Below are 144,179 nucleotides of genomic sequence, written 5' to 3'. Positions count from 1 at the left end.
CAACTGTTTTAGTTAATGAAGAGGTTGTTTTTTTTTTTTTTTTTTTAAATATGGTCTTACAGCCTGAGCACACATCAGAGGGTCTCAGTATCAGTGGATGCCCTGTTCACAGTTTGTTGCTTCATTGCCTGTTTAGCTTGTGATTAGTTTATTTTATATCATTTTATTTGATTATTTTATTTATAAGAGGCCATGTCCTTTTTATACACTTTGCAAATTTTGGAGAGGAACTTCCAGCTGCTGTGACATCTGTGTTCAGTGCCGTGTCCTCATCTGAATTTTTTATTATTATTTTTTTAATTTAGCTGAACTCTATCCCATAACATGCCTGTGGAAGACAATAACTGTTTTTGGCAAGTCAGTTTATAAATTTGTGGCCCCCCAAGTGACCAGAAATCAGCCTGTCTTTCTGAGACTAATTCCGATCAGCGAGCCAGCCATCTTTTAACTAAACTTTAAACCTTTCACTGCGATCTTTGGAGAGTAGCCCAGCAAAACCTGACGTCTCCTCTATGGTAAGACTTTGTGTGGGATCCTTACCAAAAGTTGATAGATATAAATGACATAGAACGGTGTGCATGCAGGTGCATGTACATTTCCTAATATAAATCACACAGTGGGATCACTTTTTTCTATCCTAACACTCCATCAATCGCATTTCCACAACTGGACAATCTGTTAAATATTGATCTGAATGTTGTTCCTGTGGAGAATGTGAAATCTCAGATGGCAGCTGCACGAGCTGTTGGTAGAAAGAAAATTACTTCGTAAAAGATTCGATTCATGGAGTGTCTGTGTCCATCGACCAGGTGGTTAAACTAAGAAGTCAAAGGCATTGAACTGGCTGACTGTCTGAATTCTACCTAAATTATCTTCTGAGTTAATTTTTTTTACTCTTCTGTGAATAAAAAGTGGAATGTTTTTTTTTAGACTAATACTAATTTGTAAGTAATTCGGGAATAATCTTTTATCTTATGATTTTAACAATTGCTTTAAACTAGAGATGACTTGGCTTGGGTACTTGAATCAGCTGGTTAGAGCAAGTATCGTCCACCAAGATTAACTAGACATGGTTAGGCTTAGGCATTCAGTTACAGGGAGGTTTAGCAGAATCTTGTGGACCATATTTAATTGCAACTGAGGGTCCGTTGGGATGATTTTAAGTCCACATTGAGAGTAAAATTGAAACACAGGCTATTCACTGTATATTCACTGTTTAGGAATTTAGGTCAGTAGCCAAGGTCGGAGTCAGTGCACACAGACATATAAATGGGTGTTCCATGCATCACATCACTCTTCTTTCACCAAAATATTCTGTGTGAGTGCAGCCTACTCCAATCAGAAATGACGATACAGTTGTGATAGAAAATTATATTTAAAAAAAATTAACAGTACAATGCAACAATTTTGCAAATAAAACGGGAAATTAATGCTGCTGAAAATTGATAATTGATCAATTTAGCACAGAATAACAAATATTTTGATTTGAATTAATTATTTTAACATGACATCTGCACATTATAAAATCTGTCTGCCTCAAAGCCTAATAAATGAAATGTTTTTGCAGATCAAAGTGAAATAACTTTTATTGATTACACAGGTATTCTTGGTGTGTGTTATGTGTGTGTATTATGTAACTTCCAAACATTTACATTGAATATCTATAAAACAATAACCACCACCGTCTACCAAAAAGATCAAGCAAATTCATATCAGGAACTATGTGGTGTATTAGATATTTACAGTCACTATTTGAGATACACATGACAATTAATCCTTCCATTAATGAGGCTGTGATGAACCCACATGAAGATATAAGTGGGAAAAGACATGCACAAACTCCCACCTCATCTATCCTGGCGTTATTCTTGATGTTTGACAAACCCTTACCTCTCACAGTTTGGGAATGTGTTAATGCACCAGCAAAGTGGTTTAATAATTTGTTAAAAATGAGAGACAGATGTGAACTGGTAAGGTTTGATTTGATCTTTATCCTTTAAAAGAAATAATTAGTGTCTTACAAGCACAAAGGGTGGCCCAACACTGCTGGTCTGAGTGAAATTGAATCTGAGGAGATTAAAATCTGGCTTCAGTTCAAGGCGAAACCATCTGTGTTGCAAAGTTTTCCCAATTTCCAAAATGTGGGCATGCAGGGGTCAGGTTTTTTTGTTCTGTTTTTTTTTTTATCTCAACAATGGTATGTGCCATATGTGTCTTTGAAGCCTTGTTGTGTGTGCACACAGCTGCTTTACATGTAGCCTCTCCGTGTGTTTTCCTAATGTCATTTATAGTAACTCATAAGATTTGAGATCAGTGATGTTTACTGATCACTATACCAGTCTTTTCAAGTGGGACAGATACATTTTTGTCGTTTTAATATGGGGTTCTTCATTTGATGGATGAAATTCAGGTAGATTACAAAAATAATAACAAAAACAAAATAAGACAAAAAAAAGTGTTATTTTTAAAAAGGAGCCCATTCAGTGCAAATTAATGTTAAGTCAGTAACTTCTATATTCTGTCTTACTGTTCTAATTTTATTTTTATTTTTAATATTATTTTGTGGTCTGAATAGCCTGTATTTAAAAAAAGAATAATAATAATAATAATTTTATTTAGGTACTTTATTCTACTTTTTACAGGTTCCACTGGCTATGGTGACTGTCAAAATTAACCTAAAAAAAATTGACTCTTTTGGTTGTTCATCTGATTCTCCAAAACTTTGGTCCACAAGGAAGTAGAGCCAAGAGCCAAGCAATTCTGTAGATCCATTTAGTGCCCACAAAGTTTGGACCTGAATTCATCTTCCAGCATTAGCAAGTTGAGTGCACGTTGTCACAAGCAGTCATCAGAGTCAGCAGTTTATAAACTATGTTATATGAACTAAGTTATATGTTCTATGACCTGGTTACATCACAAAGTCACAGAGACTTGTGATGTTGACGATGAAGTCAGAAATCCCTCTTTTTCCTAACTAGACAACCTGTGAAGAAGATGCCAGAAATAAAACTAGTCTTAATTGGACACTGCCCTTACTTGGGACCCAAGCAATAAACCAACTTTAATTGGAGTAAATCAGGTTAAACGTTGTGTAAGAAAAAAAAACATAGACATACAAAGATTTCTTTATAAATTAGCACCATGTTGTGAAAAATTAAGATTTGCTACAGTCATATTTCCCCTTTTTATCTTTAGTGATACTTTACTTTTCATTTATGAAAAACAAGATAAGAAAGAAAACTGACACTTAAACAGTCCTGAATTTAAATTTATTAGCAATTTCTGGCTTTGATTTAGGGGTTTATTGAAATGCTGCATAAATCATGTAATAATTACAGCCCCTTTTAAACATATCCTATGATTTTCAGATGCTCAAAATTGATCAGAAAATTGATGAAAAATGGAAATTTAATGAAAATCCTTTGCAGTAAATGACTGTCTGATGTCTCGGATTCATCATCAAATACTGTTTTTTCCTCCCTTGAGATGCTCCGCCAGGCCTTTATGCCAGTTTCCTTTAGTTGCTTCTTGTTTATTGATCTTTCTGCCTTCAATTTTAACTGTTTTAATTTTAACTTCATTAACTGAAAAGCATGCTATATTGAGTGAAAGCTGACTTGGCCATTGAAGACTATCCCATTTCTTTGCCTTGACAAACTCTTGGATTGCTTTCCCAGTATACTTTGGATCGTTATCCATTTGCACTGTGGAGCACTATCTGATCAGTTTTGTACCATGATTGCACTGGCACCCATTCATGCTCATGCTGTAACATTGCTTACACCATATTCGAAAAATTTATGTGGTATGCTTCTGATGAGATGTCCCTTTCCATCTCAAAACATTTGTGTTTTTTCCCCCTGAGAACTGGGCAAGCAAAGCTTTTTTTTAAAATATATTTTGAGGCAAAATCAGCAATCATTTTAAGCAGCTTTAATCAGACATGACTGGTGTTTCAGTACACACACAGTTTAAATGAAATATTAAAAAGATGGCTGCCAAGTGGTGTCATTTTATTCAATTTTATTAAAAAACATCAGCTCACAGCAACTGCAAATATTAAAGAAAGAATCCCAATGAGCAGATGAATCCCCTTATTAGCATGTGCTTGGTGACAGTGGGAAGGAAGAACTCTCTCAGGAGGACCAACCTTCTGCCTCACTGGCCGGGGGTGATGAGAGGGAGATGACAGAATTGAGAAAAGGAGTTTGTCACTTTTCCAGCATGAACACACAGCAGAATCAGCACCTGCTTACAGTTAGACTTAATGTGTTGTCTGGATATAGGTTATATTGTATGACCCGATTGGAACGCTAAATGCCAAAAAATTACATCCAGAAGCAAAAGTACACTGGACAGGCTGGGGGATTGCCAGTTTCCTAAATTGGACATCATAGACAGATAAAACAGATGAAAGTTATTTAAGGAAATTTTTCACAAAAGGTCAAACACTGGCTTTTTAAGCATAAGAGGGCTATAATGACAGCGCCTACCATAAGAGCACTTCACTGGAGGGTCTGTTTTACATTTATCTGTCTATTCTCTGCATAATGTGACCTTTCCCATCCCCCAAAGCACTGCAGCACTGGTCCCGCCTCCAGTACAAACCTCCCAGTATGTCTTCATTATCAACAGCAAGGTATTGCTCCTTAAGAACAGATAAAAGAAGAAACAGAGGAGGGCAGGATAAAAAGACGTTTTGGAAAAAAAAGGCAAACTTTTACAGACAGAGCGAAAAAGAGGAAGGCGGACAAGACAGCTAAAGGGGGGGAAGTTAAACAAGGCAAAAAAAATAAGGATTCTTAAAAAAAAAGACGAAATCAGAGGTGAAGTGTGGGAAAAGAGAGGGAGGAGAGAAAAGGAGAGTGGTGACTTGCTTAAAAGTAGCAGAGAAATAAAGACGTGAAGCAAGACAGGGAAAAGGGGGGGGAAAGAGGAGCGCAGAGAAACGAGAAACAAGAAAGAACGAGAAACTGAGTGTGACATACTATCAGACAGCTGGCCTGGCAAACACAGGTAAGACAAATAGTTTCTTTCTGTCTTGTTTTGTTTGAAATGTTCCATGAAGTCGTTTGAGCGCCGGAAAGACACGGTAACGAAAGTATAACACAGACATCTGAGGCTCAGAGACCTGGATCACTGATGTATGAGAAATTTCAAAATGCTTTTTATGATCGTTTTTCCTCAATCCTGTTTTAAGTCACAAACAAGATTTCGGCCGTAGTCATCCTTTATGAGCTTGTTAAAAAATCCTTCAAATGTTGTCTCCCATGTGCCAATTGTTTTAGCAGGATTTCCCCAGCTGTGGCCTGTAAAATACAACGGGCACAACACAGTTACATAGCTGAAATCAAAATCTTAAACCAATAATGAGAAACAAATTAGTCATTGTTCAAGCTCAGTTGTCAATGTGTTTGATTTATTTTGTCATGTGACTTAGAGTTTCGGACCACTAATGCTAAATTATTACGAAAATACTGACGCTGATCAAGTCGTCACTGGTAACTGAGGACCGAATTACATCTTCACATGTGTTCATAGTAAGATCTGTAGCGAAGTATAACTGAAACAACAAGAGCAGTTTTCCCGATTGTTTTCCGGTAGAGCGCCAGTGTTCTCAGGGCTCCATCTATCGACTATACCGTATTGTTCCATTATTGGCAGCTGTCAGGTATCATCGTTCCGAGACATTCACTGAAATGAATAATAAGAAAAATAAATAATAATCAATGCTTCTTGTATTTACATTAAAAGTCTTCTTGAAATGTCAGTAGAACCTCCAAAGGAACAGCACATCAGCAGATTGCTGACTGAATATGTAAAACTGCACAGGGGTCTGAGTCTGAGCTGCTGGGATAGCGTAAAGGATCAATTTCTCCAGTTCATTTCCCCTTTTAAATACATTACATTAATAGCCCTATAGAATATGTATGCATAACAGTTCACATGTATAATGAAATATACAGTCTTTTCATTGTATGTATATAAATATTTTTATTATTATTATTATTTATTATATTATGTTTGATTATATGTTAAAAAATTAAATATTATTATTACAAAATATTAAACCGAATTTTTGCAACCTGCAGAGTGTACTAATATTTTAAGAACACATTCTGAAACTGATGATCGTCCTCAGAACATTAAAAGAGTGAATATAAATATGTGTGTCTCAGCGCTTGCATATGTTTTTAACATAATTTCTCCTATCTTTATTTCTATGGTTGTTAAATAGAGAAAAAAAACACATTATAATTTATTATTTGAGTTAATCATATTAGAAATATTAATTAAGAAATGGCACCTAATAATTAGTATGTTAAAAAACTATAAACAATCAATGCAAGTTAAAGCCAGTGCCATCTGGGATCCTGTGTGACAGTACATGATGTTTATTGTGATGGACCGACGTATTGCATGCTTTGTTTCTTTTACTTAAAATAAACACTTTGTAAGAGTTTCAGTTTTGTTTTGGATACAAAGTATTGACTAGTGATTGTTAAGCACTCGCTAGCAACAGTGGACGCTGTCTGGTGCGACATTCCCAATATAGTGAATATTCATACACTTCACAACAGGCAAAGATATCACTTATAGAAACAAAGATGAATTGAAAATATTAAGAAAAAGCTTCTTTTTTTTTCTCTCTCTCATTTTGTGTTGTCCATGTATAATCCCAGGAGAATAGGATTATTTCAAGGTTAGGGATTAAAGATCTCATGCAAAGTCAGTGTTGAAAAACAAATGTTGCCTTTCAATAGGAGAAGATTTCCTAACACAATTACAAGGAATAAAATTTATACTTTGTCTTTATTTAAATGTTTCTATACTATGATCAAATAAAACTGAGAAGAGCGTAATCGCTTATTCGTCTCTGTCATGTCTAGGAACTCTTTTGCAGTTTTGCACAAGTTGGCAGGTTGTTATAAATGTATGACAAATCAAACACACTTTATTTGTGGATCTGCTACCAGAAAGTGCTGTAATCTACCACTTAATATAGTCCTCAATAAATACATTTTTCCTTCCTATTTTAGTGGCGGTCGCTAAAGACAGACTTTTCTTTAAGCTTAGTCTTACTTAAAAAACAGGAGCAACAGTCATTCAGTAATGTTGAGTACATTCTTGTGCTGCCACACATTTGAATAATTAGCCATCTTCAAACAGGTTTATAGCTGCTGATTAGTTTTAATAAGCACACAGAAGCAGTCGTCAGAATTTTCTCATAGACGCTTTCGCTGGATATGGTTTTCTGGTTGGTCTGCTTCCTCTTACTGTGTCTTTACATACCTTGACCTAATAGAGCAGCAGGAGATGGAAAAAAAATACTACCTGTGTCTGTTTTCTGGTTTCTTAGATATCTTCCTGACAATTAAGACAGTATTATTAGCTGGCAATAATGTTGGAAATATTTATTTTCAGTCGGTGTGCTGCAGAACATGAAAACATGTATAAAATGTGCGATGTAACAGCACATCAGTTCAATCTTTACCATCAGGTAACGAGTTTATATTAAAATTTTTAAGTTTTCTGTTTCAAATTTGTGACTTTCTCTCTCTCTCTCTCTCTCTCTCTCTCTCTCGCTCCATAACTATGTCTTCAAGCATGCTGTAACAGAACAGAAATCAAGACATGTTAGGTCTTAATTTAGCAGTCGTGCAGTTACTGTCAATATGCTATGGTGGGAATGTAATAAAGTTGGTATTTACTTTGTAAAATGAAACTCCTGTTGCTTTTTAAACTCACGGGTATGTGATATGTGAAGCGTGAAATATCAGCAGTTTGTAGTAAAGTGGCTTGGCTACAGTGCTTTAATATGCTGGATTTCATGATGGGAAAAAAAAATAGGATCTTATTATAAAAATCCTTGAAGGTCTGATATATTGTAGTATTTTCATTTTAAGATATTTAAATTCTAAAGGAAGATCAGAAAATGTTGTTCACTTTTCCAAACACTTTGCCATTTAGAATAATTTACATCTACCTGTGGAACAACTAACAGATAAAAGGCACGCAGTGCAAAGTAGCCCCAGATGGTAGATGATAGATGAGACACAGACATTAAAACTACTGTCTGGCTGATTTATCCTCCTGAAGTCATACCCCAAATCTGCCAGAAGCCTCTCGTCTTCTCTTTTAAAGCTGCCTCACACACACTGATGAGAGAGATAAAACGCTCTCAGTTCCCAGATTTCTGGGTCCGAACACAAACAAAAGGTTGAGCCACACTAGTATTATTCAGCAGCTGACCTTTGAACTTTGGCCTTTTTAAGAGTTGTTTCTTGGAACAGGAGAGCCTGAACTTTGTTATGAGGTCTGCTGGGGATTTTTCTTTTACTCTTGTTCTTTTCTATGTTTTATAGAAGTGATATCTAGAAACAAAACTTTTCAGGTATTACAATGTCCACGTGTGGGGGACAGGTAATCAAAATACTGTAACTGTAAAACCTATAAAACTGTGGATTTAAATGAATTTTATTCACTTTTTAAAAAGTAAAGGATTTTGCAGCATTTAGTGATTTTCATTTACATTCAGCTTTTGAAGTTTACAGTAATTTCAGATACAGTCCTTATGATTTTATCTAATCCATATTTGATTATTTGCAGCATTAGTCATGCTGCAAAAATGAAGTAGCTTACTTTTGAATACTCTTTGCATCACATCTTTGAAAATCGAAATAAACTGAACTTCACATTTGGTGCCCCACCTTTATGTGTTGTCAGTATTTGATTCTGATGAAAGGCTGTCAGATTTTAGTACTAACAAATATAACCTTTTCATTTTCAACTGGAAAATCAGCAGAAATGTGAAACGGCATTTAATAGTTCCCCACAGACTTCCCCAGAGGTGTGTCTCACCGAAAACCTCAGGAGCATTCTTATGGACACATTCATTAATACTCCATGTCATTGCTGTTTAAATGGTTTTTTTTTTAAAAATTATTATTATTGAGTTATTAGAACATTTCTGTGTAATCAGATTTTCATCAGCATGTTTCCAGCTGTATCAGACAACATTGTTCGGCTTTAATGAGCCCACTGTGCTTGTAAAAATGGGAACGCTGTGGAGGTTTGATGCACATATTTTAGTGAACGTGAGAATTTGAAACAGACTGAACATACGAACCAGCAGTGTGAAAGTGAAGAATGCTGCAGGAAAGGGCTGGAAAGTTTCTCTGAGCATTTGATTCGTTGATTTGATGAAAAACTGGTTTGATGTTGGAATCAATAATTAAAGGTATACTTTCCACCCTTCATAAAGGCACAAGACGCATTCCTCTTTTCATGGTTATAGTTGATGAGCATTAAAAATATTCCACTTAAAAGGATATTTGTTCTCATTATCCCTTCACACTTGAAAATATTATTATGACCTCTGCATAGTCTGTGCCCGCAGTAACAAAAACACACAGATGATTGACCTATTTGACTGCCTACAGAAGCTCTAAAAATAAATAAATAAAAAACATGGAAGCTTGCACTTCTTTTTTTTCCCCTAATTTTTTTTTAAAACATTGGACAACATAATTTTTTCTTCTGAGTAAATGTTAACAAGAGCAGTGACAAAAAAGGTTTTTGGTACAAAAACAAAGAGGAAGTCTATTTCTAATATAAGTTTATCTCAAGGTAACACTATAAAATAAACTCGGTGATGTGCTTCCTAAAGTAAGGGTAATATACAAAAAATAAACAAAAAATAAAAATGACATATGTTATATACTGTGGCATTTGTTTGCAACCTAATAGTTGATGACAGATAATCCATCAGCCAGCAGGCCACAGCCAGGCTCCACCATCAGCCAGCAGGCCTAGCCAGGCGCCATCATCAGAAATTCCGCTTCCGGGTCCCTCGTGGTGGCCGCCTCGTGCTCTCGCTTCAGTATGCCACCCAAGAAAGGCCCAACACCAGAGGAGGTTGAGGACATTAAAACCTCCCTCGGAGCGCTGTGCGGAGACGTGGCCGCAGTCAGGGCACAGCAGGAGCTGCTTCTGGGGCTTCTGGAGGAGGTAAAACAGCTACGCCTCCAAAATGCCGAGAAGGACAGACGGATCATGGATCTCGAGCGGCGGGTGGATGAGCTGGAGCAGTACACCCGTACGAACGACGTGGTCATCAGCGGTATTAAAATCAAGCCGCGCTCGTACGCGCGCGCGGTGGCCGGGAACGTCGGGGAGCCCAGCGACGAGGAGACCCGCTCGGTAGAGCAACAGGTGGCGTCCTTCCTCCAAAGCAAGGGGATAGAGATGGACCTGGAGCACATAGAAGCATGTCACTCACTGCCCAGGAGGAGTGACAGACTGCCGGCCATCATTATGAGATTTGTCAATCGGAAGAACAAGGTCGCACTGCTGAAACAAGGACGCAAACTGAAAGGCACGGACGTTTTCATTAATGAGCATCTGACACGAAAAAACGCAGACATCGCGAGGAAGGCAAGGCAACTGAAGAAGAACGGTAAAATACAACATACATGGGTAACAAACTGTAAGATTTTCATTAAGCTAAACGGGACACCAGAAGAGGCAAACGTACTGATAGTGAGGAACATGGAGGATCTGGACAAGTATAACTGACACCAATGTATCAATTACACCAGGAAATGACATGGACACGTTGAAATTAGTTCTTCAACAGAAAGTAATTGATCTAGATTGTGAATATAAGGAGCATAATATAATAGATCCAGAAATAGATTCTGAAAGTAACTTTCTCTCTTCTTTTGTTAAAAATTGTAATTATTTCACTCAGGAACAATATGAAAAAGAAATTAACCTAGACGGGAAGCTCTCATTAATTCACTTTAACAGCAGAAGTATGTACTCTAATTTTGATTTCATTAAGGACTATTTGCAACAATTTTCTCGCCCCTTTAGTGTTATAGCCATCACTGAAACTTGGTTCAATGTCGATAAAGGAATAGATTTTTGTTTGAATGGATATGATTTAAAATACATGAATAGATTAAATAAGGCGGGCGGCGGGGTTGCTATATATGTTCATAACTCTATAAAATATAATGTTGTAACAACTATGTCTATGGCTATTGATGGAATTTTGGAATGTTTGACTATTGAGATTATGAATGAAAAAAAGATAAATGTTATAATAAGTTGTATATATCGGACACCCAGTTCAAGTATTGACACTTTTAATGAATGGATAGAAAAAACGTTTGCTTCGGTGAACCAAAAATTACTATTTATCTGTGGTGATTTTAACATTGATTTGCTAAATCCAACAAGGTTAAAAGCCATTGATGACTTTACTGACACAATGTACAGCTTATCACTATATCCAACAATAACAAAGCCAAGCAGAATAACTTCACATAGCGCCACTATTATTGACAACATTTTTACTAATGTCATGGATTTCCAAATTAATAGTGGTCTGCTTGTCTGTGATATAACTGACCACTTACCAGTTTTTACTTTGTGTGACTGTGATTTAAAAAAAATAGATACCAAGATCATGATAGCAAAGCGAACAATAAATGAAGAAGCAATTCATGCCTTCAATTTCGATTTAGCACAACAAGATTGGAGTTCGGTGTATGAAGAGTCAGATGTGGACAAGGCTTATAATAATTTTCTAGATATTTTTACTATGTGGTACAATAAACATTGTCCTGTAAACGAACACATGACAAAGAAAAAAAAGATAAAAAGTCCTTGCCTCACAAAAGGAATTATTAATGCTTGCAAAAAGAAAAACAATCTGTATAAACAGTTTATCAAAGTAAAAACAAAAGAAGTGGAACAAAGATATAAAGCATATAGAAATAAATTGACTGATATTATAAGAACGAGCAAACAACTTTATTATAGAAGAAGATTATATGAAAATAAAAACAATATAAAAGGAACTTGGGATGTGTTAAACAACTTAATTAAACAAGGATCTTCTGGAACATCATATCCTGAATATTTTACTGATGCAAATGGTGAAAATCACAACATGAGTAATATTGTCGATGGGTTCAATAAATTCTTCATAAATGTTGGCCCTGAACTAGCAGCGGACATCCCGTGTCATAAAAATGAAAATATCAGTAATATAAAATCAAATCCCTTTTCACTGTTCCTCTCAGCTACAAATGAGCAAGAAGTAATAAATATCACATTAAAATGTAAAAGTAAGTCTTCAATGGATTATCATGACATAAATATGTCTGTAGTTAAACAGGTTATTCTGAATATTGCTAGTCCCTTAACATATATCTGTAATTTATCATTTCAGTCTGGTTGTTTTCCAAAAAAAATGAAAATTGCAAAAGTAATACCACTATATAAAAGTAATGACAAACACAGTTTTACCAATTATAGGCCTATTTCTCTACTGCCTCAATTCTCAAAAATTCTAGAAAAACTTTTTAATTCAAGATTAGAAAAATTCCTTGAAAAACATCAAATAATAAATGTTGGTCAGTATGGTTTCAGAACGCAAAGAACCACTTCAATGGCGATAATTGAGGCAGTAGAAGAAATTACTGATACACTGGATAAAAATAAATATGCAGTTGGTATTTTTGTTGACCTCAAAAAGGCCTTCGACACAATCAATCACTCAATTTTACTGGATAAATTGGAAAGATATGGTATTCGAGGGAAAGCTGGTAACTGGTTAAAAAGTTACCTAACAGGTCGGGAACAATATGTTAGCATAGGGCATTACCATTCAGAGAAACTTGGTATTACATGTGGTGTTCCCCAAGGGTCAGTGTTGGGACCAAAACTTTTCAATGTATACATAAATGATATTTTTGATGTTTCTCAAGTACTTAAACTCATACTGTTCGCAGATGACACCAACATATTTTTCAGTAGCGATGATTATACTGATTTTGTAATGACTGTAAACAGGGAGCTAAAATTAATAAAAAAATGGATGGACATAAATAAATTATCATTAAATATAAATAAAACTAAAGCAATGTTTTTTGGTAATTTAAAATATAATATAGAATTACCAATTATCATTGAAGGTGTACCAATTGATAATGTGAGTGAAAACAAATTTTTGGGAGTTATAATTGATAACAAAATTTCATGGAAACCCCACGTCAGACACATAAAAACCAAAATTTCCAGAAGCCTCGCAGTTTTGAACAAAGTGAAACAATTCCTTGATAAAGATGCACTTCGTACTCTGTACTGTACCCTGGTTCTTCCATATCTTACATATTGTGTGGAAGTGTGGGGAAATACATATAAAAATACAACTAATCCATTAGTCACAGTACAGAAACGAGCACTGCGTATTATTCACAAGGCTGGTTATCTAGATCATACTCACAAATTCTTTCTTCAGGCAAAGTTACTTAAATTCCAGGATCTGGTTAATTACAATACATCCATAATTTTGTATAAAGCTTTTACTAAACTTTTACCGGCAAATTTACAAACTAGATTTGAAATTCGAGAAAAGGTTTATAATGTGAGAGGCTTTGGAGAATTCAAATTACCCAGAACTCGAACAACCCGTAAAGGCTTTTGTGTGTCTGTATGTGGTGTGAAAATCTGGAACAGTCTGAGTTTACAATTGAAACAATGCAAAAATATTCATAGATTTAAATTTCTCTACAAACAGTTGGTCTGGTCACAGTATACTCAATGATGGGTTTTAGTGTGCTCTGTAATGTCTGTCCTCTTACCATTGCTGGTATGGATTCCAAAATAAAAAATAAAAAATAAAGTGTGCGTATGTATGTACATATATGTACTTGTGTGTGTAGATATATATGTATGTATATGTATGTGTGTCTGTTACTTGTAGTTATTACTGCCTGTTACCTGTGGTAATGCAATTTATAATTTATATATTCTGTATTCAGTTATGAAGGCTCTAATTGTTGGTTGCGAGCTGCCGCTTAGATGCTTGTATCTGCCCGGGGCTGTTGATGGGTCTGTATGCAATGATGGGCGTAGCTGCGGGAAGTTTGTTTTTTTTTGTTGATGAGTGAGTATAGGGGTGGGATTTAATAAGTTTTCTTCGTCCCACTCCTTTTTCAGGCAAGTTTTGTTTTTTGTTTTGTGTATTTTATGTTCAATATAGGTATTTGTTGTGCCTGAAAATGAATAAATAAATGAATGAAATGAATGAATGAAAGACAAATATTTTATATTCCAGTAACGTTCAGATTTTGAAACCTGAAAAACATATTTAGAAGCTGGAGCTCCTAGAAAATGTAAAAATAGAAAAGAAAAACAAAACAAAATAGTAAAACAGTTGCAGTTCAGGGCAACTTAGACAAGCGCAGAAACCATTTTAATCTAAAATTATCTCTCTTTTGGATTCTGGCACTTGGACAGTCAGAGCAAATCCATCTGGTAAAAAATCAAACTCAAGGATAAGGATTATGAAAAGTATGAGAAACACGTCACAGAACACACACACAAAACGCTGCTGGCCTTAAAGAGTTGTTTTTGAAGGCACTGACCTTCCTTTATCCCTAAAACATGATAAACGTTTGTCTGTGTTTAAGACTGAGGCTAAAAGTTTGATTTTTATTGGCACATTGAAAGGACATTTTTTAGGGTTATTTGAAGCTAATATTTCATTTTAAAACTGAATGGGTGAACTTTCTCTCTACGTGTTGTAATGGATAAGAAAAATATTGGGTGGATTTTCTTTTCTCTTTAAAGCAAAAGAAAACATTCAAATGATTTTGTCCATTTAGCCGTTGATGGTATTGACACTTGTTTAATTAAAAAATACAAATAAATGGATATTTGTTTTCTGAAAAAGTCAGCTTTATTTCTTTGAATAGGAAAAAAAACAAACTCTGTTTATGCTTCCCTGCTGTTTGGTTCCTTTTGTTTGAAAAAAAAAAAAGTTATTTAAAAAAAAAAAAAGAAAAAGGAAAAAGGCACAAAGGGCTGTGTGCAAAAAACAGAGCCAACAGCCTCTGCAACAGAGCAGATCAATTTAAAAGGGAACCCCGTGAGTTTATTGCTGACTTCCATGGTGATGGAAATTACTGAAAATTATTTCAAAATGAGAACCAGGCCACTGGGACACTGTGCTGTTATTCTTCCCTCAGCTTCACCACAATTTCCTAACCATGTGTCTTCAAAAAATATGAGTGAGTGAGTCTGTGTGGGTGTGAGTGTGTGTGTGTGTTTGAACAGACAACTCTCAGAGAAGGATCCTTGAACTGATTTCTCTGAGGTGAAGGTCAGATGTTTTGGTGTGGGCAGAAAAAAACATCTCACCATCTTTGATGTGAGAACTGTTCGTGAGCTGATGGTCTGGTTAAATTAAGTTGATTTTCAGTTTTTTTTACAGGCAAAAGTGCCACCACATGCGGATCTTATAGAGAATATTATCACTAATAGATCCAACTTCTTACAATTCAGATTCTACGTGGTTACATTTCATTTTCTTTCATTTGTAACGACGATTATTACACCTGCATGAAATAACCAGTTATTTAAGGGCACATTAGCTGAACAAGATACCACCTGGTTTGCCTACTTTCTTTATATCCATCCATCCATCTATTATTTTCTGCTTATCCAATTCAGGCTCCCACGGGGGAGATTCAGCTGTGGTAGGGCGAAAACGTTCTTTATGTCACGCATTACATGTGTACCTAGTGCAGCTGAACCACAGAAAATGTGATTATCAGAGGAGAACAGAAAGAAGAACACATTTATTTTCCTCTAAAAAACACATAGTTACTGTAGTGTTATAATGACATAATTTGAGCTCGTTATCCAAAACCTCAAATTATTGGATTAGCTTGGAGAGTCCAGTTTTATTCAAAGTGTAGCTGAACCTTGCCTTATTTTTATCCTCATATTTTCTTTATCTCAATTAACTTAATGCACAGTTTTTCTAGTTTTAGATTCCCTTTTTTCTTTGGCTATTTATAATAATATGTTGGTATTATTGTAAAAGAAACCTCTTCTTTTGTGTATTTGAGAGAACATGAAGGGTGTACGACTGATAAGATAAGCCATTCCTGTGTGCCTCTCTTAGTGTGCATTTTTTTCTACGCAGCTAAGCCTTTCAGTCTTAACATGCACTTACAAACACACATCTAATCGTGTAGAGGGAACGTGATGGCAGAAGAAATGTGTTTCTTGTCAAGGTGCATAATCTTGTGTTCAAGGGTCACCTTAGGGGTACGTAAATTACATAATTCGTTCAGTATGTGACACAGCAGCGAGGTCAAGAGGGTTTTTCTGAGCAACTATAATGCTGTAATTTCTCCAACTATGACACAAAAAAGAAAAAAAACTTACTCCAGGTATGAATGTGTGCATCTCATGGTGTGTGAATTTGGGATCTTTTTTTGAAAAATGTTCATCATGAAGTGGTATTGGTGCATATGTGGTCAAAAGATGAACCAAAATCTTTGCTTTTTTAATTATAAAAGACCATCTAAGGCAGAAAATTGAGTTTAGGCATCAACAAAAAACAAAAACTTTTTTTTCTAGCCACATTAAGGTATGACAGTAATATAACAGTAATTGTTAGTTGACTGATGTGCAAGTCAAAAGTGAACTGACATAGTTAGGACTACTTTACTGTAATATAATCAGTCAAATACCATTGAAACGTTAGTTAAATGTTACTCTACCTTAAGCTACAAATCATCTGGGATGATGTAACATTTCTAGCAACAGAATACTGTGCTGATATGATTCTTTCTTCGTCCTGCACACAAGGCATCAATTATGAGGTGCACGTGTGTTTAAGAGGCAAAAGGAGAGCGAAAACAGTGGGCATCAGCCTGTTGAGGTGGGGGTAATCTTTGTAGATCTCTGAGTAAGCAAATTAGTTTATGGCTAGGTAGGAAACCCTGGATTCTCTGAGTGTCTAGTATGACAGTTTTGACAGCTATGACATCTGTGTCTTTTAACACAGATGTTATGTCCCTGAAATAGACATGTGCCACAAAATTTGAAGATAAATAGAAGTGTGCAAAGCCAAATGGAAAACCATCTCACAGCTGAATGAAAACTCACTCAAACACAGGTCCGTTTAGGAGGTGGGAAGTAACAAAGTACAAATATTCATTACTGTGTTTAGGTAGAATTTTCAGGTATCTGTAGTTTACTCCATGTACATGTCTTCACAAGATTTGAACCTAAGTGGAGGAACCAATAACAGAAGCTAACAGCTACAAAAGAGGAAGAGGAAAATGAAGCAGTATTTTTTTAAAGGTTTTTTTTGTTTTATAAATGGCAGGAAATTTCAAATGCAGCAGCTCATTTCAGCTCAACAAATATGAGCAAACACACAGACTGTTTCTGTGTTGTTTGGACTGTAATCCTTCTGGTAGTGAGATAACATCATTCAGAGAGGACAAAAAAATGAGAGGACTGCTCAGTAACATTTGATGGTCGGAATTAAATGACATCAAGAGCAATGCATATCAAATCAAATTTAAGGTGATTTACTTACTGAATTCCACCTTCATAACAGCTTTGTAGTGCCTAAAGGTGGGAAATCAGTCATCATGTAATGCCTGCTTATAATTTGATAAATTCAGTTGTATTAAAATCCACCAGGAAACATGGGAGTAGCAGCAGGACATGTCAGCTGCTCAAAGTGTGTATACAAAGAAAATCTACTGGCGCTTTCAATAGGAATTATTCTTATTTATTCATGAGTTTATCTAAATTCTTTTCCCAATGCTCAAGAGCAACATCTTATCCTAGAGTACCCCCCACCTGCCAAATATCAATTTAATGCATGACTCTGATTATTTTTCTGTTTAGAAATAGAGCCAAAGGTTAAAATGTAGAGAAAAGCAAATAGAGCAGCTTTTCTCTGCTGTTCTACAAAACAGATGTTCAAGCTGAGAAATTTCTTTAAAATTAGAATTTAGGTTGTAAAGCTGCCATTCCCGTGCACCAGTTGACTGGTTGATCCAGAACTCTCAAAAATAATAATAATTATTTTTTATATGTTTTTATTAAAAACATCTTAGGAATAGAATCCACAATCTAAACTACATAAACAGCAGTAATAAAGATTTGGCATTCTGCAACATGATATTGCAACATGAAAGGTACATTTTAAAGGAGCTTTCCATTCAGCACCACATGACAAATATATCAGATGACCAGAATTATAGGCCATTAATTTGTTTGTTTATCTGTTCATTCATTAATTCATTCACTGATTTGTATTTATGCATTTTTCAAGAAAATTTTTTTTCGTGTCCTATGGATATATCATAATTGCCTTTTTTAAATTGGTGGAGCTTGTCATAAGAGAGAGTTAGACTGTGTTTAGGTGAACTACTTTCACAAAGCTCTCTTAAAGATAATTTTAGTTGATTTGTGGTGTTTCCACTGCATGCTGAATTTGGCTGTAAACATACCTCCTTTTTTTTTCTATTTTTAATACACATGACTTTTGAATGACTTATTTCAGGAGTTCTCTCTAGAGGTGTTTCATCAAGTAATCCTTGTAGTTCATGGAGTTGAAAATGTTGATGTATTCTGTTGGTATATTTATGGAATTCGAGGCTTTTTGTCTTGACTTGGATCATGAATAATCATTGGATTATTACGTAGCTTTCACCTCACATTTAACCTTACAAGATCAGGGGTGTAACTTTTAGCTTTTCTATTTTCTAACTCTTCATATGTTGAGCAAGAGAGTGAGTGAAAGAGAAATACAACATTAGACATGGATTTTCTCTGTATGTATTATTGTAGGGCCTGCCTTACAATATAAGCTCCTTGAGGCGATTGTTGTTTTGATTTGGCATGTGTATAAATAAAATTGAATTTAGTTTAATTGGATGAGCTGAGTCAGGAAAAGAAAAAAAATCTCTTTCCACATAAATGATTACCTTTGCAATAAACAATTATTTGATGATTTGATGATAACAAAAATATATAAACAAAATGTCTTAAGAAGTCATTAGACCTACTTCATACTGAAATATGCTCCTAAAGTTTTATGAAATTTGTATCACCCTTGTCTTAGCCTACAAATCACCTTTTAGGATTTTTTTCTAAGAACAAAATACTGCCGTGAGAGAAAAAAGACTTTGCACTTCATATTTTGCCTGCACATCTGTACATATTTTTTGTTGATTGTTAACCTTCCCTCTGCATTTACTGTCATCATTTCACCTCTTTAAATCATTCCGCTTTGAAATGTCTCAATGCAGTATAATGTGGTTTCCAAAACCTCATGAGAAGCAGCATCCATGATCCTCAGCTGACGTGCTAAAGTCTATCCAGATGCAGGAAAGGAGCCATATTAAGGTGGTTTTAGGTGCTTTTTGACTTAGTGTATGTGTTTGGCATTCCTTTTATGTTTGCCCTGCTTTCAAAGGAAATGCTTAGCTCTTAACACTGTACTCAATTTAAAATTAATTTCTATCAGATCTGTGGGAGAAGGTGCTAAAATGTGTTTTTATTATATCACGGTGATTATGGTCACCTTTGAATTCACGCCAAGTCCACTTGGCATGAGTTGCGAACGACTCAGATCTTCTTTGTCAAAAATTCTTGTGTATATCTTATTGTTTTAGTTGATTTAGTTGTTTGTTTATTCCACATATTTTGGCTAGTTACAAAATGAGTATTCAGGAATTTGAGTTGGCAAGGGTCGTGATTTTCAACCCTTACTCCTTTGAGAGATTAAATCATTTTGCAGCTGCTGTTTGGGCAGGGAATGCAAGAAAAGGATTAGGATGAACATTAGCAGACCTCCTCTTGATAATGAATGCAAGTCACTTTACTGTAAGACCTCTTAAAGCATAACTTAATATATACTGATGGTAAATTTAGTGCCATCAATGTCTAATAGAAATCCACATTTGTGGGTAAAAGCATGGATTATCTGGATTGAAGCAAAGGAAAGTGATTTCACCTATTTTATTTGAGCTTAATGTTTCCAAAAATGTCACCACACTGTAAAATATTAATAAGTGACAATTTTTTACATTTTTTTTGTGTTTTAAAAACATGTCTACCGAGTCTTGAATTTGACGCCAGCAGCATTTAATTGCAATTAAAAGTGGGGAAGTTGTGCAATGCAGAGAACATCTGGTGGAACATCTGCCAACTAATCTGGCAAATCAGTAACATGAGTATTAAACATGGGTATTAAAAGAGCATCTCAGAGAGTGTTTCAGAAGTAAAGATGGGGTGCGGTTTGCCACTCTGTGAAAGACTGTGTGGTCAAATAGTTCAATAATGTAAGAATAACATTTCTCAGCATAAAATTGCCAAGAATTTAGGGGCCCTCACGAAGCACAGCATTAAAAACAGACACCATTCTGTAGTGAAAACCATTGTCAGTGAACACATTTTGTCACCACATCCACATATGTCAGTTAAACCTTTACCATGCAAAAAAAAAAAGTTATAAGCTGGGCCTGGACTATTTTAAGCTGGACTGACGCAAGGTGGAAAACCATCCTGTGATAGTTAATTACAATCAATTTTGTAATTATATTTGGAAATTGTATTGGAAATAGGAAATATGCCCCAACTTGTTTAATTTATATTAAATAATAATAAAAATGATGATGCTTTTCAAAACAGGTTTTTAAATCAGGTTAACCACCATGTGATGGAGAATTAAATTGAAATAAACTACTAGCAGTCAGTACAAAAACAACCTGATATTAAAGGCAAGTCCCCTATAAAAAAAACTGCTATAAAACTGTGTTTTTAAAACTATTTTGGTTTGGTCTCTGAACATATGGGATTTATACAGCCTAGGCTATTTAAGTCAAGGCAGAATCAGCTGGAAGAGTTCTTGAGTCTGTGATGAATAAAACTATTAGCTGAGCTTAGCGTTTCAGCTTCTACAAAAGTTTATTTTTCACTGGTTGGCTCAGCTTTGATACTACAGGAGGGTGTGGTTTTGAGGATGCTGGATACAATAATACTATCCAGAGTCTTGAACAATATTTCAAGCATATGTTATAGGAGCCATGTCTTTTAAAGCACAGAGGTGAACTTCAGTGGTGAGGGTATGGAAATTTCTTGTTCAGTTGCCAAAGGAAGGAGTAACTAGGATGGTGCACAGAATTTGGTTGGTGTTTTCCGTTTATGATATGGATTTCATTTGCAGAAAAAAATAGAAAGGCAATCTCAAATTAAGAATAACATGCATAAAATAAAAATTCATGAGACTGTTTAGGATTTTGGATTTTTTGAGGATAGATTTCACAATTTAGATTTGTTTTGGTTGTGTGACACTGATATGATTAGATATAATAATAATAATAATAATAATAATAATAATAATAATAATAATAATAATAATAATGTCATATTGCACCACTGGTCATTCTTACATTTCTAGTCATCCTAAATTAAAAGCCAGAAAAAGGTGTAACATACAACTATGATGTACAAAAACTTTAAAAATAAGTATGAACAAAACAACAAAATTCAGTCTAGGTTTATTTTATGTATACTTTTAAAGCACTGTGTAAAAGTACTGTTAACATTCATAATTTCCTTGTTTCTTCCTTTTTCCTCATCAAATATTTGCATGCAAGTTATTTTTACAGCCTTTCCCTGAAAACAAAATAGACACTGCTCACACCAAACCTTTAGAAATGAACAAACTGTGATATTTAAGTCCAGATAATGATCACAATGAAAAGTAAAAGGAAAACATAGAGCCCGACTAAACCTTCTCACTGACCTCAAAGTAGTAATCCTTCCCAACAGTTCAAATTACACTCCCCACCAGAGCTGTTGCTTTCTGTGCAGAGTGTATCTATGATGTTATTTATATTAATTAGTATTTGATCAGTATGAAAAATACAGCAAAACCTTTTGTACAGACAGAAAAACATTGTTTTGGAACGTAAAATGTGTATTTGTTGCTAATCTGAAACACACTGAAATACAATAACAGAGTAAAAACCTCCGACTCAGCTGAAGCCTTTCTGTGTGGAGCCTTTTTTTTTTTTTTTGCTGAGCCTGTGTAGCTTTCCCTAAGGTTATCTGGTTACTTCCCATAGTCCAAAGACATGCTTCTGAAGCTAACTGCTGATTCGAAATTCACCTGTCTAGTGTTGGACAGACAGCTTGACCAAAAATTCAGTTGTTGCTGGAATAGCTGAAATCCCCCCGATCCTAAATAAGAAAATTGATTACTGGTTCTCTGTAGATTATCCTGACTGCACTCAGCTGAAATGTCAAAAGTGACCAGGTGGAGTGCAACTCAGTGCTCAGTAACAACAGGATGGAGAAAATACTAAAAGCAGTCACCAAAACTGAAGCACAGTCTACCCGAGAGTCAAAGAGACTATTCACTTTTTTACGCACGTTTTAAGCTTTAATAAAATTTAGATGGATAACTTATTTTTTTAAAAATACCACTGAAGCATTGTCACAATTGTTTATTTTCTAAAAAATGGAAGGAGAAAAAAACCCATTGACTGTGCTTGAAATATTTGCATTTCATTGTAGGAGCTTATACGGATTGCCTTGTGTTTCAAAGAACAGCATCATTTTTGAGCTACTTTCATTTCATTTTTCTTTGCTGTCTGTTTTTACTTTGTGTGCAGACAAACTGATAAAGCAGAGAATAAAGTAAACAGATTTATCACAGTAAAACATGTATTAAATATAATATCTTAAATATAAATATCTTTCATTAACAGATATGATGAGAAAGCTTATTTGAAGTTAAAACACTTCTCATCAGGCCAATTTACTGTTTTTCTAGTGATGTTTTTTAAAATGTAGTTATTGTTTTCAAATTACAGATAAACAGATGTGCTGTTTATCTTTTTTTTTTTCTTTTTTTTTTTTGCCTGTCCGGATTTGGCCCTTTTGCCATTAGAATTATTGTCTGAAGGCGAAGAAAGATGCATGTAATGATCTGCTAGAGGGTGTGGTGGGCCACAGCCCCGTCCTCCAGGGCATGAAGCAGGTATGGGGGAGATCAAGACTCCAGACATCCAGAGGCCCCCAGAACACAAGAGACCAAGGAAGACCAACAGAGGGGCAGCCGTGCCACTATCCCAGAAAGAGCTGAGGAGAGTCCCAGATGAGGGCTCACTCAGCAGCCGCGGAGCAGAAGCCAGGGGGGGTTGCAGTGACGTGCCCGTGAGCTCCGCCTGACCGAGCCCCAGGCCGAGAGGCTGAGGGCACCCCACCCCCGAAGTGGCCCGAGCGAGCCCCAGGCTCCAGGCCCCGACAAGCAGCCACCAAGGAGTGAGCCGGTGTGTACCCGGACGCCCATCCCCAGACACAAAAAAACACCAATGCACCGATGTCTGAGGGAGTCTGCCACTGGCAGGGGAAGTGGTGGGGGGAGATAGGCCTCCATACCTTGGAGGACCTGAGATGTCCCCAGAGAGGTGGCGTCTGATACCCAACCTGACATATAGAAACAGACATACAGGCACACACAGATACAAACATCCATTCCCACCCTCATGCTCTCATATGCACTTACTCCACACTCAACCAACGTGGAGACAGACATAAAGAGACGCTGTACACACGATCACACTCCCCAAGCGTACTCTAAGCCCCAGGTCTAGGTACCCTTACCCCTGGAGGGGGAAACTGCACCCAAACCCAGGTAGTGTTACCCTTTTCCCTGGGGTGGGGAGAAGCAGACTGCCCCGGCTTGGCTCCGCAGCAGCAGGGAGGCCCCACACTCCAGACCCCAATCGGACGGCCAACTCCTCCTCTTAGCCCCCCGCTCCAGCAGGCCGCAGAGAATGGGGGTGAGAGAAGACTCCAAACCTCCCTCTGCCCGCTCATATGTAGTGTTGATGCATGTGTGTTCTAAGGTGCATTTAAAACCCAGGAGGGCATGGAGCTACCTGCCAGAGAGCAGCAGGTAAGCGCATAGCCCCTCCTGATAGCCCTCAATGTCTTCATGTATTTAAAATTGAGAGGTGGGCAACGATGCCAGGGGTGAGGTTGTACACCCTGATGGTCTTTTGGATACCGTGTAGCGTGCCCACCCTCAAGATCCTATATGTATGTGTTATGAGAGTGTGAGTAATGTGAATGTCTAAGTTGTGGGATAAAATTGAGGCACAGGCAGCCAGAACGGGACAGAGGGGGGGGGGGGGATGCCTCCTCTGCACCCTGGTGACACATCTTTACCCCAAGGCCCTGCATGTGTGGGTGATTGTGGTGGAGCGGGAAGAGGGATACTCTACAACCCGCCAGGGAAAGGGGGGGGCCAGGTCCCATTGGACTGGGGCCTAGTTTGGCAGCGCCACCTTGCCCCGCAGAGCCCAGGACAGTCCACCCGACCCCACCACAGATAAAACTGCACCCACCTCGTCATCCACTCATCTTCCAGACTACACAAGAAAATAGACGCCCAGGCTGAGATCTTACTCCACCTCTCCTATATCTCCCCCTCCTGCAGAGTGAGTTCCTGATGTGCTGTTTATCTAACAGACATCCATTACTTGTTTTTGTTTTCACAGAAAGATGCACATCTCACTGCTGCTAAGTTGCTTTCTTCTGGCTGCGACAGACTACTTCCTCGGCTGTGCCCACATGATCCCAGATGAGAGACTCTCCACCAGCAGAGTTTCTGCATCTAATGCTTTGTCTCAAAATCTAGAAATAGACTCACCCCCTGTGGTTATTGTAGGTAAGTTTGAAAGGATCATCATGTATCATCTATGCTGATGACACTTTTCTTTTCTAACACATTTTCTAATAATTGCAATTCTTAATTTTCTCTTCCAGAGTTACCAAAATCTGCAAAGAAGAGCAAGAAACCAAAGAAACAGAAAAAGGTTGTTTCAAAAAATTATTATTATTATTATTATTATTATTATTATTAATATTATTATTAATATTATTATTATTATTATTATTATTAATAATAATAATAATAATAATAATAATAATAATAATAATAATAATAATACCATGGTATTGATATAATACTGGGTTCCATTACCTTTTATCATATAGCGTCATTATATTATAGTTTTTCATTTAATATACTAGTTTTTAAAGTGAAGTAATGAAAATGAAAACTGTCTACCCTACACAAGTGAACTTGCTATGGAAACTATGTTTAATTATGTAATTTAGTTGATCAAATCAATTTTGAATACAGTTAAAACAACCAAATTAAAATTAAAGAATTCAATAATTAAAAGAAAGATTTATAACAACATATTACATATGAAACGTTTTATAATATACCATGATTTGATTACTATCATTAACTGAACAAGCTGGACTGAATGTTGCAACCAGTGATCAGTGTGTCAGTGATCAAACCATACAACCAATCAAGGCATGTCAGTATTTAGAGTGACCTTTTAAATTGATCATATGAAAGAACAGTGAGAACTGCCCGCATCCAGAGAATCAAAGGTGGACAAGAGCAAGGGAACTCTTATCACACCCTCTTGCTCGTGGAAAAGGAGAAAGGAAAAAACTTACTGGCAAAGATGCTTTTCCTCTCATGCATTCTTCTGTGCACTCAAGGGGCAGAAATGTACCCTGTGTGGTTTTCTGTTGGCAGTCAGGATGCCGTTCTTTTCTCTTGCCTCAGGTCCTTGTGCCTGGCTTTTATAAACACACGAGTCTTGGGTCGATTTGTGGCTATTTTCAAATTTCGATTACATGCCATTTGCACAGTGTTGAATGGAATATAGCGAAAGTCTGCAAAAAAAAAGTTCGGTCACATTTACTGTTAAAATTTCAGTATGACTTCCGGAAATTAGCTTCAGTGGCTAAGCTAGCGATAAACTTACGCTATTGGTCCTAGTGGTCGATTTGTGCCCCATTGAAACCCATTATAAACGCTATTTTTCACGGCAAAAAAATTACGGTCAAATCGATCGTGATCGGTTATGTTTCCGCTTCCGCTTGCAGTACTGGCCTTAGAGTTGTAATTTTTTTATTTGTCCACCGGGTGGCGCCCTTGCTCCACATGTGACGCCTGCTGGAACATACACATGTTCTCCAGCGGCCTGCTCGAGACAGATACCCGGAAAAGGCAGACTAATTTCCCGCGTACAGCAGCAGCTTGGCCCGCTGCTCGTTCCGGACCATTTTCTGACCTTAGGATCATTTGAGGGTGCATTAATTTTTTTTAATCAACAGGAAATGACGTATTTGTTTTCACGTGGTAGCGGAAGTGTGTGCTGCAGACACGGGAACCGAACCATATGCTCCGGCGCTGCGCGAAACACACCCGCGGCAGAGGCACTCCTCCCCGGGGGAGCAGGAGCAGCAGCGCCGCCTGGGGACATTTTTGGCTTCTGGAAAAAAAATTAAAACCGGATCGAAATTAATGTTCGTGCCAATCTTTTGTCCATCTAAAGGCCTAATTATAATAACAATAAAATATTACTTCAAATGGTTTTTTTGGAAAATATTTTATGTTTTATGTTTTATGTTTTTGGGGCAAAAAAAGCAGTGCGCTCATGTGACGAAACCGGGATATAAAGGGTTAAAATCCGCGAAATGTAATTAAAACTTGACATGAATATTTCAAGGAGAAGTAGGTCTAAAAGATTGGCTAATTTAAAGTGGAATAAAATATTAATATATAAATTTTTTATAGCACTTTTTGGGCGTGGTCGATAGTGTGCATTTTATGAAATGCGCTCCTGGAAAAAAAATAAAAGGCGATCGAAATGACTCTTGGTGCCAATCTTTAGTCCATCTAAAGGCCTAATTATAATAACAATTGAATATTACCTCAAATGTTTTTTTTGGAAAATATTCAAGTTTTTTGTTTTTTGGGGCAAAAAAAGCAGTGCGCTCATGTGACGAAACCGGGATATAAAGGGTTAAAATCCGCGAAATGTAATTAAAACTTGACATGAATATTTCAAGGAGAAGTAGGTCTAAAAGATTGGCTAATTTAAAGTGGAAAAAAATATTAATATATAAATTTTTTATAGCACTTTTTTGGGCGTGGTCGATTTGTGGCTCTAAGACCGATAGTGTATGCATTTTTCTAAATGCCACAATTCTCAGTCAAAACACTCAGTAACATAACATCATTAATAGTGCTTGTTGTTGTTTTTTTTTGTAATAGAATAGAATAGAATGCCTTTTATTGTCACTATGCACATGTGCAATGAGACTCAGAGCAACTCCTACTCTGTGCAGGCATGTAGAAAAAAGGGGGTAAGCTGCACAGTTCAGCAACTCCATAAACATATTGTTTCTAATTTTTTACAGCAACCTGTTTTAAAAATGTGATTTTCTATGTTATAACTTCTTCTTCTTCTCTCTCTCTCCTTTTCTTTCAGAACAAATATGGTGTGAAGAAGCGGCCTCCTCCTCCTGCCAACTGTATTTCCCTGTGGGGAAGCTGTAAATCTCAAGGCACCGTGTGCTGTGATTATTGTGCTTTCTGCCAGTGTCGACTGTTCAGAACTGTTTGTTACTGCCGAATGGGTAACCCTCGCTGCTGAATAGCCACCGGCAGCCTAACCCAGTTCCAGGCTAAGAGAACAAATGTTTATGCTCCAGCAAACCACTTGCAATGAACACCATGAGAGGTTAATCACTCCTCCCCCTTGGTTTATAATTTTCCCTAAAATTCACTGCATGAAAGCACTTTATCACAGAGGATTGCACCACCGGGAACTTTCCTAAACTCTTACAGGGTGTGATGCTTACAGCACTGCTAGGAAACTCTCAAATAAAAGTTATAAAGCAAGTTTTTATTGTACTTTGAGCTTTCAGCATGCATAAAAACAATTTACATTCTCCATAAATAATCAATTTATTTTTCACATGAATGCATGACTGCAACAGTATACTTAAAAATGGTTGTATTTTTTACTAAGCTTTCTACGGATTAAATGTTTGTAATGTTAAAGCAATTATTTGGAAAAAAAAAGTATTGTTTCTGTTCTATTTAGCGCACAGTCTACAAAATCATGCCTGTTTTCTAAAATGAAGGTGTATGAATTTGCATTTACAAGTAAATTAATAAAAAAGTGACTAAATCCTAAATCTGATTTATTTGAGTTCATGTCTTTGGGGTGTATAGACATACATTGTTTCTACTTAAACAGAAATGTCTACATTTTTTCTTACTGACTCAAAAGGGCTCAAAAGTCTATTTGCAAACAGGACAATATTGGTTGTTGGACACGTTTTATTATCAAATTTTTTAAAAATGTACTATACTGAGCTGTGTGTACAATGATCTCAACCTACTGTTCACTTCAATTCAATTCAGTTTTATTTATATATAAATAAATCACAAAAGTCACCTCAAAGCGTTGTATATGGTAAAAACCCTACAATCTTTTTTTAATAAAATTGTGTGATGAATTGAAAAATATATATATATATATATTTAGTTCAATTAAATCTTATTTAAAACAAAGCCCAGGTTTCTCCAGAAGCATTTTCTCTTCACCAGCATATCATTATGCTAAACTGATTGTTTAATCAGTGTTTTATTATCATCTGTGCTTTGTTACTGAGGGAAATAAATTCAGTGGTGGAGTCCTTCCCCAGTTTTAAATTACCGCCTGTTGAGCAAGAATTAAAGATATTTCCAGGGACCTTTATGTTGTGATTTCCAAGTAATTGCTACATTATGATAAACACATGACTTTTCACATTCCCTTTGGAGATGACTAATAAGGAATATTGAGATGCTAGTAATAACTACTGTCGTGTGATGATTGATTACAAGGGAGTGTCAGCCTGGATGATCATATATTTCCACTGGAAGGAAAATCTGGCCCAAAGAAGTAAACGGGAACAAAAAGCATCTCCTCCCTGAACCTCCAATGAATCAAAAGTGACCACAGCTGCTCCTGGCCATCACCTTGTATGGTACAAAGTTTTTTGTTTTTTTGTTTTTCATTTTTTCAGAAGAGGTATTTTTCTTTATCTTTTCTAATTCTTGATATTTTCTGCCCTGGTCTCCTGTTTTCAACTCTCCACTGAATAGTGGGCCAAACTGATCTGTGACCTGTGACAAGAGGAGCTACAGAGAGAGAAAGAAAACACAAGCAATGGATTTTTAGAAAATGTGTAAATGTGTTAAATACAATGTCATTTTGAAATACTTTCATTCTTCCACTTTACAACATGTTGATGCATAGCACCCTGCTTACTGAACATGTGTTAAAAAATAGTCAGAGGAGTCTGAGGTAACAAGTTCTGTGAAATACAACCGGTGCAGTGACGCATTCAACACAGGGCAGAGGGTTGCTTCACCAGCAACTCGCAACCTAGCCATAGGAATAAAAATTTGATTTAAGATAGAACTTTATTAATCCCTCGGGTGGGTTCCTCTGGGAAATTCGACTTCCAAAAAAAGCACAGCAACGACCGAAGTTACAGTTACAGAACTGTTATATATATATATACACACACACACACACACACACACATATATAAATACAGAGACAAATATAAATAAAATATACAAAGGGGATAAATAGAATAAATAGGAATAAAAAATAAAAATACAAGTGAATTGCACATTTCAAGTATTGAGTCTATTGCACTGTTGACTATTTACAAAAAGTATTGCACAAGGTATTGTACAGTGAGGTTTATGAGATTTATGAGAGGAGAAGTGCTTAATGTTTAGATTGTTTGCTGAAGTAAAGATATATGATATATTTAACTGATATGTAAGGAAAATATTGTGACAGAAATTAGCTCTTCATGATTCAAGACCTTTTGATTTCTTGTTGCCAGTAAAGAGACACTGCAATAATATCTAGCTAAATATGACCCAAATGCTGTGGCACTCTATAAAATATGTACTTGTAATTTTACATGAAATGATGATTACGATTAGTGATTTTCGGGTTTACAAGGATGTTTTGAGCAGCAGAGAGATGCTTTAAAAAATAAAAAAAACTTGGTCTGTGTAGGAAAGCCTCCGTAAAGAGGCTGACAAAGCATCGTAAAGCAAACTGACTGGGAACGTTATTAGGTACACCTGTGAAATTTAACATAAACCCATTTAACAGCTGTGCCATAAATTTTACTGTTATGAACATTATGTTCACGCCAAAGAAAAGTGATATTTCCATTTTATATTCATTTTTAAGGTCATAGTAAGTGATGGTGATCGCCCTAAAATGCATTATAATGAAAAGATTTGGCCCCTTTCATGTGTTTTAGTTCATTACAACAGATTTGGTAAAGCACATTGAGCACAAGTGTTTGCTCTGGACTGTTAACCGTTGGACTTGTGCTCATGGCAATGCTAACTAGACTGAAAAAATTTAAGGATGATTGTGGTAATCAATTAGGTCTTAATTTTGTTGTAAGTGACCATATGGAAAACTTTAATATGACATGAAGGTATCCAGATTTTTTATGACATCCATGTTTTTCACATTCATTTGCACTATTGTTTGTGAATAGCTACAAATACTTTGAATGCTGCCTCTATATAAAATACAAGCCACTGAACAACTTTACAGTCTATTACACTTTCTTTGTTTAACTTTGTCAGTGGCAAAGGGTCATAAAAATATCAAAGTTTAAGTTCAAATCAATAATTTACAAGAGCTTGTCAAGGTTCTTGGTATAAGCATGACTCAAATGCAGTTTCTAGGTCAAAGTTTAGTGCATTTAATTACAGTGAATAAAAAAACAATCAACAGTAATGACGGTCCCAGTCTCCCTTCAGGCTTTCCTCAGAGTCTAAAAAATCTCCAATCCAAATGTTCACTCCAAACAATAACTGCATGTCGCTCCTTATCCACAGGTCTACCAGACAAAACCTGAGCATAAGTTAAAGAAGATAAGAAACATTTTTGTAGATAAAGGAAAACATATGCTGAGGCAAGGAGCCGGGAAACATTAACTATTGCGAACAATCTAGCAAAAAATGATGTTTAGCTAACGTCCTTAAAAAGCAGCTTCAATAAAATCACGTGATTACATAAAAATGGCGTGTGAAAACCGAAAGGCGGAAATCTGGGGTGTGTCCTGCTAATGCACAAACACCAACACAGCTGCACACACAAACACAGTGGAGGAATGGAAGGATGCAACAGTTTGATGAACAGTAGTTTGATCAAAATGAACATGATCAATCTACAGAGGGCAGAATTTGAAGAGAATCAAAGTGAAAACTGATGCACCAAGCTACTGCACCAACTCACAATGATCAGTAGTTTGTATGATCCAGGCTTTCCTGACAACATCAGCGCTAAATGAGACAACAAATGGTGTTCTGGGGGAATCTCCTCCCAGATCTGGGCACCGAATTCCTGCACAATCTGAGTTGCATCAGATGAATCAAAACATAATTTCCCAGATGTTTTTTTTTTGGTCAGTGTCATCAATTACTTCAGACTCCAGGAAATGCCTCATACTCTCACCACATGAGGCTCTGTGTAGCTGACGACAAGCAGGACCCCATGACCCGCTGCACCAGTGTAGGGTCTGACAAAAACCTTGAGATGATTGATGTAATTTGGCACTATACACTGTAAAAAAAATCCGTAAAAATACAGTACAATCTACTGTATAAACGTGAAGGAATTTTCCGTATTAGTCATTTACAGGTATTTTTCTGTATTTCTCAACTACTGCAATGCATTGTGGGAAAAAGAACCTGAAAAGGAGGGAAAAGTAAGCGCAAGAGCAGCCATTAGGCTTCTTTCAGGCTTCATCTGGATTTTGGATTCTGAAGTTGGAGAAACTGCCTTCAAATTTCTGTGGTAAGTATTAAAACTCATGTTTCGTTTTATTAAAATAATGTTTTTCAAAAGACTCCGTGTTTTTATTTAGAAAGAATTGTTAATTTATTTGTTAACTGGTTTCGGCTGTCTCCAGACAAGTCAGGAATATTTTGCTGACTAATTTTTTAAAATAATTGTTATTTAGGTTTAACATGACTTAAGCTTTATTTTAATTAATGTTAAAATAATTTTTACTGTGATACCACCAGTTTTGCCCTTCAGTGGCTGAACCAGTTTTCATAAATATTATAGTTAGCTGTCTGTGTCTCTCTGGGTATTACACAGCTGTGACTGCTAACTAGCTAATTAGCGAAAGTCAGCGATGTGGATAACTGGGAAAGTGAGAACTTCATGGTTCTAGAAATTATTCTAGGACTCTAATGAGTACTGTATCAATACCTGTGTTTTACAGTTGGCTCTACTGTACACTTTAAAGGGTTTCAGGCAAAGTTACACTAACCCTAGTTTAAGCCTCAGACCTTCCTGGCTGACGCTAGCAAATGCTAATGTTAGCCTCTGATTTGGGCTGCTAAAGTAAAGACTTTTAGCTAGCTGATCAGCATAGATTATTTCGGTGGTTAACAGACTGTAGTGGTAAAATTATTGAAAGTATAGTTTCACCTCAGCACATTTACAATTACAGTATGTCTATTTTGTAGCACATAGAAATGTTTAGTTAATATTTACAGACAGACACATTTTCCCTGTAACTGTGTTTTTACTCCAACATTTGTTGAAAATGTAATTTATGAAATGCTGAGCAGCATTTCTTGTATGTGGAATATTTTTGTCACCCTACTGTGCTAATGTGATTAAATACTAAAAATTATTACTAAAAAAATTCAATAATAAATCAATAATAACTATTTCTTGATTGAACTATAATGTAAGCGCAGTGCTGGTGTGCAGGGGCTCTATATGCCTTGTCTATATCAAGCTTTTAGCCAAATATAAGCAGAGATATTTGTATCTTTCTTAAAAATCCAGATCCTTACAGATTATTTGAGAAATGGATCAACAGCTATCACTACTTGAAGCACTTTAAGTCCTGCAGTGGAAAAATATCCCTTATTTCACCTTTGATCACACACTTTGGTTTTCCAGTGCAGAGCAATGGCCAAGAAAAGGAAAGACTTCCCCGAGTGAAAAAAAAGATGAAGATACAAGCTGGTGATGATCCAGAGCAGCTGGTCTCAGGAAATGAAGAAAAACCCTGATCACCTTCTCTACAAACACAAGGTGAGTTTAATGTTGTGGTTGATTTAGTTTTTCAAGGTATGTATGTTACTTTAATTATAAACTGCTTTTGTTGCAACAGAATGGTGTTATGTGTATGCAACTCTACGTGAATTATAATCCTTTGTAGGGCTGCGTGATATGACCAAAATCTCATATCCCAATATAAGACGTATCTCTCCTGATAACGATATATATCACAAAATAGTGCATTTTCTGTAAATTCTGTGATTCTCGGGCAACTCGACTTATGTGAAATGTTTTCAGTTGGGCGTCGTGTACCTGGAGTCGAGTGTTTTGACCGATGCATGAAACTATACATTTTTAGACATGAGTTTAAATGGCCGCCATTTTCTTTCTGAGTATTTATTAGACGGCGTGCTGCAAGGAAAAGCCTGTTCTAACGTTTGAGTCTAAGGATTATTTTGAGCACCTGACGACTCTTTTTTGCTTTTCATTCGTAAACTCTCTCGAAACTCTTTCATGTGATTCTTGTGTAGGTGGTTAAAGAGGTTTGTCGTGTTCGAGTGGTGGTGGGGACCAGTTTGTGGCATAATTTGCATAGTACAGTTTTCTGGGGCGTGTCAGACTTTTCATAACCAAACCATGTCCATGCTACAGAGGTAGCCCCTCATTTAACAATAAGGTCCTCGATTTCTTTTGACTGGTCCTTCTGGTTCTGCCTCATCCTTGCTGGCCATGCTGGTATTCTCTGTGCCTTCATCTGCGTGGTGACTGTAAGCGCCATTTATAGTTACTTGATGTTTTTATTTGAGGTCATTTGTTTGATGCATATTCTGAAATTTTATGTTTGAGAATAATGTATATCATTTCAGTTTAGTTTGAAAAGTCTCAACAGAAACTTGAGCTTTATTGTGAAAGGTTTATGTGGAAAATAAACAAGCGGACGGCGGAGCCACACGATGGTTTTATCCTCATTGTTGGTAACGAAAGTACGCGTAAAAACAGTCACTTGTCCATCCATAGTGTGGTTATTTTAAGTATAAGAGAAGGAGAGAACTTTAAGAAATAATATAGCAACTACAGTGACCATCAAAACCATGAAAAAAATATTGCCGTAAACAGTTTATTTTGCAACACCACAAAACAAAGAATAGTGTATAATATGAAACGATAGACATTTTTATATCGTAATCTGATATATATCGTCATATTGCACAGCCCTAATCCTTTTTTTGTTTATGTTGTTTATGCTCTAGGTAAAAAAAAATTATAAAAATACAAACTTTTTAAAAATGTCTTGTTGTTTCTCTTTTTTTCCTCAGAATAAATTGCGACTAGTCTCAATGGCTGACACGGAGGAGCAACACAGCGACACGTTAACTCCGACTGCTGCAGTTCCTGTATGAACTGAGCAACTCTTAAAATCCAAGGAAAAGCTGAGTGTATTTTACTTAAAGCTCAGATGGACCTTGATGTACTAACATGTAGGCTGCATTCAGGACTTTGTCACACTGTTATATGAAGAGCGGTAACAAGACTTTGTAGTAATTTGTCTTACTATTGTCTTATTTGTTGTGATTTAGGGTCTGTGTGCACAAGCAGAGGTTTTTGTTTGTAACTGTAACCTCGTTTTCAGAGCCTTGTCTAACATTTAATGGTCATGAAATATGTCAGACTTTTTCCTCTACTTAACCAGCTTAGAGAATTTGAACACCGTGGAGAAAAAGGTGTGCATTAAGGATTTTGAACTATGATGTTTAAGTGTTGTCACTGCTGAGGATTCGTGGACACAGATCCTTATTCACTATGCTGCTGTTTACAGTTTAACTTTTCATCAGAACAAGCACTTCTAATTATACTTTGCTCCTCACTGACAAAACAAGTCCCGTAAATACACTTTTATCTTTAAGTTTGGGACAGTAATCTGTCTTAATTTATTATGTGTTGTAGTTATCATATGGGGAAAAGTCCTGTGGTTATCCATCAGTCCTGTTCGAATAAACCCAAAGTTCAGGAACATCTTCTTTAGATCTGTTCAGTTGTATTCATGTGGCACCACTTAAACAGTCAACAAATTTTGACTCAAGTATGTTATATTCTAAGGTAAAGAGCCCAAAGAGTTAATCTCAGACAAATGTTCACACAAATGTGAATTACATTCACTTCATTAATGAAGTGAATGTAATTCAGTAATCAAAGGTGTTTGGCTATAACTGACTACATGTGTATACTGTATCATAAGTGGACAGAGATGGATGTAAACCGCACCTTAACCATTTGGCTGAGGCAAAACTACCACAAGGCAGTGATTCTAACTAAAAGGTACTCTGGATATTATTAAATGTGAACATGTCGTTAAATATGACATTTTTTGTTTGTCAGGTGTCCTGTTTGAAGAAAACACTTGGTAGCCACTTGAATGAATGTAAATAAACACATTTACATGAGGGCAACCTCATTTCAAGGAAATAAAAATGCTCAAATTTGAAAGCTTGTGAGTTATTTTGTTCATGTATCAGCTGTTTAGTAGTTTTATGACAAGATGGATGCTGTCATTATATTTAAGTATAGTGTTTGAGTTAAGGAGAATAAAAGAATATTTAACATTAATTGTACCAATGTTGTTGTGTACGAAGCACAAATTAATTTAAGTTTTAATTTATGAATATACTGTAAATCTACAGAATTTTCCGTTTTATCATTTACAGAAAGGTCCGTCAAACCTCCGTAAAAAAACAGAAAATGTACTGGCAGAAAATTACCAGGACATTTTCTGTTTTTCTACGGAATATTTTTTTACAGTGTATAGTAAATAAAGCTGAGCTTAATTCAATTGACAGTGGGTCAAAGGATTTAGCACTGACACCTAATGGCAGTCAGGTTGCGATTGCTGAGTCTGTTGAAGTCTTGGTGTCCATCCATCAATATGCCTCATTCTCCGTGGCTTCTCCAGACCCTTTCACATATGTGACATGTGCTTAGAGTGAACCTACACTCATCTGTGAAAAGCACAAGGTGCCAGTGGTGGACTTGGTATACTATAGCAAATTTTAATCACACTCAAAAAAATGAAATTGGGTGGTTGATACACGCATAAGATCCAAACTTGTAATTTGAACTAAATAATTCCATGTGGCTGGATCCAGGCAACTAACCGCTCTTACTAGATTGTATGATGTCATCTCAACAAGAACAAATTAACCACAGGAAAATCAGTGGGGTTACAAGAGGAAGACAACCACACCACGTGTATGCTGTTACTATTTCTTATGGTTTAACTTGTCAAGAACAACAACATAAAGCATCATCAAGCATAGCTTTCCTACTTTTGTTAAGTCTGCATTGACAGATTAATGCCATGGTGGTTCGTGCTGTTGCCTCAGAGCAAGAAGATCCTGGGTTCAAATCCACAATGTGGCGAAGTTTGCAGTGGGTTCTCTCTGCGTACTCTAGTTTCCTCCACAGTTAAAAGTCATGCAGTTGTAAGAGTAACTGGTTATTCTAAATTGCCCAAAGGTGTTAAAGTGCAAATGATTGTTTGTCTCTGTATGATTGACTGGCGACCTGTCCAGGATACCCCTGTCCCTCTTGCCCTATCACTTCCGCAGCCCAGATAAGGCTAAGAAGATGGGTGGATTGGAAGTTGCTGTAAATCCATTGATTTTTTTTTTTTGGTTGAACATTACTTAATATGAATACAACATGTACTACAGATATAAGTTACATTTTATTCATTCAACAAGATTATCATTGGTGTAACAAACAAATATTTTACTAGTTCATGTAACAAGACTGATTTTTGATGTGCCAAAGCGTTTAAACAATATAAGATGGATTTAAATAAATTTAATTAGACTAACGTGGTGCAAACATGTTGATTGAACAAAAGTCAAATTAATTGAATGTTAATGTTAATATTATGTTAAACCTACACACATATATCGTGTTGACACAACACAATCAAGATGGATTAATATAACATGATTTGTTTAGATGGAATATAAGTGGCAAGATAAAATTACGTTCATCCAATGAATTATTTTTTTGAGTGCAGGCTCCAGGATGAGCACAGGGCCCACTAGAGCAGCGGTGCCGGGCGGCGAGAGTTGAGGCTCAGGTGTGAAATGTATGGTTTTCAGGGTTTTTATCGGTTTTCGGCATTATTTTGTCATCGTTTTTATCGTTAACTCGGTTTTCCTGGGTCTTTTCACGTGTGTTATGAATAAATCTTCTTTTTTTCGGTACTGGTAGTTTTATTTTGTTGTATTTATCCGCGACACCTTAAAGGCCGTTCTGTGAAAATATTGTCGCGCATAAACCGGTCCGTGGCGCAAAAAAGGTTGGGGACCGCTGCACTAGAGGACTTTTGGCCCCAAGACCATCCTCATGAAGTCTGTTTTTGATGTTTGGTCAGAGATACTCAAACCAGTGGCGCGGCTGCCCCTCTGTTGGTCTTCCTTGGTCTCTTGTGGGTGGCTGTAGCTCAGGTGGCAGAGCAGGTCAGCCACTAATCAGAAGGTCGGTGGTTCGATCCCAGGCTGCATCCTGGCTGCATGCCAAATATCCTTGGGCAAGATATTAACCCCGTGTTTGCCTACTGGTGGTGGTCAGAGGGCCCGGTGGCGCCTGTGTCCGGCAGCCTCTCCTCTGTCAGTGCGCCCCAGGGCAGCTGTGGCTACAATGTAGCTTGCTATCGCCAGTGTGTGTGTGAATGGGTGAATGACTGAATGTAGTGTAAAGCGCTTTGGGGTCCTATGGACTAGAAAAGCGCTATACAAATGCAGGCCATTTTACCATTTGTGTTCTGGGGGCCTCTGGATGTCTGGAGTTTTGATCTCCTCCATACCTGCTTCATGCCCTGGAGGACGGGGCTGTGGCCCCCCCACACCCTCTAGCAGATCATTACATGAAGGAACCTTTTAAAAAACAAAAAACAAGCGCGTCCATGCTCACAGGTGTACACACGGGTGATCACACCCACAAACGACACCCTTTTTGGCTCCTACCTCAAAGCACACTGTGTTCTGTTGATCTTATGTGCTGCACAATAATGTTTAACATTTAGTATTTACTGTCATATTCCCATATATCATTGTGATGTTGTTTATTCTATTACTCTTGTTCTCTTCTGCTTGTTTTCTTTTTTCTTTCTCAGCAGGTGACCCAGGTGATTGATATATGCATTTTTTTTTCTTTTTTTCTTCTTTTTTTTCTTTTTCTGCTCATTCTGTTGGTTTTTGGTTTTTGCCCTTCTCCCCCGTCCCTCTTCTCAGCTGTTTCTCTTTCCCTCTTTCTTTCTCCCCTTCTTTCCCCCAGTCAAGTCTGTCCCATGTTCAGTAAGTGAAAATAAAATAAACAATAAAAGGTGAATCAAATGGACCATTATGGCAAGGCTGGGATGGTCAATTTGGTAAAGTAAATCCGTTGGGCATCTTTCTTTGCCTTTAGACAACAATTCTGATGGCAAAAGAGCCAAACGGGACAGGCAAAAAAAAAAAAAAAAAGAGATACTCAAACCAGCCCTTTAAGTATACAGGACCTTTTTTACAGAGTATATTTAAAACATAACTGAGCAATTAAAACATGATTACAGCAACAGGAGGAACAACCTTCTTTCATACTGTTGACTGCCCCGATTTAATGGTAAATGGTCTACATTTTAACATTTTAACCATGGTGGTTCTGCAAAAGGATTTCCAATGTGTTTTTCATTTGCATTTTCTCTCTCTCTCTCTCCCCCCCCACCCTCTCTCTCACACACACACATACGCACACACACACACACACACACATATGCACACACACACACACACACACACACACACACACACACACACACACACACACACACACACACACACACACACACACACAAAATACCAGCGGAACCAGAGCATAAAATTAAAATCATGAAGATTACGTGATTGCCAATTTGAAAGATGTACAACAGATGTACTACTTTCTTAAACTAGCATATTGATGATGGACTGAAAATAAACTAGCTCTCAAATACTTTGTGGGCTTTTGTCAGGATTTAGGTGTAATGTCAGGTAGTCAATTTTGAACAATTTGCCAAGTTAGAAATGCATTAAAGGTCAGACATAACAACCAGTATGTTGGTCTAGAGCTCTTGTCAGAGCCTTGAATATATGACTGTACTAACAATAAATCAACATGAAAACCGATCCAAAAACGACTGCTTTCTTTTTCCTTGCGCAGTCAAACCAAAACATCCTGTTAAAATCCTGCAGCACTGCCTATTCACCCTGATGCTAACCTTTTGTGATTGTGTACATTGAAAACATGGGCCCTGATTATCACCAAGCTGAAAACATAATTTGACAATGCAACTAAATACAAATACAATTTGCCAGATTCAGCAAAGCATGGAGATCAAATTATTCCCACTGGGCTTTAATTAGAAAATGTGTAAAAATTCAGAATCTAATACACGAGGAGCTTACAGAGAAAACTCTTTCCAGATCAACCATCACGTGTCAGGTCGTCACAGATATATCCCTCCTGATCGGCTGCACAAAGTTGTTTCTGGTCCATGAAACACAACCTGAACTACAACACAGCTTGCAATAGTCAGGCCATGACTGTGACATCTTTGTCATAGTTTAGATTATCTGACGAGTGGTGTCATGGGAGATGGAATGAGTCACACTCTTGCTGTGAGAAGCAGCAGGTGCAAAGAGTTAAGCAGATGAACAAGCAACAGATGTTCTCAAGTTTAAAAAATATTACTGTGGGTCGAAACAAATATTAGAAATGACAATAAAAGTTTAACAATAATAAGTATGATAGGGTACAGCCAATTTTCCAAGGAAAACACACACACACACACACCTCAGAGCAAGAAGGTCCTGGGTTTGAATCCAGTTTGTGAGTTTAAATTGTCTGAAAGATATCATTGGTAGAAAAATGCTGATTATATTGATTGTCTCTCTGTTTCCTTGTTATAGACTAGCAGGTTGTTCAGGATGTACCCTACTGCTCACCATATGACAACTGGGATAGACTCCAACCCCTGGATCAGACCCAGAAGACTGCATTCTGCAGATACATTTTGAGACAGCTGTCGTAAATTTCTGAAACTGTCATTATCCCAGGGTATCTTTGGTTTCAAGATCATTACAAAGCCAAACTCTTTCACAGTACAATAAGAGAACCGCCAGTTTGCAGGCACAACCAATATAATTTATTTGCACTGGTCACAAGGTGTTTCGTATGGGAAACTGCAAACTACGAACTATATAAATAGTATCAGGTCCAACATTGTACATTCATGAATGAACAATAAGTTGTATAACTGGATAGTATTTCAAAAAGGAGAGATCCTCAGAAGAAACCGAACATGATTTATTGATGTGCAGAATTCAGTTTAGGGTATTTAGCGTTTAGACTCTGATGGCCCATCAAAGCAGAACGGAATCCCAGTGGTCATAAGGATTAGGGCAGGACCCCCCTGGAGTCTAGATGCTAGTGGTGGAGGTGAAGATGGAAGCTTGAATGGAGCCTGAATGACGAGCGAGAGGCTGTGGTGGGGAGGATGTGAGTCTCACAAAGGTGAGGGAGAATTACAGAAGAATTAAAGTATGTGGTGTGACGGCTGATTGGCCTGAAGAAGGCCAGCATTGACGTGACAATCAGCTTGACAGCGTGGGAAAGTGGAAGTGATGTAAAGCTTAGATTAGCCACAAATACTTGGGAAGCAGAGATGTTTCGATACAGATCTTCCTTACTGAACTTATGCATGAATTCCTTTATGGTAATAATAAGTAAGGGCAGCAACATTTAACCATCGTGTAGAATTTTTGCTTGAAAGTTGAAAGTTGTGAACATTTTTTTTACTGCTGTAAATGTTGGGGCATGGGATACATTTTCATACCCATGACTCCAGAGTAGACAGTCGACTCCTTGCACAAACCTGAGAATAGAGTCAGTTATCAGCCATTGTTTTGTGTTTTTTCAGGACTTCTACCTTGCACTTCAGCTTCCTTTGGTTTGTTTTTATTTTTCAGTATCAAGTAGCAGTTTATATGTACTCTCCATGACACAAGAAATACAAAATTCTTTGGAATTTTTTCTCTCTCAAGGGATCTATCTCTGGTCTGCTACTGTGTAACAAAAGTTGGTGCTTTTGCTGTGGTGGATGAAGTGTCACTCTGATATAGAGACGCAAAATATTACATCGTTGAATGTTTTTGTTTAATGAGTAAGCTGGCAGCCAGAGCGACAAGGGATAACAGAGACTAGGCTTAAGCCGTTAATCCCCAGGGCTTTGTTGTTAAGTAATGAGATCAAGTTATGAAATTAACATTTTTCAGTTTCAGGTAAAGACAGCATGCAGATTAAAGTGAAACTCTCTAAGTGGGTCAAAAGGCCAAAACACCTAGAAAATCAGACATGGTGAGGGTTGTGACTTCAAAGCCTGCCTCCAATTTGAACTGTTTTCCAAAAGCCAATTAAAACCTTCACTCACTATACTCTAACAAGTACAGTATGTCAAATTGTTAAAATGGCGTCATTAAAACCTGAATTATTTAAGTGCTGCACAGTCTCAAAAACTGCCAGCAAATCATTTATTTTAAAAACATGAGAAGGTAATTTAGAAACATAGAAAGGTTTCACACGTGCAAAGGTTGTACATGACTTACAATCTCACCTTGGGGGAAACACAGACAGCCACAGACAAACCACACACACACACACACACACACACACACACACACACACACACACACACACACACACATATATATATATATATATATATATAGACAACACTAGAGGCCAACTCCAAGCCCATAGCACAAGTCACCACCAAGTGCGGGATCTACCAAGGAGATGCTCTGTCCCCACTGCTGTTCTGCATAGGCCTGAACCCCCTCAGTGAGATCATTAACAAGACTGGCTACGGATACAGACTACGGAACGGAGCAGTTGTCAGCCACCTCCTGTACATGGATGACATCAAGCTGTATGCCAAGAGTGAACTGATCCACACTACCAGGATATACAGCAATGACATTGGAATGTCGTTCGGGCTGGAGAAGTGTAGTCGGATGGTAACAAAGAGAGGGAAGATAGTCAGAATTGAGGGGATTGAACTACCAGAAGGCAACATTGCAGACATAGAGGACAGTTACAAGTACCTGGGGATCCCGCAGGCGAATGGGAACCATGAAGAGGCCGCTAGAAAAGCTGCAACCACCAAGTACCTGCAGAGGGTCAGGCAAGTCCTGCGGAGTCAGCTGAATGGTAAGAACAAGATCCGGGCCATCAACACGTACGCCCTGCCCGTGATCAGGTACCCTGCTGGGGTAATAGGCTGGCCAAAGGAGGAGATAGAAGCCACTGACATAAAGACAAGAAAGCTCCTTACCATGCATGGAGGGTTTCACCCCAAGTCCAGCACCCTGAGGCTGTATGCTAAGCGGAAGGAAGGGGGCCGGGGACTGGTGAGTGTCAGCACCACAGTCCAGGATGAGACAACGAACATCCAAGAATACATTGTGAAGATGGCCCCAACTGACCGAGTGCTCAGTGAATACCTCAGGCAGCAGAAACCCAAGAAAGAGGAGGGAGACGAGGAACCATCATGGAAGGACAGGCCCCTGCACAGTATGTACCACCAGCAGATAGAGGAGGTGGCTGATATCCAGAAATCCTACCAGTGGCTGGACAAAGCTGGACTGAAAGACAGCACAGAGGCACTAATCGTGGCAGCACAAGAACAAGCTCTGAGCACAAGATCCATAGAGGCTGGGGTCTATCACACCAGGCAAGACCCCAGGTGCAGGCTGTGTAAAGATGCCCCAGAGACAATCCAGCACATAACAGCAGGGTGCAAGATGCTAGCAGGCAAGGCATACATGGAATGCCCTAACCAAGTGGCCGGCATAGTGTACAGGAACATCTGTGCCGAGTATAACCTGGAAGTCCCGAGGTCAAAATGGGAGATGCCCCCAAGGGTGGTGGAGAATGACCGAGCTAAGATCCTGTGGGACTTCCAGATACAGACGGACAAAATGGTGGTGGCTAACCAACCGGACATAGTGGTGGTAGACAAACAGAAGAAGACGGCCGTAGTGATCGATGTAGCGGTTCCGAATGACAGCAATATCAGGAAGAAGGAACACGAGAAGCTGGAGAAATACCAAGGGCTCAGAGAAGAGCTCGAGAGGATGTGGAGGGTGAAGGTAACGGTGGTCCCCGTGGTAATCGGAGCACTAGGTGCGGTGACTCCCAAGCTAGGCGAGTGGCTCCAGCAGATCCCGGGAACAACATCGGAGATCTCTGTCCAGAAGAGCGCAGTCCTGGGAACAGCTAAGATACTGCGCAGGACCCTCAAGCTCCCAGGCCTCTGGTAGAGGACCCGAGCTTGAAGGATAAACCGCCCACAGGGGCATGCTGGGTGTTTATATATATATATATATATATTAGGGGTGCAACGATACTCATATCGATATTGATCCGTTCGATACAGTGCTTTCGGTTCAGTACGCATATGTATCGAACAATACAAAATTTTTAATTTATTTTATCAACTTTTCTTCTGACGATGCTGTCTGTGTTGAGCGCTCAGTGGATCTGCGTTCGCCTACTCCGCCTAGGCTGCACTGTCGAGCGCAGATCCACTGAGCGCAGCGCAAGCTAGCAAGACAGAAGCTAAGCTCTCCTTGTAACATGGCAAATTGAACCTCCCCCACCCTCATTCAGATCTGGCCTTTGGAACTATTTTGGTCTTCATGTGAAGTATGACCCTGAAGGTAAGTGCGTCATGGACTAAAGTAAAACAGTATGTCGGATGTGCCACGCAATGCAAAATTGACGCTGTCCAGCCCCACGCACGGGGCGATCCGCGGTAGCTCGTTAACGGAGATTTGCCGTGTTGTGGCGTTAACGTCATTTCAGATTAACGCTGACAGCACTAGTGGGAACACAATGAATATGACTTCAGATTTACTCCGACAGCATCCTAGTGCAAAGACAAGTGGAAGCAGACAAAAACAACGAGCACGCATGCTACAAACTTTACCTGAGTCATTTAGACAGCCGTTAGCACATGATTCTCCTTATGGGGACCTGATATGTTTAATATGCTGCTGAGAATATAGCCCAGAAGAAGCGTATAGTATAGCTTTTATTTTGGAAAGAGCCATTTCTCTGTAATAAACTCTCTTTTCCAAAGATGAGTGATTTCTCGATCAGACAGATTTATTTTTTTATTACTTTGTTGTTTCAGCAACATTAAATTTAAAAACTGTACTTTTGAGTTAAAATATATATTTATAATTTTAATAAATGACAAATTAAAAAAGCATGAACATTTTTTTGTATCGAAAAAATATCGAACCGTGACACCAAAGTATCAAGCCGAACCGAACTGTGAATTTTGTGTATCGTTGCACCCCTAATATATATACAGTGGGGCAAAAAAGTATTTAGTCAGCCACCGATTGTGCAAGTTCCCCCACCTAAAATGATGACAGAGGTCAGTAATTTGCACCAGAGGTACACTTCAACTGTGAGAGACAGAATGTGAAAAAAAAATCCATGAATCCACATGGTAGGATTTGTAAAGAATTTATTCGTAAATCAGGGTGGAAAATAAGTATTTGGTCAATAACAAAAATACAACTCAATACTTTGTAACATAACCTTTGTTGGCAATAACAGAGGTCAAACGTTTACTATAGGTCTTTACCAGGTTTGTACACACAGTAGCTGGTATTTTGGCCCATTCCTCCATGCAGATCTTCTCGAGAGCAGTGATGTTTTGGGGCTGTCGCCGAGCAACACGGACTTTCAACTCCCGCCACAGATTTTCTATGGGGTTGAGGTCTGGAGACTGGCTAGGCCACTCCAGGACTTTCAAATGCTTCTTACGGAGCCACTCCTTTGTTGCCCGGGCGGTGTGTTTTGGATCATTGTCATGTTGGAAGACCCAGCCTCGTTTCATCTTCAAAGTTCTCACTGCTGGAAGGAGGTTTTGGCTCAAAATCTCACGATACATGGCCCCATTCATTCTGTCCTTAACACGGATCAGTCGTCCTGTCCCCTTGGCAGAAAAACAGCCCCATAGCATGATGTTTCCACCCCCATGCTTCACAGTAGGTATGGTGTTCTTGGGATGCAACTCAGTATTCTTCTTCCTCCAAACACGACGAGTTGAGTTTATACCAAAAAGTTCTACTTTGGTTTCATCTGACCACATGACATTCTCCCAATCCTCTGCTGTATCATCCATGTGCTCTCTGGCAAACTTCAGACGGACCTGGACATGCACTGGCTTCAGCAGCGGAACACGTCTGGCACTGCGGGATTTGATTCCCTGCCGTTGTAGTGTGTTACTGATGGTGACCTTTGTTACTTTGGTCCCAGCTCTCTGCAGGTCATTCACCAGGTCCCCCCGTGTGGTTCTGGGATCTTTGCTCACCGTTCTCATGATCATTTTGACCCCACGGGATGAGATCTTGCGTGGAGCCCCAGATCGAGGGAGATTATCAGTGGTCTTGTATGTCTTCCATTTTCTGATGATTGCTCCCACAGTTGATTTTTTCACACCAAGCTACTTGCCTATTGTAGATTCACTCTTCCCAGTCTGGTGCAGGTCTACAATACTTTTCCTGGTGTCCTTCGAAAGCTCTTTGGTCTTGGCCATGGTGGAGTTTGGAGTCTGACTGTTTGAGGCTGTGGACAGGTGTCTTTTATACAGATGATGAGTTCAAACAGGTGCCATTCATATAGGTAACGAGTGGGGAACAGAAAAGCTTCTTACAGAAGACGTTACAGGTCTGTGAGAGCCAGAGATCTTCCTTGTTTGAGGTGACCAAATACTTATTTTCCACCCTAATTTACGAATAAATTCTTTACAAATCCTACCATGTGAATTCATGGATTTTTTTTTCACATTCTGTCTCTCACAGTTGAAGTGTACCTCTGGTGCAAATTACTGACCTCTGTCATCATTTTAAGTGGGTGAATGTGCACAATCGGTGGCTGACTAAATACTTTTTTGCCCCACTGTATGTATATATGTACACACACACACACACACACACACATATATATATATATATATATATATATATATATATATATATATATATATATATATATATATATATATATACACATATATAACCCTACTGCATTGATTGTGGCTTTGGAAATCAATAATTCCATCAAGAAGCAATCTATTACTGTAACTTTTTGAGTGCCCATTCATGCTTTTAAAATTAATGAATTATTTGCTTTAGCTTTATTCTCGCCTAAAAAGCAGTGTGGGCCCACTGGCTAACATTTTCCCAACAAAAATCTGTTTCAGATGTGAACAATGAGTATTTGTTTTTAATAACTTTGATGGATAAGTACGGTGTGAAATATTATGTTTAAGGGAGTCTGGTCAAATAAAATTTTGATTGGTATACATTCAGTTTATAACACAGCACATTTTCCTTTATGATTAATTATTTGAATTATATATATACAGAAGAGGATTAGGACCATGGGAAAAAAGTGGGGACATCTTTTTTTCAGAATTGTGAGATTAAACTCTGAATTATTTATTTAATTGTTTTTTTTTTTCAAATGTACAATCGACATTTTCTCTAAATGCATCACATGCATGCAATGATTTCCGAAATTGGTTGTCAAGTTATGTGAAGAACAGATGCAAAGTGTGAGAGAGAATGGAGAGAATAGCACTGAGGAAAAAAAGCACTGCTTAAGCAATGTTAAGAATGTTAACTTCAGTTTATAAGACTCTGATCCCAAAAGTCCTCAGACAACAATCACAAGTTCCAACCCTTTTATTTACATGTGTTGTAAAGGCCTCCAGCACCCTCAGTGCTGACGGAGTATTCAGTATCATACACAAGTCATTAAAAATAACAGTAAAGCCAACATCAGCATGTAAAAAGCAGACTGGGATGGACTTGACTTTAGGGGCAGGTAGGGGTGGGGAAAATGGGGGAGAAGAGAAGAGAGCCTGAAACAAGAGCCATATACAATTTAAAACACTTTCAATTCATATTCAGTTTTCATTCTAGGATGAGAAGTAAAGACAGAGATCATTGTATAGTCAAACATAGCTCAATTTTACATGACGTGATGGGTAAAAATCTGCAGTAAGGCCTGATTATTCAAGGGTGTTTAATAACCATAAAAACCTTACACAACCTTACACCTTAACAATCAATACGGATCAAACATTAACTGGCTTCCTAATTTACACAATGAAGGGGATATAAATAATATTGTTACTTAAAATAAATACTGTCTCTTCATACATGACATTTAAAGAACATGGTGGTGATTCAGAATGGAAAAAGAAAAAAAAATAGTAGAATGTCCAACAAGAAAAGAGGGGAAAAGTAACAAATTAAATTAAAAGTAACAGATAAATATTTACAATAGATTTGGAAATCTGAAAGTAAGTAATAAAAAAGAATTGAACAGAAGATAAAAAAGATTAAAAAAGCCATCATAAAGGTTCAGAAAGTGAAAGTACAGTGATGAGGCAGTACAGTCATTCAGAGACAAATTTACACCACCAATAAAGAGTGAAAAAAAAATCAATATTCCACCTTTTTATGACCTCTTTCCCTATTTTTCCCTTTACTATAGACACAGACAAAACATCCCAAATACTTTAAACTTTCAAGATTTCTTTGCTACCAGGCAACAGTAATACACTTCCACAATGGAGCTTCTCAAAGCAAAAATGACCAAGTTCTTGAACAGTTACAGCAATGCATGACTGCGTCCCCACATCATTTTAGTTAGGGTTATTCCTGAAACTGGTCCAAAATGAATGACTTACCATAAACACACAAAAAAACAGGTTTTTCAGTAATTGTGTAAATGAATGTTGCTTCTTTTAAACAAAACACAGAGCAGCAAAAATATTCTCAGTGCACTCAAATACATGTTATAAAAACAATGAATCCTTTAATAAAACTATGTAATCAAACTTTTTTTTTCTTGTTTCTGGGTAATAAATGATGTTTTTCCTGACTGTTTCCCGTTGGTAGAGACAATGTGCACTGTACTTTCCAACCTTGGCATTTTTCACCAAAAATCATTTTATGTAATTACTATTTTATGACCAATTAATTACTAGTTAATAGACAGGATCAAAAACAATCTTATAGTGTATATAGTATAATAGACAATAACGTTTAAGATTATATCAACTGTTGTCTGAGACCAGTTTATTGCTGCAGTGTCCGGTTGTTAAGGACTCATTCTGGGCCTCCAACCTCTTGGTTTAAATGACGTCACCATCCAACTTCTACAGTGGGATTATTACTTTATTTGTTGTATAAATTCACTCAGTATTAATAACAAATTTATATCAACTGAGCAATGTGATTAAAATAGTTGTTTTATTCCATAAATGTCAAGTTTTAATATTGTACACTATGTCATTACTCAGTATGAATAAATATGTATTCACTTTAAATAGAAGGGTTTATGGTGGCCTAATGCATAAGAGAGGAATGTACATGTTGTCAGTTTTCTAATGATTTTTTCTGACATTCCATTTATTCAATTAGATTTTTATGACCATTAACCTGGGAATATGCTAGATGAAGCTCTGTTTCATTACAGCTTTAAGACAACATCCCAGGACCCACCACAGCGCATTTCAGAAGCATCCAAGAAGCTGGCGAGGAGGGCATAACGTCAGACACAGGGATGGCATAGAAAATCTGGTCAGTTTTAAAAATATAAAAGACCACCTTGTGACTAAACTGTCGACTTCAAAAGGCATCCAGTGTTACTTAAAGCCTTCGTTGCCCAGCTTCAGACTACATCAGTAGCCTTTTAGAAGCAAAGTGTACTCTGCATGTATTTTTGTTTAATTGACTGGATTCTCCATGCTGTTTCTGTGCCCAGCCTCCTGGCCTCCTTATCAGCTTTGTGCAGCTTGATGTGGCCTCTGTAAAAACTAGAGCCGGCACAATTTTAAGTGATGTAGAGCTGCAAGTCTGTTCTGGGATGCTTTGGGATTCACTGGTGTATGTCTTGTGGAATTGCAAGCAATGTCTTGGATGGTTTAATCAACTCAGGTGGCTGCATAGGAGCTGGAATGTGACACAGATAAGTCCAGTGTATTTCAGGGGTTTGTCTTTCTGTAAGCATACTTCCCATAATCCTCTGAGCAAATTTCTTTGTAAAATCATACATGTTGATTAAAACCAATTTGTTTCAAAGACTTTTATATTAGTTGGAGGCTAAAAACCTGAAGTTTGAAAGGGTTTTTCCTAATAGCTAGTATTTTCAGGGCATCAGCCTCAGTTTGTAATGGGACATTGAATTCATTATTTATTTTTTTTATTCATTTTAAAATAGAAGCTGAATTTGAAGTGTTAGTCTTTGCTGTAATACTTCCATTTACAGTAAAAATTATAATCTACTGAAAAATGATTGACTGTAGATGTTTTCCAATTTTTCATGTTCCCCTGAGCTACTGTTTACTGATTAAAAGACTCTGGCTTGTGTTATTTTAAATAAGTCACTGTAATTGTATCAATGATGCTACTTAATGATGTCATATTTGTGTAAAATGTGCCAAAAATTGCCAAATAATGATTTCACATGGACAGATATTCACTCCCACTTTAAGTTCTTTTGCATCCCCACTCTGTCACATTACTCTGTTGTACATTACACAGTACTTATCGTACTTATCTTATTATTATGAAACCAAACAAAACCGGGACTGAAAGAATGAAAGTATGCATTTTGATAGTATAATTATTTTTTAATTACATTAAAAATTAGACTTGAAGTAATCCAGTGAGTTGTCTCCACATCCTTTGGGACACAGCAAAAACGTAGAGCTGACTTCAATTTCATCAACAGGTAAAGAAACAGGATGTGAACCGACATTCTTGTTGGTGTCTTGTTGCGATAAATAAAATGTGGCTATTACAGTCTTTCAATCATGGAGGCATGTATGTATGCATGTTCACACATGTGTGAGCATGAATCGCCAAGCATATATACGCCCTTCAGCACTCCATCCATCAGAAACTGTCAAGTAAAATGTTGCTGCTTTGTGTACTTGTCTGGTTAATTTTACATGTTGGTTTATTTGTGTAGAGCCTATACTACCAAGCGACAGTGAATACATGCACATGTGAAATATTTGCTCATCAGCATCTTTTTATGTTGTTTTTTAGTTCATTGCATGATGTTCGGCATTTACCATCCTATTTCCCTTGTAATTTTAGCCCGGCCTGGCAGAACACTGTCACTTGATATTTGGGATTTTATGAGGCTGTAATTGTAACAGAACGATTAGAAAAGTCCTGGTGTGCATGCTTAGATTTGCAAAATGTGACAGATAATCTACGCGTGCTGGGATTTGATTACAAATGTCATTACAAACATACACAGATTGAATACATGACTGATGTAGACATGAACAAATCTCAGTACATATTTGAAGATTTTTTTTACATGTTTACAAATCTGATTACTCGCACACTGATTGAGGTATGCAACTCTCTGCTCAACTCTTGCAAATAATTCTGCAACAATAATAGCCCCCGGGATTTTTTTTACCTTGATATTAAAGAATCTATACTAAAAATAACAATCTCTATATGTTGTCCATTCAGTCATATTTTATGGCCTATAAAGCAGCAGACGGTCTGACAAGCTCCAGCTTTCCCAAAGAGAGCTCTTCTGTGAGTGAATGAACCTGTCAGTTTAAGATGTGTTTTGACAACAGCCTGCTGTCTTTACTATCCCCCTGTTGCTCTGACACAGTGAATCTGGCTCCATCACTAAGTTTTTTTGGGTTTTTTTTTTGTCTTCTTTATATCAATGTGTGTGTTTGTGTGCTAGTGTGTGTAATTCATTTTATGCACTCAGGCAGTAACCTGCTGTTTTATTATCTTCCTGTGGCTTGGACAAAGTGTCAAGTATATCTCTTTGCTGTGTTTTTACAGTTTTGTCTGTGTTAGTGAGTGAGCTTGTGAGTCTCATGATCCCTGCTGTTTGATGGTCTTCCTTTTCTGTTCTCTAGTTCTGTCTGTCCAGAGCGCTTTTCTCTCTCTCCCTCTGTCTCTCCTTCCACAGTTCCTAATACCTAAGACAAAGAGGGAAGAATAGTTCACAAAAGTGGTACAAAACAAGCATCGCAAACATCATTATCTCAGAAAAAGTGCATGCAAATTCATCAAAACATTCAGAAACTAAGCAGGGAGTAATGCTATTGCCCCTTGGGGATAAATAAAGTATTTCTGATTCTGATTTATAGTCAGTGGATGTTGCATTAATGTATAGTCCAGTATAAGCTTGGTTGACGAAAGTAAAAAATAATGCATCTTCATAATTACTGCTATTAGTAATTTCCACTGAAAAGATGTCCCAAATTATAGAAACAAAATCATATCAGTGTCACAAATAAAACTAATTAATAACCAAACTCTGTCACAACAATGACTGTGTTGTGTCCATGCGTGTTTTTGAGGTTGTCAAGGTGATAGACAACTTCCCTTTTTCAAATATTTTATGACTCTCAGCTTATTATTCTCACTTCTTGACATTCTGAGAAACTGTGGCTCTAATGATGTAATACATCAGGCACAGTCAGTTCAGCTTCTTTTCCCACCTGTTCATGTTTAACAGGATGCAATATGCGTCTTTGAAAAAGAGGCAGGGAGTTATTCTGTTGAAGCTGTTGAGCAACTCTATTTTTCCCAATAATAGATCAACAGAGAGGGAAGAGCAATAGTAGAAGAGTCTGGGAAACTTAGAAACAGAGCTGAAATAGTATCAAAAATTCAGGGAATCCATGTCAGAAGTATAATTTTCCCGTGGACATGATTGATGGTGGAAAGATCAGGTGTGTAAATCAGACTTGCTGGATATAAAATATTTTAATCTATTTGTGACAGGCTTACTAGCTTTCAGTTATTTATTCTCCTCTATTTACAAAGGAGAAATAGTAGTTAATATGGTGTTATTCTAAATATAGGACAAAGACAAATTACAATACCACATACTAACGACAGTGCCACAGAACACTATAACATGGCTTAAGTCTTATAGGGGACAAATTTGATGATTATTATTACTGATTATTTTTATATTATCTTGAACATATCTCCTGTTCTGGTCAATATCTAAAGGTTTGCTTCTAAAACAGTGATACCTAAAAAAATATATAAATAAATAGTAAAATAGTTGTCTGTCATGCTGAAATTTCAGTTGTGTTTTGTTTTTTTCATTACACAGTTGCTTATTTTCATGCTGATGCGTACATTGGAGCCCATATGTGAACAGCATGATGGACACGATGCATAAAATATGACGTGAAGTGAAGTGCTACATCTGCGCAGGGTGCGAGGTACCCTGTGTGTACAAAGGCTTTGATGTGGGAGTGTGGAGAAATTGAAGAAGCTGAACAATGTAAGGCTAATGCAGAAAAGTACTGAAGGTCATCAGCGCTGCTTACATGCACATAAAACTATTAGTGATTTGTGAACTGCTGTCTTGTCTGCTGATAACAAGGCAGTTGTCTTTCTTGTGTGGTGCACAAGGAAGTGTAACCTTTTGCTAGTGACAATGTACATTAATCAGCACGACTGCAGTGAAATTGCTGTTGTTAAATAAGACACTAAAACACTGATACGATATGAAAGTACATTTAAAACTATTAAAGGAGAGAATGAGAAGAAAAGGTTAAAAAAAACATAAAAGAATGTAAAAAAAATGTAATGTGAATGCCTCAATATACTAACTAAACATCTGTATCATAAGTTGTTTGCATTTTGGAAAAGAAAATGCTGATTTGACTAAAGGTAAAATAATCCATCTGTCTTTTAATGTTTTTTTTCCCCAAAGTTAGCAAATCTATGATGGACTGCTCTGTCATGTGAACTTTAATTGTCAAATAAATTAATAAACAAAACAAAAAATGTTGTAACATAACGAAATCAATGGTGTTCCGTTTAATATTATAAAATAAAAAATATTATAACTCCTCCCTGATTATATAGAACAATGCTGAACATAGAATAATTTCACTTCATGAATTTATATAAAATCAGCATGTCACATCTGTGTTAGAGTTTGATTTGCTTGCTTTACCTTGTCTATCAGTGACCTACTTTGTTTAGACCAGGGGTCGGCAACTCTAGGCACGCGTGCCACAGTTGGCACGCGAAGGGTTAACTGATGGCGCAACCATAGCGTGACTGGCCATCGGGCATTTGCTCGGTGGGCCGATGATTTTTTTTTTTTTTTTGTAACAATATAAACAATGAAAGGTGGTGGATTGGCCAGATGCTGGCCATGTGTAAAAATAACTCAGTTGTTTGATGGTGGCTATGGCGGAGCTTCCACAGGTTCAGTAAAATTAACAAGTGGTGGAGGCCAGCAGGTGGATGAGGGAGAGGGGAGGCAGGAGGAGGAGAGACCCAAGGCAGCCGCTGGTCCGAGTGTCAGGTGAACTGAACTTCAGGTAAGAAGTTATGACCTGCAATCTATCTGGGTCAGATATAAACCAAGTTTAGTTTATTTTCGTTGTGCTGCCTTTTTACAGTCAGTTACAATAACTCATACTGCGTACTAGCTAGCATGACAGAGTTTCTATACAGCTGGGTGGGTGCTATGATGTTACTGATAGTGAACTTTATTTTATTCATAAGGTTAGTTAGTGGAGTTGCCAACCATCCCGTAAAAAGACGGAATCGTCCCGCATTCAGAGAAATTATTGCGCGTTTCGTGTTGAACTGAGAAGGGACGCAGTTTGTCTAGGATAGAAAAAGACACAAAGGTGGATTTATTGTGTCGTTACGCAGCACAGCTGCCTCTTCTTCTCTCATTATCTCCCTCTCCTGTTGCTACTTTGATCATGAAACTGATCAATGATCAGCTGATCGGCTTTTCTCTCTTGTTTGTTTATCGCCCACTTTGCGCCAGAAAGAGGAAACCGCTGGTTGTCGCGCTAAACAGCAGCACATTTAAGCTTGATGAGCTGTTGCTAGAATGTATTTAATATTAATTTCTAGTATCAGCTGATGTTTGCTGGAGCCACAGCTGTAAAAGCTGCTGGTCATGATGTCGGTTTGTATATCTGGTGAGAGGGAAACATGAAGATGAAACCAGGAGATGTCCTTACTGAATCATCAGAGCTGAACAGGTGATGGAGAAACAGGTTTACCTTTTTAGGTGACATGAGTGAGTTGAAGGGAAGTTATGAACTGTTTCTGAGAGACAAATAACACCAGGATCCTTTTCTAAGTACCTGACAGCTGGTAACTGTGCAGGGGCGGGTGTAGCAAAGTGTTGCCGCCAGGGGGGCCAGGTGGGGCATTAACAAGGAAAGGGGGGCACAAAGAAATATTTTCTTATTTTCATTTAAAATGTCGGGCTGTTATTAAATAATTATCTGAATCTTACAACCAAATTTTTTATCTGACATAAAATGTATAGAAATTATACATATACCAACAAGACTGTACATCACTGTCACAACAGCGTTTGTTTTCATTCAAAGGCTTAATGGCTTTAATACCTGGTGGGCCGATCTCTAGTCAAAATGCCTGTTTTTTTTTTGTCCCAGTCCAGCCCTGGGCACGACACGCAGTGAATTAATCTGAGAAGGTGCATCAAAAAACAAATGGCCGCGCCAGCGGTGCACATCGCAAATCAGCTCGCATAGACACATTAGTTGTGCCGCTTCTTAATGACGGTATCTTAGCTAATAACCCCAACTACCAGATTCAACTTGTAATTGGCTAAAAATAACTTAGCCTACTGGTAAGAGGGATGTTGTTAGCTTTCCACACTCCGACACTTCAAAAGCTTCAGGAGCTGTTCGCTCAGCACAGCATCAGCACGCGGAAATACACGGATACATCCGTAGACTCGAGACACAATGCATTTTTGGGACATTCAGGTGTATGGACCAATGTTTTATTTTCTGAACAAACCAGAAATCTTTAATGAGCAGCTAGATTTGTCTCGCATTAACTGGCTGAGTTAATGCTAGTTAATACAACATCGAAGCAGCTGAAATCCACAGCTGTGCGTGTTCATGGAGCTGCATTTTCACCTGCTGGACATCACTACCTGACAAGTTTAACTGTCTTCAGAACATTGCAGAGGCCTTATTGACAGTATTTGGCTCTACATGTCTGTGTGAGCAGATTTTCTCTCACATGAGTGTCCTCAGGTAGCCGTCTGAATGCTGGACACTCTGAGACCTGTGTCTCTGAGTGGGAGACCAGAGATCACATAACATGTGTGTTAATGTGTATTAACAGACATGCCATATTGGCTTAGTTTATTTTTCTTATCATTGTTGTGAGGAGACCCCAAATAGCATTTGTATTTTCTGTTGTACAGTTCATTTGCTGTTATGGAATTCTTGTTATGGATAAAAAGTGTCTTTTTTTGTTTCAAAATAGCTGATAACTATTCACTGATAGCTGCCAACATCTGCGAACAAATATAATTCTATAAAGTGGTTCTATATATTGTGTAACTGTTCATATAGAGCGTTATTAAATTTATTGCTAATGCAATCATATGGCACACTGACTTCTGAAGAAATTTTAAATGGCACTCGCCATCAGAAAGGTTGCCTATCCCTGGTTTAGACAGTCAGATTTGCTCAAGTAAGATTCTGTAAGCTCTCTTTTTACTGAGATCTGTAGAACTAATCAAGTATAAGCTGAAAGAGACAGTTAAAAATATATACATATGTGCTCATGTTTCATATATTATGCAAAGGCATGTATCAGGATTTATTTAGTAGTGTCTCCAAACAATTTCAGGGAATTCAAATCAAATCAAATCAAATCCATCCATCCATCCATCCATCTTCATCCGCTTTGTCCGGGGCCGGGTCGCGGGGGCAGCAGCCTAAGCAAAGAGGCCCAGACCTCCCTCTCCCCAGCCACCTCCTCCAGCTTATCCGGGGGAATACCAAGGCGTTCCCAGGCCAGCCGAGAGATATAATCTCTCCAGCGTGTCCTGGGTCTGCCCCGGGGCCTCCTCCCAGTGGGACATGCCTGGAACACCTCACCCAGGAGGCGCCCAGGGGGCATCCTTGTCAGATGCCCGAACCACCTCAGCTGGCTCCTTTCGATGTGGAGCAGCAGCTGCTCTACTCTGAGCCCCTCCCGGATGGCCGAACTTCTCACCCTATCTCTAAGGGAGAGGCCAGCCACCCTTCGGAGGAAGCTCATTTCTGCCGCTTGTATCCGCGATCTCGTTCTTTCGGTCACTACCCACAGCTCGTGGCCATAGGTGAGGGTAGGGACGTAGATCGACCGGTAAATTGAGAGCTTCGCTTTTACACTCAGCTCCCTCTTCACCACGACGGACCGGTGCAGCGTCCGCATTACTGCAGCTGCAGCCCCAATCCGTCTGTCGATCTCCGGCTCCCTTCTCCCATCACTCGCGAACAAGACCCCGAGATACTTGAACTCCTCCACTTGGGGCAGGAACTCATCCCCAACCCGGAGTGGGCACTCCACCCTTTTCCGGCTGAGAACCATGGCCTCAGATTTGGAGGTGCTGATGCTCATTCCCGCTGCTTCACACTCGGCTGCGAACCGTTCCAGTGCGAGCTGGAGGCCCTCACCCGATGAAGCCAACAGAACCACATCATCTGCAAAAATCAGAGATGAGATTCTGAGGCCACCAAAGCGAAAGCCCTCCGCCACTTGGCTGTGCCTAGAAATCCTGTCCATAAAAATTATGAACAGAACCGGAGACAAAGAGCAGCCCTGGCGGAGCCCATCACCCACCAGGAACGAGTCCGACTTATTGCCGGCAATGCGAACCAAGCTCTTGCAACGGTTGTATAGGGATCGAATGGCCCGTAGCAATGGGCCAGACACCCCATATTCCCGCAACACCTCCCACAGGACACCCCGAGGGACACGGTCGAATGCCTTCTCCAAGTCCACAAAACACATGTAGACTGGTTGGGCAAACTCCCATGCACCCTCAAGTATCCTGGAGAGGATAAAGAGCTGGTCCAGTGTTCCGCGACCAGGACGAAAACCGCATTGTTCCTCCTGTATCCGAGGTTCGACTAACGGACGAACTCTCCTTTCCAGCACCCTGGCATAGACTTTCCCAGAGAGGCTGAGGAGTGTGATCCCCCTGTAGTTGGAACACACCCTCCGGTCCCCTTTCTTAAAGATGGGGACCACCACCCCGGTCTGCCAGTCCACAGGTACTGCCCCTGATCTCCACGCAACATTGCAGAGGCGTGTCAACCAGGACAGCCCTACAACGTCCAGAGCCTTCAGGAACTCGGGGCGGACCTCATCAACACAAACTCATCAAATCAAATCAAATCACTTTTATTGTCACATCACATGTGCAGGTACATTGGTACAGTACATGTGAGTGAAATTCTTGTGTGCGAGCTTCACAAGCAACAGAGTTGTGCAAAATACAATAATGTAAACAAGCAAAATACAAGAATGGCTACATCTGAAACTAATAAATATATGTACAATATATAATAGTATATGCATTTCTGGATGTGTATACTAAATATTTTTCTACGTGTGTGTGTGTGTGTGTGTGTGTGTGTACACATATTTTACAAATTAAATAGAGTAAACAATAAATAAAAAATATAAAATATACAGAGTTGAGACATGTGCAAAACAGTGGCATTACTGTACAGTATGGAGTGCATAATGTTAAAGTTCCAGTAGTGAAGCTGAGGTGTCTATGACGTGTTCAGCAGTCTGATGGCCTGGTGGAAGAAGCTGTCTCTCAGTCTGCTGGTACGGGACCGGATGCTGCAGAACCTCCTTCCTGATGGAAGTAGTCTGAACAGTTTATGGCTGGGGTGACTGGAGTCCTTGATGATCCTCCCCGCTTTCCTCAGGCACCGCTTCCTGTAGATGTCTTGGAGGGAGGGAAGCTCACCTCCAATTATCCGTTCAGAGCACCGCACTACTTGCTGGAGAGCTTTGCAGTTGTAGGCGGTGCTGTTGCCATACCAGGTGGTGATGCATCCAGTGAGGATGCTCTCAATGGCACAGTGATAGAAGGTCCTGAGGATGCGAGGGCTCATGCCGAATCTTTTCAGTCTCCTGAGAAAGAAGAGGCGCTGCTGCGCCTTCTTCACTGTTTTGTTTGTGTGTACTGACCACGTAAGATCCTCAGCCAGATGTACACCAAGGAACCGGAAGCTGCTCACTCTCTCCACAGCAGCACCGTTGATGGTGATGGGGGTGTGTACTTCTCTGCACCTCCGGAAGTCCACTATCAACTCCTTTGTCTTTGCGACGTTGAGGGTGAGATGGTTGTCTTGACACCAGTGGGTCAGGGCGCTGACCTCCTGCCTGTAAGCCGTCTCATCACCATTGGTGATAAGACCCACCACTGTAGTGTCGTCCGCAAACTTCACAATGATGTTGGAGTTATTAGTGGCTGTGCAGTCGTAGGTGTAGAGTGAGTATAGGAGAGGGCTCAGTACACACCCCTGTGGAGCACCAGTGTTCAGTGTGATGGGGGATGAGGTGATGCTGCCCAGTCTGACCACTTGGCGTCTGTCAGACAGGAAGCTAAGGATCCAGCTGCAGAGGGAGCTGCTCAGTCCTAGATCCTGCAGTTTCCTGTCCAGCTTCGAGGGAACGATGGTATTGAATGCTGAGCTGTAATCTACAAACAGCATTCTCACATAGGTGTCTCTCTTCTCCAGGTGTGACAGGGCAGTATGTAGTGTCAGGGCTATGGCATCATCAGTGGACCTGTTGTGGCGGTATGCGAACTGTAGAGGGTCCAGTGAGTCGGGTAGTGCAGAGCAGATGAAGTCCCTGACCAGCTTCTCGAAGCATTTGCTTACGATGGGGGTCAGGGCTACAGGTCGCCAGTCGTTCAATGAGGAGATGGTGGAGGATTTGGGTACAGGGACGATGGTGGCCATTTTGAAGCAGGCTGGGACTACAGACAGAGAGAGGGAAAGGTTGAAGATGTGCGTGAACACTCCAGCCAGTTGAGCCGCGCATGACCTGAGGACGCGGCCGGGAATCCCGTCCGGACCAGTAGCTTTGTGTGCGTTCACCTTCCTGAAGCACTTCCGCACATCCTCCTCAGACACAGTGTGCGCACTGACGTCATCCGCGGTGCGCACACTGTCCGGTCTCATGGTGTTCGCTGTGTCGAATCTAGCGTAGAATACGTTTAGATCCTCACACAGAGAGGCCGTGGTCTGCGGTGTGCTGGTTTTCCCTCTAAAGTCTGTGATCGTGTTTAGTCCCTGCCACATACTCCGAGGGTTGTCAAACTGTTGCTCCACCCTGTCCCTGTACTCACGTTTGGCTGCTTTGATCGTCTTCCGGAGTTGGTAATGTGCGTGTTTGTAGTCCGATGTGTTCGCGGAGGCAAAGGCGGTGCTCCGTGCCGCCAGTGCCGCGCGAACATCTCCGTTGATCCAGGGTTTTTGATTTGGGAAGGATTTAACTGTTCTGGATGGGACGACATCTTCCACGCATTTCCTGATAAATCCGCAGACTGAGTCTGTGTACTCATCAATGTCCCTAGCAGCCACGTGAAACATTTCCCAGTCCGCGTGATCAAAACAGTCCCGCAGCGCAGACTCCGATTGGTCCGTCCAACAGTGCACCGCCCTCCGGGTTGGAGCTTCCTGTTTCAGCTTCTGCCTGTAGGCGGGCAGGAGCAGGATGGAGCGGTGATCTGATTGGCCGAATGGGGCGCGGGGGAGGGCTTTGCATGCTGTGTCAACACTCGGATCCAGATGTAAGAATTTCTAAGATGACAAAAATGCTACTCTCGCAGGAATACAAGTATGAGGATCACTACACGGTGTAAACACTGTTCTCATATTTATTATGTTGAATATTGTTATAAGGTGGAGTGGTGGTTAGCCCTCCTGCCCCACAGCAAAAAGATCCTGGGTTCAATCTGGCTGCAGCCTTTCTGTGTGGATTTTGAATGTTCTTGCTGTGTCTGCATGGGTTCGCTCTGTGTACTGCAGCTTCCCACAGCCCAAAAACATGCATAGTGTTAGGTCAGTTGGAGAGTCCAAATTGCCCGTAGATGTGAATGTGTACAGTGAATGCCTCTCGATGTGTTACCCCTGTGACAGATTGGTGACCTGTCCATGGTTGTACCCGTTTGGCTGTTGAGATAGGTAACCCTTAATTGGGTAAGTGTAAGAAAATGCCTGGAATAATGTTATACAGATATACTGTACACTGTGTTCTCACCAAAGCAGTACTCATGTAGAGGAACATGTCTGTATACTGGCTCCAAAACCACACATGAATCTAAATATACAGTTACAGCTGGTCATATATGTTATGATGTGGTAGATAATGTGCAGGTAAATCAAAAGAAAGACAGAAAAATAAATAGCATAGAGTGCCACACTGTTTCCCTCATATACAACAATATACAGTAATGTCTGTGTAACTACACATAGTCAGTGCAGGCTGCAGAAATTGGGGATTAAACCATGTAACATTATAAGGACCTGGGCTTATTCAAATCCACAGCTTTAAATTTATGTTGTTAACCATGGATGTTTTCAGTCACTCGTATATTTACGAAGGCACGCAAGAGACTGTGCTGTGTGTATGAGTGTGTGTGTACATTTGAACAGTGCTATGTGTTATTTTCATAACTTCTTGCCCTAAGCCTGCACAAATTGCAAATTTGTCCTGTTCCTTGTGTGCGGCGCTCTGCCTCTCACCCCGTTTAGTATCAGCTTACACAAAACATAACTGTACAAGCAGAACCCCGAACAGCCCTGACCCGCTACAATATTATCATGCTTTTTACAACAACGTGAATGTACTATTGCTGTGTGATTTATTACTATTACTGAAGGTCCGCGACTCCGAACTGTAGTAAAGGGACCTCTGACTAATGCTGGGCTCACACTGTGCGATTTTTGGCCCATTTTGAGCCGATTTTTGAGTCGTGCGATCGTTTTGGCGATCGGCCCGATTTTGGCCTTCATTGTGCGTCGTGCATCGTGTAGTATACGTGGGGTAACGAGAAGCGATTGACACCTCACGACCAGCTCCCGATCATCAATCGCTTGGTCGTGAGGGTGTCACCGCAGTTTGCCACACTGCGCACGCGCAAACACAAATGTCAGCGAAAAAGACGGCGTAGCACGGCAGTGCAGCGTGTGATCTGGACACAAGCGATGGAGGCACAACCTGTAGAACCATCCGAGCCCTTTCGATGTGGCCTCACAAAATTATCACGACCACAACAACCGTGAAAATAGTTGGATCGACACTGCTGCTCAATCACAGCTGCCTGACCAATGTTTTTCATTAGCAATTTAGCAAAGTTGATGGTGGTGGTGTGTCTGTGTGAGTGAAAGATGGAGAGGGAGAGCGAGCGACAGAATTTCTGTTATAACCTTCATTTTTATGGACGCACAGTGTGAGCACTCAGGTCGCATCAGAGCATCGGGCCGTATAGTGTGAGACCCTGCATCGTGACCTATGAACTTCTAACCCCTGCGAGTCAATCGTACAGTTTGAGCAGGAGCTGAATCGCGCGACTGAAAAAATCGCACAGTGTAAGCCCAGCATAATACGGCGGGGTCCCTGTCGGCTGGTAGCCGAAAATAGCTCTACTTTGTTGTGTGGGTCAACTTTTCTTGCGACAGACAGAGAGAGGCGTTGAAAGGCTGCTCCAACGGAACTTGTTGTTTTCGGAGGAAAACACGAACACAGTGTACAGTTGAGTCTTAATAGCTTACTTACAACTGGGCTCGTCAGGCACTCTTCTTGGCTGCAGTGGTTATTATTATATTTACATGCTTCCAGCTCCCGTTTTTGCTCGATGACTGCTCGTACCTTTCCACTCCCCTTTTTCTCCCTCCTAGCGCTCACAGACACATAACGTGTATGGCAGTCCATTCTCCCAGCAGCACGGACTACACTGAACATGATGCTACATTCTTTAGAGCTATGCTTGTAGCATTCTGCCTGTTAGCTTAGCACAACAACAACAACAACGAAAAGGCGCTCTCTCACCCAGGAAACACACAGTCGCAGAGAGAGAGAGCGTCGCCCTGTAACCATGGCAACCGTAACGCTGCCGCCTGGAACAAAAGAACGTAGCTGTCAAACAAAACCCAAACAGTCCTGACCCGCGACAAAATGAAACAGGAAAGTACCGCAGTGTAATCCATTTATTTCAACAAAGTAACTGTATTCTGAATAGCACCTTTTTAAACGGTAACTGTAACGGAATACAGTTACTCATATTTTGTATTCTAAATACGTAACGGCGGTACATGTATTCCGTTACTCCCCAACACTGGAGATAGGTAACCCTTAATTGGGTAATTGTAAGAAAATGCCTGGAATAATGTTATACAGATATACTGTACACTGTGTTCTCACCAAAGCAGTACTCATGTAGAGGAACATGTCTGTATACTGGCTCCAAAACCACACATGAATCTAAATATACAGTTACAGCTGGTCATATATGTTATGATGTGGTAGATAATGTGCAGGTAAATCAAAAGAAAGACAGAAAAATAAATAGCATAGAGTGCCACACTGTTTCCCTCATATACAACAATATACAGTAATGTCTGTGTAACTACACATAGTCAGTGCAGGCTGCAGAAATTGGGGATTAAACCATGTAACATTATAAGGACCTGGGCTTATTCAAATCCACAGCTTTAAATTTATGTTGTTAACCATGGATGTTTTCAGTCACTCGTATATTTACGAAGGCACGCAAGAGACTGTGCTGTGTGTATGAGTGTGTGTGTACATTTGAACAGTGCTATGTGTTATTTTCATAACTTCTTGCCCTAAGCCTGCACAAATTGCAAATTTCCTCCGCTCTTATGAGAAAACAGTTTCACATTGTTCAGATTTTCCATCTTTTTAATATTATTTCTGACTCCTTTTATATACTTTGACCACTGTCACATTTAAGATGCTTTTAAAATGCCATCGGCCCTTTAACTTAATATCAGCTGAATAAACTCATTTGTTTCAGAAGACTTACTTGTAAAACTCCACTAAAGAAGTTAATTCAGCAGAAAACAAGTCATAAATAAAGTTTTGGTGTGGGATGTTAAAATACCCGGATTGGTACTACAAGACTGCGATGGATTAAAGTAAGAAAATGGCCTACCGTAGATCATTCATTTACTGGACTGGACTGGCGAGTTCAAAAGCAACACTTGTTGAGGTGGGTGAGTTTACTCAGCGGAGCTCCCAGTGAATCTGATCAAACTATTTCTGAATCAAAAGCCTAGTTCTCAGTGACATTTATGGAATTTTACATGACTAGTGCAAAGCTTTTGTTTGGTAATTTCTAGTAAGTTCATCTGGTTGAACTAGATGAAGTCCAGACTGACTATGACTTGCCTCTTCAAAGCATTTCAGACATTTTGCCTCCGAGTCTTAAAACACTCAATCTTTAGAACTGAAAATCTGGTAGTGACTTGAATTGTTTGTTCCAAACATGATTAGCTACCCACAGGTTATTTCAAAGTTGTTTGATAAATGGGAACTGAATGTGTCTGCCATGTTTTGCACGAATCCTCATTGTACACAATTGAGAATCACAATAATGCAACACAAATCTACAAAAATACTGAACTTTAAATTTTTTTCTTTAAACAAATCTTTGTGGCTTAGCAATTTGTTTATCCAATAGAATAGAATAGAATAGAATGCCTTTATTGTCACTATACAGTTGTACAATGAGATACAGAGCATCTCCTACTCAGTGTAAACATGCTGGGGGGGAGGGGGGGGTACAGTTCTGCAGCGCTATGTACATATGGACAGTATTAACATAGGGAAAAACATATATATATATAAAATGTACAATATACAAGCCGCAAGTAATATGTAATAAATAGTGTTATGTATATACAGTTGAGTTATTGCACATGGAATTGGTATAAATAGTGTTATGTATATACAGTTCAGTTGTTGCACATAGAATTGGTATTGCACAGTGATGGTCCATAGAGGAAGTGGGAAGTGGGGGGCTGTGTTATCTGTGCATGTGTGAGTTCAGGGTGGTTATCGCTTTGGGGAAGAAACTGTTTTTGAGTCTGTGGGTTCTTGTGTTGATGCACCTGTAGCGCTTCCCTGAGGGAAGCAGGCTGAACATGTTGAAGCCAGGGTGGGAGCTGTCCTTGATAATGTTTGCTGCTCTGATGAGGCAGCGGGAGGAATAGATGTCCATCAGGGAGGGGAGAGGGCAGCCGATGATCTTCTGTGCTGTCTTGACCACACTCTGAAGCCTCACTCTATCCGCCTTGGTGCAGCTGCCGTACCATACCGTGATGCAGTAGGTTAGCAGGCTCTCAATGGACGAGCAGTAGAAGGTCAGCAGCAGGTTGGAGTTCAGCTTGTACTTCCTGAGGACTCTCAGGAAGTGCAGCCGCTGTTGGGCCTTCTTGATGACCGCTGAGATGTTGTCTGTCCAGGAGATGTCAGCAGAGATGAGGACACCAAGGAACCGGAAAGTGTGGACCCTCTCCACACACTCCCCGTTGATGTAGAGGGGGGCCAAGTCGGTGCTGTGTCTCCTGAAGTCAACAATGAGCTCTTTAGTTTTCTTAGTGTTCAGTGCCAGGTTGTTTTCTGAACACCATGCTGCCAGCTTCAGGACTTCCTCTCTGTACTCTGCCTCGTCTCCCTTCGAGATGAGTCCGACTACCGTGGTGTCATCAGCAAACTTGATGACGAGAGTGTTGTTGTGGGTCGAACTGCAGTCGTGGGTGTAGAGAGAATACAAGAGGGGGCTCAGCACACAGCCCTGTGGGGAGCCGATGCTCAGTGCTCAATAATAAACTAAACTCTTACGTTGTCATGGTCCTGAGTCTGCCGACTCTGTGTTTTGTGTTTCTTTATGCTTTTGTTTATTCTGAGTATGTATTCTGTTATGATTTGCCATTTGTTAGGTTTCTGTTTTGTGCCTGCCCTGGTCCCCGTGTTCTGTCTGTCTATGCTGTCACACTGTCTGTTTGTGAATCTGTCTGTTTCGTTCAGTGTCTTGTCTGGTTCTCTGTGTCTGAGTTTCCTGTTTTATTCTGAAGGTCCCCGTGTCATGTGAGTGTGTTCAAATTATGTTTCCCCTGTCCCGTCAGCTCTGATTTCTCCCAGGTGTGTTGCCCTCCTGTCTCTCATCCCCTGATTACTGCTGTGTGTATTTAAGCCCTGTGTGTTCTCCTGCCTGTTGCTTGTTCGTCTGTGTTCCACGGTGTCCTGTTCCTTGTGTGCGGCGCTCTGCCTCTCACCCCGTTTAGTATCAGCTTACACAAAACATAACTGTACAAGCAGAACCCCGAACAGCCCTGACCCGCTACAATATTATCATGCTTTTTACAACAACGTGAATGTACTATTGCTGTGTGATTTATTACTATTACTGAAGGTCCGCGACTCCGAACTGTAGTAAAGGGACCTCTGACTAATGCTGGGCTCACACTGTGCGATTTTTGGCCCATTTTGAGCCGATTTTTGAGTCGTGCGATCGTTTTGGCGATCGGCCCGATTTTGGCCTTCATTGTGCGTCGTGCATCGTGTAGTATACGTGGGGTAACGAGAAGCGATTGACACCTCACGACCAGCTCCCGATCATCAATCGCTTGGTCGTGAGGGTGTCACCGCAGTTTGCCACACTGCGCACGCGCAAACACAAATGTCAGCGAAAAAGACGGCGTAGCACGGCAGTGCAGCGTGTGATCTGGACACAAGCGATGGAGGCACAACCTGTAGAACCATCCGAGCCCTTTCGATGTGGCCTCACAAAATTATCACGACCACAACAACCGTGAAAATAGTTGGATCGACACTGCTGCTCAATCACAGCTGCCTGACCAATGTTTTTCATTAGCAATTTAGCAAAGTTGATGGTGGTGGTGTGTCTGTGTGAGTGAAAGATGGAGAGGGAGAGCGAGCGACAGAATTTCTGTTATAACCTTCATTTTTATGGACGCACAGTGTGAGCACTCAGGTCGCATCAGAGCATCGGGCCGTATAGTGTGAGACCCTGCATCGTGACCTATGAACTTCTAACCCCTGCGAGTCAATCGTACAGTTTGAGCAGGAGCTGAATCGCGCGACTGAAAAAATCGCACAGTGTAAGCCCAGCATAATACGGCGGGGTCCCTGTCGGCTGGTAGCCGAAAATAGCTCTACTTTGTTGTGTGGGTCAACTTTTCTTGCGACAGACAGAGAGAGGCGTTGAAAGGCTGCTCCAACGGAACTTGTTGTTTTCGGAGGAAAACACGAACACAGTGTACAGTTGAGTCTTAATAGCTTACTTACAACTGGGCTCGTCAGGCACTCTTCTTGGCTGCAGTGGTTATTATTATATTTACATGCTTCCAGCTCCCGTTTTTGCTCGATGACTGCTCGTACCTTTCCACTCCCCTTTTTCTCCCTCCTAGCGCTCACAGACACATAACGTGTATGGCAGTCCATTCTCCCAGCAGCACGGACTACACTGAACATGATGCTACATTCTTTAGAGCTATGCTTGTAGCATTCTGCCTGTTAGCTTAGCACAACAACAACAACAACGAAAAGGCGCTCTCTCACCCAGGAAACACACAGTCGCAGAGAGAGAGAGCGTCGCCCTGTAACCATGGCAACCGTAACGCTGCCGCCTGGAACAAAAGAACGTAGCTGTCAAACAAAACCCAAACAGTCCTGACCCGCGACAAAATGAAACAGGAAAGTACCGCAGTGTAATCCATTTATTTCAACAAAGTAACTGTATTCTGAATAGCACCTTTTTAAACGGTAACTGTAACGGAATACAGTTACTCATATTTTGTATTCTAAATACGTAACGGCGGTACATGTATTCCGTTACTCCCCAACACTGGAGATAGGTAACCCTTAATTGGGTAATTGTAAGAAAATGCCTGGAATAATGTTATACAGATATACTGTACACTGTGTTCTCACCAAAGCAGTACTCATGTAGAGGAACATGTCTGTATACTGGCTCCAAAACCACACATGAATCTAAATATACAGTTACAGCTGGTCATATATGTTATGATGTGGTAGATAATGTGCAGGTAAATCAAAAGAAAGACAGAAAAATAAATAGCATAGAGTGCCACACTGTTTCCCTCATATACAACAATATACAGTAATGTCTGTGTAACTACACATAGTCAGTGCAGGCTGCAGAAATTGGGGATTAAACCATGTAACATTATAAGGACCTGGGCTTATTCAAATCCACAGCTTTAAATTTATGTTGTTAACCATGGATGTTTTCAGTCACTCGTATATTTACGAAGGCACGCAAGAGACTGTGCTGTGTGTATGAGTGTGTGTGTACATTTGAACAGTGCTATGTGTTATTTTCATAACTTCTTGCCCTAAGCCTGCACAAATTGCAAATTTCCTCCGCTCTTATGAGAAAACAGTTTCACATTGTTCAGATTTTCCATCTTTTTAATATTATTTCTGACTCCTTTTATATACTTTGACCACTGTCACATTTAAGATGCTTTTAAAATGCCATCGGCCCTTTAACTTAATATCAGCTGAATAAACTCATTTGTTTCAGAAGACTTACTTGTAAAACTCCACTAAAGAAGTTAATTCAGCAGAAAACAAGTCATAAATAAAGTTTTGGTGTGGGATGTTAAAATACCCGGATTGGTACTACAAGACTGCGATGGATTAAAGTAAGAAAATGGCCTACCGTAGATCATTCATTTACTGGACTGGACTGGCGAGTTCAAAAGCAACACTTGTTGAGGTGGGTGAGTTTACTCAGCGGAGCTCCCAGTGAATCTGATCAAACTATTTCTGAATCAAAAGCCTAGTTCTCAGTGACATTTATGGAATTTTACATGACTAGTGCAAAGCTTTTGTTTGGTACACAGCAAATCCAGCATGTCCAAATTAACACTGTCGGATTTGATTTCAACACTATTAAAGTGTCTATATGGGTCCACACCAGAGAGTGTTAATTTAACTCTTTTTGGAGAGTTGGTACGTTAACTCTGATTTAGTGTTAAACACCAAATCTTTCTGGAGTTGATAATTTAACACTTGGTGTTAAGAGTTTATATATTAACTCTCAAAAGAGTATTTTAGTTTAACTACGTGAGAGTTATCTTCTAATTAATTCTAAAAAGCGGGAATTTTACTGTTCTGAACTTCTAGAAATTTCTTTTGGAAATAAACATTTACTAAAAAGACGCAATGGTTTTTGAAAAACATTTATTCTGAACTGTGCACCACAATTTCAAAACATTTTCTGAAAGCTGTAACAGTGTACATGTTCTCACTTTCATTAGAATTTTGTTTATCAAAAGGTCTGACATGGTAAATGCAAATAACAGCATTCTCATCACTTATTTCTTCAATACAATATGCATGTCCTTCATTCATCCCTTTGTGGAACTTCAACGCACTTCTGCTCTCCCCCATATTCCATCTTCACAAGCATATCCTGTGTGGAGATTGAATAAAAATTAGTTGACACTAATTAATGGCACAAATAATCCAGTAAACAATTGCAGCACAGTAAAAAAAAAAAAAAAAAAAAAGGAATCCTTTTTGAGCCATTACTTGTGTAAAGTATTTTCCCAAAAGACAAGGACACAGGCAACAGGTAATACTGAACTAAATGTAAAACCTCAACCTTTTTCATTTTTACCTAAACCGTGTGCACAAAACTCTGGAGGGATCTAAATGCTAACGTAGAATCCAGTCAGGACGCCTGCTACTGCTGTTTGCTCGTTTTTTTTTTTTTTTTATGGGAGATCGTTTTCAGGCTTCAAGTAGCACCATTATACCAACATTTCACATTCTGGACATTGTTTTAGGTGTATTTGACCAAAAGTTTGACTGAAAATTCACATGCAAGCTTTTTTTCAAGGCTGTGGTATTTGCCCGCAAACGATACCTTTCAGCTAGCTAAAACAGAATATTATGCTATCAGCGAGCAACATGGCTAATGCCTTTCACACAGCTTTGCCTCAACTCCAAAGCCACAGAAGTAAAAGATAATAATAATAATTGAAACAATCTTTGAAAAAATGACTTACCAAGCATGGCAAACAACTCAAATATGTAGAGCAAAATGTTCTGAAACGGCTTCACTTCAGCTTCGATTGGAGCCGTGCTGGGGGCGGAGTCTGTGAATTTACTCTGTTGGTGTCATAGCCCCTCTAGGAGTTCAGAGTTAAGAGGTCAAGAGTTAATGTTTCCATTGTAACACCTCCAGATTTGAAATAGAAACACTCATTTTTAACACTCGATTTTAAGTACTATCATTTTACACCTCAGAGTTACATTAAAAGAATGTGACTCTGCTTAGAGTAAAATTAACTCTACTTTTGCAAGAAGACTACTAACACCAAAACATTTAACACTTTTGAATTTGCTGTGTAATTTCTAGTAAGTTCATCTGGTTGAACTAGATGAAGTCCAGACTGACTATGACTTGCCTCTTCAAAGCATTTCAGACATTTTGCCTCCGAGTCTTAAAACACTCAATCTTTAGAACTGAAAATCTGGTAGTGACTGGAATTGTTTGTTCCAAACATGATTAGCTACCCCCAGGTTATTTCAAAGTTGTTTGATAAATGGGAACTGAATGTGTCTGCCATGTTTTGCACGAATCCTCATTGTACACAATTGAGAATCACAATAATGCAACACAAATCTACAAAAATACTGAACTTTAAATTTTTTTCTTTAAACAAATCTTTGTGGCTTAGCAATTTGCTCATCCAATAATGAACTAAACTCTTAAGTATGACTTTGCTGGTACATTTTTATCGTTTTTTTTTTTTTTTTTACTGAATGGAACACAAACGTAATACATTAAAGAAAGAACAGAATATCAACCAAGAGTCAAAACACACACAATACTGATTACATGTGTTCAAGTTTTTGTTATTATGGAAAATTTTAGGACAAAATAAGGAACTGAAAACGTGAATATAATTAGCATTTCACATGATAGATTTTTCTTATTCTTTATTACAAATTGTGTCATCTGTAGCTAAATTATGTTTGGGAAATTACTAGCATTTAAGCTCCACAGCTTAAAAGGCATTACATTTTGGAATAAGTATAGTATATCAGATACATTTTGGTCCAGTTGTCACATACTGATGCATAATAGGGATCCCACTGAATTACTTAACGAGTATGTTGCGGGTATAACATTTTTCAGCATATCTCACAGAGTGCAGCAGAAACCCCTCTACATCCTAAATCAACACAGTGAGACCTTGGACACATTTCTTCCACTCACGATGCCACTGTTCTAGCACTTTTAAAGTTAAAAAAAAAAAACAATGTAGGAGAAGTCTGTTGCATGTGAAAAACGTTTGCCTTCTGACACAGTAAAAGTTCAGAAAGGGTATATTTTAACTCAAAGAATGACCTTTTCCTAAGCCTTTCTCAGTTTTTGTACCTTAACATAACTACAAGAGTAGACTACGAAAAGTAAAATCAAAACAAAACTAGATAATTAAAAACAAAGTTTTAGACACAAGGATGCCTTCTGGGTTTGGATTTTATACCACAAACTCCACTGAGTTCCTCGTTTGGACATTTGTTCATTTTTATACTACTTCTTTTGACAAGATTTTACTGTGCATAATGAGAAATTACACTAACGTGTCCTTAACAAGCAGCATAAGCGATGTGTATGGGCTGAGAGAGTATTGGATTGCAGCTTGCTCTGTCAGCTGCCTGTTACATACAGTAGCTTGCAAAAGTATTTGGCCCCCTTGAACTTTTACACATTTTGTCACATTACAGCCACAAACATGAATCAATTTTATTGGAATTCCACGTGAAAGACCAATACAAAGTGGTGTACACGTGAGAAGTGGAACGTAAATCATACATGATTCCAAACATTTTTTACAAATAAATACCGTATTTTCACGACCATAAGACGCACTGTACTAAAAGGTGCAGTCTCAGTTATGTGTGCCATTACTGTATTTAACACACACATAAGGCGCACTGGATTATAGGGCGCATACAAGTACCGTATGCGTATTTAAAAATAAAGCGGGAGCAAACCTGAGTTCGGTACCTTACTCACATTTTTATTACCAGTAATCGTCATCATCAACAACACACAAGCATACAAGTGTGCGTATTTAAAAATAAAGCAGGAGCAAAACGAAGTTTGGTACTCACATTTTTATCATCAAACCCATGGAAGTCCTCATCCTCTGTGTCTGAATTGAACAGCTGCGCTAAATCTCCATCAAACATGCCAGGTTCACTTTCTTCACTGTCAGAGTCACTTTCCGTGCCGTGCAGCTCCTCGGAAATGATGCCGGCTTTTGCGAAAGCTCGAACAACAGTGCCAGCAGACATGTTAGCCCAAGCATCTACAATCCATTGGCAAATTGTGGCGTAACTCGCCCGGCGCTGCCTTCCACTCTTGGTGAAACTGTGGTCCCCATCGGTCATCCATCGCTCCCAGGCCACTCGCAGCCTTACTTTGAACGGGCGGTTCACACCGATGTCCAGCGGTTGGAGTTCCTTTGTCAGGCCTCCCGGAATGACAGCAAGCTCACAGTTCATTTGTTTCACTAGTTTTTTCACATCGGCTGTGAGATGGGCACGCATAGAGTCACAGATTAAGAGCGATGGTGATGCGTGGAAAAAAACCCACCTGGTCTCCTTACATACACCTCCCTCAGCCACTCTTTCATCATTTCCTCATCCATCCAGCCCTTTTCATTTGCCTTAATGATGATTCCTGCTGGAAACTTCTCTTTAGGCAAAGTCTTTCGCTTAAAAATCACCATAGGCGGCAGTTTCTGTCCATTAGCATGGCAGCCAAACACAACAGTGAAAGAAGATTTTTCGTGCCCCGTTGTGCGTATCGCTACCGTGCTGGTCCCCTTCTTCTCCACAGTGTGACTCACCAGGATGTCAAAAGTGAGCGGGACCTCGTCCATGTTAGTGATGTGGCTGGGCTGGATGTGTTTGTCGCCGATGTGTTTGCTGCAGTAGGAGCGGAAGATGGCCAGCTTTTCCTTATAATCCGCTGGAAGTTGCTGCGCTACCGTAGTCCTGGTCCGGATGGAAAAATGGCACCGTTTCATAAAAAGTGAAAGTGAAACTGCTTTTAGCCGAATGGTGACCTTCGAAACGCTTCTCCCGCTCGTTCTTTGCTCGATGATCCACCGCTCGAGTCTTTCCTCCAACTCGGGCCACCTCGCCTTATGTCCGCGGAAACTCAGCTGCGTTTTCTTGACCTGCCGGAGCTTGTTTTCTAGCTTCCTCCATTTGCGAACCATCGATTTGTTAATCTTAAATTCTCTCGCCGCTGCTTGATTTCCATGTTCCTCCGCGTAGCTGATGGCCTTCAGTTTAAACTGTGCTTCGTAAGCGTGTCTCTTTGCCATTTTCAGGGTTGCGCCCACACTTCACCCTTTAGCGTTCTCATGGTGTTCTCTACTACGTCCTCCTTACAACACACAGTGCGCACTGCGCTATAGGGCGCGCCGTACTTTTTGAAGAAAATCTAAGACTTTTAAGTGCGCCTTATGGTCGTGAAAATACGGTAACTGCAAAGTGGGGTGTACGTAATTATTCAGCCCCCTTTGATCTGAGTGCAGTCAGTTGCCTATAGGCATTCCCTGATGAGTGCTAATGACTAAATAGAGTGCACCTGTGTGTAATCTAATGTCAGTACAAATACAGCAGCTCTGTGACGGCCTCAGAGGTTGTCTAAGAGAATATTGGGAGCAACAACACCATGAAGTCCCAGACAGGTCAGGGATAAAGTTATTGAGAAATTTAAAGGAGGCTTAGGCTACAAAAAGATTTCCCAAGCCTTGAACATCCCACGGAGCACTGTTCAAGCAATCATTCAGAAATGGAAGGAGTATGGCACAACTGTAAACCTACCAAGACAAGGCCGTCCACCTAAACTCACAGGCCAAACAAGGAGAGTGCTGATCAGAAATGCAGCCAAGAGGCCCATGGTGACTGTGGACGAGCTGCAGAGATCTACAGCTCAGGTGGGGGAATCTGACCATAGGACAACTATTAGTCGTGCACTGCACAAAGTTGGCCTTTATGGAAGAGTGGCAAGAAGAAAGCCATTGTTAACAGAAAACCATAAGAAGTTTGCAGTTTGCCACAAGCCATGTGGGGGACACAGCAAACATGTGGAAGAAGGTGCTCTGGTCAGATGAGACCAGAGCACATAGGAGTTGAGACCAAAATGCAAAACGCTATGTGTGGTGGAAAACTAACACTGCACATCACTCTGAACACACCATCCCCACTGTCAAATATGGTGGTGGCAGCATCATGCTCTGGGGGTGCTTCTCTTCAGCAGGGACAGGGAAGCTGGTCAGAGTTGATGGGAAGATGGAAGGAGCCAAATACAGGGCAGTCTTGGAAGAAAACCTCTTGGAGTCTACAAAAGACTTGAGACTGGGGTGGAGGTTCACCTTCCAGCAGGACAACGACCCTAAACATAAAGCCAGGGCAACAATGGAATGGTTTAAAACAAAACATATCCATGTGTTAGAATGGCCCAGTCAAAGTCCAATCGAGAATCTGTAGCAAGATCTGAAAACTGCTGTTCACAAGCGCTGTCCATCTAATCTGACTGAGCTGGAGCTGTTTTGCAAAGAAGAATGGGCAAGGATTTCAGTCTCTAGATGCGCAAAGCTGGTAGAGACAGACCCTAAAAGACTGGCAGCTGTAATTGCAGCAAAAGGTGGTTCTACAAAGTATTGAATAATTACGCACACCCCACTTTGCAGTTATTTATTTGTAAAAAATGTTTGGAATCATGTATGATTTTCGTTCCACTTCTCACGTGTACACCACTTTGTGTTGGTCTTTCACGTGGAATTCCAATAAAATTGATTCATGTTTGTGGCTGTAATGTGACAAAATGTGTAAAAGTTCAAGGGGGCCGAATACTTTTGCAAGCCACTGTATGCCTGACTATGAGATAATAAGACAGAAGGAAAGGGTCAGTGCTTCCTTTTCTCCTTGAACAACTCCTATGAATCCAAACCACCCATGACTCTCTCTCTCTCTCTATATATATATATACATATATATAGTGGGATGGACTGTAATTTTGTTCTATTTATTATTTTTTTGTCATTCAGTTTAAATGTGTTTAAAATCCTGCAGTTCCAACAGAAGCTCTAAATGTATGTAGTATCAGTGTAAAATAATAAGATGCATGTAATGCAGGGAAAATGATAGAAGATACTCTGATGATTGCAGTTCTGTCTGTAATATTGTAGGATATTTACCTATATATAAGGCATCTTGTAATGACTGTTATTATAAACTGATACTGTTTAAATATAACTGAATTATGTTAATGAAAATGAACTAATTAGGGCTCAAATGGTTGAATCCTGCACTAAAATCATCTTTGTGTGAATAAGAAGTCTCGACTTAGGTTACCGCAGATCACACTACTGTTTGTCACATTAACTCACCATATGGTTGTGGGTGTCATCCTGTGTGTGCTCTCCCTCCTCCTCTTCTTCATCTTCCTCCTCCTCTTCAGCTTCGCTGTTCTGTCTCTGCTCATCCTCATCTTCAAGCTCTGAACTTGATTCCTCCCCTCCCTGCCATGCCTCCTCACTCTTGCACTCCTCTGTATTGATCAAATCTGCATGAACGCGAACACACACAAGAAACCCAAACGTGAGATGGACATGTCGCAACTGCGAAAACTGTAGATCAGATTTTACAAATGCTGATGATCCATGTCTTTGAGGAAAGAAAACACGGCCGTCCTCACGGGGTAATCTGATTTGAAAATAGGCCTCATGGGATAATAAAGAAAGAATGGAAATTCAATCCAGAATGAAGGAGTAATTTTTGTTTGCTTTGCTTTTTTTGCAGGATAACAGTTCAATGGTCTTAGTCAGGCAAGTGCTATTGTTACTACCCCTCTTGCAGTAAATCAAATCAAGAGACATCTTCATGTAAGTACAGAAAGTGAGTAAGCATCAGTAATCTTGTTAAAACAAATGGATTATGGTTCCAGCCATCCTTAGCAACTTTCCTCTTGTGCATAGGCCGAATCTATGGAAAAGAGCAAAAGCAGGCTTCAGAATTGTTTGGCAAAGTTTCAAAGGTGGGCTGCCATTCAGAAATCTGGAATCAGGCAACACAGACACTAACATTTTTGTGTTTCTAAAGCTGCATCCCAGACTCCTCGTACGGATACAAGTCAACTGTTTCTGATTTCTTCTCATCTTGGACTTGCTTGCTTGTGCCGTTGCATTTCTTACGTTTTTATTATTATTATTATTATTATTATTTATAGTCAGTATTGTAATCACATTTTGGTACAGTTTTTACTGCAGTGATTAGTCCTTTTGACCAATTCGGTCCTTTTAACGATTCTTTGTTCATGTTTTTTTCTCTCTAAATTTTTCCAATATAAAGGCCGATGGTTATTTTATCAACACTTACCATTACTTTGTTTAGTTGAGCGGTGAAGTAGAAAATCGTTTATAAGGCTTTGATTTATACTGTATGCATGGCCTAGTGAGGTTATTTGAAAATAACACATGATGTTGATTCAAAGCATTCAACTTGTGTTTGTTGGCTATCCACTGAAATTCTCAATATGAAGTCCAAGGAGAGGTTGATGCCAGGGAAGGAGCCAATTCTTAGGCTGAAAACACAAAATGGACTATCAGGAAGATAGCAAAAAACTTTACATTTGGCCAGATTAACAATGTGATACATTTTAAAGGAGAAATAATTCACTGGCCAGCTCAGTGAGACCAGAAAGCCTGAAAGACCACAGAAGACAACTGAAGTGGATGATCAAAGAATTTCCTTTCCCTTTCCTCTTTCCTCGGTTAAGAAAAAACCTTCACAACACCTAGTCAAGTCAAAAACAGTCTTGAGGGTGAAGGCATTGTTGTCTCCAATGAGAATTCAGCTTTAAATACAGAGGGTTTACAACAAGCTGCAAACTGCTGGTTATGCAGAAGAAAAAGCCTTCACACCCCAGAGACAAAACCAAATAAAAAAAACATGTTTGGACAGATGAAACCAAGAATCATGGGAAGAAAAAAGTATGGAGAAGGGAAAAAAACATCTCATGATCATAAGCATGGAGGATACAGTTTTCTGGAAGTGAATCACTAGATTTTATGATTGGAGTAACAGGATGAATTCTGAAGTGTACAAGGCTATACGCTCAACTCAAATCCAGCCAAACGCTGGAAAACTGAAATGGACAGCACTTCACAATACAAACGAAAAATGACCAAACGCAGAAAAACGAGAAGGTGGAAAGAGGTGAGTGAGGAAAACAAACACAAACAAACTGGGGCCATGCGTTGTGTGGAGCTCCCTGTAATCTAGGCCTATTTAAGCTTAACTAAGCGAGGGTTAGTTAGAGGGATCCAGTCCTAACCATAAGCTTTATGCAAAAGAGGAACGATTCAAATGCTGTGATTACTCTGGAAGTAGAAAAAGTCCCATTACATCTGACTTCCACCATTGCTCCCTTCACAAACTGTGGCTGCCAGGAAAATATTTTTATTTGTTTTACTAATTCTGATTCCTGAAGAGGACAGACTCCAAGGTTGGTTGGAAACACCAAAAAGCAAACAAACAAACAAACTGTGCTCTAACCTTGATACTGGTGATCTTGAGCAGCTTTCTCAGTAAGCACACAAATATTACTAAATTTAATGGCCCCTCATATAATATGTGTATGGAAATGTTCTTATGATGTGAAAAAAAAAAAGAGTCTGCATGCAAAATTGCTCAGTTTTATGACACGTGCACACCGGCCAATTTTTGTCTTACCGCCATGTGTATGTTAGTAAATAAGACTCATTTTAAATCAGAAGGCTCATGCTCGCTGTCTCCAGTCTGCATACTATTTGTTTACCAGCTAGACCCCCTTTGCTCTATACAAGAAACAAGTTTGCTTGGAGGTGAAGTGGAAACAATGTTGATATAAGAGAAAAGGCTGCACTAAGACACAAAAGAAAGAAGAAAAATAACAGATACAAATAATGGTTTCCAAGGTTCAAGGAAGACCTATACAGTTCAATGACTGATTTTACTCAGCTAGTGCAAAATCGCAGGGACAAAGTCAAGGCCCCTTGAAAATGAGGTAATTGTTTGCATTTGTTTAGTTGACCATTACTATTTTACTACTGTTTAACTCTGATTAGCATAATCAGAGTGTGCACTGGTTTTGTAGAGTTCCAATTCCTTGAATGATTTCATTTATAATGTAAGGTATGTATGTGTGTGGGGTGGGGGTGTCACCTGTGGCAGCTATGTGTGGGTCTTCTGTGATCTGCTCCAGTCTGCCCAGCAAAGCCTCGATGTTGGCTTTAATCTGAGTCAACTCTGACTTTATCGCCTGAAGCTCTGTGCCTTTCACTGCTGATAGAGAGACACAGACAAACATAGACAGAGGGGAGGGAGGTGAGAGGGGATGTAAGTGTCCATGTCCTGATTGATAAGCCTGCAAAGAAAGCAGTGGATCCACACACTTTTAAACATTCTCTATTGTTTAAATTATCTTTTTTCCTTTTATGACAGTAACATGTCTTTCATTTTTGATCCTATTTTGAAGCTTCATTTGCGCCTTTTTTCCTTTAAAAAAGTGCCCCCCCCCCCCCCCTAAACATTTAGATTCTCTTTGATTTGATCTCATATCTCATATTTCTAAGCAGGCAATACAAAACTTTTGCTAAGCTCCTTTAATGAAAGCTGGACGTCTGCACTTTAATCACATCCTGATCGTTTGATTTAAAATCCATGGCGGTGATGTACAACGACAAAACTGTACAAGAAATGTGTCACTGTCTCCAAAGTTATGGCCCTGGCTACATCAGGTCCCTCTTCTGATCGCTTTGATGGAAATCCGTAAATATATTTTGATCTTCATCATGTGCTAGTCAAAAACTTGATGTGTTAGCAGCACCGGAGATAAAGTCAGGGGATCACCAAGAACATCTGGAGTCGTGTGTTGGGATTCATGAGCATCTGTGCCAGATTTTATGACATTACAGACAAATATCCTGCTGTGGATCAAAGTGATGAATTACAGTCTTATTCAGTAAATGTTAAACTTTTTCATCTTTTTCTTTAATCAAAGTATTCTGATGTATTTCTCTGAAACTTAATAGATTTTTCTGATCAAATGGATGAAAGCTTGTCTGTGTTTTGAAGATAGAAATGTGAGGAAATCTACTCAAGTTTTATACTATTTCTATTTAGCCTTCCATTTTCCCCCTTTAACTCTACCAGCGTACCTCTTGTGTCCTCACTTCTGCCCCCGTCCTTCTTTTCTGGTCTTTTACTCCGTTGTCCTGTCCTTTTCTTTTAGTTTTACATTGTATTTGTATTTGTATTACATTGTATTAAAATTCTAGTTTTGTGTGCCTCTTTTTTAAAGCACTTTGTGACTCTTGTTTGTGAAAAATACTGTATAAATAGATCATTTTTTCTTTCCTTGCTTGCATTACCTTGCTGAGCCATGCCTCCCTGAATAAGGTTAAATGCAGACAATTTGGTTCTCTCAGCCAAAGTTTATTGTTATTGTAATGTAGTAGTGACAACCTCACCCTCTTTGTTTAATCCTATTAAACCTATAGGGCAATTAAATTTTTGTTTTCAACTTTGAATTTCGACAGACTCTTTGTCTGGAAAAATGCTCCCTTTATTATTCCTACAATAAAGATATCAAAGGCAATGGAACAGATCCAAAAATCCAAAAGATGCATCTCTGTTTGACATAAAAATAAGACAGCTGAACCCTTTGATGACCTTTCAGTGATCTTACACACACACACACAGCCTCACACACAAAGACAAACCTTGAGATAAGAGGTCTGCCAGAAGCTAGTAATAAATCGACACATCGCTGCAGTGACTTGGCATTAGTTTCTCTTTACCACTTATCACGACCTCTAGGGAAGATCTGTTTTTTACAGCATACAGAATCACCAAGATAAAAGTTTTCAGATCTAATGGGTGTTTTGCCTTTGATGGCTGTTAAGATTGTATAGATTTCACCAGAAGCAACTGGACGCAAGCTGCACTCAAGCTGTGCATGTTGCTGTAAGGACTGGGGAAAAAGACACTTTTTCTTTTAAGTAGACAAGATGGCTTGTCGTGCAGAAATCGATGATTGGATTAATGAAATTAAATTGTTACCAGGACTTCATGTCTTCACTCTTTCCACCCTTCTCCCTCGCACACAAACCCAAGAATCCCCCCCGCCTTTTACGGCTTGTCTGTTCATTACAAGTTATACATGCAGGCACAACCCGAAGCCTTATCACACAGGCTCTTTTAGAAGGTTGCTCTGACTCTAGACCCCAGGCGATAAAAGACCTGGCAGTCTTCCGTTGCCTGCTTGTGCTGCCATGGCTTTTTGCCTTATTCCATCTCTGGTATTAGACACTGGTGTCTGACGCTTTTATTTTGGTCTTACATTTATTCTACTGAAGACTTTATGAACAATCACTAAAACTCTGACTTTTTCTCTCTGACTAACTTATGTATACCTTTTTGATCTTTAAGCTCGAATAAGCACAAGCTCAATTCAATACAAAGAATCGACCCGAGCAACGCAGTTTCTGCTACATTATTGCTGCCCTATCTGGAGAATTGTTATTTTGTTGTCCAGCACATGAGATTCCTTTCACACTTAAAGAGTCTAATTTTGATTAATGACTTTATTAGAGTTATTTGACTTCAAACAAAAGGGACCCAGAATCTGCCTTTAATATCTCCCAGCCCACACACTGTGACGTCAGCTCAAGCCAACATTCAGCTAATCCGCATTGTTCAACCCACGCCTGGCGCCTGCTGAATTCTGGAGAGTGTCACCTCTTTGGACAGCTGTGTGAGAAGAACCAGAACCAAAAAAACAACTCTGGATCCAATTCATGACTGTACCACGAAGGTAATGATGTACCATTCCTTTCTATGACAAAGACCCGCTGAAATTTCAATTTGATTTAATTAGTTTCCTGTAGCATTTTGCTCATATAAACCCGCTAACCCTTAAGGCTGCACGAGAATTGGGTATTCTAACATGGTACTGTAACATGGCGGAACTGAAAATAAAACATTATGTGTTATTATCCTCACAAAACATTAAGTTAATAAAAGAAGAACTGTTTTTTTATAGTTACAGTGATAACTTAATAATATGAGTGTATTATTATTTATTTAAGTATTCTCTTAAAGCCGCAGGAAACAGAAATAAACTGAATACTATAAAAGAAAAAAGAAAAAGGCCACATGTAGCTGTATGTAACAGCATTTTTTTATTTATTTCATAGAACAAAATAATTTTTGTATGAAGCTACATGACTATATATATTTTAAATGTGATACTGGCATCTATTGTATTTGATGCAATAAACTAATTTTGACTATGCTTTTGAATTTAAATGCACAGACAATATTCTTGAAGGGGGTCAACAGCGAGCAGGAAAACAAAAGATACTACCATTTAAAACCGATGAGAACTTCTTTATTTTAAAAAATGGGGGGGGGGGGGGGGGGGGGGGTTAGTAAAGTTCTTTGGACACAGAAGTCGCTGAAGTTCATATCACTTCTATCTACAACTAAGTTCCTAACTTAATCCAAGGTTTGTTAAAATGTCATCTGTTTCCCATTTCCATGCTGGAGGGAAGTATCTTCAAGGCAGCGCTGTGATGGATGTGACCATGCTTATGCTTTGTCTATGATAGTTTTAATATTAAAAAAAAACAAAAAAAACCCTTTCCATGTATTAGTTTTTGGAAATGATTGATAGAGCTTAAATTATTATTTTGGTCTTATTCGGCGTATACATAGATGCCTCTTCACAAAAGCTTATCGCAGCTTGAAAGGTAAAATCTTCAATTCTTCAAAAAAATCTTTAAAGATTACATGAAATGTGCTAAATTGTTATGGAAGTGAGTAATAATGGTTAAAGTATTCACTAAAACAACTAAAACTCATCTTTTTGGAGTTTGATTAACATTAACTGCTTTACTGCTCTGGTATCTTTTTTGTCGTGAAGCACTTCATGATCTCTGTCTTGAAAACTGCTATATAAATAAAAATTTACTGACTTAATGCATAGAATGCAAAACAGGATACACAAATCTAAAGTAAAAAAGCAAGAAAACCAAGATTTATTGTTTTAAAGAAAAGAATACACATCATGTAAATACAAATCTAAAAGCTGGGCCGTTACTAGATAATTATTTAATTATCCTTTATTAACAATTTTAAAAAAGAAATATTCAAAAGTAAAAAAAGTAAAAAAAAAAAGTTTTATTAAGGCAATTTTATTTATATAGTGTATTTCATTACACTCAATATGCGTATGTCCTCATGTGGGTTGTGTTAAAGCTGAGGTCCCTTGACGGTGAAGCAGGATCATCTTTAGATTTAAGTCTTGATTTGGAACAGACAGAAGAGCCCCCAGCTCAAGCTCTAAGGCTGCAAACATTTCTCCTATGTAGCTCGGGGCCAGACCCAGATAAGTTACGAAAGTCATCAGCAAAATAAAACAAAAATAAATCCCAAAATATACAGTACATAGGAACACTGTAGAGAAGCCAGGACTGGTTATTCTACTCATTCTAACTTCATTCTGAATTGGAGGCAAGAAAGATAATTTTTTCATATTTAGCCCAGAAAAGAGGTAGTAGATATAGTCTCCAAAGCAAATAAAAGCATGAATGGCTTTTTCTATATGGGAGTATGAAAACGAGCGGTAATAGCGGTAGTAAATATTAATAGTCAAATTAAAATCATGTGAAATATAAAAATGTCATACCGTTGACCATAGGTCCAGTTGTTTAAGGATGTCCTGTGTAACTGCAAGCAAAACTTAGTTCATATCAGCGAGCATTAGGCCAAAAAAACCTGTTCTGATATCCCCAAAAAATCTGCAGTTAAAAAAGGCTTTTGTTTATTCTCTTTAAAACAATTTGCAATGTAAGTTTAATGAATACACAGAAAGACACTTAAATCTGTGACATGTAAATTGCTTTGTGAGCTCTACGTAGACTGAAAAATTCAGGGAGCTGACAGGGCCTTTGCATAATTTGTTTAGAATCTGAATATGCTTTCAATTCATGTGATGGGCAACTGGTAAAAAAAAGGAAAGAAAAAAAAACAAGAGAAAAAACAAGAGAGAGACAAGGATTAACCTGATGTTTTGGCCTTCCAATGTCATGTAAAAGCAGGGCTTGAAAGATAGATGAAGAGGAGGTTTGAGACAGGGTGGAGCTGGTTAGAAATTTAACCAGAAGAGATAATGAATAAGAGAAAAGCAAGAAATATATGTAGTCAGAAGGAAAATGTTTGGTGACAGAGCTGTGTGTTTTTCCTAAAATCAATATCACTGACAATTTGAGAATTTAACAAGTTATATGTACAGAATTGTATATCAATATATGTACGTGCATATTTACTTTCTTAAAATGTTGATATTTATTTTTACTTCTACTTGGAAAAGTAAACAGTGACAAACTAAAGTCAACACATCAGACTTTAATGGTGGATTAATGTGGTGTAGGTACTGCAATGCTTTACAACAGCTTCTTGTAAAGCAAAACTGGCTGATGGTTCATTTGTACACGTTGAAACTCACATCTTTGTTTGTTGCCATTGCTGGTTGGGAGGATGGAGGCGTTACACGCCAGCAGTTTGACAGGCAGAGACTTGACCCGTCGTACGAGGGGTACAGCCACTCTCGGGCGTTTGACTGGCACCACACGTGGAACAGGAGACACTCTGCCACGGTACTCAAACAACCTGCGAAGAGGAAGGTGAGGGGAGACAGAAAGAATGAGAAGGAAGCAGGGGCATCAAAGTAAAGAAAGATAGAAAGGAGGGTTGAAAAGGAGGGAAACAAAAGGAAATGTTGAGATAGGAGAATAGAGGTCAAATAAGGAGGCAATGTTTTGAAAATGACGTTGTGCTAAAAAAAACTACATTTATCTTTAGCTGAATCTATGAAAAATGCCAAAGATGAAACAGTTTGACAGCATAAAATAGTATTTTGCATAAAACCTGGGATACCTCGCTACTGTGTGTTGAGTGTCACGGAAAAATTTGAGAAAACTGGACGTGGAAGATAAAAAAAGAAGATGGAAGCTTTAGATGTTGTATTATCGCTTATATTCTTTTGATTTTTTTTTTTAGATATTTATTGGTGTATGTGTGTGTGTGTTGTATCTTGTATCCTTTATTTCATGTGCTGAACTTTGGTCAAATTTATTGTTTTAAATGTGCTTTATGAATAAAAATTTGCCTTAGAAATTTGCCTTACTGAAGCAGTGTGAGATTGGATATATGGATGTGTCTGGAAACTTGCTTTAAAAAAAAGCGGGAAAAAAAAAGTACATTCAAGTAAATAATTTATGCAAAAAAAAAACAAAAACTGACAGTAAAGCTGAGAATGTCTGGCTTTGTGACTGTGCTGCTCACAGCTATACGTAAAAATCACCCAAACAATACCAAGATTTAATGGCCACATTTATTAGGTTCCTGGCTTTTTTAGTACTTCCATTGGCAACTGCTCAGCAAAGAATCAACAACAACTATTAAGGTATTCTATTAGCCTTGTAACTTCTCAGCAGAGCTTTTGGGAAAAACATCTGTTGCAAATGGTTTACTTGGATTTTATGAGGATAAACACTTTGAAAAAAGACTTTATTACTATTGTGGAAAAACAATATTTTTGATCTTTCTTTGTGGAACTTCTGGTAGTTTGTAGACACAGTGATTTAGTAATGTTTTGAGCCTTTAGTAATTTCAAAGCTTGGCATTTGTGTTTTATTGAAATAAATAATAATAAATAAAAGTGGTTTAGAAATTCCAAGGCAAAATAATTTACGCAGGCATCATTTTATCATTTTATGAAAGAGTCCACAGAAAGAGCCAGAGGAAAAATGTCTTTTTTGAAATCCAACATATGAGCCTCATTTTCTTGTGGTACACCCTGATGACAGTCTGCTGATGGCTTAAATAAATTTATGAACTTCATGTTTCACAAGTTTAAAAAATATATGCAAAGTTATGTTGCCAAAGTAATACAATTGGGTTACATTACAGTTCAGCCAAACATAAATCTGTAATAAATTAAACCTTTTGAAACATTTTCAATTTTAAATCTCAGTTGTGTTTGAACATGTTGCTGCAAATAAAAGAAACATGAGCTCATGCTGTGAAACTGCTGAGGCAATTCAATAAACATCAAATGTCTTTAAACAAATTGGAATAAGCAGAATAAGCTGAGGAGCAGAAATGAATTACAACGGCCCAAACAAGTTGATTCTTAATTATGATTATTGGTTATTTATTTGGCAAAGATTAACAACAACCAGGCTAATGTAGGGACAGAATGTCAGTTAAATGGACGATGGTGGCTCAAGAGTTGGGAGTTCGCCTTGTAATCGGAAGGTTGCCGGTTTGAGCTCCGGCTTGGACAGTCTCGGTCGTTGTGTCCTTGGGCAAGACACTTCACCCGTTGCCTACTGGTGGTGGTCAGAGGGCCCGGTGGCGCCAGTGTCAGGCAGCCTCGCCTCTGTCAGTGCGCCCCAGCGTGGCTGTGGCTACAATGTAGCTTGCCATCACCAGTGTGTGAATGTGTGTGTGAATGGGTGGATGACTGAATGTGTAAAGCGCTTTGGGGTCCTTAGGGACTAGTAAAGCGCTATACAAATACAGGCTATTTAAAGCCAGTGAGTCTTTTATCGCATAAAAAGGTAAACATTTACATATTTTCTATATCTGCTTGAGAGCCATCATCTCTTACTGAGGTTTTAAATTTTGTTGCGCTAGCTAATGGTAAGAAACCCTGGCCATGTTGAACTCGTTTTGTGGGTTCAGGTGTAGTCCACAACCTTAAGCAGCTTTACAAATTATAATGAGGAAAAGGCCAGCCCTTATTAAGTGCATTGATTAGGAGAAACAGATAAATAATCTATTACATACATTTATTTTACTGCTTTTAAATATATTTGTATTTATTTTACTCCCATCCCAAAGAACCCGAGATTAAAAGCAAAAGATGTGACTGCCAGCTCTAATGATCTCTGTAGCTGAATAAAAAGCAGGAACTCAACAGTTGCTTGTTTAATGTATTAAACGCTGAGAAGAATGAATAATTTAAAGAGTAATAAATTTATAAAACTATGCAGATTTCTATAATGCAATCTCAACAACATAATCCCATTCTGCGTAACACACTGATTTACTTTAAATGGTAAGAATGTGGCCATTTCTTCTGTTTGTGGGAGAGCAATGAACTACTACAATTTAACGTCCCAAGTCTGAAAAAGGGTTCCAGGAACCTCAGGTCAGAGTACATATTTGGGCACAGTTAAAAAGTTAACTGCTTAAATCAAAATCTTTATTTACACCCAGGAGAAAACATGTCATGTGTTGGTTATTCAATTCGGGTCATGAAAAATAATGACATTTTTTAGAAACCTTCTGGATTATGGTGATTTAATTCAACCACTCTGGGAACAATGACCTCCATTTGGTTTTACTACATTATGTGCTATCCTGCACAGGATGTCCTGCTAAGCCTGCAGTTTGAAACTTTTTGGACAAGCAACATCATTTTTTGGTCTGTTTTCAGTAATACGCCCAAACAAAGTCCATAACTTCTAGATTTACACACTCCTGGAAGTTGTTCAGATATTAGATAAACTGAGATTTTTGCAGATAGCAATAAAACTGTAAAGTCAAAGAGCTGATAGTCATCGCACATAATTTGTCCAGATGGCATGGCGATTTCCTCCACTAACTTAATAAAAACCATGAAATGGTAAATCATATTGTGTAATATGAAAACATAATACCACCATTAAAGCAAAGCTATTCTGCTGGGCCACGCAAACCCCAGCAGAAAAAGTCCCTGATCCCCTGATTTACTGTAAAGATCATACTTTAGGAGGTGGATAAACTTTGATCCCAGCTCAGGTGATGTAGGGTCATGAGTTTCAAAATAAATAAGATACAGTAAAAAGAATGGGGGAAAAAGACAACAGCAGAAGCATTCTCTCTCATAGAGTCCATTTTTGATATAGAAGTAGATCCACTTAACTCAGATTTTTCAATTTTAGGGTCATCGTATTTTATTTCACATGTGCACAGCCTCAGCCTGAACACTCTTAAGCTATAAAAATACTTATAGCCTGGACTGTTTGTAATATTTTTACATTTAAAAATGTGAGTGAAAAAGTGAGATTGACACATGGGATGGGTGTAAATCAGTGCTGAGGTCTGTGGCCCAGCTGGTCAGCATGTTTCACCAACTGTTAACAAAATGTGTCTGCCCACTTGAGCTCAGAAAAAAATCTACAACTATGGTTTCGAAGCTGGAGGGACCGAAATGGGTTTGAGAACCCAAATTGTGGAGAAAAGGTGAGTGGGTGCAAGCTATTGATTTGTTTTCTTCGCAGGGTGGTTGAACACTGGGAATACGACTGTAAACATCTGGAAGGAATTCTGCGTAGCAGTGCTGTTCTTTGGAAAGCTTTGGAAATAAGCCAGTTAAGGTGGCTGATTCAGATACCTGATTAAGAATGGGACACGGATGCCTCCGTGTGGAGGCGCATCTTACCCGCCCTTTCCCAAGTCTGCCAACACGACAATCCAGTCTGGAGCAAGTGTCACATAAAAGAAGTAATAGATGGAATATTGCACATTGCCAATATTAGACAAAAAAACTCACTGATGTAATGCTTTATTTGTAATACACAATACAATCAAGTTGTTGTGTGTGCAATGATCCTAAACTTGTAACAGTAAACAAGGCCAGGTTCATGAAGCAATGTTTTTGCCAGTTTGGCCTGGAATAACTTGGCTCACATCAATCCCCATCAAACATTATTTGGGATAAGGCTGTGAGCCTGTTCCCAACTTTTGAAATGATCTTGTAGCTAAATGAAAGCACATTACTGCAGAAAGGTTTCAAAATCTTGTGCTAATCTTTTCCAGAGCAATGAATTATTATCACAGCATATGAATGTCCTATGAATGTAGCTTTAACATCTTCACCAGCCACACAAGGGTGTTCACAAACCTTTGGCCATAAATTCTCTGTTGTTCCTATGCTCTGATTTTTAGCAAAGAAAGCCACAATTAATTAGAGTGAGGCTGTCTTTTGTTTTGTTTTTTTAAATTTAGTTTTTAATTTTAAAAGAGGATATCTGTTGACAGAAGATATCTACACTGCGTGAGGCTCACAGCTGGTGTGGCAGAGATGTACAGAGAAGTTTTTTTTCGTTTGTTTATTGTTAAGACCATGACTTGTGCATGCGTAGTAAGTGTGAGCATACACTTCACTGACTTTGCTGTGGGTGTAAATACACGAATCGGTTTCTTTCTGATTAGCTTTAAACATGTATAGGGTCTACAATTGGGAAGTCATTAAATATGTGTGTTCTTTAAATATTGTCCTAATAGTATATACAAGTATTAAATAAGTTGTAGGAAGCAACCACTTCGTTCTACAATTCTGATATACTTGTCTTTTAAATAAGTTGGCAATGTGAGAGTCATGCTGTGGTAATCCTTGGATGAGGTGCTTATTTAATTTCAAACTGATGGTGCGTATAAATGATCTTTCAAGTCCAAACCACAGAAACTGGTTTACGCTGGGTTCACAGGATTGCATATGCTATCCACACAAATGCCATTAATCCTTTATGGCATGCTGAATGAAATAAATTTAGACACTTTTTCGCAAGTGACAGTATATTGGAACATGACAAGAAATAAATAATAACTATTATCTACCAAACTGGTTAGTGACAGTTCTAGGTTAGATGTATGTTCCAGTTTCTTTGTGAGCACATACAATATTTACCTCAGCTAGTCTTCCAACAGAAAGGGGGTTAGAGTCATAGTCTCCATGTCTGACCTAGTTTTCAGGCCACATGTTGTTTTTGTCTCTCTTTCTCCTGTTTTTCCTCTGTCTGCGTGGGTTGAGCTCACCTGGGCTCCCGCCCTTGGCCCACGCACCTGGTGTAATCAACCACTTGCCACGGATCTGTCTGATTGCATTCTTTGCCCAAGCCACTATTTAAGATGGTGGTTCAGTGGGCTTCTTTGCTGGATTGCTGAGTAACCTCAATTCCCTGGACCTGCTTCCTGACCTGTTTTCCCTGAAGTCTGGCAATGTGGTGTGGTGTGGAAACGCGACAACGGACAAAGGAGTGGAGAGCGAGAGCGTGGAGTGTGTTTTTTGGACCTGTTTCCCTTCCTTCCCTGGAAATCCTTAACCCTTCGCACTGAATATAGTTTCACCTGGTGATTGTGTAAATAAAATTGTGACTTTTCTTTCTAACCCCGCTGGTCTGCACCTCAGTTCATTCCGTCCTTGTGACATCAAATCAACCTACTAGAGCTTACAGTTTAGTCTTTCCAATATATAGGAATTTTATCTTTTCATAAAACATATTTATACTCCTAATAATTTGGTGAAAGAATAAGATGGTAGAAAGATGCTTATTTTCTCTGCTACCTCTTCTGAGTTAATTTTTATATACTTGTGATATTAAATATTCTCCAAATATTGTTAGTTGCCCTGCAGGTTAGAACGCTCTCCTTGTAACTCTGTGATTTTGAGTGTGCATATGCCATAACCAGTGTTGGGTGTAACACATTACAAAGCAACATTACTTCAGTTATATTTACGTATACTGTAGCAAACAGTTGTGGTCAAAAGTCATATACTTACTGACATTTCAAACTTGTTCACCCAGTTCTTGTTTTCTAATGTCATTAAAGATGTCTGCTGTACAATCATACCACCCTGGACTAGAAACAAAATAACTTCAGAGGTGGCAAAAGTAGAGATACTTAAGTAAAAGAACATTTTTGAAAAAATTAAAAGCTGAAGTACTCAATCAACTTCTTAACTTAAAGTAATAAATAATAAAAAGTACAGACTCGGAAATGTACTCCAAGTATGAAAATAAAAAGGAGCACTTTAAAGGACAATTCTACCAGCTATTTTTGTCATGTGCTATATTAATTCAGTACACAATAATATAAAATGAATATGAAAGTTATTCCAATCTAAATTCTAATTTTCATGAATGTACTCAGTTTAAATCTGTTATGTAGGACACAGTGAAAAACAATTTAAAAATACCTTAATTTTCTGTTGCCTACATTATAGAGTTGATTTTGCCTCCACAGTTAAACAGGAAAAAGAGTACAGTCAGGAGTTAAAGTGGGATTCAGCAGGTAGGGGAACACAAAGATTGGTTGTAGTGGCGATAATTTCCATTGACAGTTCCAGTGTACAAGCTTTAATCAGCTGACTCGTGCTGCTTTGAGGTTTACCTTCTTTATAGTTTTACACAAATGAATTCAAACCCAATGCTTCACAAGCTGTCTTAGCTGATTTCGATTCTCTAAACTGGAGATGGGGTGAAAGCAGTCAGCCTTTGAAGGGGTGGAAATTTGATATTACTTGACAAATTTGAAACTGTGTGGGTGATTATTAGAAGTGGAAATTGTATGGATAAAGGAATACATGCCAATATATAATGTAGCACCAATTCACAATAACAGCTGTGTTAAGGCATTTCAAATCACAATGTAAAGATCCCACAACGTTAGATGGAAACTATCTGAAAAGTCCTTATGAGCATGCACTTGGCAATACTGGCAAAGAAGATCTCCCTTCTCACAGAAAGTGACCTCCAACAGTCACAGACAGGGCCCTAACCCAGCCATCTGCTGTGACATGACATGCAGCCATAACATATAAATGTAATGCAAGTATATACAGGCAAGAGGGGAAGAAATGCTTAGTGCATCATGGATCAAGTCCACCAGGAGCCAAAGCCTATAGCAGCATAACTAAGGGATGGCTCAGGGCTAGCTGACCTAACCATAAGCTTTAATAAAAAAACAAAGTTTAACGCGGAAGGTGTCTGGTATCTGAACCCAAATTATGAACTGCTCCACAGGCTTTCAGGCTTGCCTTTTAAAGAAAGAAAATTATAATAGCTGTAGGCTATACTTTCCATTATGCTTCTAGCAGCTCCAAGAACCACAAGTAAGCATGTACTCTAAGAGCGAATTGCTCTATTGGGATAATCTGACACTAAACAGCAGTGGTGTGCGGTAACTTTTACAGAAAGGCAAACATATCTTTTTCTGTCACCCAAATAGTGAAAGAAAGGGTTTGCATGGGTTACAGGAAGCATCCCAAGGCAAGCATCCCACACTAGCCCACATTTTAGCCATGTGTTCAAACACCCCTGAGAGCAAAATTCTCAGTTCACTCTTTGTTTAGAGGTAAACTTTAGTGGAATTGTGATGTATAAGAGGATTAATAAACGCAACTGGTCTTCTTCTCTGGGAGACGGAGAAACCTCAATTACCCCCACTTCACTCCATTAGACTTTTGTATTTCAAACTGTTAGCATGACCATCTTGAAACACGAATGCTTGGTACCACAAGCTTCAAAAACCTCAACATATAATGACACCGAATAACCCCCTGTTGTTTTAGTGATTTTCTTTCCTCTGGGTAAATGCAAAGATTGGATACAGATACTATTTTAACATCTAGTGTCATCTGGATGCATTATCATAGATTCTTCTCACCAAGCAACTTCTGTTTTCTGTTCTGCTCACACATGTAGTTGTTGAAAGTTGAAAGAGGAAAAGCCTCCCTGCTTGCTGAGTTACTAAGATTAGTGAATATGCTTAATATGGTCTGATCTCATATTGTCACAATTATATGTAAATACAGTGTCATTACACGCGAACGGCTGTAATTTTCGTGCCTTTTAATGCAGTTTCGTCATCACTCAGTAAAGTCTGGAAAAAATTATATGAACCCTTCAATTTAGTGATTCATAGAACAGAACCTAGTTTAGCAGCCACCACTTTCAAAGGACTTTCAAAGGATTTTTCCTGATGCTGTTTGCAGAACCTTGAAAAATGACAAGAAGGAATTTTAGACCATTTCCCTTCCAAAAAAGTATTTCAATTCATCACTATTTCTGGCATATCCTTTTAAAGCTTTCCTCTCTAGGACATATCTGGAGTCAGATCATCAACAGATCATTTTTTCTTCTTTTTTCCTGTGTGCTTTGTTTTTCTTTCTTTCTTTTTCTGTCTTGGTGCATCATGAAACTATCCCAAACGTCAGGTCACAAACAGCTTCACCATCACCACCTTCAGCCATTATATGGCGTGGAAGCCTTGAGGTAGCAAATGAAGTACAACAGCTCCGATGAAGTTTCGTTAATGGTGTGCACTTCATTTTTTTATTTTTGTCTTGAAGTGTTGTGGAACCTTTAGTCTTTGTAAAACTGATATATCTTTCACTCGTGGTATCCTTTATTTTAAAGCTTAAAAAACACAAAAACAAGAAAGAAGTTGGGGTTTTTTTGCAAATTGTAGAGGTTTCTGCTTTTTTATTTTTTTTATTTTAGCTGTTTCTCATGTCTTTTAGGATTATTTATTGTGCTTTTGATGTGAGTAGGAGAATAATAACAGTATTAAATTTCTTGCATGTCAAGAACAATTCTTCCTTTAATGTCCTTTGGAAATTGAGATTGGGGATGGTTCACACCAGATCAAATACAGCAGACACATCAAGGGCCATCTCTACAACCCACACTTTAAATTTTATTTCCTTAAATGGAATACCTGCCTCCAAATAACTTTTAAAGAGGTTGTTATCACTTACATTCACTTTTTTCCAGGGTGGACTGAAAGTGATTGCTCAGACTCTTCAATAAAATGAAAAAAGGTTCCAGTTTTTTTTTTTTTTGTGACTTATCTTGCCTATTCCAAATTTTATTTTTTCCCCCTAAAACTTTATTTATTCTTTTCAACAAGAAAAAAGCAGCAAAACCAAACAAAAATATGTAAAAATTTTATTTTGAAGGCCTTAACACTAATGAATAAAATCATTTCAGACATACATGACTGGAACAACAATTAGCTTAGAGTCTGAGGAATTCCTGGTGTACAGATGAAGTTATTTTTCTTTTAACCACAACTGCAATGCCTTTGATGATGACTTTCACCTGGTCTTGTCAGAGCAGTAATAGTTACCACACTGTGACATGACTGCAGAGGTCAATTCAAATTGTCTAAATTCAACCAGATGTTTCTCTGATAAGACTTATTGAAAGAAAGGTACAAAAAAAAAGAAAAAGAAAAAAATGCTCTTAAGGAGGAAAATATTGTGTTGAAAGATTCTGTCTGAAATCTTGTAGATCTTATCACTATGATGAAAGATACTGTTAGTCTTCCTGCTGTGTTAGCATTAAATCTGATCAACTGTCAAGTTTTGCTGTCATAAATATCAGCTCATAGAATCTTGCTGCTGTAAGGATTTGTGACAGCCTCCACAGTGGGCACCGTAATATAAATCAGTCTCTTCAAAAAAGCTGCAGTTCATCAGTAAGTATAAAAGTCCCCACTGTTCCCACTAAATGAGATCCGACCCAGCACATGAAACAGTGAGAAAAGACCTTGTTTAACCATTATCACAGCATTTGGACTCTGTGATGTGAAGTAAGGCGTGCATTTTTGCATTTTCAGTAGTGGCTCGTCATTAGGAGATGTTCTGGTTCTTTTATATGAAATTCCAACATCAAGACTTTAGCTTTGACTTTTTATTTTAGGGACAAGGAGAACTCTCTGGGATGCAAAAACTGGTATGTAAGACAGATGATGAGCAAACGGTATGGTGAAAAAAGTCCTGAATTTTCAATGTGCTGGCACACAGGTCATTTCTGCTGAGTATTAGAACTCTGCTTTGACAGTCTCAGCCTGGAGGCCTCCAATAATAAAATCTGCTGAAAACATCTGGGTCAAAGCCAGAAACCGAACTATCATCATCAGAAAGATCCTCCACACGTAATTTGTGTTCATTTGAAACAGAAGTTGATGTTTGTCCAGAGTGAAATTGCAGACACGGAAGAGCAAGCGGTCATGAAGGGAATGATCTAAAAATAACAATAGCTAAAAATAGTTGAAAGTAGTGTATAACTGGAAAATCTTAATGGGAAAGCTGATTTAAATCAGTTACGTTAAAGTCAAAAACTTTAGATCACACCTTATGGTTCTTAAATTGTTAGGCTGACATATGTGAAATCAAATTTTTAGAAATAATTTATTGAAGCACAATTCTGCAGCAGTATATACGTATCAACAGTATTAACAGAAAAAAAAATATAAAATGTGCAAATATACAATCCGCTGTTAAAAAGTAAATATGTAAATAATAGTGTTATGTATATACAATTTGGGTTATGACACATAGAATTTGGTATTGCAAAGTGGTGGTTAATAGATAGGGGGTGGGGGGGTGGGACTGTGTTATTGGATAAGTAAAGGGTGGTCACGGTTATTGGGAAGAAACTGGGAACTGTAAAATAATGAAACAAGTGATATACTGTAACTTTTTCAAATTTATGGCATTTTTTTTATAGATCAAAATATCCAACCCAATATTTTCACCTTTAAAAATTTCTTTTCTTTTCTTTTATATATCTGCAACTGGAAACCAATAAAAGGCCTAAAAACCATACTTTCTCTGTTACTGCTGGATAGAGATGTCCATGTGTTACCTAAATGGGTTATCATGATTAACCTGTTGCTGACAGCTGAAAACAGTCCATGTGTTACCTGTCATAGAAGTCTTCTCTGTAGTAGTCATAATCAAACTCATAGCCGCTGGGTAGAAAAAGCACAGCACAACATAGAGTCATAGAGTATTTTTCATTACACGAGCATGAAACTGCATATAAAGCACCATAATATGACAAAAAAAAGGTTTTCAATGCAGTTTATAGTTAAAAATACAAATGAAAAATAAGAGTGTATAAAATAGTTACAATCTGTGTGGGAAAGAAACCAGAAAAACAGACAAAAGGTACTCAAACCAGAGATAAAACAAGAGACAATAGATCTTCAAACAGACTGCTAGAGGCCAAGAGTGCATTTATGACACATATTTTAAAATTACTGTTAGCATCCACAGTCTGTTAGCATGTCCTGAGAAGCAGAGTGAAGAGCAGCAGGTCGAAAAATAAACCTGTTCCTTTTATCACTAAAAATGACCAGCGTCACAGTATGACAGTTGGTAGCTATGAGCCTACATTAGTATTCAGACAATGACAGGTTTAAATGGTAGAGTGACGTACAACATGACTCTGCACCAATTTAAATATAAAGAAAAGACTATAAAATAAAATCATTCAGAACAGACTTTAATAAGGATTTCTTAGTCCTCATTACTTCTTTATAGATAGTGCGGCAGGGCGTGGTCGGTTGATATTCTGCGGTGAGGCGGACACACCTGAGCGCCATTAGTTATCACGCCGCACCTGTATTAAAAGGCTGTGAGGCTGTGCTGGGTCCTGAGTGTTGTTGTTGTTGGAGTATGTGGCTGTGAGCTGAACAGCTGCAGCCAGTGTGTAAACAAGCAACTGTGAATAAAGTGCTGAAAGGCCTGAGGTCTGCTGTGGGTTTATTACAAATTGATAGATAGAAACTTTATTGATCCCACAAGGAAAATTGTTGTTATGCATTGTAGGTGGTTTTGATGCTATACTACAACTTTCCTTTTGTGTGTGTGTGTGTGTGTGTGTGTGTGTGCATTTGTTTATGTAGTAATACCGTTTGTGGTCACATTACTCTCTGCCAGGCTTCCTAATCAATCCCTTGGCCTTAAAAAGAAGCTTTTTAGCAAGTTCCCGAAACACTCAAAGAGCTGCTTAGGAATTTGAGTGACACATTAATCAAATAATCAATAAGTCTGATAAATAGCAGTGTGTACCTGTAGAGAGAAGCTGCTGATCGTTTCAGGCCTTTGGGTCTGGGCTTTGGCTCTCCCGCCATGTTGATATCTGGAATATATATATATATATATATATTTATATATATAAAAAAGAACAAACACTCTGTTAACTACCAAATAAAATTATATTAATCGATCATTAAAAAGTATTGTAGCTAGATCACAAAACAGTAACCCTATCTGTACCTTTAACTGTGCCTTTAACTTAGATCTAAGACAGTTCCTGTGTTATCTTGTAACTTCCAGTAGAGGTAGCTGTTGAGCTATTTTACAACAATAACAGTGCCAGCTGTTAGGTCAGTTCCCCTTACTGTGCAGAAGGGGAGGGGAAAAAAACAAGAAACTAACCCCTCAGCTGTGTTTGTTACTTCGCTCATTCTCTTATGTCAAAAAGGAATATAACAGTACATCCAAAGTACATGCTCTACAATAATTACATGGTTGTAGAAGCAATTAAAAATATATGTAGCTGCTTTGTAGGCCAAATAAAATGAAAGAAAATGAAAAAAGAAAGAAACTGTCAGCAAACTTTCTGAATCAGACATCCAGTTAAAGACGTGGAGGGCCTGATTTCAGCTGACTGGGATAAAAGCAGGCTATACCCTGAAGAGGTTGTCTGTCAACCATAGGTCTAACAAAGACAGACTGACAACCAAACAAACCTTGGAAAGCATGTTTTAACCCAGTATCATCTTCCTTTGAGGCAACAACTATAATCTGTAAATCACTTTTCTCCCCTCAAGTCCTGAAATAATTGTTGTGTTCTTCTAATGTTTTGTAAATACTGCAATAGTAATTATGATCAACTAAAGTATGAAAACTTAATTACACCAAGTTAGGATTAATGGAATATGTATGTTTTCAGGAGGCAAAATGATTTGAATGAATTGGGGGGGGGGAAATAGTAGAGAAACTAAGAACAAAGCGTCCTCACTGTAAGATTATTAAAGACAGTTTGTTGAGAAGGTTTTCTTTTTTTTGGTTCAAATTTGTGTTGTTAATTACACAGTGAAAGGAAAACAAAGGATCTGTCATTATGAATGATGAAAATGTCATGAGCTGATTCCTACGTTGTGGTCTTAAATTTAACAGAATATTAGAGCTCATTTGCTTTAGTTCCACCCAGCATGGGTAGATGGTTAATGGCTAGTCTGCTAACAGAGGGGGAAAACAGAACTTGCACTGATGAATCACCATCCATCCATTTCTAAATCACTTCATGGTTCAAGGTCACCAGAGCACCAGAGTCAATTCCAGCATGCAGTGGGTCACGGAGCACCACAGCTCACCAGTCTATCACAGAACAGCATTTACTTTCTAGTTGTAGGAGTAAACCAGAGCATCTCTATGAAAGCCTTACAAAACTGGAGGAAACAAACTCCATACAGACGAAAAAGGTTCAGCAGATTTGTATCAGACTGGAACCCAGAACTCGGAATCAAGCACTGATACTGCAGCCTCTCACAAATTAGTGAGATATTTAGATATTTCCAAGCAAAAATTACTGGCAACTTGGGAAAATACCTCTTCAGGTTTGATGTGCAGTGTTCACGTGGGTTTTTTCACTCTCCAAAGTATCTTTAGATTGTAAAGTTTACTGAAGTAAAAATTCAGACAAATGCAGTAAAGCAGTAAAATACACTCAAATATAAAATAAATTAAAAGTTGCTGAAAACCGGCTAGTTTAAAATTGCTGTTGCTTAAGCTAAATTAGTAATAAATCAATAATATTGTGATCTCAGTTCTGCAAAACTACTAGCACTAGTTTGTGATCGTATTTGACTACAAGGAGAGGATACATAGCACGTTGCTAAAATCAGAAATATTAAATAAAGAATCAGATAAAACAATATGTAATAATATTGTAGTTTTAATAACATTATTGTAATGCAGTGTGAGTTAAGGCAGAAACAAAATGTTACATGGAGAGCTGTTTGGGCTGGTTACAGAGGAAGCAACCGGAAACGCTGGTGACACGAGCATTTTAGGAGAGCAAACAGTCTAAGCTCATACTGGCCGTTCTGTTCATCTGTTTGAGTATGATTGTTAATCAACAAACTGCTAATGAGCCAGTGCCTGTGAGCTACTAAAAAAAGCAGCTGATGCTAGTCATCCAATACCAGCCCCCCTTAAATCCTCCTCTGCTTGAATATAAGGTGATGCTCCTGTCTTGTTAAATTTTATGTAGTGCAGGCAGCACTTGAAGCATAAAGACATCACCACAAGTTGAAAAGTATATAAAAGGATTTGAAGTTGACGGATAAGCAAATTGTAGCAAATACTACGAAGGCAGATGTAACATTTCTGAACTTACATGAGGTCTTATCGCCTAAAACAAACCTGTACATTTTACAGTGATGGAAAACACGGAGTTACTAAATTTCGCAGACAATTGTTTTTATCTTAGAAATGTTGAAAGATGAAGACAGAGATGAAGAAAGATGAAGAAAAAGCATCCACTGAGGATAATAACAGGATGGAGCGAGGATGAGGACGGAAAGTGAGTTTTCAGCAACCAGAGGCTACAGATTCAAGCCTTTTAACTTCACCGTGAAGGAGAGTGTGCACGTGCCTGTGTGTGTGTGTGTGTGTGTGTGAGTGTGTGTGTGAGTTTGAGGCAGTGATCCAGAACTGTGACTCCAGCCAGGTGTGAAAATGGTTGGAGTCCATTGGTTTGCAGGAAACACACAAACACACATACCCTCCCCTCTATGACCTAGTGAAAAACTGTGCAAGCACGCACACACGCACGCACACACACAGTTTACCTGCTGCTCCATATGCCTCACTGACTTTACCTGTAGGTCCTGCTATTTAAAGAGGAAGCCTGTAAGGGAAACACAAGCACACACACACACACACACACACACACACACACACACACACACACACACACACACACACACACACACACACACACACACACACACACACACAATGCCCCTTTGAGGAGCAAGTCATTTCAGTCTGTAAAAACACCTCATGTCAGCTGATCAGCGCATTAAAATTAGTAGTTTGTTAGAATAGTGGTTTATGAATCAATACTACTCTCAGCTGATATGATAACGTTGGGTGGAGCACTAACTTTGTCTTTTTATCTAAAGCAAAAGGTCAAAATATTAGTTTGATGACACAACATGCTGGGTTTTTTCTCATGTTTTACAGTGTTTACAGAAGTTTGAGGACAACACTGAGGCAAATACCTTGTACAGTACTCTTTGTGCCTTAGGTGAGTATTAAACCAGCTTACTGATTCCTCCCTACCTCGCTGGACTAGACTGAGAAGAGAAAGGTGACACCAGATTTTATGAAAACACTTTCGGACGACATAATTATACATAAATTCTTGTAATAATAATATGTGGTTATGCCTGTGTAACCCAGATCATTGTTTGAGTATGGGATTTCTGATTATTTGTGGTCACTGAACGCACCACTGTGCCGTGCGCATAGCCACTCTCTAGTCCAGCTACAGAGTTTTTCCTTCCGTTCATCCGATGAGGCGCATGCTGCTCTCGTGCCCTCTACGAGCTGGAAATTCGGAAAAAAGTCTTGTAGCGGTTACAAACGTGAAGCGGAGCTGAGTCCGACAGCATTCGCCATTACACGAACTCCTCTGGCTGGTTTGTTTGCCCTTTTGGTGCCCTGGATCCTACTGGATGAACTGCCTTGTGGAAGTCCTCATCTGATGACTCTGCCGAACCGTCCTGGCAAATAGATGGTCGTTGCTGCTTGCTGGATGCTATTATTGGATGCTACACCGTTCCAACAGAGCGGTAGGAACAATTCAAAGGGCCCCAACGATGCGCTTTATTTTTCCCTGAGCTCAGGTGATTTTCTTTTGGCCAAAGGACCTTAAAGGATACATATTTGTTTTTATTTATTTATTTTATTTTTCTTATGACACTGAGTGGAAAGACACTACAAAAAAAAGGGGGTTTATTATTTAAAATTGTGTCTAATAAATGTGTTTATGTTAAGTAAGTGTGGTGTCCATTGTGTGCTGGAAGCCTTATTGTTCCTGTGGTGGAGCAGCTACTACCAATCTCCTTTACGAAACTAGCCTCTGACAGGATACAGGTATTTGGGATACATTTGATTTCTTGTAACCTATTTTTAGAGAAACTGTGATTCTGGGTTAAACATCGGGGTGAAATTGATGACACCGACACCTAGTGAACTGCCCAAGGTCAACAGTCCTGATTTCCACGCATTAAAGGTTTGGCGTAAGTACAGATTGCGTTACAAGTGGCGAGCCAGCCAGGAGATTGGTGAAAAGTAGCACCTTGACTTTCCAGCTCACAACACCTACCTCTTTTCCTTGACCCTATTGTGTTGGACATGGATCTTTGCAGACGTTTTGATGTAGATGGCCAGTGCTCACTTTTTGTGACTGGCGTTGAAGGGATTTACACAGATGATGACATTGCTAGTGTTTTTTCAGTAAATGGTAAAGTTTCTCGGATAGTTCGAATTCCAGATGAATCAAACCAGCCAGAGGGTAGAGTCCTGATACAATATTTGTCCGATCAAGCCATTTCCAAGATCAACCCCCAGATCTTAGGCGACTTGCCGAGCCCCAAGGATCCTGCTATCGGTTGGTCTGTCAAAACCATTCGAGATGTTGCTCAGGAAGAGGTAGGCAAGGAGTTAGCTCGTAGATATTTAGAAGAACTGAAGGCTGTTGGAGATAGTGGTAAAGCAGGTTTCTTGAGTGTTATTCAGAGTGAGGTCAAAGAAGTTCGACATAACTCTGAGATTCCTGACACACAGCCACACACAGCTCAGGATGGTGACACATCCCTCCATGACATTGTAGCTAGTGATCATGATGAACCTAATCACTACACACAGACCCACAATGCACCTGATAGTGCTGTGGTGAACCCTGTTAATATCGACCGCAGTCTCCTTAACCCACCTCAGATTCAAAAAGTTGTCGTTGAGCACGTTATCAGAAATGACTCAACAGCCCCGTGGTCTACACAAACCAGACTGCGCACCTTTTCTGGCCGTGCTCCTAGGCCCAATGGTGAGGTAGACTATGAAACATGGCGCACACAAGTGGACCTTCTTGTCAGTGATTGCTCTCTTAGTGATGTGCAAAAGGTTAGGAAAATACTTGAAAGTTTGCTAAGTCCAGCAGCCGATGTTGTTAAGTTGCTTGGTGTGAGCTCACCACCCAGGGCTTATGTTAGGCAGCTCGATTCCGCTTTCAGTGCTGTAGAGGACGGAGAAGAGTTATTTGCAACCTTTCTCAGCTCCAACCAGAATAGCGGAGAAAAGCCCTCAGCATATTTGAACAGACTCCATAGCCTCCTTACTCGAGCTATTTCTAGAGGGGGAGTCTCTGTCGAAAGTTTGAGCGAACACCTACTCAGACAGTTTATTAGAGGCTGCTGGGACCAGAGTCTCATTATAGCTCTCCAACTAGAAAACAAAAAGAACAGTCCACCAACATTCCCAGATCTACTCCTTATGTTGAGGACCGAGGAAGGTCGTAGATCTGCAAAGCTAGACAGGATGAAAAAACATCTGGGTGCTACAAAAGCAGCTGTACATGCCCACTCCATTTTTGATGTACCCTCCTATGATGATGAGCCCGTTCCGACACAGACTGCAAAGCAGAGCGAAGCATCTAAGCTTGAGAGGAGAATGGATGAGCTTTCAAAGCAGGTAGAGAAACTGAGTCAAAGGTCCAAGAATTCTCCTTTTGACAGTGAGCTTAGTGCAGCGTTAAAACAGAGGCAAGAAGAAACTGTTAAACTTGAAAGCAAAATAGATGAGTTGTCTAAACAACTCAGAGAGCTCACTCAGAACCAAAAATGTCCTAAAGAGAATAATAGTGGCAAAGACTTCCTTGCGGCAAGAAATAGCAGTGCCAGGAGACCAGTTAAGGTTCCCTCTATGCCAAAAGCATGGTTCTGCTTTAGATGTGGTGAAGATAACCACATTGCCGCTCGATGCCCAAATGAACCCAACCAGGCACTAGTCCGCCAGAAGAATGCTGAGTTAAAGGAAAAGCAAGGAAGGTTCCAAGCCCAACAGGTTACTGAGCCTTTTGCTTTAAACTTGTAGCGGCTCCTGCTGTGGGACGTCCAGGAGCTGAGACCAGCATTAGTCCCGCCTCAAGTGACCAAAGAATTGGTGTTCAGAGCAAAATAAAGACCCAGACAACGGTTCAAGATTTCAGTTCCCAATCCCGCTTGCCACCCGGTCTGATAGGTCCTCGTTGTTCAGCTTCTGTTTTGGTTGAGGGTGTGCAATGCAACTCTATCATGGATAGTGGTTCACAAGTCACTACAATCTCCGAATCATTTCACAAGGATAAGCTGGCACATCTCCCCATTCAGCCCATTCAAGCATTGCTTGAGATTGAGGGTGCAGGTGGACAGCACGTTCCCTACCTTGGTTATGTTGAGACCCACATCACTTTTCCTCACAACATTACAGGCAAAGAGGAAGAGTTGGTTGTTTTGGCTCTTGTTGTGCCTGAGTGCCATTTTAACAGCAGAATACCAGTTTTGATTGGTACCAATGCACTGTTAAGACTCCATGATAAGTTATCTGAACGTGACGGTCCAGATTTCCTTCACAGACTGTGTTCCAGAGATGTAGCACTGGTTCTCCAGCACTTGGCTAAACAAATGGATGATTGCCACATACACCCAGTGAGGTTGCACGGGAAAGTACCAGTCACCATCCCTGCCAACCACAAGTGCTGTTTAATGGGCGATGTTAGGCTGAGAAAGAACACTCCTAACGTAAGTTTCGTCCTTGAACCAAATGAACACGACAAGTTACCTGGTGGTTTATTTCTTGAAACTGCTTTGATAGACATCCCTTACAAAGCTAAGAGTAAGGTTCCAGTCGTCTTGCAGAACTTGAGTGGGCATAGTATTGTATTGCAACCAGGAAGTACAGTTGCCCAGGTATGTGTAGCCCAGCACATTTCACCCCTGGTGCCTGTTTCAAATGCTTCTTCTCATGACAAGTTTGATGGAGAGAAGCTTAAGTTTAATCTTGATGAGTCACCCATCTCTGAAGAATGGAAAGAGCGCATCACCACCAAGCTCAAGTCTATTTCAGAAGTGTTTGCGGTTGATGATCTGTCTTATGGTCACACCACTGTGGTAAAACACCACATTCGGCTGAACGATGACACGCCGTTTAAGGAACGGTCGAGGCCCATCCACCCAAGTGACAGAGAAGCTGTCAAGCAACACCTCAAAGAACTGCTTAATGCAGGGGTTATTAGGGAGTCAGAGAGCCCCTACGCATCTCCAATAGTAGTTGTGCGTAAAAAGGATGGTTCAATCAGGTTGTGCGTTGATTACCGCAAGTTGAACGCACGGACCATTAGGGATGCTTATGCCCTCCCAAACATTGAGGAGACCTTCACGGCCCTTAGTGGTGCCAAGTGGTTCTCGGTCATGGACCTCAAATCAGGCTATTATCAGGTTGAGATGGCCGAGGAAGATAAAGCTAAAACTGCTTTTGTCTGTCCTCTTGGGTTTTATGAGTTTAATCGCCTGCCTCAGGGCGTTACAAATGCCCCAAGTACGTTTCAACGACTGATGGAGAAGTGTGTTGGGGATTTGAACTTGAGTGAGGTACTTGTGTTTTTGGATGATCTGATTGTGTTTTCAGACACCCTGGAGGAACATGAGGTGAGACTCATGAGGGTGCTGAACCGGTTGAGGGACTTTGGGTTGAAGCTGTCCCCAGAAAAATGTCATTTCTTTAGGCCCTCGGTGAAGTACCTTGGCCATGTGGTTGATGCCCAAGGAGTTCACACAGATCCTGATAAGATCTCAGCTTTGAAAACATGGCCTCGTCCTACAAACAAGAGAGAGTTAAAATGTTTCCTAGGCTTTGCCGGTTATTACCGGAGATTCATTGATGGATACTCAAAGATCGCAAAGCCTTTAAATAGTCTCACGGCTGGTTACTACTCACCCAAAAAGAGGGGTAAAGTGTATCTTGGAGAACATTTCAAACAACCATCAAACATTAACTTACCTTTTGGAGAGGAGTGGACACCTGAATGTGAAAATGCGTTTAAGACTTTGATTGAGAGACTGACATCGGCACCTGTCCTTGCTTTTGCCAACCCAGAGCTACCATATGTCGTGCACACTGATGCCAGTCGTGAAGGCTTGGGTGCAGCGCTCTACCAAGAGCAGGACGGGAAGCTGAGAGCTGTGGCTTATGCAAGCAGAGGACTTTCCAAAAGTGAGAGAAACTATCCCACTCACAAGCTTGAATTTCTAGCTTTGAAGTGGGCAGTTTGTGAGAAGTTTAACAGCTACCTTTATGGCGCTAACTTCACCATTGTGACGGATAACAATCCTCTCACGTATGTACTGACATCTGCAAAGTTAGATGCTGCTGGTCATCGCTGGTTAGCTGCGCTGTCTACTTATCAGTTCACCGTTAAGTACAGGGCCGGTCATGCCAATCGCGATGCAGACGGGCTGTCCCGACGACCACAAGCTCCTCCTTTTGAAGATGAGGATTTCATCAAAGAAAGGGAGAGAGTTGATGACATGAAAAACCGTCTTCTAGAGGTGAGCAACGAGATGAGTCACGAGGTGGTATCTGCCTTATGTCAACGCCATCTTGTGGTGTCAAAGATCGAGCACTGTTCAAATCTAGAACAACCTTTGGCTGTAGAGTCTCTTGCTGTTGATCCCTCAACAGTTGCGGATGTATTTGGAGAAGACACATTACCATCTATGACAAGCTCTGACTGGTATAAAGCTCAGAGGGATGACCCGGTTGTCTCACGTGTCATTACCTTCGTTGAAAGAGCTCAAAAGCCCAGCTTCAGAGAAACAAACCTTGAAGTTCCTGATGTTAGGCTCCTTCTCAAGGAGTGGAGAAGACTCGAAATGAGAGATGGAGTATTGTACAGGAAATGGACAAATAGAGACAACACTGTATGGCAATTAGTCCTACCTGAACAGTTCAGAGGGAAAGCGTTGCGTGGAGTGCATGATGAAGTTGGTCATCTTGGTTTTGAACGAGCACTGCATCTTGCCCGTTCCAGATTCTATTGGCCAATGATGACAAAGTCTGTAGAAGAGAAGTGCAGACAGTGTCCACGCTGTGTCAGGAGGAAAGCAGTGCCTCAGAAGGCAGCGCCTCTTGAAAATATTATAGCAACTTACCCGCTTGAACTCGTCTGTATGGACTATTTGTCAGTTGAGCCAGACAACAGAGACACCCGGAACATATTAGTTATCACTGACCATTTTACGAAGTTTGCTGTGGCAGTGCCAACTAAAGATCAGAAGTCCAGGACCATTGCAAAAGCTCTGTGGGAGAACTTCATAGTTCATTATGGGTTTCCCAGTCGTCTACTCAGTGATCAGGGTAGAGACTTTGAATCTCACACAATCAAAGAGCTATGTGCGTTGATAGGAGCAGACAAAATCCGCACTACACCTTATCATCCTTGCGGAAACCCGGTGGAAAGGTTTAACCGGACGCTTCTTGATATGTTGGGTACGTTGGAAGAGGAAGACAAATCTCACTGGAGGGACTTTGTTAAACCCTTAGTTCATGCGTATAACTGCACGAGGAACGACACAACTGGTTTCTCTCCTTATGAACTGATGTTTGGCAGACAACCCCGACTACCCATTGATTTAGTCTTAGGTATCCAACCTGAAAATGCCAACCATAAGTCTCATTCAGAGTATGTGAACAACCTTCGTCAACGTCTGGAGGAGAGCTACACCCTAGCTGCAAAAAACTCCCAGAAGATCGGAGAAAGGAATAAAGTTAGGTTTGACAAGAGGATTAGAGTGGCCGAGCTCTGTGCAGGTGACAGGGTTTTGGTTAGGAACATGAGTATCAGAGGTAAACACAAAATCTCAGACAGGTGGGAACAGAAAGTACATGTTGTGGTTAAACGAATCAATGATGGCCCTGTCTATGTTGTGGAACCCGAGTTGGGAGACGGACCAAAACGCACCTTACACAGGGATCTCCTTCTACCGTGTGGGTTCTTACCTGTGGAAGAAATAGCAGGGAGCAGATCTCATGGGTCCTCTAAAGGGAAGAAACTGAGAAACAAAGCCGAAAGAGAAGTACAATCTTCTGATAACCCTGATGGTCAGGAAGATGAGGTATACAGTGATGAGGACGAAGTGTATCCAGCTTTTGCGGTTCCAGAAATAATAACCAGAGGTCCTTTTATCCAGACTGAAAGGCAGGTTATCACACCTCAGCTGTCCACTGGGGATGTGCATTCTAGGTTGCCCCGTGCAGAGCCACAAGACGAGTCACACGCACGAGAAACACCCAGTCATGTTTCTGAACCTGAGCCTTTGTTACACTCAGAAAGCAATGAGGTGACCACATCTCCCATTCCATCTGATGAAGGTCCAGGTTGGGTTGTTATTGACATTCCTGAACAAACAGAACCTGTTGAAATGAATCAAGAAAGCAGCGACACTGCTGAGCAGAGTTCAGAGCCAGAGACAGTAGAGTTGCGGCGTTCTGGGAGAGAGAGACGCCAACCTCGTAAACTAACTTATGATGAGTTAGGTGAGCCTTTAATTTTGGCTCTCAGTTCCTTTTTGTCAGAGTTTCGCAATTGTATTCTCTCAGAGCACTTTCCTTCACACACCTGTTAAGTCAAGTGTGCATGCAGAGACTCATGCACTTTAGAGGGGGAGAGTGTAACCCAGATCATTGTTTGAGTATGGGATTTCTGATTATTTGTGGTCACTGAACGCACCACTGTGCCGTGCGCATAGCCACTCTCTAGTCCAGCTACAGAGTTTTTCCTTCCGTTCATCCGATGAGGCGCATGCTGCTCTCGTGCCCTCTACGAGCTGGAAATTCGGAAAAAAGTCTTGTAGCGGTTACAAACGTGAAGCGGAGCTGAGTCCGACAGCATTCGCCATTACACGAACTCCTCTGGCTGGTTTGTTTGCCCTTTTGGTGCCCTGGATCCTACTGGATGAACTGCCTTGTGGAAGTCCTCATCTGATGACTCTGCCGAACCGTCCTGGCAAATAGATGGTCGTTGCTGCTTGCTGGATGCTATTATTGGATGCTACACCGTTCCAACAGAGCGGTAGGAACAATTCAAAGGGCCCCAACGATGCGCTTTATTTTTCCCTGAGCTCAGGTGATTTTCTTTTGGCCAAAGGACCTTAAAGGATACATATTTGTTTTTATTTATTTATTTTATTTTTCTTATGACACTGAGTGGAAAGACACTACAAAAAAAAGGGGGTTTATTATTTAAAATTGTGTCTAATAAATGTGTTTATGTTAAGTAAGTGTGGTGTCCATTGTGTGCTGGAAGCCTTATTGTTCCTGTGGTGGAGCAGCTACTACCAATCTCCTTTACGAAACTAGCCTCTGACAGGATACAGGTATTTGGGATACATTTGATTTCTTGTAACCTATTTTTAGAGAAACTGTGATTCTGGGTTAAACATCGGGGTGAAATTGATGACACCGACACCTAGTGAACTGCCCAAGGTCAACAGTCCTGATTTCCACGCATTAAAGGTTTGGCGTAAGTACAGATTGCGTTACACCTGCATATGTGAAGTAATCCATGCTGATTATTTTTATAGAGTTTATTTATTATAATTTGTTTTTAATTCTTACAAACTAACTAATACTGTGCAGATAAAGTTAGCTATAAGCAAAGTTATGGCAGCTACATATATCAGCCAAATTCTCTATTCTGCTTATTGATTTACTTTTTTTAATTTAACATTTAAATAGTTGGAAACAAACAGGATGAGTGCAATATACTTCATGTTTTTTATTAATCCTTTATTTATCCAGGTAAAAAATCTCATTGAGATTAAAAATCTCATTTCCAAGAGAGACCTGGCATCATAGCAACAAAAGTCACATACCACATAGGTATATAACATGTATATGTATATACGTATGTTCCCCATGAATTTAAATACGAATGGTTTTGATAACTGACAAACATGTTGCACGTGTGTTAAAATGTACAAAAGCAAACCTCATGGGGCATTTTTAATTGCTGCATAACTGATTTTGTGATGTTACTGACCATGATTCAGGAATATTGTCATATTTGGAAAATATTTGGAAATTCATATGATTTAAGAATTCGAGGACTACAGCTTGTTTTGTAGACCTCAGGCTGCCCAAGTCTCCTGAAACCCATTCTAGTGAGTGGTCGTATTACAGGTGAACTGTTAATTTTACTGTGTCTGAAAATTGCATGATTCTTCTTATGATGATTTTCTTTTTTCTGCTGTATTGCACATTTTTTTGCTTTTTTATGACTCTATTTTTTCAAGCAGTCTGTTAGCAGAGTTTGTCTTTTGACAGTTTCAAAATAAACTGTCTTCATGTCATTGGATGCATTGTTTGAGTCTTCTGTTAAAAAGGAAACTGAATCCCTAAGGTAGTGGCCATGTTTAAAAAGTGTCTCAGAGAGGGGGAAACAGACAGGATAAGAGAATGAAAAGATATTTGGTACAGAAAAAGAAGATGGCTTTTATATGATTTCTACAGCAACACACGCACACCTACACAAAAGCTGCAGAGGTGCAGAGAGCATCACTTAGAGACCCCTTAGCTGTCACAGCTTTATCCTCCATTACACATAAACACACACACACACACACACACACACACACACACACACACAGAGAAATGCTTCTTTCAGTTGCACTCATTCACGTACATTCTCGTTCTCGCACACGCCGCACTGAGAGAAGCTATTAAAGAAATGTGCTTGAAGCCCTGCAGTGACTGAGCATAAACCAGTCGAGTTCTTCACACCAGCTCACTGACAGTTCGTCTCTTCCTGCTTCGCCAGGGGACCAGGCAGGGGGAGAAAATCACTCCAGCAGCTTAAAGGCACACTCCGCTTAACTGTTTTTGCTCCTCTGATATTGTTTTTTCCTCCGCAATAGCAAAAACAAAAAAATATGAGAGAGAGACAGACAGACTAAAGAGGAAATTGAATGTAATGATGCTTAAGGGTTGTCACAGGTTAGAGAGTTTTGTTGTAGTCAGAGCTGCTGGATGTTAGTTTTATTATAACAAAACTGTAGATTCTGATGCCATTAATCTATCAATCCTTTTGTGGGTTACAAGCTTCAGCTGAATATCTAATCCAAAAGACCAACAGTGTCTTTTCGCAATGTGGAAGTCCTAAAAGTCAAGTTTTATTCATCTTTTTTTATTAAGTAAAACTACAATTCACATGCTGTTTCACATCAACTCACCGAGTGTTTGTCCTGCCAGCACCCTGCCGTTCTCCCCAATCACAGCTCCCCTGGCATGCCTCTCACTGGCGTACTGGACAAAGGCATAGCCCTTGTGCACAGAACAGCCGAGCACACGGCCATACTTGGAAAAGATGCTCTCAACATCAGACTTCTTGACCACCGCTGTATTCAGGTTGCCAATAAACACCCGTGAATTGATGGACTTTGGGTCTGTCTTGTTGGTCACATTACTGGTCTGTACCTTCAGTGACATCCTGGAGAGAATGGCGATGGAGGTAAGTGCCAAATGGATGGATTGGAAGGCAGCAATGTAGACAGACAAGTATCTGGAGAGAGAGAAGATACATTTTCAGTTTCAGTGACAGATAATAGAGGACAGCTGCAGGAGTCTCACTGACAGACATTTAAGAATTATTCTCATAACTGAGCAAAGAGGTAAATGCTTATTTCTTTACCAACATTCTTCCTTTTCAACACACTAAATTCAGGGTAGACTGATGTCCCATCAAAAACACAGACAACAGCTGTATATGTATGTATTTCTCCACACAATAGCAACCAATTACTCTAGTTATGCTGATTATTTTCTGAATTCTTCTTAAGTTTTTTCCCTCTCCTCCCACTTCTTTTCTACTTCATTAGTCATAAAAATTGGGCCTTTAATTTTAGACTGAAAGAAAATTAGTTTTCTTTGTTGAATAAACAGGCACTCGATCATTATTCATACAGATTTAAAGACATCGGTGCACATGATATGACTCATTACAAGGATTTGAAAGGTTATTTTCTAAAATTCAAAGTTCTTTTTTGCAAAAATTCATCTACATGTATAAACATTTCTTCTTTGATGAAGCCTGTTTTTATTTCGGGATCAGATGATCCTAAACCATTTGTTAGTTATGCTGCTTTAGGTTCAAACCACTTTCTATAATCCACTCAGTCTTCTTCTTCTCCTATAGATTCATTAATTAAAGAGAATAAATACAACAAATACTGAAAGAACAGCCGATCAGCAATAACTGCAGTAACTAAGCTCTTCTCATTCCTCTAATAAAGTCTTTCACAAAACAGAGACTAAAATTGTATTTACTTATAATTATATGTAATTACTAACCACTTCCATAAGTGAAAAGGAAAGAACAGCTACAGTCTAATCTGAATATCTAGAAAAACAATGATAACAAGCAACAATGTTGATCTGATCCAATAAGTTATGGTGGCCCAAAATGCAGCTGTTTTATCACGAGACAACCAAAATCGATGACAGAGCAGAATTTGAAAACTAATATAACAAGCATCACGTAGCAATCACCACCCTCTCCACAAAGTGATCTCCTCCTTTTATCTGTGTTAATAACAGCTGGATAAATGAGTAACATGAAAGATGGGAAAAAATGATAAATAAGGAAAGTAAAAAACATTTAAAACATAAAAGAAGATTAAAAGGGTCAAAGAAAAAACACTATCAATCAGTAACAGAAGAAGAACGAGGAAAAACAGAACAGGTGTGTGGACAGTGAAGCATCAAAACAAAGAAGGGGGGAGAAGAGAAATGCTGATGGCAAAAATAAAAGTACTGGCAGCTCCCAGTGTTATCCCTCAGCCTCCTAGTAGATGCACCTGCGTTTTGAAAATCCTAGTGGATTTTCAGAAAAGCTGATCTTGAGGCCAAGGCCATGGGATTTGAACTAGATGCAGCTGTGGTATCAAATTAAATTCATTTTTTCAATTTATTGAGTTCACAGGATTTTCAGGAAATGTGACTTCTGACCTTAAACTTGGGTTCAAGGCCACAGGGATTCACCTATGGTATCAGTTTGAAAGTCTTATGTCACCTTGTTCTTGACTTATCACATTTACAAACTTGGGGGTGCATGCCCCCCGCCCGTCCAAATACTGCACATGCACGGAAGGATGTGAAACCAAACAAACTTAATCAAAAGTTTAGGAACACTTTAATCTTTCTTTAGAGTCAAAGTACTGATACTTCTACTGTCCTCCACACCCATGATTGCTTTGCAAACAGGAACTGCTGATATTTGATTCATACCAGTTAAAAGTGTCCAAAACCAGTGTTAGAGTTTAAGCCCTAAACAAAGCCCTAAGTGAGGAGATCTCAGGTAACTTATCCACCATTGAAGAACTTTTAACTACTTCTATCACAAACCGCTGTAAAGCTCCAGGAGATCATTGCTCACTTGAAATTTGATTCATCATGGCTTCATTGTACTTGACATTCAGATATAAACTTGGCATTTACAAAAAGCCAAGGGAATCATGCAAATGAGTGAGTGATTTATGTAAACTACTGATAGCAGAGTAGTGGGAGTGAAAACTGACAGATGAGTCAGCAGACAGGAGATGGAAAAATGTAACTTGTTGTTCTGTCAGCAATGACATGAAACAGAAGAACTTTGGTACACAGAAAACAGCGCTAAGTATAATAGACGAAGGAGCTCAAAGAATTCTGTGGGGGCTGGAAATCGTGCCAAACACCAGAACAATACAAATATTCAAAGCTTTGTCAGACTCATCAATTATCAAGGTTAGAAAAAACTGCGCGGATCCTGATTTTAAAACTTTTGCGTTATCTTAGACCTTCTGTATGGACATTGGAATACTGGTTAGAACAATGACCCCTCACCCACTGCATATTGTATAATACACAAAGAGGCACAAGTGATTAAAAAAACAAGGTAATTCTGATAAATATGTTGGTGTACACTTTTCTGTAATTATAACTTTGGTCATGGTATATCTTCTCCTTTCCTCTCTATCAGTAGAAATATCCAGCAATGAGTTAGAGTTCTAGGAAGCAAGATTTTTTTTATGATTCAGCACTGTTGAGTGTGTGTGTGTGCCTGTGTGAGTTTGGGGGGGGGCATGTTTGTGAGTATTAAACCAATTTTTTAGTTTCAGACCTGCAACTCGAGAAAAGTTAAAAGGTTAAAAAGTCAGGTAAAACCAACTTCCTTTGTGTACATGTGCGCGTGTGTGTGTGCATTGATGATCTCTCGTCCTTTCTCCACTGACCTTCCCAGTGACAGAGCTGTCTTAAAACTGATTGGTGAAACTCTAATAAATCAAATTGAGCTTGGCCTTGAGGACCTGTGTGTGTTTATGGCTGTGTGTGCATGTGTGTGTATGTGTGTTTGTTTGTTTTAGAGGTCCACAATTAGTGGACAACAGAATAGTGTTGATCCAGCACATCCAGTGTGTTTATGTGTATGGGTGTGTGTGGGGGGTGGTAAATGCATTAAGAAAAATGAATGACGACTTTGGTAAATGTAAACAGGTTTTGACCTGTTTTGAATTGCGCATACATAACAAGGTTAAGGTCCTAACAATATAAAGCACCTAGAGGCAACTGTTGTTGTGAATTGACGCAATATAAATAAAGCCAAATTGCACTGAACTGAATTGAAGTGAAGGTTGGGATTTTATTTATTTATTTTGTTTGCCATTAATATAGCATTACTGCACTCTATTGCAGGAACTTATCAACATCCCACAGATGTAAATTACTACAAAAAATTTTAGGCACTAGAAATATGTTTATAGTCTTATCCATCCCACAATACCATTAGCAAGGCATTTAACTGGTAATAAGTTCATACTACAGCATGAAAGCATACAAACAACATAATTATAGTCATACAGTATATTTTCAGCAAAAGGAAGATGAAAAAAATAATTGATTGACAGTGTATGTAGATACTGAAATAGCCTAGAATTCCTGAAATAGCTTTCTGGTACATAACAAGTGTTCCTGTGCTGGTACACATCTTATTAGCATAAAAGGTTATACAAAATGTACACAATGCACTATGAAGAGGCTCTCACTGTACTTGGATGAGGGTCATAGGATCAACATTATCAAGCATTAAACAACAAAATGCAAACACATTATATGTCTCTGCTTATCCTCAAGTTCATTAAGCAAATTAACATCCTCTGTTTGAGTTTTTTGGCTCAATGACACATGCATCCAATGAATCTGAGAACTGACTCTAATTTTAATATCAATAATAGCTTTTAAGCTAAAATGAGCTTCAAGGCATAGTTGGTTTTTTTTTTTTTAAACAGTTTTGATCACAACCTTAATTATTGCAGTGATTCTGAAAACAAAGTTCTTTTAAGATCACGTCTGAAGATAACATGTCAGGGATGCATCTTTGCCACTCAGCCGTAAAAGTCCGTTTGAATCTTAGTTATTTCGACCTCAAGGTCAAAGCAAGTTTTCTGAAAATCTTGTGACCAGAGCAATCAACCTCAAAGCTCAAAGCACATCTGTATGGAGCTAAGTTGTATAACATTTTTTTTTCAACATTATGTTTATTAAAGTTTTACATATATACATATATAAAGTACATGCACAAACAAATTTACACAATAAACGAAACACAAGGTACATTCAATGAAAGCACTTGAGTCCATGAGACCTCTGACAGATTTTAAAGAATAATTTTCAGATTGCAGCATATGGTTGTGGTCCTGTACAGGGAATAGCTAGGCTGTCCCTGTCTCACACAGTAAACCAGATAGATCTTTATTCCAAATATACTGGATGTAGCGCCCCCAAATTTTCTGGAAAATTTCTTGTTTATCTTTAGAGTATATGTAATTTTCTCTAATGGTAAACATAAAGACAATTCTTTGAACCAATGTGAAATACTTGGTTTGCCAAGACTCCTCCACGTTAGAGCTATCACTCTCTTTGCTTGTAGTATTCCCATGTTTATGAAGATTTTTTCAAAATGATCTATGTTACACCCTACAGGATATAATCCCAGTAGGAAAAGTTTGGGATCCATCACAAGTTTAATTGACAAAATCTCCTTTATCATTGCTCCAACTTCTTCCCAAAACTCCTTTATTGTATAACATTTTTAATGGCAGAGGCGCAGTATTACGAACTGTAATAAAAACAAGAGAAATATTTGAATACAGATTTAGATTCTCAAAAATGAATATTTTACATTTTCTAAGGATGTCACAGTGTTGCCACTGTTGCCAGTTTGTGTTCCTCTGCACACAAAAGTCTTCAAAAGAGCGTCATACTTGCTATCAAAAAGACAAATAAACCTTAGACCAAAACAATACAATTGTTTCAATGATGTGTCAATGATGTCAATGACACACATACACATACTGCTTATCTATTTAAAAAAAGTAATGTGTTAATTTAAATTTTTATTTGTCATTAATATTTGGAATTTTTACTCTTTTCATCTTGTAGAAATAAGACATTAACCACATTTGACACACTGTTTATTTCCCTGAAAACTCATGTCATGGCTTGACCTAGTGCCCAAAACCTCAAGAAAAAACAAGCATCCATGGTAGGTGCTCTAAAGCAAACGATACAGACACTGCGAGATTAAGCTGACCTTGTGCCAAGTCCAGTGCAGATCAATGAAGTCAAATCACCCCACAGTAATATGAAATGGACTTACTCCCTGCTCTGTGTGTGCAGGATTAACATGCAGATAAGCTCCCCAGGTTCAACGATGCGCATTCATTAAAATGTCCACCTTCTGAGTCTTGCAAGAGAAAAGCCCAGCTTTACACTAAAATTAGCTTTATTTCCTGAGTGTTTAATTATACCAAAGTTGGACATGTGCACGCACATAACTGTAAAAAAATTAAAAAATTAAAAAATCACACAGTTTCTCTCAGTGATCCCATGTGTGCAGGATTAGCAATTAAAGCTAACACCATACGGTAATTGGCTGTGATTATAATGATGGAACAAATGCGATCTCCAGGCACTGTTGGAAATATCATAATTAGGATTTTAGCACGCGCACACACACACACACACACACACACACAATTTGCATGCATCAAAATCTTGATGCTGATATCAATGATTATTTTTTTACCATTAAGCATAGTTCTGACACAACTGGAAACGTATGGGAATGGATGAGAAAAAAAATCCACTGCAAATAAAACATAACAAGGCAAATGTCTGAGACAAGCTGACAAGTTAAATACTGTTGAAAGATTAGGTTTTTAAGGCAGTCACCCTTGGGCCTCAGTGATACACAGTATGATCCATGGCGTGATTTCATATATTTCACCACGGCCATCCTACATTATGTAATTTCCTGTTTGCTGATCTTGGCTTCGTTCAGCGTACCCATGTTTAATTCATGTTACTTTTGTAGATACAGTGCTGTGAAAAAGTATTTTCCTCATACTGATTTCTTTTTTTTTTTGCATATTTATCACATTTACATCAAACAAATTTGAATATTAGATAGAGTATACACAAAATGCACTTTTTAAATAATGATTTCATTTTTTAACAGGCCCTATGTGAAAAAGCCCATAGAATAAATTCTAATAACTACTTGTGCCACCCAGTAAGAACTGCATTCAAGTATTTATTTGATAATTGACTCTTTCATACTGCTGGGGAGGGATTTTGGTCCAGTCCTCTTTGGATCCATGTATTCTCTTCTGCTTATCCTTATCAGGGTCACAAGAGGGCTGATATCTATGCCAGCTACCGCGAGACATGGAGTACACTCTGGACAGGTCATCAGCCTGAAACATGGCTAACACAGAGAGACATTTGCACTTACATTCACACCTATGGGTAATTTAGAATCACTGATTAACTTAACCCCATTAACTGCATGTCATGGACTGTGGGAGGAAGCCAGAGAGCCCACGCAAACACCGGGAGAACATCCAAACAGAAAAGCCCCGGCCTGGTGGTGGAGTCAAACTTAGGACCTTCTTGTTGTGAGGCAACAGCAAGAAGTCTGCGTCTCGATGATCATCAAGATGTTTTTTTGGCAAATGTGACACGAGCTTAGTAAAAAATGTTCTTTTTGTTCTGCAGTTGTTTTTCACCTTAGAATCCTCCCATGGATGCCAGTCTCTTTCTTGTTGTTGCATCATAAAAACTGACTTTAACTTAGACGAATGAGGCCTACACTTCTTTAGATGCAATTTTAAAATCAGTCTAAATGATCACCAGTTCATTATGTTATGTTTCAAAATCCTTGCCTTACAAATATTGATCATGTGAAGCGCCCGAAAAAGGGAAGAGATGTGCTTTCAGGAAGATCAGCCAGAGAAGTGTGTTTGAATTGAAAGAAATTGTGACTCGGAAGGGAGACCACAATGTGAATTATATCATAAAAAGTTGAATTTCAGTCTGGAAGATGACGGGTGATTCTGCCCACAGTGAGGAAAGGTCATTTCACCACCAGGGGAGGCAGCAGGGAGAAACACTTCATAATGATAAATAGATGAGACAGCAGCACATTTGGGATTAGAGTTACTTCGACAAACTGTGCTTACAACCCAAGGTGGTAATGCTGTGATATAAAGAATCACTATAGGCTTACAGTCAATACTCTCACAGTCAGCCCCATGGCTCAAGCTCAGATACGTTCACAAACATTATTGACCTTTAAAACTATAAAGATGGCTTCTGCATCTCAAGAGCTTTGCATTATAGAGAAAACAGGTCTCTCTTTCTCTATAAAAGAGAGAGACTTGTCATGATGGTTATGAAAAAAAAAGTACTGGAAAACAAGCAAAAAGGATTGTTATTTCCGTATTTAGCAACTTCTATTTGGTGATATAGCTTTGTCCAAACAGTTCCCAAGAGATCACTTTACACCTTTCCAAGTAAATTTCAAGAATAGAAGAAGAGAGCCTGAGGCATTGAGGCCCCCATACAGTAGAATAAGACATCATAATGACAGACATGACATGATTCAGATATAGCATAAAAAAGCGGAGGCTGCAAAGGGGCTTTTGGGTTTGAAGCAACTATGGGCAGTTTAAAGCAGTTTAAAGCAGTTTACACAGCGGCCCTCGAGAAGATCTGCCAATCGGTTGTTTGGAAGAACATCAGTTTAGCCATCGGCTGATCTGGGCTTTGGAGTTGCCAGGCTTGCAGATTAGCTTAGCTCTCCTCCTTTTAAAGGATTCATTTAACAAAAGATTATATGAGTACAAATATGTATAGAATAATGTATACAGAAAACGAATCGTGTATGACTTTTGCGTTGCAAGAAGTTCTGCAATGACCATCAAACTCTTCATGATGCCACTGGCTGATACAGTAGCAGGAGGTACTAAACCCAAGACTGTTACAATTTTGTCTCAGTTATCAAACTAATATTAACCTTAAACCTAAGAGTAAATCACAGATAGCAGCATAAAACATTGAAGAAAGGGAAGAAATAGGATAATGAAATCAGTGAGAATAAGTAATAATTGCACAGGAAGTGATAGATTATTTGACCAAAGTATAATCTGTTTTTGACAGCCATGCACAACAATACTGCAAGTAACTTAAATACAATTCATATTGCCCATTTCAGTATCGCTCCTGCTCTCATCTGTCTTCAGTAGTTACCCATCCGTGTAATGACTCCAGGATATAATGCTATAATGCCAGACTGTAGGGAAAGGCCCTCGGGCAGAGTTTAAGATAAAGGGTGACCAGCATATTTGCAGTTAATGCCTCACAGCTGTTGAGCTCATTTCTGGGTAACTGAGGATTGCAAACTCAAGACATCTAAATCACCTCTAATCACATTAGTCCTATTTTTTTTAAGTTTCTGTTTAGTAGCTAACCACCTATACAGTTGGTGGGTGTAAGATTGCACACATGAGTCTGCTGCATGAGCTGCGTATGTCGGTATGACAGATTCTATGCTAATTTCTGAGACAGTAGTTAAACATATATACAGTGCATCCCACGAAGGAGCATGGTACAGATTTAGACAGTTAATGATTATCAAACAGCAGTGGGAAGACTTGAGGTGGAGCTGGTATTCAACTCATTGGGTATGTATGAAAGAAGGATCTGAACTTTTTGAACTGCCAAGGACAGTGTCTTAACCCTTTTTAGTGAATACAGCTATTTTGTGCATTTGTTGCTCTGTGCGTGTGAGTGTGTGAGAAAAAGAGAAAGAGGGAAAGGGAAAGGAAACATGGGTGTTTGTCAGAGATAACAAGGCAAAACTGGACTAATGTGGTAAAATGAAGACTCCCCCTACACACACACAGGGTGATACACTGTCATGGTGTGTATGAGATGTGCCCATTAAATAACAGGAAAAGGTTTATTTAAGTCGAACCAGTGTTAGGCTCATTATTTATTAGCCACAACCCATGTTGAATATGTTGAACATTTGACCTTCAAGCAGAGGCTGGCAATTATTTTCTTACCTTGCGCTCTCTTGGACGCATATATGTTTGGACTTGAATGGATGATGTGTTCCACAGGCATAAGGAATATTTCCATCACTCTCTCCCTCTCGTTCACTCTCTAACATATATACCACACACACACACACACACACACACACACTTTTATTTTTATGTTTTCAGTAGATTAGCTAAATCTGGTGAATGTAACATTTGATGAGTGCATGAGCTCAAATATAAACAAGTGCATTTGTAGTGATGCATATGCAGAACCACACGTTAAACTTTGACACAAAAAACCACCTTGGTAGCTAGTTGAAATTCCTTCATTGGAGATGTTTTTTTCCCTACCCAGTCCATTCTTAAAGCCCAAGACCTTGTGACACAAGTACTCATGCAGCCCCAAATGTACACAGAATTGTTGCTTGAGGTAACAGCTGTGGCTGGATGTGAGGATAAACTCAGATCCTTGAAAGGCACAGAGACATATACTTTCACTTGGGTTTTTGGCTTGATGTATAACTGAAGAGTCAAGCTGCACCCCCGAGCGAGGCTAGAGGCTGGGCTAAAACACACACTTGCACATACACACCAGTTCACACTTCACACAAATCTGCATGGAATTAAGACTGGAAATTCACAAACAAATCATAAAAATTACATGTTAAGAGCCTAACTCAAAGAAATGCAAATAGCTTATTAAAAATGACAATAAAACAAAAACTCACATCTTTGTACTTGATACATGTTTAATCTCACCTGGTTTATTTTGAACTTTGCCGTTACAGCTAAATGCCTAGCCCTACCTTACCTTAACCTAATTTGACCCAAGTGTAATTTTAACCCTAAAAAACAGCCTTTAAAAGTCTTTTTGAAGGAAGAACTGGCCAAACATCACTCACACGGTTAAAATGTAACATTTCACGTTCTAATTTTGAATCACCATGGAGTCTTAAATGAAAACAAAGTTAAAATTCTCATAACTTTTTTTACCAAACACTAAGTTAAGCTCAAGTTTTCAGTTTGAGAAGTGAAGGATAAAAACAACACTTTCTATTTAAGCCATCCATCTCCACCTGTACCCTTTTGCATTTTTCTTCGTCTCTTTCTTTAGCCCTGTTTGTTTGTCATTCCTTCTCCTAACGCCACCTCCCCCCCATTGTTTTACCAACAGATCAGCACAGAGCCATGTGACTGATGCCACTTCAAGTCCCAGCAGCCTACGAGCTGCATTCATGTAGAATCACTGAGATTTGGTGAACTGTGCAGAGAAATGTGGCTTTGGAGTCCAGAGCAAGAAAGGAAAACAGGGAGAGCCCATTTATCTGTTACTATAGAAACAGTATCTCGTTAGACTATAACCTGAGGATGATAAATATACTATGAATATGAAGTCCATTCAAGATTCATTACACTTCACTGCAGTCAGAATCTTAAACATTTACAGCAGTCATCCAAAAACCACATACAAGTCAAGTTGATCACAACAACCCATTACTGGCCTCTGAGTCTTCCAGTGAGGGTATAGTGAAGTTCATATCACAATCCATTTTGTTAGAGAAAGAATGCAGCCGCCCACCTGATGGTTTTCTTCGTGCAATAAAAGTGCCACTGTTGCCTTTTCTACTCTTACTGGAAGAAGACAGTATCTATTGCTTGTCAAACATTGTCAGGAAAAGTGAACAAAAAAAAAAATAAAATAAAAAATGACTGAAAAAAAAATAGTACACAATTAAAGAATTGAATGCAATGCATGAATGAATTAATGTTTGAAAGCATGTATAGCAGAGGTGGACAACTGCAGGCTTCAAGGGGTGGTGTCCTGCAGGTTTTAGCTAGCACCCTGGGTTAACACACCTGAATCAAATGATTAGTTCATTACCAGGTGTCTGGAGAACTTCAAGACATGTTGAGGAGGTAATTTAGCCATTTAAATCACATGTGTTGGATCAAGGACTCATCTAAACCCTACAGGGCACCGGTCCTTGAGCTGCCCACCCCTGTTGTATAGCATAAATTGGGGGTATTGGGTGAGGTTCAGTGAATGGATGCATATAGCATTTGGCTGTGCTACACATTTCTTTAAAGGCAAGTTAAAGGAATTATATGCTGATGAGTTGAAGGAGGCTTCTTTAGGTTTGTTAATCTGCCACCCAGTATAGTTTAATACTCTTAGTTAGCGCATTGTCTGTCTTGTCTTAATGTTGGTTTATAATGGAGCACTGTAACAAAAAAAATAATTTCCCCCAGGGATCAATAAAGTATCCTGATTCTAAATATGTCATACAAATTATAATTTAATTACCTTCATCTTCAGTATGAATGTGTTAATAACTAAAAAAGTGGCTCAAAAATTAGTTTAAGGGAGGTGCTCATCAGAACTACAAGCTGGGTTAATATAGCTGTCATGGTTTGCAGGAATTTGACCCAAACAAGAGACTCAAAACAAAAGCTAAAAGAACACAGAAACTAGCCTTTATTAAGGTTGGCTGCAGATAGTACACAAAACTCAAACAGGCATGAGACAATGAAGCAGTAACAACCAGTGCAGGCTAACACAACAAGCACACACAGCAAATAAACACAAGAGCAGGGCTATATATACATACAGAGACACTGAGGGTAATCAGGGCAAACGAGGATACAAGTGGGAAATGAGGAACAGCTTAATCTAATCAATACAAATGACACAAAGGAAATAAAACTAACAACAAGGCACAGAAGACGGAGGACTATGCAAGTACAACTGGAAATAACTAAATGAAATACTGAACACAGAGATGACAATTTGACATTAAGAGATAAGAAAGTATAGGTGAGTGAAGAATAAACAAAAACACAAGAAATCAATTATTTACACCACGAAGTGCAAAAGCCTGAACACTAAATCAGAAAGGTATAAACTAAATATCAAAATGGAAAAAGGAAAAAAGAAAGATTGTGACATTTGTAATTAGCATCAGTTTTTATTTTTATTTAGAGTCTTTGGGTGATTTCTAAGTTCTCTCATTTCTGTTTAGATTTCATTAAAAAAAAAAAATTTCACTTTCATTTAAGCTTTTATTAGATTTTAAAATCACATAAGGTGTTACAATAAAAACACTTGTCATGTGTCTGTCTGAATAATTATACTATTCTAATTGCGGATTGATTTGACCAAAATGACTGAAGAACTTTTACAAAATACATTAACTGTATCCAGCTGTTGTGATTCAGCACTAAATGAAAGGCTTGAGAACACGTGGTATAGACTGTAATTCTTATTGTGAGAATTGCCATCAGTAATACAGTCTGATGATGCACGACTTGTTTGTATATCAACTTTTGATTCAGGACTCGCCAGCGAATTTTGTGGAGCGAGAGAGCTGCAATGAATAATAGATGTATTTTGGAAAATGAGTGTGATCCTTTAATTTCTTAAAGGAAAATAAACAAAATGGATAATTTAACAATTACCAGAAAACTCTTGCTGCCTTTCCTCCACTCTGCCTTGTTTGGTTTTTGTGACTTTCATAGTAAGGGAAAACACTACTCTAACACCACTCTAAACTCGGTGGCAGGGTACCTTTCATTTCTGGCCTCATTTTGTTGTTTGGTGGTTTGTTTTCTTCAGGCAACAGGGACCACAATAAGCACATTACAGCCTTTCATCATAAAATAATTTCTGGAGTGCTTTGAACATCAGACTGCGATGATGTATGTTTAATATTTTAAAAGCAGCTTCAGGGTTTTGGGCACCATATTTCAATAGTTTCCAAAGTATAGATAGTTCTCATTTTACAGTGTCCAACCAAATTGAACTTCCTAGAAATAAACACCATTACTTGCAAGAGCACGGCATTGTTATTTGCTATTTATCTGATGTTATTTGAAATTCGATGTAAAAAATTTAGAACGATTTTCTGGCATAAAATGTGGTTAATTAGAAGAAGTAAAACACCAGCAAACTGCTATAAATCCCAGTGCTGAGGTCTCACTGAGTAAGCCATTTAACTCATTCACTGCCATTGACGTCTATAGCCGTCAATGGCAGTGAATGAGTCAATGGGTTTAACTCATTCACTGCCAATGGCTGGCAGTGAATGAGTTAATATACCACTAAATACTGGCCACTGGAGCATGCTGTCTTTGTATAGAACAATTTGAGATGTATTAAACATGTAAGTGTGTGAGTGCAGGGATTAAATGAATGCATTGCTTTTATCCTTACTGTTGTCATTTGATTAAATTTCCTCACCATATTCATTGGGATGCACTTGGTCCAATCCTGCAATAGGTTTAAAAAGATTTCCCTTACAACCATGAACATATTGTCACACAAAAGTCTTTTAAGTCCAAGTTTCTTTGACTTAAATTAATATAAAATAAACTCCCCACAATTTTAGAGAAGAAATGGACAGTCTAAGTCCAGTCAGGCCTCGAGCAAAACAATACAACGGTCAAGGAAAACAGAACAAGAAAAAAGGTAAGTTCCTTCAGATATACAGTATCACTGCAGTGTAAAGAGACTTATTGCTGAGGCACAATTAACTGTTGCAACAAATAAAGTTACAACAACACTAGCTTCAAGTTTACACTAACTACCTGCAAACTCTACTTACCACTGTGTGACCTTTGGCACAATGGCAATTATTTGATGTCCAGCACCCTTTGCAAGAAGAGCTATTATTTACTGTCCCATTTTTTTTTTTTAATTCTGCAAAACACTAAATAAGAAAGACAAGTAAGAAATGAATGAAATAAAAGAAAAAAGTTATAGAAGCTGCATGTGTTTGGTAAGTGGCTGAGAAAAGGATTCTGACGATATTACAGCTTCTAATGGTGATAGTTACATGTTCGACAGCCCACCGTTCACCACAGGCTTCACCACAGATAAGTCCTCAATTCCCACTCAGGGCAACATTAGCTGTCTCCACTGCGTCCACAGGTTGCCTATAAATCATTGCCATGCAGGCCAACAAGGCAGTAATAGAGACAGATAGTCCCTCTTAGACTGCATTAATGAACTGTTGTTCCTGGAACCAGGGAAGCCAATGAACGGATCAATACTGCATTGTTTTCTGCTTTGCAATCACTGCAGACTCAACATCTGTTCACTATGAGCTCAGGTAGGCAATTAATAAGAGGGCAACCTACATTTCATTAAATAAAAAATTTATAGATCCTCAAGAATGAATGTATCCGCCTCCATTTTGAGCTGACTAGAGGTGGAATGGCTGTAGTCCAACTTTCCTATTCGGGCTGCATTTATCTGCTCATTTCACTTTTTTTCAGTTCCAACATTCATGATGATATTTTTAAAAACGCACAAGTGTACGCAAAATTCCAGTTAGTTTGTAGCTCAAGCACAAGCTTGAGAATCAGCATATATTGCACATTCAAATCAACAATAAATACTGAATGAATTACTGTCTATTTTAGGTCTTTCTAGAGAACCTTTTACATTTTTTATCACAATGCAGCACATAATTTTCTAAACCAATACAGACCCACACATCATCAATAATCAAGGTGCTGCTAATTGATTTTTCTGATACCCTGAAGAAGTGAATCAATACCAATAGCTATACTAGTTAAAATGTAAATGACAAAAAGTCAGCAAAAAAACCAAAATCCTATTTTTTTTGTCATCTTTAACTAATCTACCAACTTTATAATTCTTCATAATGTTGTGATTCACCTTATTTTTCTTTTTCATTTCCTGTCATGTCTGCTGTTCCCTCCCTGACTTTCCCTTCTTTCTTCCTTTCCTTCCTTATTATCCCTCCTTTTTCTCTTCTAACATTCCCTAGAGTTCTTGTTTCATAAAACCCTCTCCTTCTTCTTCTGTCCCTCTCCATTTGATTTTCTACCCTTTAAACTTCTGCTCTTTTCACCCACCGATTTTCCCTGTCTCCCCTTTTCATGACTTTTTAATTGCATTTCATTCTCTCTTCCTCCATTTTCCCTTTCCTACTCCCGTATTCTCTTCTTTTCATTCATTTCTTTCACACTGTCGCAACTCTTCTTCCTTCTGCACCTTCCCTTTCTCCTCTATCCTCATCATCATCCCTCCTCTTCCTCCCTCCCTTGTATCCCCTCCCCTCTCTCTCACAGCATTTCCTGAATTCCTTGTTCTCCAGATGATGAACGAGTGGTTGTTCCACTCATCCATCTACTGGGCAGCCTCATCTATCGATCTACTGCCTGCCCCCCCCCCCCCCCCCCCACACCCCACACACACACACACACACGACATATATATTAAAAAAACAAACAAACATGCACACTGGAACACACAACCAACATGAAACCCAGACACAAACTGAAAGTGTCTACAATGAAATGAAGTGTATTTGAATATACTTGGCCCTGCACAGAAACATGCAAACACACACACATGTATATATCCTCCAGCAGGATGTGTCGGTACAGCTTCTGATTAAAGAGCCTCTATAGAAAATCAATACCTCTTTCATTACAGCCTTACCTCTCTTTGTCTCTCTCTCTCTTTCTCTCTCTCTTTCTCCACCTTCAGTCCTTTTCTCTCCATCAAGGCTTCCCTGCCTCATCCCTCCAGCTCTTCACTTTGCTTTGTTTCAAAAATGTTTTATTGTAAAAGCATTGGAGTGGAGTACAACAAATTGACTGTTGACAAATCATAATATACAAACTGCTGTACAATATAGTCAAGTAAATAAAAGCATGAGTTCAGTTGTGCAGTTTTTATTGATTTAATATCAAGTTGTACTTGTACCAAATTCCTCAAAAAGTAGACCTTACTCTTAGGTCGTATAATGAAAAAAAGGGCCCTTTTTCACAGCAAGCCAACAAACCATTTGAAATCACTCCTGATTTAAAGTTGCTCTTCTTTGTCCATCAGAAGAATGAAGGACTAAAAGCATAATAATTCTTCACAACTGAGGCACCAGGAAACGAGACACAACAACATCATCATTTTTCAGTCTGTCTATTGATAAAATTAAATCATCAGACCAATAAATAAATACATCCATTGCTCTTCCTGCTTGGTAAACAACCATATCATCAAAGAGCCACACCTCCGGTGCATAATGCAGGGTCTCCCATATAAATTCTAAGCAACCACCATTCTCACAAGCTGAGCAGTGTTTAACATGAAAATCAGTCTAACCATAATGTTTAAGAATTGCAGTGTACTCCTTTTAGAGCCAAATTAAGATGAAAATTTTTTACATTCATCAACTTGAATTAGCAGCTTAGCAACCAGTTTGCCTCCTTTGGTCAGCTGTAAGCTTTTTATTGAACCCCTTATCTCTCAGTTCATGTTACCTTCATAGCTGAATAAAATAACCCTGGTTCTTTTTTTGTAATTCAATTTCTTTTCACTAGACATTGTTCAAGGGAGCACAGGAGCTGAACATATTAACCTGTTATTTCACGTGTAGCTTTGTGGTAGTCATATAATAAACATTAGTAAAAAATGTAAGCAGTAGTGAACTGATTAATTAGATGTGATCAGACATTATTAAATTGCTTTGAAAATGCTTTAGTTTTAAGTCAAGAGTGTGTCTTGTGGCTTTACCATAGTGATGGCCGTTGAGGGTCATGTCTGTGTGGTAACTACTGTGCTTTCATCAAAGTGAGCGGAAATATTTTACATGGCCACAGAAATACACCTGAATATGCCGAGGTCTGTGTCCTTGATTAATAAAAGTACAGTTATAAATACCTTATATACATACGACTTGTCTAAACTGATTTCTTTCTTGTGTTTTACTTGTTTTTCACCACCTTCACCTTTGCAGTTGTGGATTATGGGATCAACACTTAATTCAGCACCCTAGAGGAGATTAAAGACTGAGCTGTTAAAATCCGTCCACTCTGGATTTGTCTGGTAAAATAACATGTACTCCAAACCTTGCATCAATTGGGATGGAATTTATGCTGTAGTGACCTGTTTTAACATATTTCCATGACAGAGTGCATTTTTTTAAGCGTTTCTTCTAAGCACTGACAGAAGACACTACAGCTGAGTGTGGGCTTTGCAGGTTAAAGATGCATCACAATCTTCCCATCAAACAAATGAACTGAAAAGTAGGAATTTTGTGTTTGATTTGCTTCATTAGCACAAATGCAGACTTTGTCGTTATTCATACCGCATCACTTAAAAACAGTAAAATTGTGGGAAGAGTCGTGTTATTTTTTGCATTCCCTCACATATAGTGTGTTGTTTTTTTAAAGTCACTGTCAGTGGACATATTCTCATGCATTAGTATAAGGACATGTTTTACAGCAACCTTGAATTCTAATGAGAAACTTTGAAAGCTCTGATTATAATTCCTGCTCAATCACACTACATTTACACATAATCAACATACACCCATGCATACATGCGTGATTACCACACGGGGATACTTTGGATTTTAACATAGCCTACTCACCTAGACGCACCAAAACACACTCATTCTTAAAAACAAATGCTCCATTGCTACTTGATTTCAACCGAATCCCTCACAAACACACTCATACTGAAGGCTGAGTGCTTTCTGTCTTGCACATGGATCAGTGCCGGTCTAAGTCAATTGTCATTGGCAGCTGATTCCTTTCTGTCTCTCCTAACCAAGCCATTTGCAGTCCACTCCAATCAAAACAAACTGAGATGGACTTGCAATGCTGGGCTCATCAGCTGCTTCTGACCTGACATCAGCCCATGCGCAGCACACATCTCAATTATTTTCTAATTTTAGCTTGTTTTTCATCTGGAATACTGAGGCCTGAGGTATAGGCAGGATTATAATGTATTTGGGATTCTTGAGAATAAACTTGTGCTACATCCTGTGAGGTAATGCTCAGATCAGGATCTATCCTGATTTGGGGTTATGATACTTATATAGGAGAAATATAAATCCCACAAAAGATGGACCCCATAATTGAAGAAGACATGCTTTTGTTATTTTTATATTAATATAATTCTTAGACATTTTTAAAAATCACCATGATTTAAGATATTTCTCATCAAAATATGTTAAAATTAAAGATATTCTATATCTCTAGTTTGTATATTTTTGATGTCTTCATATCAAATATCAAACAGTTTAAAAAAGCCTTTTTGTAAATATGTTTAGCAGTCATATTTATACAAACCTAATAACAATGATGGAAAACATTTTTCCAGTGTAATATTAATAACAAAAATGACTACTTTTACTATTTTGCTGCAAATCATACACAGATATTTGGTATTCAGCTAAAAAACAATAATACAATGTTTCACCCAGGAAAAGTGCAGAAATGTGAGGACATCCAGGCAGAATGCAGAAGGATGCTGGAGACTGTGAGCATACATGAAAGGATAAAGACAGCATGCTGTAATCTGGTCCAATGTGTCTTTTTGGAATGGAAGGCAGTCCTTGTTTCCTTGTTTCTCTCAGCCTCAATACAAAGTTGAAATAAGTCCCCAAAATCACGATAAATAAATAAATAAATAAATAATAAACTTATTTTTGATAGAAACAGTTGACCAATGCCATTTAAGCTAGCTACTTTAGTGCTCAAAAGAAAACCTAACTCCATAGACACAATCACCACTATGTATCCATTACATGCACATTACATCAACACCAAATTGAACCCCAAAAAAGTTTCATAACAACTTTCATAATGACTAACCTAACTCTTCTTTGGCATGTTGGGAAAAATCACAGAAGAGTAACCAAGATGAGAACGTGTGGTGAAGCTAAGCTGAGTATAAGATTCCTTTTATTTATTTATTTAGTTATTTTTATTGTTAATAGAAATTTTAGAGTGTGGCCTGTGAACCTTTCTCTGCTTATGAAGTAGGACATGCAAGGAATAGGTTGAGAAGCACTTGTCTAAATCAGACATTCATCTTTTTTATTGGTATGGTACAAGGCACATGTTCATGTCTGACTGCAGTGATAGCTCTGATTTTGTCTTAAAATAACCCAAAAAATATATAATTCCTTATTCTCTAAAGTGCTCAATCTATTTCATAGCTAACCTTGGTGATGTTAGAATGCAGTGTGTTGCTTGCTGGGGAACTGCGGATGGAGGTTGGTTGATGAGAGAGCCAAACATGTGATAAAAACCATGGGTTTCAAAAGAATGAATAGTAGAGCCCCTGTAGAAAACTGAACCACATCTGAGTTTCTCTCTGATATTTATTATAACCATAAACCATACTCCCTCAGAGGAACAACTGATTTATTTCTAAAAATGACGTCTGATATGAAAGTTTCATCTAAAATATGAGTGTGCATAGAGACACTTTACAAAGTATTTCTGTTGTCAGTTGATTGTGATGGAATCAGACTATACAAGTTGCTGAATATAAACTCATGAAGTTAATTTGATCATTTTTACTTCTGAAGTTAACAGCAGTCAAAAAAATTAATTTTTTCTTTTTGCTTATTTAGAGTTAATAAAACTATCGATATGAAAAGTGACTTCTGAAACAAATAACAGCAGAACTGAATGATATAAGAATGATGTAAGAGTAAGATTCCAGTCTTTTGAGACATTTATTATTTATTGCTTCATTATTATGTAGAACCACGATATTCATTATTTTTCTTAACAAACATGCATAGCTGCACTCTAAACAAACACACATATGGAGAGAGAGAGAAAGAGAGAGACTGCACAGCACACGCTCCTGGCACTCATCATTAAACAGTGTAGTTGGCATATTGCTTATACTGCAGCCTCTTTGTGATCAGTCTCTCACAATCGCAGCCCAAAGCTGAGGCTGGATGTTGCACCAATTAGAACCAAACAAACAAATAACAGGCAAACTCAGCTGACAGGGGGGCTGATGGGAACTCTTTTAATGGCCTTTTGTTTTTTTCCTGGAAATTCTCAGTGTCATAATAAAAGATAAAGGAGATTTCACAGATAATAAATAGAAAACACTCAATCACACTGAGTTATGAGGCAACTTTAGTTCTGTTTTATTTCCAAATTAGATTATTTTTTTTGTTAATTAACAGCCCCGTTGTGTCACAGCGGGAGGCAAAACCTAAACTAAAACCTAAACTGGAAAAATCTAGACTATGACAATTTTGACAAAGTTACATGAACATGACCTCAACAGAGTCATGAAATACTTTAACCTGACATGACATGGAGGGAGATAGACAGACGACCTGACAAAGACTAAAAACACACAAGAGCTCCTCAGGGGAAGTGGAAACACGCCACAGGGGTGTCATGGTCCTGGGCCATGTGGGCCCAGTATTCTTAGTTTTCATGTATTTTTGTATTTTGTTCTTTATTTAGGCCATGCTTCCTGGGTTGATCTGTTACGTTGTTCCTTATGTGTTTTCCCTTCGTGACTCTTACCCCCTGTGTGCCCCTCTGTGTATTTATGAGCCCTCGTCTCTCTTTGTGTTTTATTCTATGTTTTCCCCAGCCCGTTATGTCTGCGTTCTCCCCGTGCTCTCTCTCCTCCTGTTTGAACCTCTGTGTACTTCCTGTTTTACTTTGCCCATCTCCCATCAGTGTTACGTTCACTCCTGCCGTGTCTTGTTATGATTATCAGTGTCACCTGTGTTCCCCGTGTGCATCCACTTCCCCTGATCATCCCTCATGTGTATTTAGTCTCTGTGTTTCATACAGTCTGTGTCGCGTCGTCTGTGTTCCCACCCTCCATGTTTCCATGCCCGGTCTGTTGTATTCATAGCCTTACCTTAGTTCATTCCCAGTTTATGTTTCTGTTTAGTTATTGCTTTTGAGCTGCCCTTATTCTTGTTTGTTTCTCTTGCGTTACCAGCCACAATAAAAGGCTCGCTTTTGTTTAAAGTTTACTCCCGTGTCACTCGTGTCCGCACCTGAGTCCTCCACGCACTCTCCACACGGTCTGTCACAGCGGACCGTGACAGTACGACGCGACCATGTCGGACTCAGCGGACATTTCAGAGGAGGTAGGGGAGGAGCTGAACCGGCTCTGCCGCATTATGGATCGCATCATCGGATGCGCGGATCCAAGTGTGGTTTCCACGGGATTGGCGGCCGTGGACGCCGTTTTGTTGCGGGAGCCACGGTTGCGACAGCTCCCCCACCTCGTCGAGGCGTTTGACTCCCTGGGCCCCCTTAAGGAGGAGCTTCGTGCCCGTGCGCTGGCCCAGAGGGTCCTGAATGCCGCCTCAGCACCCACACCTCCGTCCCGTGGACGGGTGTCATCGCCGCTGCCTCATGAGCCAGAGGCTGTGAGAGGTGGAACGCTGAGGTCCACTTCCACTCAGCCATCGCCTCACCGTGGATCGGCTTCCTCGTTTCCGCCACAGTCAAGCTGCACTGACCAGCACACGGAGGCGATGGAGGCCATAGATTTTGGTGACGATGAGCGTCAGCAGGTGTTGCGGGCTTATCGGGAGGAGGAGCTCCGTTGGAAGCCTTGGCTCATTCCCGAGGAGGAGCTCCCACCTATCGCCCTGCTTCAGACCGGCCGCTCACCGTCACCCCCTCGCGAGGACTTCACGTCTCCGGCCGCTTGTCTGGCGAGGATGTGGGCAGAGGAGGAAGACTCGATCCCAACAGTTAACGCTGCCGCGCTCGCGGCCGCTCCGAGGAGGAAGCGGCGTCGGCGTCGCTCTACACGGCACTCAGAGGTTAGTGATAACGTTCTGTTGCCACTGAAACGCCCTGGATGTAGTGAGGGCGAGGGCCTTGGAAAGACAATTAAGGTCTCGGAGATGGAGACACAATTTACCTGTACTGTTAACTCTGTCACCCCCCCATGCACCTCATCACGGTCTGTTTTCTCGGGGGCCAGTGAAGAAGCTGCCTTTTCCATGCCTCTGACTGCTAATGTTGAAGGTGTTACTCCTGTGCCCACGTTGTGTTTTGACAACAAAGCTAAACTTTCTGGTGTTGGGCACGCTATTCTTGGGGAAGACACACTGCCATCACCGAACTGTGAAACCGACACTGCCAAACCGACCATAGACTCTTCAGTCCTGAGAATTAAACCAAGTGATGTACTGTTAAACCCTGGTATTACGTATGAGCAGGATGAGGGGGACATTAGCGAAAAAGGATGTACTAATGATTCTGCACACCCAGAACCTCCATCTTCCACTGAGAGGGCTTCTTTTAAGACCGCTAGGGCATTTGGGGCCTTATTTAAGACCGTGTCTCAGCCCCTGCTGTCTGTTAACCGCAAATCAAGTGAGAAAGCTTCTGATCTGACCAGTAGTAAGACTGTATTGCCCTTGGCTAGCACCCCCATTTCCGAGTCAGTTTACTTTGTTCCCGAGTCAAATAACAAATGTTCTGTTTATATAACTAGACCAGCGAAAGAAGAAATGTCCAGTGTTGATCATGAAAATGTCTGTTATGATCCTGTGCTGATCGGTCCCCATGTTCCTCACTCTGCTGATGGTTTGACCAGAGTGAGTGCTTTGGAGCCCGACATCAGCGACTGCTTTTCTACACCAGTCCATCGGGCCGGGACGATTATTATGGGTCTGCCAGGTTTCCCTATGTCTGTGAATGACATTGCAATTTCCGTTAATACAACACTGAAGGACTGTTTAAGTTATGCTCCCGCATTATCCAATGACAAGGCTGAATTTCATGTTTCAAAGGCTGTCGGGGGGGAGCGCCATGCTAGCCATTACAACCCAGCTAGCCCTTTAACTGCACCCCTGGGCCAGGACCTTTTGACAGCAGTTAATGAACTGGCCGATCTAAAGACAATTCAGCCGGATGGCTCAGAGCCAGTCCACTATGTTTTCTGTGCAAAGCCAGGTCCATGTGCATTCCACTCACTAGCCTTCCACAGCCGATTAGTGTGTGTGGCTGAACCCCCCCTTAACTCAGTCTCGCCTACGGGGGGCTTAGACTCCAATAAGCGTAGTTATTTCCTATGTGACTGCCAAATTATTATGTTAAAATCATCTGCACATAGTCCTGGTTGTTTTATGTGGGTTCATGAATCATGTCTTGGCCTTAAGAATCATGCTTCCTGGGACAGTATAACTATTACTTGTGTCACTGAGCCAACTTATTTCAGGTCTGAAATGTTGTTTGAATCATGCTCCAAGACAGAAGATGTGTTTAGCTCCCCAAGAAGGGCAACTAAGGACAATTTGGACTATGTTAAGGGCTTAGAGACTTTAAGGTCTTTGTCTGTTGTTGCTCCTCTGCTTGCACCTGACAAAGTCAATATCTGGAACTTTGTGCTCACTCCCAGGGTGGCTGTGGCGTTGCCTGACCTCTCACCTGCGTCTGATCTCCAGGTAGAGGCAGGGGTCACCCAGCCAGCACCTGAGCTAGTTCTCACCACTGGGGTCAGGGCAGCCGTAGGTCAGCCATATCCTGCACCTGCATCTGCACCTCAGGTGGGAATGGCTGCCGTCCGGTTTGTTCCTACACCCAGGTTGGTTCCCAAGGTTATGCCAGTCAGTGCACAGCTGAGCTCCGCACCCAGCCTAGGCACTCGGGTGGGAGCGGTTGACGCTCTGCAGGCGCCTGCACCAACTGATGCTTCCATTATAGGCCCCAGGGTCTCATCACCGCCGCAATGGCCTCATGCCTCGTCCGCTGGAGGGCCCGAGGAGCCCGTTCAGCCTCACGCCACGTCAGCTGGAGGGCCCGAGGAGCCCGTTCAGCCTCCTGTCTCCGCTGGAGGGTCCGAGGGGCCCGTTCAGCCTCCTGTCTCCGCTGGAGGGTCCGAGGGGCCCGTTCGGCCTCCTGTCTCCGCTGGAGGGCCCGAGGGGCCCGTCCGGCCTCATGCCACCGCTGGAGGGCCCGAGCCGCCCGTCCAGCACCATGCCACGTCTGCTGGGGGGCCCGAGCCGCCCATCCAGCCACCTTCTGCTTCTGCTCCTCCTGGTCCAGCTCCAGCCTGTGCTTCGTCTGCTGCAGCTCCAGCCTGTGCTTCGTCTGCTGCAGCTCCAGCCTGTGCTTCGTCCTCATCCGGCCCAGCCTCAGAGTCTTCGTCCTCGTCCGGCCCAGCCTCAGAGTCTTCGTCCTCGTCCGGCCCAGCCTCAGAGTCTTCGTCCTCGTCCGGCCCAGCCTCAGCCTCTGCAGCGACGCCTGGTCCGGCCCCCGCATCGCCATCGTCTGGTCCTGCCTCGACTGGTCCTGTGCCCACCAGGCCATGGCCAGCACGCCTGAGACTGGAGAGCCGCCGCTGCCTTCCGCGCGGTCGGCCCCCTGAACTGCTCCGTCGTCTCCTTCGCCGCCGCCGCCGCCACCGCTGCCTTCCGCGCGGCCGGCCTCCGGACCAGCTCTGTCACCTGTGCCACCCGCCTGGTCGGCCCCCCGACCGTGTGACCCGTGAACTCTTGTGCCTGTGGGCTCTGGGTCGGCCCCCTGAACCTTATTTGGACTATAGTCATGTGCTCCTGTGTTTTCTGTTGTTTGTTTTTGTTTCCCGTTCTGGTCCCTCCGTCCTGGTCCCCCGCCTCCCGCCCTGGGTGGGTTGTTTTCTGTTTTTGTTTTGTTTCTCGGGTTTGGGCTGTCGGGAGCCAGCCCTTTAGGGGGGGGGGGGGGGTGATGTCATGGTCCTGGGCCATGTGGGCCCAGTATTCTTAGTTTTCATGTATTTTTGTATTTTGTTCTTTATTTAGGCCATGCTTCCTGGGTTGATCTGTTACGTTGTTCCTTATGTGTTTTCCCTTCGTGACTCTTACCCCCTGTGTGCCCCTCTGTGTATTTATGAGCCCTCGTCTCTCTTTGTGTTTTATTCTATGTTTTCCCCAGCCCGTTATGTCTGCGTTCTCCCCGTGCTCTCTCTCCTCCTGTTTGAACCTCTGTGTACTTCCTGTTTTACTTTGCCCATCTCCCATCAGTGTTACGTTCACTCCTGCCGTGTCTTGTTATGATTATCAGTGTCACCTGTGTTCCCCGTGTGCATCCACTTCCCCTGATCATCCCTCATGTGTATTTAGTCTCTGTGTTTCATACAGTCTGTGTCGCGTCGTCTGTGTTCCCACCCTCCATGTTTCCATGCCCGGTCTGTTGTATTCATAGCCTTACCTTAGTTCATTCCCAGTTTATGTTTCTGTTTAGTTATTGCTTTTGAGCTGCCCTTATTCTTGTTTGTTTCTCTTGCGTTACCAGCCACGATAAAAGGCTCGCTTTTGTTTAAAGTTTACTCCCGTGTCACTCGTGTCCGCACCTGAGTCCTCCACGCACTCTCCACACGGTCTGTCACAGCGGACCGTGACAAGGGGAAGTATAGCAAAACACATACAACATGGAAACACCCGACTCTTCAAAATAAAACAGGAAACATTGAGAGATGTAGACACTGCAACACAAGCCTGACAATATGGAACAGACATAAAACACAAGGAGAGACACATGAGAACAGATAAGGGAGATGAGAGCACGGGCATAACTAACAATAAAACACTGAGGACAAGACAGACTACATAGAGTAATAGAAGAACAAAAACTAGAATGAAATCAACTACATCCTAACTTCTAACAGCAACATGAGAACTTAACATATTTCCAATATAACATAAGAAATCAAAAATACAAAATAAACTCAAAATGCTAGGTCACAGACCCAGCCTGTGACACAGTATTCATTAACATGGGAAGAAGGGTAACAATGTAAAAATGTAGGTTACTGTTGGTTACTTGGTTTTTGCTGGAGTTACATTCTACAAATAACCCGCGATAGGTGAAATCTGCGAAGTAGCCAACTTTATTTTTTACAATTATTATAGATGTTTTAAGGCTGTAAAACCCCCAACTACACACTTTATACACTTTTCTCAGACAGGGATGAACATTTTCACACTTTTCTCTCTTGTTTAAACACCCTCAAAGTTCAAACCTTCGTAGAAAGGTCCAGTATTATAGAATAAAACCAAAGATCAAACCCTGTTTTCAGGTCCAGAACATGGGAATAGAGCAGCTGCCAGAGAATTCAACATTAACCCTTTAAGACCTACCATAGAACCAAGTACGCCAGAGCTTATCTTTATATTTTTACATGCTGTAGTGCCATTTTTGGGAGCATTTCAAGTTGTTATACATCAATACAACAGTTATAGCCCAAATTGTAATAATATGTCTGCATTAAGTCCATAATAACTACATAAATTGCAAAAAAGTGCAATAAACTACAAATTTATTTTTTTTTACATAAATTAATTTTTTTACATAAATTTTATATAAATTTCTAGTTAGAGAAATTTAAGAGGCTTATCCCTCAAAACTGTAAATACAAAAAAGTTGCACAAAATAGTTTCCAAAAACAATAAATGTATTTTGAGTGTATTCATAGTTTTAATTTTGAGATACACCAATTTTTATGTCCTGCAGGAAAAACGAAAATAAATATTATAATGCAAATTTGCAAACAAAAAGCATTTGCATAAAAATAAACTATTTCCAGCAGTGCAATTTGAGTTCTACGCATTCCAGAAACTATTCAGAAAAGCATGAAGTCAAACATAATTTTTAAAAACACCAGTATAGGCTTATAAGGCCCCGAAGGTAAAAAACTACATTTTCTGCGAAATTATGTCACTTCCGGTTTCAGGCAGGTAATGGCGGACATGCGATAGTTCGCGCTGATGTCTATTCTAACGTAGGAAGTGTTATGAACAGCTGATCGGATCGGCAAAGCGTGTTTCTGGAATATTATGTTTTTGTTGCTACAAGTGCTTTTTCTGCAGTTTTTGCAAAGCCATATGTGGAAGGAAACCGTGACCTAGGACAAGCTGATGGCATAAGATGTAAGTACAACTCCTCTGGTTTCATATGCAAAAAACATTATTGCGCTAGCTTACATGGTTCCGGTTTTACAGGGATTTAAAAATAGTTACGCAAAACGGAGCGTGCCCGCTCTGACCGGCTTTAAAGGGTTAATGAATCAATGGTACGGAAGTAGAAGAAGCAAAAAGAATGAGTTGCATAAAGTTTGACTTATCTGACTGTTTTGTTTCACTTAATGTGCCTTATAATCCAAAAAATACGGTAACTTCTACCCTCCTATAGCATGTCCAGAAGTCCAACATTTTGTGCGATGGTTAGCATCTTCTTCTGCCTTTCAGGTGCTACTACGGTTGCCTTTGATGGTGCAAAATGTTTCGTCGACATTGTTGTGTTTTGTTGAGGAGAAAACTTACAAACATACAGTACAGCACTTCAGAGTCACACTGCTAGCGATTGAAGATTTATGTAAATTTGACAATCTTGAACGCATTCTGTACTGTACTGGTGACACGGCACGGAGGAGATTGATTGACTGTGGTTTACAGCTGATCAGGATGCAGAACCCAATGCACTGTGTAAAAAAGTAAAAAAAAAAAGCATGCAAAATTGCACACAAAAATAATCCACGAAACAGCGAGGCCGTGAAAGGTGAACCGCGTCATAGCGAGGGACCACTGTAACTCCTTAGTTGGTCTATTTCTAAACTTTTGTTTCTACCTAATACAATGGAGGAAAATAAAATTTAGTTTAGTTTTTGTGCATGTTTTTTTTTCCAAGTTACAGTTTCCTGCAGTGCCAGAGGAACTTTTTCCTGTGTTGCAGGAAACTATTCCTTGTGCTTCCTCTCCACTGGCGCAGAATAACTTACTTTATATGAAATCAACAATCCACCACAAATGTGTATTTTTTCTTTTAAATGTGTCACCACTTTTTTCTGCCCATGTCCTCTCTTTATCTTTCCCTCTACAATCCTCTGATTGTCTGTGTGCTTCTCTCCATCTTTCTCCCTGCAGGAAACAGGAAGAAAAAAACCACTACGATAGTAAGATACAACAACTGCGGCTCCTGCCACTGGCTATAAATTGGCATTCCAGTTGATTGGCACTGCGGGCGGTTAACACTGCAGCAGATACAGGATGTTAATGGGAACCACAGCCCGGGGATAAAATCACAGTCTTGACTCTGTGTGTGTGTGTGTGTGTGTGTGTGTGTGTGTGTGTGTGTGTGTGTGTGTGTGTGTGTGTGTGTGTGTGTGTGTGTAATTGATGGGCACTTTTAGCATTTATGTCTGTATTTTTCATGCAGACATTTCAAAATCATTAAAATGGACATCTCAGTGTTGTTGCATTTTTATCTATATTACCACAGGCTACAATTGTACCGTGTGTGTCTGAATGATTAATTCTTGAAAAAAAAAAATCTGTCAAGTCCAGTAATCTGTCAGTTTAAAGTCATTAGATTCTGTCTTGTGGCCTCTTTGTTTCAGGTTTGGATCGAGTGATGAGAAAGTTGAAAACTAATGCCGTTTATGATCGTTGGGTCTCCCTTGTTGGCTGAAGGTTTGTATATCTGTGTCTCAAAAGCAGTCACCCTAGGTGAAGATGCTCAGTCCAGTGTTTGTTAGCATGTGCTTAAACATATTTGTTAAGCACACGCCACTTTAAATAATTTTAACACTTCCTGAGTGGGATTCTTTTTTCACTTTTTCCTCAAGTTGCTTGCCACTTTGCAGATGCAGATTTTGCATAAAATATATTCACATTACACTTTAGAAAATAATTCATATTGGTAAGCAATACACAAAAACAGCAAAGCAACTTTGCAAACCACTGGCAGAACTTTTTTGATAGGTTTCAACAAAAAAAGAACAAAAAAAATAAATACAAAGCCTTCTGGTGAGTAAAACTGAATGTAATCAAGAAAATGCTATGGGGCACCTTGAAGGAAAATTTGAACACAAATTCATAACCACTCCTGTGTTTACTCATTTCCCCATCTGCCAAGGACAACTCTTCATACTGGATGATCCTACAGGACAGGTTTTACATTAACAAATGCCCACGTTCCCTACTACTAATGCAGGAAGTACAATGATATTATGCAGTGCGAGGTGGTAAGGTAGTAGATACCGGACTGGGGATGTGGGGGTGGATTGGATATGAGTTTAATCTTTAAAGTAACCCTGTGCATGTAGCGTCTGCAGATGCTGTAACATTGATAATCAATGAAAGAGGCTATACCAGAGTGTAAGTGGTACATATGCACTTCAGGAATGTTCTTCTCAAGAGTAAAAATAGGCCAGTCATTATTTTTTTACATGAGGTGTGCACATCCCTTTTTACACACATATGAATCATATAGTGTTTGACTAAATGATACTATGAGAATATGGGAAATGTCTCCAGGATTTGTTGTTCGTACTAACTGGCAGTTGCTTAGTAACTTTACACACATATAGTTTACTGCAGTCTGTACACGGTAATTTAACTTTGCTACATAAACTCAGTGGAAAAACTTCACAGTGCAATGCTGGGTCCACATACTAAAGCTCACTGTCTTGTTTTGCCTGTGACTCACAGCCACAGTGTGTTGCACATAAAGATGCTGAAAATATGCGTTCACTGTAGCCACAGGGTACAACTCAAGTTTGCATTGCATCTTCCTTAACAATCCCCTTTTTTTTAATTTCTTAAAATATTCAACCTCACTACTCTCAACCAAGTGTATCTCGTCACCTCATCTTAACCCTGTTACATGTGCAAGTATTATTTGGGCAATCGCAAACTCTGTCGAGCATCATCTAAAATTTGTCCTTCAACTTCTGCTTTATTTGTCCTATTCTTATGCTCCTTTCTGTCCTTTTTCCTTTCAGTATTTGTCATGGATCGCTGTGTGGCAGGCAGGAGGAGGACCCAAAATGCAAAACTCACAGACACGGGGATGAACTCAAAAATTACAGCTTTAATGCTGGAGAGGCAGAACGTAGGAAATACAAAACTAAACTGGGAAAACTAAATACAAAGCTCGCCAAGAAACACAGGGAGGAACACACACAACATGAGGGAGAACGCGACACAGAACTGAGGGAGACGCAGACATAAATACACAGAGGGTTAACGAGGGAAGTGGGAGCACACGGGGAACACAGGTGACACTGATAATAATCACGGGACATGGCAGGAGTGAACACAACACTGACGGTAGAGGTGAAACAGGAAGTACAGAGGTTCAGACAGGAGGAGAGAGAGCACGGGGAGAACACCAACATAACGGGCAGGGGAGACACGGAATAAACACGAAAGGGGACGAGGGCTCATGAATACACAGAGGGGCACACAGGGGGTGAGAGTCACAAAGGGAAAGCACTCAGGGAACAACACAACAGGGCAACTCAGGAAACAGAGCCTAAACAGGGAACAAAATACAAACATACAAGAAAACTAAGAACACTGGGCCAACATGGCCCAGGACCATGACAGTATTTGTTTTTTGTGTTCACACACACACACACACACACACACACCTGCAGAGAGATGGACATGGTGGACAGAGCCCTGGGGTGAAGAATGCTGAATGTTCAGTCAAGTAAGAAACAAGGTGTGGGGCCCATTTGACCTCAGTTCCACATTCTCTTTTTCTCCAAAATCACCAGCCTTCATTCTTTTTCTTTTTTTTTCTGGGAGTAAGATTAGATGAGAGGAAACTTTTTAGTGGGTATGAAGGCCATTCCATATAGCATTGCAACAGAAACAGCACAAATATTAAATAATCAACACCACAAATCTGTTCTTTCTGATTTAGATACTAATCCCTCATCCAGGTGAAATGGCATTCATTTGTAACAGCATCGTCCTGCTGAAACATGACCGTGTATAAAATTTAAAGGTTAGTTTGCTGCTCAGGATAGTTTGTATTTATTTCAAAAGCAAAACATCAATTCAAATGTGGGGTTTTTTTGCCTTTATTATTTTTCGCTATTGTAGTAAGAGAATTTAGAAGCTGCAGCATTAGTCATTTGGTATTATTTAAAGAACACAAAGAGTTATCTTGCATCAAGATAAACAAGTGCCACCAAATTCTTTTTTAATCTCACCAAATAACTACTTTAATATTTAAGTAAGGGAGGAGATAGCTCAGCAGGTAGAGCGTTCGCCCCATGATCAAAAGGTCGGGGTTCACCGAACAGGTACCCTGAGGTACCCCTGAGCAAAGTACCATCCCTACACACTGGTCCCCAGGCGCTGGATTGGTGGCTGCCTACTGCTTCACTGAGAGAATGGGTTAAATGCAGAGAGTAATTTCCCTACAGGGGATTAATAAAGTATGCAACAAAAGAGAACCCAAATGTACACAACTATTTACAACATAGTATAAATATATAACTTGAAATATGTGAGGTATGAACCTTTCTGCACAAATTTTTTGTACATCTGACTCTGTTATTTTTGTTTATAGACATTTTTTCATCCCTTCAGTGAAGTCCATTCACCATTATAAACCCACCAAGGGCCTTCCATATTTGCTCTTTTTGGAAGTTGTTTCCTCAGTAATCTCTAGAAACACAAAGCTTTATATAAATATATGTTTTCAGGGACAAATGTTTTGGTACTGGAACTAATTTGGTTTCCATTTGTGGCCAAGTTTAATTGATCATTCACTTTAAGCAGGATTTGGGTGCAATATAACCAATCTGTGTGGTAGAACAAGAGTCTGTCTTTGCTAAAACTCCATCTTGAAACTACTGGCTATCATCCAACTACAAGTGAGCTTTTTGTTCACTTTTTGAATTTATCTACAGTCATAGACCAGTGAGCAAAATAGGAAGTCTTGGTCCAGATAGTGACTATGTTGAAAGCCCTACAATAATGTGACAGAGGCCAAGGGTTAACTCAAATGAGGTACAGTTGTCTTGCCTTATTACACTGATGGGTTGCACTCACACTGCCTTTAACAATCTGGGTGTGAACCACGCACAGGCTCGTTGTGGATCACAAGATCACCACATAAAGAGTTCACATTGGAACTAAATCAATTTTTTTAAAAGATAATAAATAATATTACATTTATTTATAGTTTGCTTCTCAAAAATAGGTTCACAAAGTGCTTGAGATATGTGCACCGATTCTGTGGCCTCTAACCCTGTTATTTTTATATCCTTGATCTTTCTCTGTCTCTATCTTTGTTTCAGTTTTTGACTCAAACACAAGTTACTTTCTGACACACAACTAAGCCTCAAATAACACACAAGCACAGGATGTGTTTAAACAGGATTAGATCCATACCATCCCGCAGCCTTATGCTTAAACATAAGCCTGACTAAATACCATAATGAGGCAACTGGATGCAAAGTCATGGCGCTTTTCCTCTATGTGTGGCAACCCACATATACTGCAAACTGCTTATGTATGCACACTTCCTTGAAAAAACATTTATAAATCCTGTTTATATTATAAACATTTAAATGCAAGTAAATACACTGAGTGGTTGCACACATACAGATACACCCTGAAGTGTCTTAAAACGGAGCAAGAAGAATAAAAGTGGGTGTGGAAAACAACCAAAAAGAACAAAGAGTGATGGCTTAAAATGCAAAGAGCAAACCAGCATAGAAAAGGGAAGAGGGCAAACAAGGCAAAGGCGAAAGACAGCGAAGAACATGGGAAGTAGTAAATGAATGTGAAGAGACAGGAGAGGGAGACTGAAAGTCAGGAAGCGTTCATTACGTACGGTGAAACTGAGTGACTGGCATTCGATGGGTGTTCAGTTGGCATTGCCAAGGCAACCAAGAGGCAAGTTATACAGAGAGGAGAATGAGACAAGTTATACCAATATTGTAACAACAAGATTAATTACCATAATCATTATTACTGTTGCTCAGTCATAAACAAAATACAAAAGCTCGAAGTCCAACCTAGTCTATGTACAGTGAGTTTAGAATGAGAAAAACTGGGGTTGGGTTTGAGATTTGCTCCAGTGGATGTTTGGCACTTTACAGCCAGGGCCAATAAGCAACAGACATAAATGAATTACACTAGGAGCAATTAAAGTAATGTAAATAAGGATTATTTTGTTATTGGGAGGATGTTTTTTCTTGTGATAGAAGGAGCAGATTCGGTCTTTGAGTCTTTAAGCTAGAAAAGCCTTTCTGTTTTTTCTATGTGATGATTCAGGAGCTTCTCTATTAAAACACTCGCAAAAATGAGCTTTAGACCTCTCAGATGTTTGCTTATGCTCCTTCCTTCACTGGTGTTACATTCTTTTACTCTTGTAAAACCAATCAAACAGCATGTAATTAGGTTCAGAATACATTCATTGTTTGTGCATACATTTTATATTCAGTTCCTTTATGTACAATTACTTTAATCTATATAAAACCACAGCTGTTTTATGATCAAGATTTTCTGTATGAGTGTGTGGTGGTATTTAAGAAAACGGTTTATATTTAAAGGCAGCAGGAGTGCAAAAAGGGGAGGACTTTATTAGAGGAATCCACTGTGTCTGTGCAAATAAATAGAACTGACTTGTTTGAATAATAGCTATAGGTTTTTATATGTTAATATCTTTATGAAGCAAAACCAACACATTTGTCTCTTTGCCATTCTTACCCTGAAAGTTTTCCTGTGATGTAGAAATATGTACTGTGTATGCATAAATATACTCCAGTAACTGTAAAAGGCTTTTCTCATTCAGCAGCTGAACACATCCCTGTGGAATCCTTTCTACAATGCAAAGTTCATTCCAAAACTGTTGCTGAAGTTCCCACAAATGTAGCTACTGCTTTGGTTTGACACTTTGATTTTGATAGGATTTATGTCTGGAAATTATGCTGCTCTTCCGATATTTGAAGCTTTTTCTTTCAAGGTTTTGGATCACATTATAATGCTGAAGGACAAATCTGTGACTGATAGGTCTGTATTTCCATGGGACTTAGGGTTTTTTTCTCAATATAATATTAAGCACTTCAGCACAACATTACCCCCAATAATACAGGACATGGAGCATCACTGTGTGGTTATACACTCTTTGTTCAGAGAGTGACACCAGCAGAATTGTTTATATTACATTTCAAGACAAATTTGAATCACCAATAGTCGCAAATGAGCCAATTTCTTAATCATTAAAAAGTGCTTCTTTTGAATACATTTTTATTTAATTTACTAAAATATTGATGTTTTATCATGTTTTTATTGCAACATGCTGACATCAGCCTGATGGCATCAGCAGTTTTTATAGATCATTTATGGTAATAATAATATTACATTTTGTTTCTAAAAACCAAGGTCACTGTACAAAGCATAGAAGACAAACAGTAAAAAGGATAAAAACAACATTAGACAATAATTGGAGGCAATGTTTAAATAGAATAGAATGGAATAGAATAGCCCTTTATTGTCACTGTACATGTACAGTGAAATTATGGGAGACTAAGACTAATTATAAAGAGAGTAAGCCAGTTTGAAGAGATGGGTTTTGAGTTTTGACTTGAAAGGGAAGAGAGCTGGTATTTCTAATATCAGGAGAAAGTGAATTCCAGAGCTGGGGAGCAGAGCGGCTGAAAGCTCTGTTGCTCATAGTGGAGAAACGGGCAAGGGGAACCATAAGGTGAGCGGTGGATGAGGACCTAAGGGAACAGGAGGGAGTAGCTAATGTCAGCATTGGTAATTTGGAAATCAGGTCTAGTATATATTTTTATGTCATTCTGAAGTGAAACAATATATTGAAAAAATAGCTCAAACAAAGAAAGTGCTTATGTCCCAGAATGACTAATGTATTGCTTTAAATTTTGGAGATGATCCTGGCTTGTGTGACCTTGGCCTTTGACCTATGACCTTCAAGCATGACATATGAAAATAGTGTGCTTTATTATATTTTTCCCTATGATTGGAGCAGAACTGTCTGAAATATTTGGCTTCTATAAGATGTAAAAACCTGCTTTTTTAAGATGTTTTTATGCAGTGTGCAATTTTGCCAAACTTTCTGGCCTCATTGCGATGTTGAAGGGCATTCTATAGAAAAAATTAGAAGTGTGTTGTGCAGCTCTCTCCATGCCCTTTGATATGATATATTATACTCAATATGTTTTAATTGTTTTTCAAGATCTTTGACCTTGGTCACTAACATTAAAGGTCAAGGTCAAATGCTTAGCCAAAACAGGCACTCATGTTCCCATGGTCTAGTAGTCCTGATCAAAAGTTTAAAACCATTTGAAAAATAGCAAAAAATTATATTTTTCATGGTTGGATCTTAACAAGGTTCCAAGTAGAGCTTGAAAATGCAACAGGAAGAAATGGGAGTGAGACAAAACATTTTTTTGTAGATGCAGTTGAAAACAACATTTAAATCCCCAAGAACAGGAATCCCCAAGAAGTTCCCAACATGAACTCAGTAATGAGTAGCTTCCTCACCGTGATTGTTTTCAATAAATTGAACGCTCACCCCCATTTGATCTGTGCATCTCAATAATTTGCTAATTGACAATATTACCCATTAAATAACTGATTTGCACTTGACAAAATACTCTATTTAGAAATGTTAATCCATCATTTATAAAGTATATAAATGATTTAATTAAACAGACATAAACGAATGAAAAAACCCACAGTGTTTACAGCTCCGTTTGTTCATTAAATACTAATGTGTGCAAATGTAAGACTAATATGAATGTAAAAATGTAATACTAACACTTAAAATACTTTATTATTATGTTTTAAGTGAAACTGAAAAAACTGTGATTAAAATGAACTGAAAATTAATTTCAGGAGAAACACAGTTTATGTGGGTGCTTTTTGCTCCAGATCCTTTACACTTTTCAGCTTGATGCTGAACCAAAGTACAGGTGAGAAACCTTCCCCACACTACAGCAGAGAGAAAAAAAAACATTGGTTTAAAAAAGGCAGCATTGTTAATGTGAAATAGGCTTCTGTTCATTTTTCAGTGTGAAAATGCTTTTTGGACAGTTGCAAATTTCAGACCAATTACTAAAAGTGTGGCACATCATTGATCAGAAAAAGGAAAAATGAGAAGCGGAATCCCACAAAGAGAGACTCGAAGAACAAAGTGAAGATCCCACAGAAGACTCGCATTCTTGTCTCTTGGTTGGAGGTCTGGTGATTGCATCATCCACTAACCTATCTTCCTCCTAACGTGCTTCCTCACTACTGTTTCAAAACATTTATCAAGTCTGGCATGCTTCCAGTATTTTACCCAGGTGCAAAGACAAAAACTTTTGATGAAGCAGCCTTTAGTTTTTCGAATGCTGAAAACTAAACTGCTGTGTTGAATAAAGCTTTTACGACTTTCAGGAAAAGGCGGTTTTCTAAGCATGGTTTGTGTTTTGGCCTGTTTGTTTTTCACTGCCTTTACTCCG

At 39.3% G+C, this 144,179-nt stretch overlaps 2 protein-coding genes and 1 long non-coding RNA gene across 3 annotated transcripts; 2 read left to right on the top strand and 1 right to left on the bottom strand.

The window, feature by feature from the left end:
• Positions 1-24,414: 24,414 nt before the first annotated feature.
• asip1 (agouti signaling protein 1) lies at positions 24,415-27,380 on the top strand. The gene is made up of 3 exons (XM_085354457.1): positions 24,415-24,580; positions 24,679-24,728; positions 27,216-27,380. The coding sequence occupies exons 1-3, from the start codon at positions 24,415-24,417 to the stop codon at positions 27,378-27,380; spliced, it is 381 nt and encodes a 126-aa protein (XP_085210583.1).
• Positions 27,381-31,515: 4,135 nt separating this feature from the next.
• LOC146632532 (uncharacterized) lies at positions 31,516-34,266 on the top strand. The gene is made up of 3 exons (XR_014906216.1): positions 31,516-31,625; positions 32,751-32,885; positions 34,169-34,266. It is a non-coding gene; the product is annotated as an uncharacterized LOC146632532 (long non-coding RNA).
• Positions 34,267-50,835: 16,569 nt separating this feature from the next.
• raly (RALY heterogeneous nuclear ribonucleoprotein) lies at positions 50,836-117,276 on the bottom strand. The gene is made up of 8 exons (XM_085354456.1): positions 117,170-117,276; positions 107,960-108,288; positions 94,689-94,758; positions 93,536-93,583; positions 82,497-82,660; positions 77,150-77,269; positions 74,335-74,510; positions 50,836-50,964 (listed from the first exon to the last, which is right to left on the bottom strand). The coding sequence occupies exons 1-8, from the start codon at positions 117,274-117,276 to the stop codon at positions 50,836-50,838; spliced, it is 1,143 nt and encodes a 380-aa protein (XP_085210582.1).
• Positions 117,277-144,179: the final 26,903 nt, after the last annotated feature.

The sequence above is a fragment of the Diplotaxodon limnothrissa genome, linkage group LG5, assembly GCF_057381915.1.
Source record: "Diplotaxodon limnothrissa isolate DT_005_m linkage group LG5, D_limnothrissa_male_GT1.1, whole genome shotgun sequence".
Classification (NCBI taxonomy): Eukaryota; Metazoa; Chordata; class Actinopteri; order Cichliformes; family Cichlidae; genus Diplotaxodon; species Diplotaxodon limnothrissa.
The sequence above is the reverse complement of the archived record's forward strand: the minus strand, read 5'-3'. Positions and strand labels throughout refer to the sequence as shown.

Coding starts and splice junctions, on each gene's coding strand:
- asip1 (XM_085354457.1), top strand. CDS start 24,415: ATGCACATCTCACTGCTGCTAAGTTGCTTTCTTCTGGCTGCGACAGAC. Junction 24,581..24,678: donor ACCCCCTGTGGTTATTGTAG/GTAAGTTTGAAA, acceptor TTTCTCTTCCAG/AGTTACCAAAATCTGCAAAG. Junction 24,729..27,215: donor AACCAAAGAAACAGAAAAAG/GTTGTTTCAAAA, acceptor CTTTTCTTTCAG/AACAAATATGGTGTGAAGAA.
- raly (XM_085354456.1), bottom strand. CDS start 117,276: ATGTTAGAGAGTGAACGAGAGGGAGAGAGTGATGGAAATATTCCTTAT. Junction 108,289..117,169: donor TGCGTCCAAGAGAGCGCAAG/GTAAGAAAATAA, acceptor CTCTCTCTCCAG/ATACTTGTCTGTCTACATTG. Junction 50,965..74,334: donor ATGACACCCACAACCATATG/GTGAGTTAATGT, acceptor TCTTTGTCTTAG/GTATTAGGAACTGTGGAAGG.